Raw genomic sequence first — 128,677 nt, 5'->3', positions numbered from 1 at the left:
TAGAGGAGGGAATTAATCACAAAGGATCACAAAGAAAGTTTCGAGAGTGATGGATGTGACTGCACCCTGCACTGGGCTGATGGTCTCACTGCTGTATATGGTACCAAAATTTATCCAAATGTACACTTTATTATTATTTTTTAATGTTTATTTATTTTTGAGACAGAGAGAGAGACAGGGCATGAGTGGGAGAGGGGCAGAGAGAGAAGGAGACACAGAATCCGAAGCAGGCTCCAGGCTCTGAGCTGTCAGCACACAGCCCGGTGTGGGGCTCAAACCCACGAACCGTGAGATCATGACCTGAGTGAAAGTCGGATGCTTAACCGACTGAGCCACGCAGGGGGCCCCCCAACTGCACACTCTAAATAGGTACAGTTAATAGTGTGCCAATTACACCTCAATGAATCTGTTTTTAAAAAAAAGCTGCACATGTTTAATATAGAAAATTTGGAAATAACCTAAGAGTGAAGAAGAAAACTAAATAGCACCCTCACTCCCATGAGAAGACAACGACTGACAGGAGGTGACTTTTCCTTCCCAGCAATTTTCATACCAGACTGTTAGCCCCTCAAGGTCAGGTCCGCCCGATCCACTGGCTGTATTCCCAGCACGGTCCTGGCAAAGCAAATGTTCGACAACTATTGTGAGTAACTAAGTGAACAGGTAAATAACTTGCTCTATTTCAAATCCTCTCATTAGAGCTTCTTCATGTCACTTAAAAAGTCTTTGAAAATGTATTTGTGGCTCCAAGTCCTTCCACTGTCTGGATATAGATTAGTTTTGATTTTACACTGGGTTGTTTACCAGTTTTCAACGTAACCAGTAGCGTGCTGTGATATCCCACTCTGTGTACACACCTTTGGGTGTATCGTGGAAGGCTTCTCTATAGCACGGACAACTCCCAAACAACGAACGGACCCAATTAAACAGGCTAACAGCTTAATTTACATCGCGCGTGGGGGCACCTGGGTGGCTCAATTAGTTAACGTCCAACTTAGGCTCAGGTCGTGATCTTGAGGTTCATGAATTCAAGCCCCGTGTTGGGCTCCGTGCTGACAGCTCGGAGCCTGGAGCCTGCTTCTGATTCTATGTCTCCCTTTCTCTCTGTCCCTCCCCTGCTCAGGCTCTGTCTCTCTTTCAAAAATAAATAAACTTTAAAAAAAATTTACATCACACAGATACAAGTAAGGCAGTTAAGTTTTCTACCTTTTAAATGTGCTTGTCGATTAATTTCTCCTTTCCTCAGTTTGCTCTTCTATAAAATGGAAGTCTAATCGTCTTCACCTGTCCAGGTGACTGAGGATTCAAGGCAAGGGTGTGACCCGGGCGCCCAAGACAATGCCGGCACAGCACAGTTTAGGGCTGGCACATACTGGCATTCTTGGGCCGCCGGCGCTGTCCATGGTTCCTGCTCAGTTCCCTCTATGCAAGTTCTTTTTCTTGGGATCTGCCAGTTGAAAAGCACCTGTCAGCCTGGCTGGAAGAGCCCTTTGGAGAGGTTGGAATTAAGTACTAAGCCCTGTAGTTTGCATTGTTACCATTTAGCACCTCTTTAGATGAACATTGGCCCCAGTGGAATGGATTCCAAGTTCCAGAGAACTCTGGTGATGGGAAGGGTTCGGTGAAGCAATTTTCTTTCGAGTGGATTTCCCCAGCTTTCTGCTGAATTTCAGGGCTAAGTGGCTCCGGACTGAAACCAGTAGCTTCATCAGGTTGTGGTGGCCACCTGTAAATCAGTCTGGGTTTCTCAGGCTCTGTAAACCTTAGAAAACCAGATGACTCTTAACAGAGCTGTTGGATTTCACAGTTTTGGAGTGGATTTTTAGTCAACCTCTGGTTCCAGCTCCCCCGCATTTAGCAGAAACCTTTAGTGAGTTAAACACACACACAGATAAACACAGAGAAGATGAATATATAACTATATATTGACTCAGACTATCTATGACTGTGTCTTTACTGAAACAATACCCTCCCATTTTATAGCTAATGAAACTGAGGCTTAACGAAATGGTGTGGCTTGCTCGAACTGCTACTTAGTAAGTGGCCAGAGGACTAAATCCAGCTCTCTCTGAAGCCAGGGTAAGCAAGTAATTTATATAGCAGAAAGCAATAGCAGTCAACATTTTCCTTGCCCACCACAGTTTGCAAACCCCTTTAGGTACACTGTTTGGACCCTGACACTGTTCTCTGCCAGGTGGCTACCGAGAGGCAGCGTGTCTTGCTCCAAATGTAGAAATAAGAAGAAGTAAGAGAGTTCTCTGACTTCGTGCCATGCCAACCGTGGTCCTGGCCCAGCCGCATGGACATCGCCTGGAAGCTTAGAAGAAATGCAGGCTCTCAGCTCCCTCCAGACCTGCCAAGTCAGAATCTGCATTTTAACAAGATCCCCAGGTGACTTGTGGGCACGAGACCGCTTGCAAAGCCCTCTCATCAAGAGAGCCATCGAAGCTATGTGTCCTGATCAGAGCAGAGACACACAGAGTCATGGAGACAGAGGGTCCCCCAGGCCAGCTGGTCTTGGGTGACGCTGGTCGAAAAGCTGAAGAAAACATGTGTGCAAAGAAGATGCCGTGCCTGCCAGATAAGTTCCTCTTTGCTTACCAATCACGTTTCTTTCCTCTTTTATGTCTCTCTTGGAGAATACTGCCAATGTCTCCAGTGACGTGAGTGTTGGATATCCCTTTGCGCCCTGCCTGTGGTAAGGGCACAGCCACAAGAGGGAGCGTAGCTCCCGTGGCTTGCCTCTCCTTTTTAAGGGAATGTGTCCAACTCCGAGCTTATGATTTGCTCCTATCATCGATGATCTCCTCCTTGGGGGCAGGTGGCGGGAGGCAGCATGGGGAATGTCTGGAGGTGGTTTGGCCACTGCACTGGTAGAAAAAAATGAAGATCCCAAGAAGGCTTTGACGGGTCTCTTTTTGGTACCCTAAAATCCCTATCTCCTCGAAACAAAAAAAAATTTGGATATGTCAGATCCAGAGAGGGGAGGTCATCCCAAAGTCTCATAGATCCCAAGATGACACTGAAGTCCTCTTCTTACCTCTTTTTTATTCTAAAATTTTCTTAAAGTTTATTTACTTTTGAGAAGAGAGAGACAGCATGAGCGGGGGAGGAGAGAGAAAGAGGGAGACACAGAATCTGAAACAGGCTCCGGGCTCTGAGCTGAGCACAGAGCCCGCCGCGGGGCTCGAACTCACGGACCGCGAGATCATGACCCGAGCCGAAGTTGGAAGCTCAACACACCGAGCCACCCAGGCGCCCCCTCTTCTTTACCTCTTAAACCATTTCTTCAAGACTTCTCTTTTGGCTTCTCCAGCGGGTCTGCCCGTGGAGTGCGGTTCCACCCACAAAGGTACTCAAGTTTGTGTGACCTCTGGTCTTAGACATTTGCCCCCAAATATACAACTGCCTTCTGAAATGGGGTATAAATTGGAGTGTTGAAATGAGGATATTTCTGGATGACTTCTGCCAGACCAGTAACCCCGTAGGACTTCTGTTATCACCCCAGTGCCCCTTCTGAAGCCCAGGCTGTTGGGAGGGATGGGCTAGAATGTTACAAGGATGCTCGCGAGGCCATGTGGGGAGTCATGTGGTTTGGGGTCAGGAAACCAGGTGCCTGCTGTCAGGCTACACCCACAAACTTAGGCACCAAGCCGGGCGTCTCTTCAGTTCGCAGCTCAGAAATTACGAGCTGCCAGTCAGGTGGCCCGGAAATCTGTAAACAAAGTTATCAGCTAATCAGAGAAATCTGCTTGGATGTGGTTTTAGGTATCCTGAAAGTTAGCCCAATGTGGCATAAGGGTGGAAATTGCTGTGCCCAGGGTGTGTGTGTGTGTGTGTGTGTGTGTGTGTGTTTGTGGTTGGACCCAGAGAACCAACCTCTGTTCTTAACTCCCAGCTGAGCAAAGGGAGATGCTGACAAATGGAATAGTTTGGTAATAACTTTCTGCAGAGAACTAATCATATATTTGCACCAATTCGAAGTCTACATTCAAGACAAGCTACAGAGGTTTTGGGCCCCCCAACAGATGGGAACACTTATTAGAATACTAAAATGTTTAATGTTAATTACATCATTATGCAGTCTGTTCCTAAATACACCGTCATTGGAAAATATTCAGTGATTATAGACAAAGCTAAACTCTTTCTTGGCCCCCCCACCCCCCACCCTGTAACTTCTTTCCGGAGGTAAGCAGTGTGATCATTTGGGCATGAAAGTCTTTTCCTTGCAGTGATAAAACATGTCTATGCTCCTAGACAGAGTCATTTTGGTGTTTTGTTTTGTTCCCAACAGCAATACCATCACATTGAATCTATCATCTACGATTTGCTCTGTCCCTTCAGAGATCTCAACAACCTGGAGATCTCTCCATGCTAATATGTATATATACACCAGATTTTTTTTTTTTTTTTGAGAGAGAGAGAGAGCACAGAGCGCAAGCAGGGGAGGGGCAGAGAGAGAGAGGGAGGCACAGAATTGGAAGCAGGCTCCAGGCTCTGAGCGGTCAGCACGGGGCCAAACGTGGGGCTTGAACCCACAGACCACGAGATCATGATGTGAGCTGAAGTCGGACACTCCACCGACTGAGCCACCCAGGCGCCCCTCGATCCGCCCGATTCTATTATAACTTTTGCATCGAATTCCAGAGAATGAATAGAGCATCCTTTCCGCAATCAATGTCTTATTGACGGACACGAGGTTGTTTTCCATTTTCACCAACACAAGTACCTTTGTTGTGATTCATCCTCGAGGGCATGCGTGGATGTTCTCTAAAGAGGCCACCATCCGGGAATGGCTGAGACACAGGGATGCAAACTTTGTATGTTAACACACCCTCCCATCATCTCCTTGCAATGGCTGAACCAATTCACACACGCTGCGAGTGTGAGAGCGCCTGGTGCCCCTCCCCCATGCTCAGTATTCAACTTGTAGAGCTCTGGCCTTTTGAAGAGTGAAAATACTGCCGTTTAATGTGCACTTCCCCGGTTATGAGTTAGAGCATCTTTTCAGATGTTTTTCTTCCCTCGGTTGGGAAAAGCCTCTGCATATTTGTGCACATTTGAAAATTGGGGTTATTTGTCTTTTTTCATTTGGGTTTGTAGAAGCGATGCTTCTTTTCTAAGAGGTATTGCAAAAAGCAAGCAGTAGCAGACAGTTTCTTTCTTTCGGAAAGTCATAAAAGCATCTGCTTGTGTAGAAATGGAGGGAAAAAAAAAAGCCTGTGGTGTGTCTGTGCATGTGTTTTTTTCCGTAGCGTGGCTTTAACACCCACACACCTTTGGTAAACGGGGTGAAGCCCCCAAAAGATTGCAGTGGCAAAGATGAAAAACAGAGAAAAGTAAGGTAGTCCCTACCAGACACTAACGAGAAGGGCAGTTTCCAGTTAACAGCTGAAATATGGCTTTCACGTTCTGCAGAAGGCTGGGTTTGCAATCCCGGGGTCAGCTCTTTCCCGTAGACATCTTTTCTCTAGCGGCGGCTTGGGATTGGGGCTTGCGCTCATCGGTTGCCCATGTGAGGAAGTGATGTAAGGCCGTGGCCCTTGTCTGGGTTATCTGAGGGGCTCATCGCTCCTGGTCGTGACAGAGGAGCGCCAGGTGATAGATAACAAGGAGTTAGCAGCCCAAGTTTCTTGACTTACCCTCAACCGCAAGGGAACTTATCTCCAGAGGGCATCTTCCTGGGTGAGAGCTGAAGTCTTGAGAAAGCAGGGCACTTATGGGGCGCAAAGGGGCTGGGGAGGGAGGGGGCAGGAGATCCGTCCTTTCTGTAGGCGGTTCTGGTAGGTGTGTGGATGAAGCCAAGGAACAGATTTAAAGATCATCTCCAAAGATGGGGGAGGTGTGGAGTAGAGAGCTGGATAGGTGTGACACAACCCCTCTAACCTGCCCATTTTATACAGCCTCCAAAAAGAGTCAATCGGGGGAGGTTCCAGACATTTTACAAAAAACAGGCTTGGGGGTGGCAATGCTTCCAGCCTCTGTGAAAGTGACTCGTGAAACAAAACCATCGCTGGGAACCCCAGGCAACGTGTGCAGTGAACAGACGTGGAAACGGGGGCAGCTTGCGGGCAGCAGGATCCCCTGGACAGCCTGCTGAAACACAGATGGCCCCGCCAGGCCCCACAGTTTCTGACCCGGCGGGTGTGACGTGCCCCACAGCTATAACGAATGTCTGGGCGCCGCTGCTGATCCAGGGAACACACTTTGACGACCGCTGGGCAAGAAAGAAGTTGCCCTTTAAACAGGGAGAAAACAGATGCCAGGAGGTGCTTTAGACAGTTGCGTCTGTGGTCTCTCCTTAGGCTGCTGGGGGAGGGGAGTCAGAGGAGAAAGATCAACGGAAACAAATGCTCTATGGCAAAGTCTGCAGGTGGTGGGTGAGGGACTGCGTCTGCCTGACAAGCTTCTAAAGGCAAGTGAGGCTCAAGTCCTTGGTGGTACCGGCTGTGGGGCTGTGATGCCTTAGAAGGATCACCCTAGGTGAAGGCCAGGGCCAGGATTAGATTAAGCCGGGATGGAGAATAAATATTAGTGAGAAAGAGACCACATTCTACCCAGGTATTTATTAATTTTTTTTAACGGTTATTCATTTTTTTTTGATAGGGGAGGAGAGGCAGAGAGAGAGGGAGACACAGAATCCGAAGCAGGTTCCAGGCTCTGAGTGTCAGCACAGAGCCCCACGAGGGGCTTGAACTCACAAACTGTGAGATCATGATCTGAGCCGAAGTCGGACATTTAACCGACTTAACCACCCAGATGCCCCCATTTCGTTTCTTAAAAAGCCTTTTGTTTTACCCAGAGTTTTGGATTGTCTTTCTTTTCTTCATACAACAGTACAGACACTCTATGAAGTCTGCTTTTCTCTTGAAGACGTCCCTACCTCCACTCACTTTAATTCTTCCCCAAACTCAAAAACAAATCCTTCCTACCTCTGAGCAGTCCTCAAGTCATTCATGCCTCCTAGAAAATCATCCCCCTGCCTACAGTCTCCCATGTGCAACTCATTGCTCAATCGTAACACAATCTTCCAAAGCCATTTAACTTTTTTACCCCTGTCAGTAGAAATGTGTCTCTGTGCTTTTCTTTATCTCCCTTATTCCTCCATTGTGCATCTGCGTGTGTATGTGCTTAGGCACACACACAAGTATATTTGCATACATACATGTGTGTACACATATATGCGCATACCTCATGATGGTTTCCTATTCTGTCTTAGGTTAATTATTTGGCATCTGCTTTTTCTCACGCAGTAGACAGTGACCCCATCCTTTCATGGATTCTTCAAGAATCTACCAACGGCTTACTGCATGTCAGGGTTGTTTCTACCCTTCTCCTTCTGGCTCTTCCCCCTTTCTTGTTATCATTCTCCCCTGTCTGCATTCTTCATGAAGGCACTTTTTTTGCTGCTCACCTGTGAGCCCGCTGTTCGGTCCTTCATCTAGTATATGTCTTCCCAGTAGATCTGTGTGCAGGATATGGACATTTCGCTGTAGGGATTGTATCTTTCATAATAACTTCTTAGAGGAAGGTCCTCCCTGCATCTTATTTTTTTTTTTTAATTTTTTAAAGTTTATTTTTGAGGCAGAGAGAGACAGAGCATGAACTGGGGAGGGACAGAGGGAGAGGGAGACACAGAATCGGAAGCAGGCTCCAGGCTCTGAGCCATCAGCCCAGAGCCCGACGCGGGGCTCGAACTCACGGACCGCGAGATCGTGACCTGAGCTGAAGTCGGATGCTTAACCGACTGAGCCACCCAGGTGCCCCGTCCCTGAATCTTAGAATGGCTCTTGTTTTCATACTTCAGCATAAATATCATCACCTTGGAGAAGGCTTCTCTGTCCTGCCCTCTATCCCAAAGTAGCCCTATCCTCTCCCTTTCCCACCAGCCAGCCACACTCTTGCACATCAGCCTGTGTGGTAGGTTAATTTCATTGATGTCCCCAATCAGTAGTGTCTCTTTATGCCTACCTGCCCTTTGGAATGGACTTTGCAGCCCTCTGCATCCAGAGGTAGAGTCTCCTTCCTCACTACTTGAACCTGGGCTAAACTTGTGACTTTGGCCATTAGGATGGGACAGAGGTGACAGTGGCCAGTTCTGAACCCAGACCTTGAGAGGCCTTGTGCACTTCTAACTCTTTCTCTTAGGACCTCATCATCAGCGTGTGGACAGACCCAGGCTGGCCGGCCGCAGGATGGGGGACCACGTGGATGAGACCTCAGGCCATCCTGTACAGCCAGCCCTGGTCAGCTTGTTAGTGGACACAGACATATGAGCCGTCATGGCTTTGGTCAGTTGAGGGTGGTTGAGACCAGAACTGTCCAGCTGAGCCCAGGTTTAAACTGTAACTTACAGAATCAAGAGCTAAATAATAAACATTGTGGTAAGCCCCTAAACTGCGGAGTGGTTTGTTATTCAGCAATAACCAACTGATACACCTTGTTTATTTCCTTTAGAGCACTCCTCAGGAAATTCAGCTAGCTGCTCAAAGACTCCGTGTCCTCATCTTTAAAAAGGACGCACTCTTTCTTATAGAATTGTTATGGGATTCCATGGGATGATGTTTGTAAAGCTCCTGCACAAACTAGGTGCCCAGGACATTTGTTTATTTTCTCTTTCCCTGGAAAAGAGCCGAGATCACAGGCAAGAGGAAGCCTGAGCCGTTCTCCCCCCAAGAACAGGAGAGAAAGCCCCAAGAAAGCCCGAGAGACCTTGGAGCCACAGGAAGAAAGGTTGTTGGAGAGGGGAGGCCAGACAAACAAACAAAAAGCAGAAAGAGGCCCATAAGTACAGAGAAAGGTGATGGTTGCCGGAAGGAAGGGGGTGGGGGGTTGGACATGATGGGTGAAAGAGAGCTGGGCGGGGGGGGGGGAGAAAGGGGAGCCCAAGGCCTGCTGATTCCATTGAATTTGAGTGATGTTCCTGTATTGTCATTTGTGGGATTTCTCTGTAGTGTTTAGAAATGAGGTCTCTTAACAGAAAAATGGCCAGCACTATTGTTTTGGCACCTGCAGAATGCCAGGAGCCCCCTATAGCAACCCTGGGGCATAGATACCAGTGTCCTGTTTTACAAAAGAGTAAACTGCGGCTCTGAGACAAAGAACACGCCGTGAGTAAGCGCAACGTGGGACAGACCCAGATATAACGGTAACGCTGTGACGACACCGTTCAGCAGCAGTTACCGCTCACGGAGCATGGGCCAGGGGCCCCGGCTGGGCTCTTGCCCGAGTTAGCTTTTTTTGTCCTGACGGCAACCCTCCCAGGGGCTGCTAGTCCCACATTTTACAGATAAGGAAAGTACTTCCCGGGACACACGGTCCACGGCCGTCGCCCAGCACTGCTCTGCTAAGCGTGGACCTTTCACTCTCTTTCTGGGCCATCTGGGGGAAGGTTGGGGGTTGGTTCGAGAAACCAGGTAGGCAGTAGGAGCCTTAGAAAGGAACGAGAAATGAGCAAAGTCTTTGAAGGCAGCAGGAAGGAAGAACGGGTCGTCTCAGTGGTAGCGGCAGGACCGAGGAGGAGAAGGGGACCTGTCCCCCAGCCTCTCCTCAGAGCTCCCTGGTTGGTGGACAGCAGATGTCTCCCTCTCGTGTCGTCTGGCGTACAGGGGAAAAGCCTTCATCAATACACGTCAGAGAGGGAGACGAGACTAGGGGTCCCAAAGTCCTACAGCATGAGATACGCTGAAGAAACCACTCAACACTACTGAAAAACAAGTTCCAAGTTTAAAAACTGTCAAGCAGGTTTCTTTTCTGCAGGGCTCCTCGGAACCTTCAAAATGTTGCTTTGCCTGTTTTGCAAACCGTTTCACATTTTGCTGAGCACCTACCCACACTCTGGGCCGTGGGACTCCGATAGGCTGTTCTGGGACATACTTTTTCGAAACGTGGTTTGCAGCAAAAACTGGATGACTGTTTCTTAGATGGAGCCCTGCAAATAATCTGAGGCCCAGGATGGCAACTTAATTCGTGGTTCCCTGCCGGAGGCTCAATGAGGGACTGCGTGCTTGACAAGTGTGATGCTGAGAGGGAAACGGGGGCCCGGAGGCCTCAGGCCAGCAGCCCCCCCACCCCCCACCCCCAAGAAGCTCTACTTTGGGCTCCGTTGTAGGGACCTGATCTTTTCATGTGGTTGTTTTGATGTGGCCATTTTGAAACTGAGGACATTTTGACACAGCTATTTTAATGCCCTGGAAATTTTCTGACTTTTAAAAAACACCAGCCATTTTGAACGTTCAAAAATGTATCACGTATCAGTGCATCACGGGGTCAGGGACAGGGCGAGAGTCGACATCATGGAGAAAACAGGGGACAGGATGAAGCTGTGGGATGGGGGGGGCCCACTTTTATTTACATTGCTTATAAGGAAAACAAGTTAAAAGTTTAATGGTCTGATTTTTTTTAGGGTCACCCAAAAGCCCCCAAGTTTATAAAGCCTGTCAGTAATCCAGACCGTGTGGTATTGGGGGGAAGAATAAACGAATAGATCAACAGAACACAGTAGAGAGCCCGGTGATTAGACCCCCATAAGTACAGTCAAATAGCAAATAATCATGGGTCGTCGGCAAAGTGTCAATTAAAACGACGTGGCATTACCACGCGGCGACAGGAACGCTCGCTCGTGGCTGCCAGGAATGCAAGATGGGTACAGCCGCTTTGGAAGACAGTTTGGGGGTTTCTTAAAAAGCCAAACGTGTTCTTAACGTCTCCTCCGGCCATCGAGCTCTTTGGTATTTACCCAGAGGAGCTGAAGACTGTGCCCACCCAGAACCCAGTGCATGGACGCTTACGACCGCTTTGCTCGTAACTGCCCAAACGTGGAAGGAACCACGATGTCCTTTGGTGTAGGTGAACGGGTAAACGAGCTGCGGTCCATCCAGATGGTGGAGTATTTTTCAGTGCAAAAAAGAAAGGAGCCGGGAAGCCTTGAAAAGACGGGTGGGGAACTTAAATATATTTTACTCAGCGAAAGAAGCCAATCTGAAAAGGCGACACCAGGGAGGCTTCCAACTGTAGGACACTGTGGAAAAGGCACATTAGGGAGACCACGAAAGGATCAGTGTTTGCCAGGGCTCGTGGGGAGGGAGGGATGAACAGGGGGAGCACAGAGGATTTTTAGGGCAGTGAGACTGTTCTGGACGATACCGTAAAGGTGCTTACGTGTCATCACAGGGTTCATTTGTCCAAACCCATAGAGTGTGCAACACCAGGGGGACCCTAAAGTAAACGACAGATGTAGAATGATCATGATATGTCCATGTGGGTTCATTGACTGCAGTAAATGTACCCTCTGGGGCTCCTCTGTGGAAGAGAGGATATGTGGGGACTCTCTGTACCTTCCGTTCGATTTTGCCATGAACTGAAAAGTGCTGTAAAATTAGTCTTTTTATAAAAAAGAAAAATCGCCTCCAGCACATCTGGCTGTAGAAGTTGTCATTGTTTATTGCACAGATCGGCCCTCCCTGCATCTGGGGTGTGGGGAGGGAGGGAGGAGGTGAGGACTCTGAATTCACCCAGATGCCTCCCCGGAGGCGGAAGTCGGTGGAGGGACAGTGGTGGCAGGGCCGGGGGGTTCTGGCTCCTGCAGTGGCCCAGCTAAGGGGAAGCTGTGATGCCTCTGGCCGGGGGTGCTCAGCCGACGGCCCTCACACAAACCTGGTCTCGCCGTTTCTCCTGAGGTTTCCCCCACAACAGCCTGTGATCTGTTAGAAGTGGAACTTGGGTCGCGCAGTTGCCTACATGAATCCCTTTGGGGACTTTCCATCACCCCGGGCATCAGATCAAAACTACGGCCTCTTGGCCTCCAGTCCCCACAAGATCGGGCCCTTCCTGTTTCTCTGGCTGCAGGCACTTCCTGCCACCTGTTCCCCCCGCTGGGAATGGCCAACCCAATCTCCACCTTCATGGGAATGCCCTGGGATTCGGGTCTTAAATGTTGCCTCCTTAGTGAGCCCTACCTCATCACCCCTCACCACTCCCGCATTTCTGCCATTTTACACCCCATGTCATGTGTGTCGCTGTCTGCTCAAACCCATGTTTCCGGTCCCGTGCCCTCTCCATCAGAGGCATCTGGGTGTTTCCAGGGCCTCCCCATGACCTTGCTCCCCCACCCCTGCAACATCCCATCGTTCGCCAGCTCCTGTGGGTCACATGTCTCTTCCTCCCTCTCATTCCTTCTGCTGCTGTGTGGTGTGGACCCCACACCTTCTCCCCCCCACTCCCTCTCTCCCTTCCTTCATCTCTCTCTCTGTGTCTCTCTCTCCAAACATGAGCAATTTAAAGAATCTACAGGTGTCCTGCAAAACCAATGGAGTGAAAGCCTGTGCTGGATTTAAGGCTGCTGGGGCAGAAGGGACTCCCCTTCAAGTCCCTCTGTGCTCTAAGAGAGGAGAGTGGTCTGCCCTGGGCCGGCTGCCCCCGGCTTGTATCAGACTGAGCCATCCCAGGGTACAGATATTAGCTGCAGCGTCGACCTGTCCTGTCCTGGCCACTATGGTGGCCACTAGCCCTGTGGAGTTATTTGAATTTAAATTTAAACCCACGGCAATAAAATAAATACAGTGCAATGCAACATATCAGTTTCTTAGGCACGCTGACTGCCGTTTAGACCCACATCAGCCACCTGTGGCTGGCGGCTGCCCACTGAACGGTAGAGATCTAGAACGTTCCTGCCACCGTGGAAAAGCTCGATCATTGGATGCCACTGTTCGACACCCCCAGCACTTCCGTGAGGTTTGTCTTTTCCATTAATGTAGTCAAAAGATGATTAGTAAGCCCCTAGATGCACCACGGGCAAGACGCCATGGGCCCCGTCCTCACGGAGTTAGCAGACAAAGAGAGAAATGCCCGCCGTGAAAGGGAGTCGGCAACCTCAGAAGCACCCAGCTCTGAATTCTAGCTGCACGTGGCGAAACAGGGAGAGGGAACAGAAAAGTCAGGGGTGCTCCCTGCAAGGAATACACCCACGCTGGGTGGCGGCCAAAAGAACCGCGTTGGTCTTGGCTCCTTTGAGAAGTCGGCTGTCTCTTCTCCTTCTTCACGCCTCCCTGCCTTCCCAGCCTCGGGCCTCCTCTCGGCCGCGCCTTGGTGCTGCCCGAGCCTCCCTACCTCACCTGGACCACGAGGGTCCACACAGAGGAGGACGTCTCCCCACGACAGCACGTTTATCCCTCTCTTCTTCCCTGAACCCCCTCCCCGACTTCCCTTCCTCTCGCCAGCCTCACCCCACCCATCTGCCCGGTGGCCGGCCGTGTCTACCTGGGATGCCCTTACCTGGCGAAGAAACAGCTTGAGTCGGGAGGACGTGGAAACACGGCATCTTCTTCGCCCCGGGGGGCCCTTGCATCTATAGCAGTGTCTCAGCCTCCTGGGACTCCCCCAGGCCCCGGTCCCACCCCGGGGACAAGCAAGTGCCTTGCTCCGCCTGCCCGAAGACAGCCAAAGATCAGCTCAGGGAGCATTTTCCCCTCTCCATCGCCCCTTCCTTTTCCATCAACAATTGCCAGTGTAGAAGTGAGAGAGCCAGAGCCCTTGGCTGGTGTACCCTTTTAGACACTACGTTCAACGAATATGGGCCAAGAGCAGGGAACTCACGGCTCCCTCGAGGCTGCTGAATCACCCATTGCTTTCGTTCTTACAGCTCATGGTCTGTAACTTTCGGATGTGCTGTTCATTGGCCTTTCCCATTTAGATAATCAGTCCAGATGCATCGAAGGCGTCACTTTATTCTGTATGAATGGACGGTGATTGAGGGGCCACGCGTCTGGGGAGACCCACTCTGCCAGAGGGCACCGGTGGGTCCGCAGGACGACAAAAGTACCGCAAAGAGGAAACCGGTCTTCACTCGTGATTGCACCCCGCGACAAAAATGAGAGAGAGGCCTCTGTTGCAATAACGACAGGGAATGGACTGGGGTCTTTTCTCCGTTACAGACAGTAGAAGTTACGGGCTGCGGCTTCTAGGCCATGATCATCCCCTAAACACCCTTCAACTACCAGGCACGGCACCTGACCCTGGGGCCCAGAAGGGGGTGTGACCGTGTTGTGACGGAGGACCCTACCATAGCTGTGGGCTGGAAAACTTCACCTGTGAGCTTCATTAAGAATATAACTTCATGTATGCTTAGGCTTTTTTTTAATGCTTTTTTTAATGTTTTTATTTTATTTTTGAGAGAGAGAGACAAGGTGCAAGTGGGGGAGGGGCAGAGCAAGAGGGAGACACGGAATCCGAAGCAGGCTCCGGGCTCTGAGCCATCCGCACAGAGCCTGACGCGGGGCTCGAACTCACGGACCGTGAGATCATGACTTGAGCTGCAGTTGGACGCTCAACCGACCGAGCCACCCGGCTGCCCCTGTGTATGCGTAGGTTTTTTTAAAAAATGTCATCGAAACACCCCAACCTTAATCAGATGAAACGTGTTGTCAGGGTCTACGTACCTGACGTATGGTAGTTACGTGAAAATAAAATCTTACCGTATCTGACCCCAGTTTTAAGGTGTTTGTGACCCCCCAGCATTCCCCGTGTTCCTGGGTGTGTATCACATCCATGGTTTTCTAAAGGAGCGCCACCATTCAATAGGATTTTTAGACATCTGTGCTGCCTGCCATGGAAGCCGCCAGCTACGGGTGGCTATCCAGATCTTATAATGTGGTTGGTGCGCGACTAGGGGACTAGTTTCATTTTAATTAGTTTGAACTGAAAAAGGCACACGTGGCCAGTAGCTACCGCATCGGCTGGCCCAGCTCTGTGGGTTTAGGTCCACCTGTCAAGGCCAAAAGGGGGTTACGTGGTGGTAGATGGAGCTGGGGGTGACGGTCCCACATCGGCCTGTCCGGGCCACGCCGCCCGAGGAAACCTTGCACACCCACCCCGGTAGCCTGGCAAGGCTTGTTCTTCCACAGCCCCTCCTTTCCCCTTTTCCCTGGAGTGGCCGTGCTGTCTAGGAAAAGACATTTTTGTAGACCATCGGTCTGCGTGTGCGTCTTCAGAGAAGATGGTTTCCCTTAGCCCAGCACGTCTTGGCTTTTCACTTCTCGTTGCAAATCATCGATTCTGCTGACTGCTGAGGTTGCAGCCGGTGACTCCCTGCTCCCCACCCTCCCAGGCCACCCCACCAGTGACAACGCAGGTAGGGGTGGCCTGACTTCCTCTCTGGTGTTTTTACCGATATTGCCTGCACAACACTCGTAGAAGCCTTGCCCCTCATCTCAGGCAGAGAGCAGGCCAGCCCTTGCCCCCCCCCGACGGAGCTGGTGGGACCCACCTTCTCCCGGAGCATCTCCCGCTGCCCTCCACAGTGAGTATCACCCTTCTCGGTGTCTCCTGTGCCCCCCCCCCCACTCTTGTGTTTCCTCGATGGCTTCTACAACCCAGGCTCTCACTCATTTGTTCAGTGGTCGTGAGCCCCAGGCACTTTGCTAGAAGCTTCCAAGAAGGCAAAGGCGAGTCCGGTAGTGGCCTGCCCAGGTTTCCAGGGATGAGTCAGAAGACTCCCTCCCACCCACACGTGTGAAGTAAAGGTTCGAGGCAGTGAGTTCTGTGATTTGTGACTTACAGGAGGGAGAAGCAGGTGCTCGGGACAGGTGACAAGAAGGGGGTCAGGACTGGGAAAGCGAAGCCCCCAGGAGGTCCTCGGGTCCGAGAGGCAGCCCCGCGGGACGGATGTTTGGGGCAGCTTTCTCCGTAGCAGGGAAAAATCGGAAACAAGCAAACTCTGCTCTAAGTGGTGACTGGTTAAGTGAAGTGTGGCATCGCCAGACAACAGAACACCCCCCAGCCATCCAGTCCGATGACAGCCCCGCGGTCACTGGCGTGAAACGTGGACCAGAAAGAGGGGTAATGAGAACGCAAGATAGAAAATGGGTTGTGTGGTCCGATTCCCTTCCCACTAAGGGTGCATGTGTGGGAAAAAGTGTAAAGAAAGTGAACAGAGGCTGACCCAAGCAAGGGGTGTTTGAGCGGTGTTTATTTTCTTCCCCGTATACATTTGCTTTGGGTTTTTTTTGTTGTTGTTGTTGTTGTTGTTTTTCTGGTACATTACGAAACGTGCAAAATCTCCTTTATAATCGGAAGAAAAGCAAAGCTGCTTCGTTTTCAGTGACCCATCCGTGACTACGGCTGTGTCCTTCCAAACACCCCATCCCTCTCCAGTTCTCTGTTCGCTATTGCTCTGCACCTGCCGGAAGGGCCACTGAGGAGCCCAGAGCTGGAAACGCGGGGCAACCACCAGCCCCCCAGGGCCCGTCTCCTCCTCCCCCTGCTGAACAGGCCCAAGTCCATCTGCCCTTTCAGCCCCTGGAGCTCGACGCCTCTTTTCTCCATATCCGTCTATCTGCTCTGAAGGCTTCCTCCACCCCCCCCCCCGCCCCCTCCCACCCCTCCCGGCCAAGTTCAAGGACTCCCCACTCACAGGCTGCAGCGTCTACTGGGGGGCAGGGAGGCGGGCGCCCGACCCAGGCTTGGCGAGCAGCCAGCCCGAGAGACGGCTCAGAGACCCCACTTTTGTGCCGGGGGTGGGGGGCGGGGTGGGGTGGCGGGCAGAGCTACTAACAAATAGATGATTCAATCTCAGTGTAGCGAGTCGGACAAACGTGGACGTGGGACCTGAATTCCTGACTCCCGTCAGTATCTGTATCCAATTCACTGGCTACGGGGAGCAGGGACGGGAAAATGTTGCAGCCGCAGACACTCCGCGATGGTTTTATTTTATTTATTTATTTATTCACTTACGGAGAGCGAGCGAGCAGGGGAGGGGCAGAGAGAGAGAGAGAGAGAGAGAGAGACAGAGGATCCAAAGCGGGCTCTGCGCTGACAGGCTGACAGCAGTGAGCCCGATGCGGGGCTCAAACTCACGAACTGTGAGATCATGACCCGAACCAGAGTCGGAGGCTCAACCCACGGAGCCAGCGAGGTGCCCCTCCGTGATGATCTTCGTGGTGATTACCTAAGGACCGCAGGGAGCAAAAACGCATGGCCGGGGGCAGTAATGGATGTCAGCCTAACTTTTCTCCTAGGTCCTTTTTTTTTTTTAAAAATGAATTAGCAGCGCTCCCTTCCCCCCGCCTCCCCCCCCACCAAGGTTCCTGTGCACGCTTCCTGTTTTCTGGCCTTCATGCCTTTGTTGATATGTTTCCCTGTCCTCGAGCAGGGTTCCCTCCCCTCATTGCATGTCTCCATGCTCTCCAGCCTTCAAGGGGTCAGCAAAAATGTCACCTCCTCAGGGAAGCCCTCCCGAGTTGCACTGGAGTCATGACTTCTGCCTCCTAATTCCCAAAGCGACTCGTAGCATTTAGCCTTGCTGGTATTTTGCAGCGATGACGAGCTCATTACCCTTGAACGTGAGCTTCTGGACGACTTGGATCATGTCTCATACAGAGCTGAAGCCAAGCAGGTGTTTCAGGTGTCAAGACACATTGCAGGGGTGAGCGGGGAGGGGGGGGGGATGAAGCATGTTCCCTCTCCTTCCCACAGAGCTCTCTGCATTCCGCAAAGAGCATTGCACTTGACCTTTGCCACGGGGTCCTGCAGGAGGCTGGGCTCTCACCTCCATTTTACAGCTGAGGAAACTAGGCGCGGTGAGGGCTGGTCTCCCAGGCAGAAAGGGCTGGACCAAGGGACAGACGGGGGCTTTCAAACGGGGTCCATCGTGCTCCCCCCACCTCAGCCCATTATGCTACGGCACAGGGGCAGGCTTCGCAGATCCCAGGGGTTGCAGAACCGCAATGGGGCCACCGGGAGCACCACCGGGGAGAGACTGGGGCCGCACTGAGCCAGACGCCAGAGAGCACTCCCAGCAGACCGGAGAGGGGTCTGCTTTCAGGACGCTTTGTTGTGTGTGGGTGTTTGCCTCCTTCTCAGGGCCGAAGAGAAAATGAAAGCGAGCTTGGAGACTTTGCAACTGGTGCAATGAAATCTTTGGAAAGTATTCTGATGGAGGAGAGAGGGGATACGTGGAGAGCCGTCCGCAGCGTCTTTCTTTTAAAAAAAATTTTTTTTTTAATATCCATTTATTCTTGAGAGAGAGAGAGAGAGAGAGAGAGAGACAGAGCACAAGCCGGGGAGGGGCAGAGAGAGAGGGAGACACAGAATCCGAGGCAGGCTCCAGGCTCCGAGCCGTCAGCACAGAGCCCGACGCAGGGTTTGAACCCACGAACTACGAGATCATGACCTGAGCTGAAGTCGGACGCTTGACCGACTGAGCCACCCAGGGGCGCCTATTAGTAGTGTCTCTGTGAGCCAGAAACACCTTTATCATAGCAGAAAAAGAAACCTTCACGGAAAGCTGATGTAGGCTCTCAAAGTTGCAAACCGAAGCTGCCGAGAATTTGATTACTAGTCCTGACTGCCTTCCAGACCCTTCACTGGGGCAGCTGTGGGTACCTCCCGGGGATGAGATCTGCAAACAGGTGTACGGAAGGGAAGAGAACTGGGGCTTCTTAAAAAAAAAAAAAGGTTGACAAGTTATTTTTATGATAGTTCTTAAAATAAAATTTCACGCACAAAGGAACATATTTAAATAGTTTTCATAACCTAAAGGAAAAAAAACGAAAGTCTCACTTTCCACGGGTCATAATTGTTCAAGCTCCTTGCAGAAAATGTTTCAGTACTGATGAGCAGTGAAGTGTGTAACTTTTACATTTTTTTTTTCTTGAAGACCGTGCAACACAGTCTTCTACCTTGCCTTTCTACCTAATACTCTTGGTGACCTCCTTATATCAGTGTGAGGTCTATTTTATTCCATTTATGGGTGACTTCTGTAGGTTTTTTTTTTTTTAATGTTCACTTATTTAGTTTGCGAGAGAGTGAGTGAGTAGGGGAGAAGCAGAGAGAGAGGGAGAGAGAGAAAATCCCAAGGAGGCTCCGCACTGTCAGCACAGAGCTCGAGGTGGGGCTTGAACTCATGAGCCAAGAGATGACCTGAGCTGAGATCGAGAGTCCGACGTTTAACTGACCGAGCCCCCCAGGCGCCCCCAGGCTCCTTGTGTTTTATTGAAAGCTGTATCAGAATATTGCCAATTGTTGGGTATTTAGGTTGTTTCTGGTTTTTTTGTTCTGCGAAAAAATTGCCACATACATCTCCATATACGTATCTTTATTTAGGCTCTTTTGTGAAAACAGCAATAGAACATGTTCCCAGCAGATGAAGTGCTGAGCCAGGGCTGTTGTGCTTTGTAAATTTGACAGATGTAGCTTAATACTCCGAGAAGGTTGCACAGGGCAAGAGGGCAGGAGAGGTGCAAATATCAACCATCCCGTCTCCAGCATCGGGGAAACCCAGGAGGGCTTCATTAAGGAGGTGACTTTTTTTTTTTTTTTTTTTTTTTTGCTGGCCCTTGAAGGCTGGAGAGCACGGGGACACGCAATTTATACTCCCCACAGCAATGTGGAGGTCTCTTCCCCAAACCCTTACCAATATCATCATCCGCAGTCTTTATTTTCAACCTAAAACTAACTAGCTATAATGAACCATAACCAAAGCCACTCTTTCTTCTTTATGTGGCTTCTTTCCTTGGGAGCTTGTTTTCGTTGATGTCATCCGGTGAATATTCAAGTCTTTATTTAAATTTCTTTTTTAACATTTATTCATTTTTGAGAGACCGAGAGACAGAGCATGAGCAGGGGAGGGGCAGAGAAAGAGGGAGACACAGAATCGGAAGCAGGCTCCGGGCTCTGAGCTGTCAGCACAGAGCCCGGACGCGGGGCTCAAACCCATGAACAGTGAGATCATGACCTGAGCCGAAGTTGGGTGCTCAACCGACTGAGCCCCCCAGGCTCCCGAATATTCAAGTCTTTTTATGCAGCTACTAGAAATACATGTGGTATTTTCTGGCTAATTAATGTCTCGAAAACCAATCTCTCTGTTCCCCAAGCTGTAATAAAATTAAACGAGCTGAGTGAGGAAGATCCAAATTTAACCGGGCATTTCAAAAAATGATTTATTGGTTCAGAGCATGATTCAGGGAGGAAAAAAAAGAGGATGGTAAAGTCAATGGGACCGTATGTAATTTGGGGAGTCGCCCTCTGAGAGGAGGTAAACACCCTTTCCTCATCAAACATCCCCCCACTAATTTCAGCAGCCATTGGCGAGTTTCTAATCCCAGGACTCCTTTATATATGTATTAGCTGGCACCGCAAGAAGAGGTTTTTCACCTCTTTGTTCATGTTTTCATTTATTTTCGTTAGTACGGACTCCTGGATCCTCACGTAGTTGGACATGCTACGAGGATGGCCATCGTTATTTAATTTGGTGCCCGAGTTGCCTCCGATTTGGCTGGCGGGAGCCCCACCAAGTTGGCAGCTATGTCCTTTTGACGGGTCCTCATGGTCCTTTGAACACCTGCTTGCTTCCTGATGCAAAAAATCAGTTCTGGGTGCGTCTTGCAATTGCCCTAGCTGTGGAATCAGACATTTCTCCAGAGTCCTGCTTCCTTTTGGGGGAAGAAGGTATTTAGAGACCAAGATCAGGGCACTAGGTGCTTGTCTGCTGGGTCATTGTTTTGGAGCCCTTGGGGGACAGTGCCAGGAAATGTGCGTGAAACACAAATACATGTGCATATACACATAAATTATCTGTCTCTATCATCTATCAATCTATTTATTTATCTCTAATCTGTCTATTATCTATCTATCCACCTATTATCTATCTATCTATCTATCTATCTGTCATCTATCAATCTACCAATCAATCAATCAATCTATGTATCTGTCTATAATATGTCTATTATCTATTATCTATCTGTATATCTATCTCATCTATCATCTATCATCTATCATCTATCTATCCATCTATCATCTATCAATCTATCAGTCTATCTATTTATATATCTCTAATCTGTCTATTATCTATCTCTCCACCTATTATCTATCTATTTATCTATCATCTATGTATCTGTCATCTATAAATCTATCAATCTATCTGTCTACAATCTATTATCTATCTATTATCTATCTATCTATCTATCTCATCTATCATCTATCTCATCTATCATCTATCTATCAATCATCAATCTGTCTATTATCTATCTATCTATCAATCATTTATGTGTCTATCATCTATCAATTTATCAGTCTATTTATTTATCTATCTCTAATCTATTATCTATCTATCCACCTATTATCTATCTATCTATTTATCTATCATCTATCTATGTATCTGCCATCTACCAATCTATCAATCAACCAATCTATGTATCTGTCTATAATATGTCTATTATCTATCTATCTCATCTATCATCTATCAATCATTTATCTGTCTGTCTATTATCTATCTATCTATCTATCTATCTATCATCTATGTGTCTATCATCTATCTATCTATCTATCTATCTCTCTAATCTAAGCTTGAAAACCCGAGTTCATCTTGAGCCCTCAGTTCCTTGAGAATGGCACAAGGCACTCCAAGGCATTTTCAAGAAGCAGCTGGCAAGAAGGTTTCAAGGAAGAAGTTCTGGCTGCCTTTCTCCCCACCTGCTAAAGGCCAGATAGGACTCTGAGGAGGGAAGTAAGCCAGAAAATTTCCATTAGCTCTCACTCACTTTCTTTTCTTTACTCGAATCATTTTACTGAGGTCCAACTACAAAGGACTACATTTATAGTGCAGACTACAAGCTCTGACATACGTATACCTGTGAAACTTTCACGTAATGAGTATCATGAGTATATGTGTCACCCCCAAAGGCTTCCTTGTGAGCCTTTGTGCCCTCGCTCACCTCACACCCTCCCCCGCCTCTTCTCCCTCTCTCACCAGGAAATCACTGGTCTGTGTTCTCTCACGCTAGATTCGTTTGCATTTTCTAGAATTTTATGTAAGTGGAATCACGCTGTATGCGTGCTTTGGTCTGGCTTCTTTATGTAGCATAATTATTTTGAGATTCATTCGTATGACTGTGAGTATCAGTTGTTCATTCTGATTCCATTGTGTGGCTATGCCCACGGTCCATGTATCCCTTCCTGATAATGGATAGGGTACCCAGTATTTGGGTTATTTCCAGTAATTGCTGTTGCAATAGAGCAGCTATGAACATTCCTGCATCAGTCTTTGTGTGGACAATGCTTGTCTTTTTCTTAGGGAAGGACATGGCAGGGGGATGGTTAGATCACGTGCTGGGTGTATGTATAATTTTTTTTTTAATGTTTATTTACTTATTTTTGAGAGAGAGAGAGAACACAAGCAAGGGAGGGGCAGAGAGAGAGGGAGACACAAAATCCCAAGCAGGCTCCAAGCTCTGAGCTGTCGGCACAGAGCCTGACATGGGGCTTGGACTCACGAACTCTGACCTCATGACACGAGCTGAAGTCAGACGCTTACCCGACTGAGCCACCCAGGCACCCTTATGTTTAACTTTTTAAGAAACTGACAAACGGTTTTCCAAAGTGGTTGTACCACCGTTAGGTGCTGAAAACCACCACACTCTCAGAAAAGGAGGATGAGTCACGATGTTGTGTTGTAGAAAGGAAACCAACAGGTGAGGGTTGAATCTATGAAGGAGAATTGTTTTATTCTGAAAACTTGGGGTCTGGTGCTAGATGTGTTTCTTGGGAACTTTTCCTTGCTAAAAATATAAAAAGAAATGCCCGGCTCAGGCGGAGACATGTCCTCGAGTGAAGCAAGCTATTGTTCCCTTAGTCATACAGGGGTGGGTTTACAGAGATTCAAAACACATACGCACAACAGCCGAGATTTATGGAAGTCAGCTTGGAGTAGGTAGGTGTTGGGGCCCAGAGAAGTCTCAAGCCAACCTCTGTCCTGTGATCTTCAGGAGCCCCCTGGTTGGTAAAATAAGGAGGGGGGCATTTAGCAAAACAGACCCTGACTGAGAAGTGGAGTCGAGAACTCAGGTAAAAAGAACGCTGGGAAAATATGAAGTCCCCAAAGGGGCTCTTAGGGGAGAGGTTTCTCTCGTTTCTATGTTGACAACCAAGATCATTTTGGAATCTAGACTATTTGGCTTGGTGTCGATGTAACATGGACTGTAACTCTCGCCTGGGATTTTTATATTTTTTGCACAAGGACAAACAGATATAGCCTCCAGTCTCCATCGTTAGGCGTTTATTACTGTTCATTTATAAGACAGACCTCTTTTTGATTTTTTTCCTTCTCTTCCTAGAAGCAAGCTTGCATCTGACCCATCATGGTGCCCACAGAACTCACAGTGAGTATCTCCATGTTCCTCAGGCTCCTCGAAATGCACTGTCAGAAAGTGGCCCAGGTTCATTCTTCTGCATGTCTCCATCCAGTTTTCCCAGCACCACTTGCTGAAGGGACTGTCTTGATTCCATTGGATATTCTTTCCTGCTTTGTCAGAGAGGAGTTGGCCATACGTTTGTGGGTCCATGTCTGGGTTCCCTATTCTGTTCCATGGATCTGAGTGTCTGTTTTTGTGCCAATACCATACTGTCTTGATGATTACAACTTTGTAGTATAGCTGGAAGTCCGGGATTGTGATGCCTCCTGCTTTGGTTTTCTTTTTCAAGATTGCTTTGGCTATTCGGGGTCTTTTCTGGTTCCATACAAATTGTAGGCTTATTTGTTCTAGCTCTGTGAAGAATGTTGGTGTTATTTTGATAGGGATTGCACTGAATGTGTAGATTGCTTTGGGTAGTATCGACATTTTAACAATATTTGTTCTTGTAATCAATGAGCACGGAATAGTTTCCCCCCACCCTTTTTTTTGTGGAAATGCACTGTCATCTTGCCTGTTTTTTTTTTGGGGGGGGGGTGGTGTGGAAAGGAACCTGCTGTGGAGGAGAGATTTCTCTGTGTGGGTTCCCAGGGGTAAGGTCTCTGCCGAGCAGTGCCCCATATGGGCGGCCAACGCCAGCACAGAGGGCTTTACAAACATGAAAAACTGGAAGAGCCTCAGGGTTTGTGGTGAAGTGAGAGGAACGCACTATTTTAGATCTCATTAACAGGTATGAGTTTTTATGATTGGATGTGTCTGTTCGGAAACTAAGACAAAGGAGGATATGGGACAACCCTGAATTTGTGGGGTTTTTTAAATGTTTATTTATTTATTTTTGAGAGAGAGCATGAGTAGGGAAGGGGCAGAGAGAGAGAGAGAGAGAGGGAGAGGGAGAGAGAGAATCCCCGGCAGGCTCTTTGCTGTCGACATGGGGCTTGAACTCACAAACCGTGAGATCATGACCTGAGCCAAGATCAAGAGTCGGACGCTTAACCGACTGAGCCACCCAGGTGCCCTCATCATTTGTTTTGAATAAACCCGTGGTGAGCACATCAGTTCTGTCTCTTACGCAACAGGACATAGGCTTTTCAAAAACCACATAAGAGCCTATATTTCTCTAAACGAGACAAAGAGGTTAACGAAAATACTGGGTAAAGCCATCATCCAGAGAGTCATTTGGGATTTTGTAGCCAAATGTAATCAAGGACAGAATCACATCAGATTGCTCTGTTTTTTGCCGTCCTCATAAACGCCTCACAGAAATATCTAACTGGTTTAATTGTGCTTTTCTCAAAGAGTAAGTCTGGGTTTTACAAGTCGGTGGTTGAAATCAAGCCTTCTTAGTGGGGCTAACAGACTGCCCTTCAAGGTACATTGGTCTATGAGTTCCAAGGTCCACGGAGCTTGGTGGTCGCAATTGTTGACCTTAGGCAAGTCGGCGATGCAACGCTAATGATGTTTAGTATTGCATGTGTATTGTTGCATATACCTAACAAGAAAAGAGATGATTAACTTGGATCTGCTGAAGTAAACGAGGTAAGTCTACTTTTCTGACCAGAATCAGACCCTTCGTTTCTCCTGTAGTTAGAATTTGCCTTTCATCCCGGATGCGGTGGAAACAGCTAGGTTGGGGCAGCTGAGCCGGGGCTGTGTCTGAGCCCGATTCGGTTTTGTCGTCTGGGATCTCGGAAGCTATCTAGACTCTGCAAGGCAGGCCCAGAGAGGAAGAAAAATACACCCCGATGATGACCTCCTATGGTCAAGAGGTGCCCAGCAGCACCTAAATGGGGAAAAGATGGGGCTCTTATGGCTATTGGCAAACAGCCCATGACATCCCAGTGGCCACTGTTCCGAGGAAGGGCTGTGCGCCGGTCAGTACCCAGGACGCCGCCTTCCTTCGACCTCACAGTGAAGGCAGAGCCATGTTTGTGGATGAGGAAACCGAGGCTGGGAGGGTGGGGGAGGGGTCAGGGTCATGGCGAATTGGAGGAGGAGACCCGCAGAATGCTCTCAGTGCCCACAGCATCCCCAGGGTGCTCCCTGTAAACAACTGTCAAAGGCGCTGAGATCCAGATCTTACCGTTTGGAAGTCTTACTTCCTCAAGTGTGGGGACAGGGCGCCCTAGAGACAGAGGCCGGCCATTCCCGCTCCTCCTGACCAGCTCACATCCCTCCCTCCCTACCTCCCTCCATCTTCCCTCCCATACCCCTTCCCCCACGCAGGTGCCCACTTTGGTGCTGAGAAGCAGTAAGGGATGTGGCCTCACAGGACATGGGCTTTGCCCTTGGCCCTGTTCTCTGCCTAGAGGTGCAGGCGATGGGCCTGGGGCTGATAGAAGCCTTCCAGCCTTCCGGAGATAACCTGAGTCAATGCAGGAGGCTCCTGAAAATCCGGAGGCCTTCTTCCTGCCCCAGAAGATGCTTAGCCCTTGATGCTTGGCCCCACTGCTGCTTCTTATTTTTTTAAAAACTTTTTTTTAACATTTATTTATTGTTGAGAGACAGAGTGCAAGCAGGGGAGGGGCAGAGAGAGAGGGAGACCCAGAATCAGAAGCAGGCTCCAGGCTCTGAGCTGTGAGCACAGCCCCGATGTGGGGCTTGAACTCATGAACCGTGAGATCATGACCTGAGCCAAAGTTGGACGCTTAACTGAGCGAGCCACCCAGGTGTCCCTCTTTTTGCTTCTTTAACCAAGCTTAGCCTGGGGTTTCTGTACGTTTCTACTGTGCAGAACTGGCCTAAGGGGTCTTGTCTGGTGACTGTAATTGGGCTAGAAGCTTGGCCGAGCTTCCCAATTAAAAAGGGGCCCTGATATGGTTCATGAGGGAAAAAGAGACCCTTCCCTATTCTTCAAGAGATACGAAAGCCTTTCTTCACATCTCCTTTGTATTTAAAGGCCTAACGTCTTGGGTAGGTCTTAGTGAGTAGGACACAGATGTCTATGAAGCAGCCCCTGGAGGCCCTGCTCTCAGGGGAGAGAGTGGACCCCACGAGGGCTCCTTAGACACCACCTTGATGTAGACTTTAGGAAGGGTGCCCGGGAGAATGTGGGAAGTTGTTCTAGGCATTGCCCAAACTAGAAGGTTCTGGCATGGGCTCCTGGATGGGAATTAGACTGGAAACATGCAGATTAGCCTGTCATTTCACCGATTCTCTCCTGGGATCTCTTCCTGCTGTGCAAGGCTCTGAGAGCAGCCTGCCTAGGTAGCTTCTCCAGCAAGAACAGTGTCTCTAGGACCGCTCAGAGAGCAGGCGAGCTGGAAGGAAGGAATTCATTATCTCAGAGTCCTCATGGAAGCCTGAGCCCTCACCTGAGAGAGGTCTTCCTGCCCTGGAAATGTGAGGATTACATCACACACGCACGTCACGGCCTCGGCACTGGGTCTGGCATGCACTAGGCACCCCAGCTATGGCGAATAAAATACGTTGGTAAATAGTGCCGTTTACGTCTGCTGGGAAGTTTTCGAAGGATACCGTGTCTAACATCCAAAGGATATATACCCATCGCGCATGTGCAGAGCTAGACGTGCGAGTCCCAGCATGGTGGGGGGACACGTTTGCCCAGGACTCCCCTAGCCTGGGAGGTGGACTCTTTCTCATAAAGGCAGCCAAACCTTTCATCTTGTACGGATGATGTAGGCCTACCTTGGTCTTCACAACAAATGTGGCCTTGACAACACGTATACAAATCTAGGTTTTTTGTGTGTGTGTGAGTCAAACCACTTTTAAAATACGCCTGCGAAGGCGGGGGGGGGGGAGCCCCTAACTAAATATAGTTCTATGCTGGACCACCGGGCCCTCCACCCTCAGCCAACCGGAGAACACACACCTTGGGCTTCAAGCGGGACACATTCTGGGGGTCAGCGCTGGGGAGTGGTGGTCATGCCCGCTTACTGGGCAGTGGAGAAGGCTGGGTCTCCTGGGGCACTGGAAACGCTGAGGTCCCCCCCTTCCCCCCGCCACCCCCTGGGGCTGTATCTGTGGATGGGGACGCTGTTTCCCTCCCGGATTTATAGCTTGGGGCTCAGGTGCATGTGACGGTCTATTAAAAGTATTTGATCACCCCCAAAAAACGTAAAAAAGAAATAAAAGAAGGAAGGAAGGAAGGAAGGAAGGAAGGAAGGAAGGAAGGAAGGAAGGAAAAAGAGGAAAGGGAAGGGAAGGGAAGAAAAGAAAAAAAAAAGAAAAGAAAAAAAAAGAAGAGAAAAGAAAAGAACCCCTACAAAAGTAGTTTCACGCTTACTCATTGTGTGGATTCACAGTTAACACCTGCTCATCTGCACGAGCAGATGACTTTTCCCCAAAATGTCACCATGCCGACCCATTAAAGCTACACTGATCCCCATCTTGGGGTCTCTGTGTTCTTCATATTCTTCCTTCCCACCCTAAAAGTTCTTTTTGCTCCAAGTCTACTCAAGCCCCACCTCTCAGGGGACAACCTCCCTGGGGGGCCACGACGATGCCAGGCTGCCAGGTTCGGCTTTGGGAGAAGTCTCCCGGCATCCTCACCAAAATATGTGTCTCCCAGGGAATCTGTCCTCCCAAGACACTGGGTTTCTGGGTAATGGCTGAAGCTGGAGGGAAATCTATATTTTTTTTATTAAAAAAAATTTTTTTGATGTTTATTTATTTTTGAGAGGGAGAGAGACAGAGTATGAGCAGGGGAGGGGCAAAAGAGAGGGAGACACAGAATCTGAAGCAGGCTCCAGGCTCTGAGCTGTCAGCACAGAGCCCGACGAGGGGCTCAAACTCACAAACCATGAGATCATGACCTGAGCTGAAGTCGGATGCTTAACCGACTGAGCCACCCAGGCGCCCCTTAGAATTCTTAACAAAATTTGAATAAGGGATCCTGAAAGCTATGTAACCTGTCCCAGTGCTTGTGCATGTATGTGAAAGGGTATGAATGAGTGTGTGCATGTGAGTGTGTGTGTGTGTGTGTGTGTTGCTGTTTCAGGAGCAGAGGATACATAGTTTGCAGAAGGCTCAGAAGAATCTGGACCCAGAAAAGTTTAGGAGCCTCTGAGGACCTTTATGGAAGAATGGAATAGAGAGGAGAGGGGTGCCTGGGTGGCTCAGTCAGTTAAGCATCCGACTTCGGCTCAGGTCATGATCTCACAGCTTGTGAGTTCGAGCCCCGCGTCGGGATCTGTGCGGACAGCTAGGAGCCTGGAACCTGCTTTGGATTCTGTGTCTCCCTCTCTCTCTGCCCCTCCCTGCTCACACTCTGTCTCTCTTAAAAATAAATAAATAAATATAAAAAAAACTTAGGGGCGCCTGGGTGGCTCAGTCATTTGAATGTCCGACTTCGGCTCAGGTCATGATCTCACGGCTTGTGAGTTCGAGCCCCGAGTCCGGCTCTGTGCAGACAGCTCGGAGCCTGGAACCTGCTTCGGATTCTGTGTCTCCCTTTCTCTCTCTGCCCCTCCCCAGCTCGCACTCTGTCTCTCCCTCTCTCAAAAATAAACATTAAAAAAAATGTTTTAAAAACTTAAAAAAAAATGGAATAGAGAAGAGAAGGAAGAAGTTCAATACAGGTTTGTGCCCATCATTGGTCCCAAGGGGGTCCTACCACATCCGATCACTTGTCATGTGTCCTGTAACTGTTCATGTGTGCCCTCCACCAGCAGGTGGGTTCCACGAGAGCTGGAACCACATCTGACTTACCCACTACTGGGTTTTTGGCATGCACGCGGTACCTGACACGGAATAGGCGTGCGAGAGATAGTCATGGACTGTATAAATCTGTTGTGATGTGGGCAGATGCCCTCAGAAATTCCTGCTTGCCCTGCATGCATTTCTCTGTCTCGTCGCAGATTTTGGGGGCTGGGAGGGTCACGGGGTCCGGGCCCCTGCCATTCTGAGATCCTCCGAAGGATCGTCCTTGACCTGATGGTGTCTGGTGTCTCCTTGCAGGGTCTTGTCTCTAACATGTCTGACGATTACAGCTACCATCCCACGTCTCCTCTGGATGACTACCTAAACCTCCCTGAACTTTACTGTAAGAAAAACAACGTCCGGCAGTTTGCGAGCTACTTCCTCCCGCCCTTGTACTGGCTCGTGTTCATCGCGGGCGCCTTGGGCAACAGTCTGGTCGTCCTTGTCTACTGGTACTGCACGAGAGTGAAGACCATGACCGACATGTTCCTCCTGAATCTGGCAATTGCTGACCTCCTCTTTCTCGCCACGCTTCCTTTCTGGGCCATTGCCACTGCGGACCAGTGGAGATTCCACACCTTCCTGTGCAAAGTGGTCAACAGCATGTACAAGATGAACTTCTACAGCTGCGTGCTGCTGATCATGTGCATCAGCGTGGACAGGTACATTGCCATCGCTCAGGCCATGAAAGCGCAGACCTGGAGGCAGAAGAGGCTCGTGTACAGCAAAATGGTCTGCTTTGCTGTCTGGGTGCTGGCGGCCATGCTCTGCATCCCCGAAATCCTGTATAGTCAACTCAAGAAGGAATCCGGCATTACCATATGCACCATGGTTTACCCTAGTGACGAGAGCACCAAAGTGAAGTCGGTGGTCTTAACCTTGAAGGTCGTCCTGGGCTTTTTCCTTCCTTTCGTGGTCATGGCCTGCTGCTACACCATCATCATCCACACTCTGTTACAAGCCAAGAAGTCATCCAAGCACAAGGCCCTGAAGGTGACCGTCACCGTCCTTACTGTCTTCTTCCTATCTCAGTTCCCCTACAACTGCATTCTGTTGGTGCAGACCATCGATGCCTATGCCATGTTCATTTCCAACTGTGCCATTTCCACCAACATTGACATCTGCTTCCAGGTCACTCAAACCATCGCCTTCTTCCACAGTTGCCTGAACCCCGTGCTCTATGTTTTTGTGGGCGAGAGATTCCGCCGGGATCTTATGAAGACCCTGAAGAACTTGGGTTGCATCAGCCAGGCGCAGTGGGTCTCGTTCACGAGGAGAGAGGGAAGCGTGAAGCTGTCGTCCATGCTGCTGGAGACGACCTCGGGAGCGCTCTCCTACTGAGGGGTCTTGGCTCCGACGTGGATGGCCCTCTTGGAAGTAAGGAGAAATACAAGTACAGCTTCTCCACTGATGGGACCAGAGGGAAACCAATGAAGAAAAAGAAAAAGGAAGTGGGGGGTGGGGGGAGAAAAAGCCCAGAAAGGGATGAATTTGGACAATTACTTTAGTTAGAATTTCCAAGTCAGAGTTTTCCACATGGACTGGCCATCCCGTGAGACCATGGACTGGCTCTTGGCTGCAATGTGTACAATTTTCGGAGAAGCACCAACAGACAGCTCTTTAGACCACCCTGGCTTCGTCCCTCGTCTGAGCATTAATGCAACTGGAAAAGGCGTTCGATTTTCCCAGTATACTGCGGATGGCTGTGGCTTCATTTCTGAAGCCACCCCTTCCAAAAGGAGACACGGACCCACTGGCTGCTGCCACCAGGAGTCCACAAAAGCACAAGGTTTCCTGAAAACTTCCATCTTGGGGGGGAAATTTCTACCGTGACTTTGGGGCCTGGTGCCCATGCCAGGTCTTCTAGATTCTTGATCGGAATCTTTTCAAACAACCTCAGATCATCTCCTCTTGTCTCCTTAATCTGTTCTGGGCCAGGGAGGGACCCTGAGCCTCTTTTGAACTACCTACTTGACTGGCCAGCGAGCCCCTGGACTAGTAGCCATATCCGAACGTCATCCCTATTCTCTCGGTGCTCCGGTGTCCATTTCTGGGTCCTGCCGGGGGGTTCTGTGACTCCACGGAGTCTGCACAAGGACTCCGCGTGTCCACTCGTGTCACGGGGGCGGTCAGCCTGTGCGGAGACTCTGAGAACCCGAGCGCCCTGGCTCTGTTGTGGGCTCAGTCTTCCAGGTAGCTTTTGTGATGGTCCACTTCTCCACTTCCCATAAAATGGGTTGGTTTCACAGACCCTCTTGTTTCTCAGGCGGCTGGAAGGAGACCTGCGTCCACGCCGCTCCTTTTCTTAATGGATAGCGCTCACATGTTCAAAAGCTTTCGATTTAGAGATTAGGCTGGAAAAAAGTAATAGAATTCACTTTTGCTTTGTTTCTTTTAACTATTTGGCTAGCACTTTTGAAAACATTTTATAGGGGCCCCTGGGTGGCTCAGTCAGTTGAGCATCCGACTTCAGCTCAGGTCACGATCTCACAGTTTGTGGGTTCGAGCCCTTCATAGGGCTCTGTGCTGACAGCTCGGAGCTTGGAGCCTGCTTTGGATTCTGTGTCTCCTTCTCTTTCCTGTTTTTGCTCTCTCTGTGTCAAAAATAAGTAAAAATTAAAAAAAAATTGTATATTAGAAAAGTGTTTTTTAATGATCATTACAAAAATACCCATACTTGTCACTTTCTTCACTGTCTCTGTATTTTAAATGTGTCCAACTGAAGATCCAAAAGCCATGTTAGAGGGTGAGGAACAAGGGTGGGATAAGGAAATAAAATCTCCAAAATACTTCAAAGCCATCTTGGCTGCCTGGTCTTCCTCTCTCCTCTGGTCAAACTTATTTCCCAGGCTTGTCCCAGTTAGCCCAGTGGGATTTCCAAGGGGGGGCTATTCGAGCAGCCCATGAATCACCCTGGCTTTGCTACTTGCTCTAGAGGAAGCATCTGATTTTCTAGGTGTGCTATGAATTACTGTGGTTTCAGTCCCAAGACCATGGCTTCCAAAGGTGGCACCGAAGCCTGGACTCTGCCACCTCATCTTCCCCCTCCCAGTCCATGTCTCAAGTGTGCGTCAGTGAGAAATGAAGGGAGCAGAACATGGGCAGTGACACAAAGACCTTGCTAACCTACCCCGTGTGCAGGAGGCTGGAGGTAAACAAGCATTGGTCTGGGACCAGCCCAACGACGTGGGCCCCAGTGCAAGAAACACCACTTACAGTAGGGGGGAGGGTGATGTCCCCAAGGCCACTGTATGGACAGAGCCATCGCTCGGCTACCATTTCCAGGAGACCCAGGCGGCTTTGAAGGAACCCAGGAGAATAAGCAACAAGTATGGGCCAAACCTAAATAACATTGTGCAGTTAGGTGGAAAGAACACGACCTAGTTTGGCTTTGCCATTCAGCGCGCTTCTGATACTGTGCTTCTGATATGTGTCACGGGGGCCCTGGTGGAGCTGAGGAAGTGGGGAGAGATGGAGGGAGAAAGGGGTGAGCCATGATGTGCTTGCTGGGTCTACGCTGGCTCAGATTTACCTAAGAGACACTGTAATGGAGATTTAGTGAGAGTTGAGACATAACGCACATTTGGCCAATGCCCATGAGTTGGAAAAAAATGCCGGGGACTATACTTTTCCCCTCTCTGATTTTTAAGGAAGGGGATGTGGGACACCATGAGAATGTCAAACCCTGGGTCACACTGGGACGCATGGTGGTCATGCTTAGTTCCAAGGGTTTCCTTTAGGACATGACTGTCACTATTGCATCATCCCGGACCTAACAGCTCCAAAGGAGGATTAAAGACAGGCTGCGATTGAATCATATGGCAAAGACTGAAAGTATGTTTTGTGGCAAACTGTTTTCATTTTTAAATGATTGCATAAATAGGACCATTTTACATTCAAACTAATCTAGGTGTTGGTAGCAGATTTAAGCCACTCAACATTTCGAGAGAATACGCGGTGTGAGTACCTTTTGAAATAAAGATAAAAGAGGGTTATCATATACGATTACGTTTGACTAGAACTTTATAAAGGAGAACAACCAAGAAACTGAATGAAATGTGATGTGTTTTCATTGCCAAAAGAGAGATTGTCTTTTTTACCAAAATTTTTTTTAGAAAACTAATTTTAAGTCCATACATCACAACATGTACATCCAAGTGGGTTTGTTGTTTTGATGTAGTCGACTTGGATGACTGGAGATTTGGTGTCTTGGGCTGCCTTTCAGGCCTGCAGAATGCTAAGTCACTCAGCAAACATTTGTGTCTATACTAGGAGCCAGACCCTCTCTACTCACCCAACAGGGTTACAATATGCTTTCCCTCAAGATGCTTACACTCTAGCAATGTGGAAAAGCCAAGCGCCATGTGGCCTCCAACACGGAAGATAGTATGGAAGGCTCTATCAGGTGATATCCCTTGGCTGACAAACATGAGGTGTCCTTGTATGGCTTAAAGACTGGTGTGTAGATAGTTCCCAGGACAAGTTGCATATGGCGACCTCGTCAGGTTGCCAAAGAGCAACAAGGATCTTCATGTGTGTTCCTGATCTGGTGTATGTGCCCAACGCCCTCACACCGCACATAATGCCTTGTATGTAGAAGATACACTATGTTGAAGTAATAAATTCGTTAAAATGTAAAACTGGTCGTTTCTCAAATGTGTATTTCGTGTGTCCGAACTCAGCCATCAGGAAACTTTTTAAGAGTAAAGACTGGCAACCTTGAGCAATGGGATGTTATGTCCTTAGGGCAGTAATGCAGTCCTGTTGTCTACGGGCAGCCTGAGAGGAGCCAGTGGTCAAGGGTGGGCGGGCTGAGCAGGACTGGACCCAGTGCTTTCCCACAGCCTGGTGAGTGGCCTGGGTTGCTGCCTGTTGGCTTTTGCAAGACAGGTGTGCGGTTATAATGTCTTCTATTTGCCCATGGCAGTTGTTACAAATAGTCCTGCTCAAGGAAGCAACCAGCTCCAGTGGGCTCCTTCCCTGGATCTGGTCCCCGTTCTCTGGAGGCCATCACCACTGCAGTGTGGTGGTGATGGGTAGTGGCTCCACGATGGGCTTAAACACCCAGTAAAGGCTGTCACGAAGCATGAAACCTTTGGACATCATCGACTTTTGGCTCCAAGAAATGAAAAGCTGTCACATGTGTCCACACGGCCCTTTTGTGTTTATAATCTTTGAATGCTGTGCTTGGTTCTCTAATTCTGATTTGGCCTCATAAGTTGGAGCTTCCCATGGGGTCCAGGGCAAAGGAAGGGCAAAAGTATCCCCCACCTCCCCTGGCTCGGTGCCTGAGGATTTCTGTCCCGCACTGGACTTGACCTCTCTCCATTGGAGCGTCTCCTCCTTCTCCTACACTCTGGTCAAGGGGCTCCAGCACACACACCTTATTTATTTATTTATTTATTTATTTATTTATTCAGAGAGGTCACGAGCAACAGAGGGGCAGAGGGAGAGGGAGAGAATCCCAAGCAGACTCCAAGCCCAGCACGGAGTCTGATGCAGGGCTTGATCCCATGAGCCATGAGAGATCATGACCTGAGCTGAAATCAAGAGTCAGATGCTCAAGTGGCTGAGCCACCCGGGTGCCCCAACCTTATGCACGTTAGATGCTCAAGAGAAATCTCTCTTTATTCAAGTTGTTTGCGGTGCATGATCAGTAAGCACCGTGGCTGTAGAGTGCGGTTGCCATCACAACCAAGAGGCAACGGTGCTTGTGCCATACCATCCTTTCTCCCCCATCCCGTCGGCCCCTCCCGTTGCAGTTGAGTGAGGTCTGAGCCTGCATCCTCCCGGAACCGGGACTGTTTCTCTAATCAGGTCTATTTTATGGGTACAGGTGCCCCAAGAGCCAATGTCCCATTCCATGTCTTTCTTTGCTTTTATATCATTAAAACCTACAAAAGATATGCAGATGTATCTCTCCAACATTAGACTCTCGATGAGCTCTCTTCCGCCCTTAACGTGCTTACTTGTTACACTCGATTGTGGTACCAGGGGCCAAGTAAGAAGTCCCTCTGGTTGGGTGGAGGTTCCCCATCAACTGAATTTCCCCTCAAGGGCTTGCAGCGAATGTGGTCCGCACATAATCGCCAGCTGGCAGCTCCTCCAGGGTCCGCCTGTGCTCCCCTGTGCTGCAGAGAGCAGCTCTGGCCAGAGCCATGTCACCCCAGGCCACTGCAGCCAATGCCTGAGAGGCGGGGGATAGAGAGCGTCAGGCTGCCAGGCGCTCTGATAGGCGCAGCTGCTCCAGAGCTCCCTGCCTGCCTGGCCCGCTGGTGGAGGATCGTCAGCCTCGCATCGCCGTTGAGCCTCCTTCTGCTCAATCCCGTCTCTTCCCACCTCCTTCCGTGGGTGTTGATCCCTGATCAACATCTTGCACCTTGAACTCCAGCTCAGTGTCTGCTTCTAGAGAAGTCAGCCCGTAACAATCTTTCACCGGGGGCTACCCATCCTGAGAGCCCATCTAAGACCTGATGGGTTCAGAGCACGGGGTGTCTGAGAGCAACGGGCGGTGAGCACCCGTCACAGAACCCATCTCAGAAGGCTGGGGGCTCAGGCTGTGCCTGGTCTTAATTGAGTCGTCAGAGATCTTGTGCACCGATGGCAGGTCAGGGTCTCGGTGTGCAGGACAGACACGGTCTCCCCCCAGCCCAGGACCTTTCAGCCACTGTCCCCTGCTCGCTCTCTCCAGGCCTGGTAGGTACTGTGATTAACCTCATTTTACAGACGAAGGGACTGAGTCTCAGATGTGTTAGTAACTTGCCCAAGGTCACGCAGTTCACGACAGGGTATGCCAGGCTCTCAAGCCTTGGCTTCTGCCCCGTGTTGCCATCCTGCCTTGCCTGCCATGGTCAGACAAACCAGCCATTGCTTTGGAGCGTTGACCAACACTTGGCCAAATACCAGGCCGAGTTCCAGGGAGCACAAGGACAGATGGACAGATACCATCGCACGCAATCTCTAACTGATGCCGTGTGACTGCCGAGGCCCAGCTGACACCTCCCTCAAAACATGGGCCGGGGGGCGAACCAGCAACAGACGATGTCATCAGCCTCACAGAATCGAAAAAGGTTCCCACCTGCTCCCTCTCTTCAGGCTCCACCCCAAACACATACAGCTGTGGACCCTCAAACTCTGCCGGAGGGGTGTGTGTGTGTGTGTGTGTGTGTGTGTGTGTGTGCGAGTGTGTGTGTGCACATAGGTGCAAGAGCACTGTACCCAAGCCCGGGCAGACACCTGGAACACAGAGCACCTGGTGGTGGCTTGTCCTCCCTCCCCTGACCCCAGCTTTCCTGACTACTTCCTCCCAAATCGACCTGTCCATCTGCCCCCTGAATACCACTGAGCGGCCTCCGTCAAGACCACATGGAACGGGGGAATCACCCAGCTGAGCCCTGCTCACACTCCTGATCCACAGAATCCTGGGATGTAATAAAATCATTACCATTTTCTTAAGCCATTGAGTTTTGGGGTAATTGATTTTGTAATATTTAAAATTTTTTAAAGTTTATTTATTTATTTTGAGAGAGACAGAGACAACATGAGTGAGGGAAGGGGGCAGAGAGGGAGAGAGAGAATCCCAAGCAGGCTCCTCGTGTGGGGCTCGAACTCACCAACCGTGAGATCATGACCTGAGCCGAAGCCAAGAGTTGGACGCTTAACTGACCGGGCCACCCTGGTGCCCCATGATTTCCTAATATTTCTTTGGCATAAAATTCTCTTTGGCTCACTCACAAGTCTGTGAAGAGAAGTGATTTTACAAATGGAGCTGAATGTGCTCCATTCAGCTGTGGTCTTGTTACGGCTGCCACAAAACTTAGTGATCTAAAGCAGTAATCACTTAATTGCGTTCCCCATTTTGTGGGTCACCAATTTAGAAACGACTGGGCATCTGGGGCGTGGCATCTGTCATGTGGTTGCAGTCAGACATTGGCTGGGGTTGCAGTCACCTGAAAGCTTGCCCAAGAGCTCTCCATCTTTCCATCTGTATGTGGGCTGCAAGTGGGGCGCCCACAGATGGCCTCTTCAGCATGGGGGTCATGGTACTTGGTTTCCACGGCCCTTGGTTTCCCCTGGGCAAGGATCCAAGAGCACCAGGGGGAAGTTGTCTGTCTTTTTCTGACCTGGCTCTGGCTGTTCCCCACTGGTCAGAACGGTGCCAGGCTGGCCCAGAGTCCTGGGGAGCAGCCACAGGCCCCCACCTCTTGTGGGAAGAGTGCTATATAGCTTTGGGGTCATGTGTTAAAACCACCACAAACTACTCTGTAAGTTGTCTTTCAACGACCCCAGTCACTCAATCCCCCAACTGCCTAGCTGACCAGTACCCAGGGACAAAAGAGCCTAGGAGAGGAGGAGGTAAATGTAGGCAACTTTCTCAAGAACAGCTGTCCCATTTTTGAGTGATTCTTATGGGAACCGCTAGGCAAGGACCTTTGTTTTGTAAGTGATCTCTACACCCATTGTGGGGCTCGAACCCACAACCCCAAGATCAAGAGGTGCACACTCCACTGACTGAGCCAGCCAGGTGCCCCAGCAAGGCCCTTTTCCGATCTTATGCGGTCTCCACAACATCCTTCTGAAGCAGCTGCTGTCAGGTCTCCCATTCAACAGGTGGAGAAACTGAGGCACAGAGTGACTCAGTCACTTGCCTCAAGCCATAGCTAGTAGGTAGTGGCACCAGGAATCCAGGCATGTTTTTCTGATACTAGAATCTGACCTCTGAGATGCTCTGTTGCACTTTCTCCTCCATTGGAGTTCAAGTACATTTAAATTTTTGTTAACATTTATTTATTCTTGAGAGAGAGAGAGAGAGAGGGAGGGAGAGGGAGAGCGATCAGCAGAGGAGCAGAGAGAGAGGGAGACACAGAATCCGAAGCAGGCTCCAGGCTCTGAGCTGTCAGCACAGAGTCCGGTGCGGGTCAAACTCATGAATTGTGAGATCATGACCTGAGCCGAAGTCAGATGCTTAACCGACAGAGCCATCCAGGTGCCCCGGAGTTCAAGCACATTTAGTTCCGGTGGTCCATTCACACCGTGGAATCCAGGCATGGCTCTGTTCCCGCACAGGCCCTGAGTCAGGAGGGTGGGGTGGCCCTAGACGGGCTGGTCCCCGGGCAGGGGAGCAGGAATCCTGCCCAGGCTTCGGCTTCTTCCCAGGCTCTCCCTTCCTTGCTTCATGTGGTCACACTCGCTGTTGAGTAGGTGACCCTTTGGGTGAATGTAGAGACGTTAACTTCATTATGACTCGAGCTTGTAGGTTGTTTACTGGGAAATTGAGTGTAGTCATGAGCTGATGTGAATTTGTTCTTTTTGGGAATTAGTTTTCAGGGGCACCTGGGTGGCCCCGTCGGTTGAGTGTCCGACTCTTGACGTCGGCCCAGGTCATGACCTCAGGTTTGCGAGCACGAGCCCCGAGTTGGGCTCTGCGTGGACAGCGTGGAGCCTGCTTGGGATTCCCTCTCTCCTTTTCTCTCTGCCCCTCCCCTGCTCTTTCTCTCTCAGAATAAACTTAAAAAAAAAAAAAAAGAAATTTGTTTAAAAAATTTTAAAGTTAGACTGGTGTGTAACAAAAATAAGTCTGTGGTATAGAAGGGTATAACGAGAAAAGCAAAATTGTGCCTCCCCCAGCACCACCTCCAAAGCCTGGACAGACCCTCTCCCCCCCCCATCCCCCAGCCCCATTTCCAGGGGAAGCTGCTGTGGAGCGTCTAGCGCCCTCATCCAGAAACACGTGTCTTCTGCGGTGTGGGTGTGCGCTCCTTCCAGCCACCCCCTCTGACGCGGTCTCCCTTGCTTTGCTGTCACAGACGATGAGTCCTTGGAGAGTCTCGTGTGTGCCCTCATGTACCTGGACGGGCGTGTCTGGAGAAGATGGCAAGCGTTTTCCTGAAGGAGGAGAGACTAGGGCGAAAGGGAAAGTGCAAGAACGGGAGATGGTGACTCGGGTGGTCTCCACCCCTGTTGGCCCCGTGCCCTTTACAGAGCCACCTGGCAGTGCTCCCGTCCAGAGCGGTCTCTCTTCCCACACCTCAAACCCGGGCTGACCTTGACACTGGCCCCGGGCCAACAGACGGCCCGAGTGATGTCGTGCCAAGTTCTGGGAGAGCACACGAGGCTGTGCTTGCTTTCGCTGTCCTGGAAACCTCCCCAGCACTCCGCTGAACGAGCCTGGCTGTCCTGCTGGGGGTGGGGGACGCCGAGGAGCAGGGCTGTCACCTGGCCAAGGCCATCGTAGACGGGCCAGCCCCGCCTTTGACCAAACAGCTGACCGCAGGCGTGGGGGTGAGCCCAGCCGCCACCAGCTGACAGCCAGCCTACCGGCAGACTCGAGAGCGCTCAGGTGACATGTGGCCGGCCAGGGCGGGCGCCTCAGTGACCAGCATGCGTCAGTTCACGAGAACGCCCACGTCCACCTGCGGGTCTGGGGGCTAAATACACGCTGAGGGTTTAAGCCGCTGGTTTTGAGGTTGCTTGTTTTGCAATGTTATCGTGACCATAAATAACCGATACGGCCCTTCCCGTGGAGGACGATACACGGTTTGAAGGTCAAGGGCTGCCATAGCAAATCCTGGTTAATGAAGGAGTTTGTTTTTTGTTTTGTTTTGTTTTAAATCACTGGAATGTCTACATTCCAGTAAAATGAAAACAGTTTAGAGAAAACCATCCCACAGCCACCTCGGCATGGTACAGTAGTAGAAACAAGCCCATAAATGGTTCAGACTTAACAGCTCCCCTGGGTCTTGGGCCGACTTATGGCAAGAGCCTGTTAGATTGGTTATATTTGCTCCTACTGTATTCATGAACCTGTGAAGCAGGGAGCTGATCTGATCTTTTGCATAAAGACCTGGCAGAAGCCAAAGTTCCTTAACCTTTTTTTTTTTTTTTTTTTTTTTTTTTTGGTCTCATGCTCTCCTCTGGCAATCCTATAAAGCCTTCTGCCCTCTTCTTAGAATGTTTTAAAGTGAATAAAACAAAATACATAGGATTCCAAAAAAAAAGAAAAAAAAACCTCTGTCGAAATACAATCCTCTAAAAATCAGAACAAATTTATGAGCCAGTAACATCTGTGCTTTTTTTTTTTCCATTATTAATGCATTAAGTAAAATCGACCAGCGGGTGTGATGACAACCTTTGTTGTAGAGCGGAGATGAGATTTTGAGAGTCTGTTAAATAGAAAACATCTGTCATTTCCATTGGCGATGAAATCACAGCCCTTGCTGACATGTGCTAGTGTGACACGTTGTTTACATTCACGGTGGGGGAAGATCTACATTTTAGTGCAGAGTCAGGGGAAAGAGGCCATTTTCCCCCTATCCAAGTTCCCGGACCTTCTGAGTTCTGGTCCCTGACCGGGTGAGGAGCCCATGTTTGACCCGACCTCCCCCGTCACGTATCCGTCGGCACTGAACTCCCGTTTCTTCCTGGAACTCTGAAATTTTGGACATGGATGGAGCCACTTTGGATTTGGGGCAGGGGATGTTTCCCCATTGAGGAACGATCTGTCAGTGAGCGACATGTCCTTGAAGGCAAACACGAGCCGTGGAAGAAATGGCGGCTGTGAAAACTTTTGCCCGTAGAACAGTTTCCTCCCCGGTGGTTTGTTTGGAAGTAGCTTCCTCTCCAAGAAGGAAGTCGCTGCTCCTGTGTCCCCGCGCTTGGGCCAACGGGCTGAGGTTGGAGAAGTCCCCGTTCCAAGGTTCAGGGGTCACTGGCGGAGTGAAATTCGAGGACAGATCCAGGAGTTCGTTTCACCCCTTTCCTGAAGTTCTGACTGCAGTGGTGACACGGCAGTGACCCTCAAGGACCTCGGGGTGGCCCAGCGGGTCACCTGCGCTGATCCACTAGCAGGCTTCTGGGTGGCTCAGCCTGATGAACCAGAGTTGGCATGGCCGTGAGCGTGTGGTCCTCGTTCTGAGAACACCCAACGGTTCCATGGGGGTCCTTGCTGGTGGAGAAGGGCGGTCCCTGCCAAGACCTCTGGTCCCACACATGGACCCCGTCCCTTGTGCAAAGGCCTGGCGGCGGGGGGAGGACTCTGGCTGCCGTCCCTCCTCAGGGCCTTTCTGTGAGAGCATAGGAAGCCCTGAAGCCAAGCCCAGAGACACAGGAACAAACCCGACTACCTTTCCCGTGTCTCCAGCCACCGCCTTCCGTGTCTTTTTGGCAAACCGTCCAGGTCTTCCTTCTATTTAAATGTTGTCTCCGCTGGATGTGGCGGTTGGCCTTGGCCACACGTACGCTGCCATTTTCTCCGATGAGAAAGGTGAGTTCTGCTAACCCAGACTCCAGCCCGGCCCTCCCCGAGGCCTCTGGGAGGCCCCTCCCATGTACCTCTCTTTCCTCACTACCTCCCCCCGTCTCCCCTCCCCTCACCCCTTCCTTTCTCCTGGGAAGAAGACAGTACCTGTTCCACCGACCTGGCCGACAGGTATCCGGGCCCTTGCGGGAAACTTCCTTCTCTTTTCGTGGTTCAGCCGGAGGCTTCCTCCTCGGCAGAAAGCGAGGGAGGCCCTCCTGACTTGAAATTGCCTTCCCTTTGGTGATTCTAGGGAGCCACAGGCCCGCAAGCCCCACCTGGTCTGGGTCCGAGGCCTTCCTTTTGGTAAGGACGCTCACGTGCACTGGGTTTGCTGATGCCTGACTTTGTTCTTTTTTTTTTTTTTCTTTTTTAGCAAAGAAGACAGTTCATTCCAGGCTTCAGATGGGGCTGCCGCGTCTGAGACAACCGCAGTCCATACATGCCCGAAGGTGTGAGGAAACCACACCAGGGCCCCGTCCTCCCGCAGAGCGCGGGGGGGGGGGGGGGGGTAAGGAGGGGGGCTGGGGAGAGACGGGGGTACAGGTATCAAACCCCAGAGGCCGGCGATCACACTTGTGCTCGGGTTCACCCTCCTCCAGAAACCACCGTGTGGGGAACACAGAAGGCTGACCTTTCTGTCAACCCTAACCCACTTTGAACGGCTTTCATGATAGCTGTGCTCTCCGCCTGGCTTCTGATGGCTTCGGCTCAACTGCTCTCTCTCAAACAAACAAAAAAAAAGTCCATTTTCTCATCTAGGGTGACAGGTTTCACCGATCTGTGTGGGTGGCAAACTCCCCTCGCCAGATTTTTCCCACGCATCTTCAAACCGAAAGGGCAGACCTGCCGAGAGTTTCCTTTTGAGTCCCCTGGGGAACCTGGGCGCCACAGGGCAACATGGCCAGGAGGGACAAGGCAGCAGCAGGTGCCACGGAGCCTGTGGGACCTGAGCTAGGCCGAGATCCCTGGAATGGAATGTGGGCCTTGGAGAATCTGGGGCAGACTCTGGTCATCTTGGGCTGCTCCGTGGTTTAGGCGCAATGGGGATTTTGTTTTTTTTTGTTTTTAACATTTTTTTAATTTTTGAGACAGAGAGAGACAGAGCATGAATGGGGGAGGGGCAAAGAGAGAGGGAGACACAGAATGGGAAGCAGGCTCCAGGCTCTGAGCCATCAGCCCAGAGCCTGACGCGGGGCTCGAACTCACGGACCGCGAGATCGTGACCTGAGCTGAAGTCGGACGCTCAACCGACTGAGCCACCCAGGCGCCCCGGCGCAATGGGGATTTTGATATGGAGGCTCCCGGATCCCAGCCTCAGGGGCAGGGACACAGCTACGTGTGTCTCAGCTGGTTCTCTTTCAGCCCCCAGGCCCATGTGGTCACCAAGTCTCTGGAGGGATTAGTACCCAAGAACTCCCGCTGCATTGTTTTGGGCATTTGGATAAACCAATCTTCCATTCCTTCAACCTGCTCGTGGGACAGTAAGAGGCTTGACTTGAGGGCATCGCTAACACAAGAGGGGGTAGGGGGGGCAGGATCGAGAGACCAGCTCACCTCCATTCTCCCCACACCCCCTCCTGGAGGCTTGCCCTTCTGTGCCATGGGGGCTACAGGGGCTCCTGTCCCTGGCCAAGTTGGCCAATGGGATTGGCGATGGCCTCAGAGCTGACCAAGCATGGGGACCGGCTGGTGGCCTCATTGACTGGGTAACTGCTGAGCGCTTCTGTGTCTGGCATGATGCTTGACGCTGTGGGGCTGAAAGGAAGGAGATGAAGGAAACACGGTGCCTGCCCTCAAGGGAGAACATGGTTACGGTTACAGAAAATAGAACTTATTCCTGTGTAGCTGATCAGAGAAGAGGCCACATGAGAATCTGGGCGCCGGGGGAGGGTTGGAGGAGGAAGGGAGAGGGAGGGAAGGGGGGCTGTGATCCTCAGATGCGGGGTGTGGGGTGAGTGTGCTCCATCTGACCAGTCCAGGGGTGACGGGGTCCCGCCCCTTCTGGGTCTGTGTCAGGTCTCTGCTGATTCAGCAGGAGTAGGCGTTAAGTTACGGTGGGAACGTGACTCCTTCCTCCGCCAGCTGCCGTGGCCCTGTGGTTTTGCCCAGCTTTGTACCACAGGCCAACTGAGCATGGTTTTAGGGCATCCATGACCTTCCCCCCCTCCCCCACACCGTCCTGGTAGGTCACCATTGTGTTCTCTGCTCATCTGGCGGAGAGCAGCCGGGTTGGAAGGATGCCTTGACTCCAGCAGGCCTGAACGCCGACCTCACGGTTGGCGGGGGTGGGAGTACCCAGATGCCAGGCCACACGGCAAACCTCCCGGAGCATCTGGTGGCTCGAGCCCTTCTAAAAAGCCGGGGTACAAGCCGATGCTCTATGTCCCAGCAGGGTGACTCCACACCCCCGGTCCGGTTTGGGTAACTTCGTCACTCGCCTCGGGTCCTGGTGCAAAGAAAGACGACGCTACTCCCTGTGTCATAGTGTTTGCTTTATTTAAATCCTGAGGTTAAAAAGAAAACAGTTCCAAACAGTGCCGCAGATGCTATAAAGAAGTATGTTTGGGGTACAAAAGTTTCTCACCTCCCCCCCTCCCCCGCCATGCAGGTGGGGTGTTGGCAATTTGATGTGCTCCTGGGTAGTTCTTTGGCAGGTAAGAACGCAATGGGTCCCCAGACCCACTATCCCGTAAGGCCTCGAGAATGGAGGGTTAGTCAATTAAAGTGCAATTCTGATTTGGAAGCTGCCCAGCCAAGGCCTGGGCGTCGCTGTGCAGCCCCCAGAGGCAGGGGCATCTCTGGATAACACTCATCCTAAGGTTCTAAGGAAGCCTGTGTCTAAGGAAGCGATGTCTCCCGAAATTTAAAGATAGACTTCACTATTTTTTCAAGAGCCATTACAAGGGAAGAGGCATGATTCCCGTTTCCTCGGAAGAATCACAACGCCACGAAAAAACTTACCCAAGGCGCCACTAAAAAGTGCCTTTCGGGGTTAAGTGTTTTTGCGAACCTGGCTGGCTGGCTCGTTTCTGCTGCAAGACTCCTGGTTCTTGGAATCACGGATGGCTTCTCTCTGCCTTAATTCTCAACACCTCCGAGCCAAGGGTGGGATTCTCACGTGTGGGTACCAAGGTGGGCCTTAAAAAATGAAACTCCTAAAAACACTTTAAAACTCAGCGGACACCTAACCAGTTTCGCGTAAAACGCAGGCGCTGAGATCTCACTCCCAAATGGGGATTTCCTTTCCGTTGAGTCTAGGATGACTTCCCCACCCTAGGCGAGGGGATAACTGGAAGCGTTCAGGAAAACCATTCCCTTTCTTCTTCAGGTGCAGCGTGTGGCTTTTTCCCTTTCTACTTTTCAAGCCTGGTGGGCTGTTTCAGTTCCAGATTCCTTCTTGGGCATTTCTTTGCCTGCTCGTGATCCAGGTGACCGGGAGGCCAGCGGGATCCAGCCACGAGGGCTCTGCAGAGGCCACGCTTTATCCCGACACCCTTCCTTGCTATGGGTGGGGGTGCCTTAGAGGCTGTGTCCTTGGGGAAGGTTGGCGGGGAAGCGGCTTCTGAGCCAGAGGTGGACCAGGCAGCCGGCAGGAGTACTACAGGGTGAGTGACTGTTATTCAGAGAGCCGGCCATCCAGGGGCTTCTGGGTTCTTGTTGCGTTTCGTTTTGTTTTGCATAGTGATCTGGGGTCCCAAGGAGGTCTCCTCCTGATGATTTCTAGTGTCATTCAGTCTCCTGGCTGGGGCTACCACCTTCAATGGTTGTTCTGCATTGTCATCTGCGGTTTTGGAAAACTCCCCCCACCCCCAAACCTCAGAAAAGTCGAGAACCTGTTTAAAATGAGAATAAAGCTATTCGTACAAGCCACACTGAAACAGGCCAACGTGTTCTCTCTAGCTGCGTAACGCACAGCAAACTCGAGCTCACGCTGCAAAGTAACGAGGGAGAAGAGTCTGTCCAGCACAAACAATAAATAGGATATGGAGCCGGGACGTGACCGCCGGGGGATCGGGCGACCCTCTGAACAACTGCGGTCAGGGTCAGCGTTCCGGAGCGGGGGCACTGCACGCCACCAGGGGCCCCTGTGCTCCTGGAGCAGCGGCTCTGGGCTGGCTTCGCAAGAACCGGGCGCGCTAAGCGTGTTGTTGGGCCCCTGCCGGACTGACTGACAGAGGTTCACGAGGGGGCTTGGATGGAATGTTCCAGGCCTTTCTCAGGAAACACAGGAGCCATTAGCTGCACAGGATGGTTGGGGGCACCATCAGCTGGCCAGTCAGCATGGCATCCTGGGAAAGCACTCAGAACAAGACTCCAGCCCGCTCTGGCTTCTCTTTTGTGGGTTTTGTTATTACGGGCAGCCACTAATTCTGATTACCCTTTCCAGGGGAGAGGGTGGGCTCAAAGGCGGCATGGTTTACTCTGGAACCATCCTCAGGCCATGTGGCACACCGGGGAGGGCAGGCGTGGGGCTCGGGAGAGTCTCTGGGAGCCCGGCCGCATCTTGCCTTGGCGGTGAGCACGGTCAAGGCCTGGGCCACTGGGAGATGCTAGAGACCCTGGTGGCTTTCTGCCGTGGGCGGCCGCTCCAAGGAAAGAGCACGAGAGGCTCGGCTTTTCTCTGGGTTGATGTCTCCGGAAGGTTCTGTTAACCAACCCCCTTGCCCTGCCCTAGCCACGTCCCCAGTTAAGCGACAGCTCCAAGTCTATCATGGAGGTTACTTCCCCCACCCCTGCCCCACGAGTCCTCTCTGCTGGCTGGTAGCTTAGGGGTCTGTGCTGGACGTGGCCTGGGGTCCCTGACCTGTCCGAAGGGGGCCGCTCCAGATGCCCCGCTCACCTGTGGAAGTGTCTGAGCTCCGACTTCGGGCTCTGGCCTCTGCGAACCAGGCACAAAGAGGCCATCGAAGGTGAGCTCTGTAGGGCGGGAGAAGAGGAGGGCCGCGGACAGCGGGAAGGCTATGTCCTTCCAGGAAAAGGACACAGGATTCCTCGGCCCCAAGGGGAGATGGCTCCCGGGGGTCAAGTGTAGGCTGAGCCACGGGAAGTGGGCAAACGGGGTGCTGGGGAGCAGGCGGGTGGCAAGTGGGGGCCGAGGAGTGAAGTCAAAGGAGATTCGTGAGTGATGCCTGTTACGCTTGGGTTACCAAAGACTTTTGTTAAGAAGGCCCCGAGTTTTGAAAGTGGTTCTTACCCAGATTATGACCGTTACTAAACACGTCTGAAGGTGGGGCAGAAGCTCTTATTTATACAAAGAGCCCATCAGCTGAACAGTGCGTCCTAAGGGCCAAGGCGCGATGCTGCCTGTCGGTCAGGCTGTCAGGGTTAGCCGGCTTCGGGGCTTCAGCCGCCCATGCAGAGACAGCGCCGCAGTGCGCGTCCTCAGGGGGGTGGCTGAGGGGCCTGCCTGAGTGAAGGGCTTTGCGCGAGGACAGGACTTTGCAGACAGAAGAGCCAGGAAGAAAGTGGAGCTCGAGGCCCCTCCAAAACTGTTGAGTTTGAAGCAGCCCCAAATTTACTGGGGCAGGAAGGGACAGAGGCATGACGGGAAGAGGCTGGAGGGAGTCGCCGGAGGGGCCCCCCAGGCGCCCTGACTCTCAGGATGGCCCCGTGGCCTCCTTTTCCTGGGAGGACCAAGGGCCTCACGGCCTGAGGACTCAACAGGGTCTGGCCAGGACATCCCGGCTCATGGTCGCCCAGGACGCCTGGCCCCTGCTGGGCAGAGTGGGGCCTTTCTCTCCCTGGGCACAAGTTGGGATCATGGCCTCTGGCCTGTGCAACTCTCCACGGGGGCGGCCTGGAGCCAGCTGTGGCTCCGGGAGAGGCCGATGGTCTCCTGAGGGTTTAAACCTTTGGCAGAGTGAGTGTCCCTTTGGGCGTGAGGATAGTCGGGTCCCTAATCACGGGAAACGGTGCTTGAGCCCTTAAAAGCCACGGAGGCTCAGAGTGACGGTGCGAAGTTCTGAGTACAAGGTGCTCCAGACAGAGCAGCTCTGAGGGGTGGCCCGTCAGCTTTGGAGCCGCTGCCTTTTTTTTTTTTTTTTTTTAGTGCTTTATGTGACAGGTGAGCAAGAGTAGTGTTTCCTGTGGATAAAGTGAAACCAGGTGCTTGAGCCTACGGGAAATCGCTTCCATCGTAGATCACAGGCCTGTCAACCGTCAAGTGATAAAACACTTTCTTGGAGACAAACCTGAGGAAACAGAAGTGGAAAAGGAGGGTGTCACGCAGACGCAGAAGCCCGAGGGCAGCGGCTGCCGCTGGGGCCTCCGCGGGGGGCTGCGGTGACCTGGCTGGGTGGGGAGGGGCCCCGCAGGGAGGCCTGGGCCCCTCACCCCGTTTGTCCGGCAGACTTCTCCCCGGGCAAAGGGTCCGGGGGGGTCCTGGGACGTCAGCACCGACTGCCCTGGGGCGTGGGTGCAGAAAAGCCGCAGGGTTGCTGCTCTGCAGCCGTTGGGGGTGGCGGGGGGCTGCACGGGGAGGGGGTGGGCGGAGAGAGCAGACACTGAGAAGAGGTCTCTGGGGGAGCATGGGTTTCAGCCCCCCCGGCCACCTGAGCGTGTTCTACCGTCCACGGTTCAGAACTCTCTGCAAGGGCACCAGGCCAGGGTTTGTCACAGCAGCACGGCCACCTCCAGCGGTAACTAGGGGCCTGCCCGGGGCACAGGACTGCGTTCCGCCCTCAGTGCGCCTCTCCTCCGCCGCGCCCACAACCCGCAGGGAATCCTCACGAGGTGGCATCTGTGCTCACGGCCACCGCACAGGAGACGGGGCTCAGCTAAGGCCCACAGAGGGAAGGGCAGGGCCCGCGCGCCTGGCGGACCCGCACCCACTCGCCTGACCGCTGCCCCATCCCGCTGCCCTGCAGGGGGCCGGGGCTCACAGTCACTGAGCTCTGGAGCTCCGGAGGCCGTTCTCTGGAAATGCTGGGCCTGTGCCCCTGAGTCCTGCTAATTCAAGGTGCGTGTGTGTTCATGGGGCAGGGGAGGGGCAGGAGAGGGGAAGGAGGGGGGCAAGGAGGGAAAGTTCGTGCTCTTAGCCTCTCGTGTGTGGACGCCCTTGGCCACAAGCCCTGGAGTTCAGGGCCTGAAGGTGGTGAGGGGTGGTATGGCTCTCTTCTAGAATATGCTATCTAGTCATTCTGCTAAAAGCCAAGTGGGCTGGGAAGGGTGCCCCGTAGGGGGGATGTGGCCACCAGCCCAGGGCCCCACTCACAGAGGATGTGGCTGGTGCTGGTCAGGCAGGTCTCCTACAAAAGGTGGCCCCGACAAGGGCTTATGCCAAAGCCAGAAGACACAAAAGGGATGTGTGCCAGCAACCTTAACCACCCCCGTCTCCTGTCTCCAGGACGTGGGGCCCTGGTGCATGGCACACGCCCAACCAGTGTGCTCTTCTCCCCCACTTCCTTCCTCGGCTGCCCCTCCAGCTCGTGTCCCTACATTCCCAACGTCCTGCCCTCCAGCCCTTCACTGCTGACCCACATCTGGTGCTTTGATGTAGTGCTTCCCAGAGACGGCACACGCTGCTCCCGCTGCCATGCTGAGAAGGCCCAGGGGCTCCTCCTCAAAGCTCTAGCCCTGCCCTTCATTTCCCTCTTGCTTGTCCGTCCATCCATCCATCCATCCATCCATCCAACCATCCACTGTTTCTACTGAGCCCCTTCTCTGGGCTGGGCAGTGGGAGCTTGGACACTCCTTCGCGAGAAGCAGGAGGGCATACGGTTGAGTCCAGAGCCTGGAGGCAGGCCCTCTGGGTTCCCAGCTGGCTCCACCACCGCCAGCTGTGTGACCTGGAGTGTCACTCTGTTACGCATCTGGTCCTCAGTCCCCTAGCAGCACCGTGAGGAGAACGGTGGTCGCTCCGACGTGGGGGTGTTGCCGGGCGTAAGTGAGTCCGTAAGGGTGGAGGGCCGAGAACCACCTGACACGAGCTAAGGCTCTGTAAGTGCTGGCCCGTGTTTTATAAAATCTATAACAGACCCTAAACCACCACCGTATAGGGGTCTAAGGTAAAAAACAAAATAATAAGTTACTGATAATTAAATGGTCTCTTTTAAATGTCCACCTCTGTTCTTGGGGCCAGGAGGCAGGTGAGTTGTTCTGGATGTTAATGAGCGAGCATCCCTACCTGGAAAAGGTGTTGTCGAAGATGAGCATGTAGATGCCTGGTGTGCGGACCTTGAGCTGGCCTTGGATGTTCTCCTTGTGGGAGCTGCATCGGGTGGTGGGGATGAGGACCTGGGAGGAAAAGCAGATCAGAAAAAGTGTCAGGGAAGCCGAGAGGGCCTAAAGGTCTTCTGGGCAGAGCCTTTATTTTGGGGAGGGAACTAGGCCCAGGGAGGCTAGGCGCCCTGTCTGAGGTCGCAGCGGAGCAAGGCTGGGGCTGTGGTCAGCCCCGGGAGCGGGGAGGGGTCTTCCACGTGCCCTGCATTTGTTGATACCCTGTGTTAGGGAAGCGGCTGTGAGCATGAGTTTCACCCGGCATCGTGAACTAGTCAGCGCCCCAAAGGAGTGGCCCCAGCCTCTCTGACCATGGCCAGTGCCAGAATGTTCCACATGTGGGGGACCACTCATTTTATGGATTCAGGAAGCTGGGACTTATTCGAGGTGAAGTCCATAAGTCTGCCTGGCTCCGACTGGACCGAGGGCTGACCTGGGGTCAGGTGAGCCCCACAACCGCCCCAGGTCTCCACTTGGAGAGAAGGGAGCAACAGCCAGATGGGACAAATGGAAAACAGAGAGTACGATGATAGACTCAAACATTACCTGATCAATAAGCCCGCTACATGTAAATAGCCTAAACATCCCAATTAAAAGGCAAGGACTGTCAGGCTGACCCAACCCCATCATGCCTATAAGAAAGGACGATTTAAAGGTAAAGATACAAATAGGTTGAAAAATCAAGGGATGTAAAAAGATATACTGTGGTAGCACGAGTCAAAAGAAGGGTGAATTGACCGCCTTAATATCAGACGGAGCACATTTTATATCAAGGGATGTGGCCAGGGGTAATTTCCTAATGATAAAGATGTTAGTGCATGAAGAGGACGGGCCAGTCCTGACACCGATGCCCCTAATGACTGAGCTTCAAAACACACAAAGCAAAAAGTGGTAGAATTGCAGGGCGAAATAGGTGAATTGACAGTTAGGGTTGCGTATTTCAGTCAGGGATGGAATAAAAGACAGGAGCTCAGTAGGGAAATGAAGACTCAAAGAACAGCACCAGCTAACTCAATCCAACCGCCGCTTATGGAACACTCCACCTGACCACGGCAGAACAAACCGTCTTTTTCGAGTGCGCTTGGGATAACACACAGTAGGCCATCTTCTAGGCCATTTAAAAAAAAAAAAAAAAAAAAAAGCAACACTCATATTTAAAAGGATTCAAGCTATACAAAGTTGGTCTTCTGCCTGCAATGGATTTGAATTAGAAGTGAATAGATCTCCGGGGCACCTGTGTGGCTCCGTCGGTTAAGCGGCCGACTTCAGCTCAGGTCATGATCTCGCAGTTCATGAGTTCGAGCCCCGCGTCGGGCTCCGTGCTGACGGCTCGGAGTCTGGACCCTGCTTCGGATTCTGTGTCTCCCTCTCTCTGCCCCTCCCCTGCTCACGCTCTATCTCTCTGTCTCCCAAAACTAAACGTTAAAAAAGAAATAAAAAAAAAAAAAAGTGAACAGATCTCTAGAAAATACCAAAATGTTGGGGCACCTGGGTGGCTCAGTCGGTTAAACCCCCGACTTCAGCTCAGGTCATGATCTCACGGCTCATGCGTTTGAGCCCTGCATCGGGCTTTGTGCTGACAGCTGGGAGCCTGGAGCCTGTTTCGGATTCTGTGTCTCCACCTGTCTCTGCCCCTTCCCTGCTCATGCTCTGTCTCTGTCTCTCTTTCTCTCAGAAATAAACACTAAACCATTTAAAAAAAAGAAAATACCAAAATATTTATAAACTAATCATCACACTTTTAAATAACCCGTGGGCCAAAGAGAAATAAAAAATCAAGTGGGAGATCCCAAAGGCATGGGAGAGAATTGTGCATGGCACGTTCCGGATGCCACAGTACATTTGCTCTGGCTGGGAGCTGCTGGTGGAGAGGGAGTAGGTAGAGCCCAAGACAGGCCTGAGTGGGATCAAGGTGAATGAGGACCTACTGTGTGTAGGCTCTGGGGCGACCACTTCTGCACATGGTCTCCTCAAGTTCCATTAATGGTCTCTCGCATTCTTATTTCCATCGGGCACTGAGAATTCTGAGAGGTTGAGAGGTTGGGTCTGCTTCTGTGGCCCGTAACCTACCAGTTCTGAGCCTGGACATTCCAGCAAGCGCAGGCAGGAAGGAGCCGCTGGACAGGAAGGCTTGCTGTTGACACAGGGGCCACTGGGCGCCCCACACCTCAACCTCAGCATTTACGGCCTTGATTGCAAAGCAACCACCGGGAGCTCGTTGGGCATTAGAAGTTTCTATTCTGTAGACTTTTCACGCGTCTTGATTCCTGTTTTCCCACCGGGGGCAAAATCTATGAGATTTTCTCTGGCCAAGGCTCATGCAGCTGCAGTGATAGGAAGATGATGGGGGGGGGGGGGGGCGGGGAGTGGTCTCTGGAATAAACCCGAGGCAGGTCTCCGCTGTGTGAGCTCTGGCCTCCCACCAGCGCCAGTGCCTGGGTGGCCGTGCCCTGATGTACACCATGTGTCTGCGAGACAGCACGAGTTGGTTTCATTTATATTTGGACGGGTTCCTGTGGCCTGGGGCTCCCGTGCAAAGTGAGGGTTCTATGCTACATGGAAGAAGTGAGTCACAAGAGGCCACAAGAGGCCACGGTGGTGGTTGCTGGGGGGGTGGAGGTTTGGGAGTGACTGGCCATGATGTTTCTTTTGGGGATGATTAGAGTGGCAATGGTTACATAAGCTGTAATACACTGTATTTTAATGGGTCGATTATTTGGTATATGAACTGTATCTCAATAAAGCTGTCTAAAAAATACAATGTCAAGCGTCCTTGCTGCCGGTGCTGGTCCCTCCCCTGAGTCTCTGTGACCCCAGACAGGCTGTTGAGTTTCTCTGGCCAAACATGGGTCCCCGCCCAGAGAGAGGGCAGGGCCTGGGTCCCGTTTCCTGTTCTGTCCCCAGGCTTTAAGACAGCGGTCGGCACACAGGCAGCCTCAAGTCCTTGATTTACTGTTTCTCTGGTCAAGCGTCTTCCCAAATTCACAGCCTTTGATCTCAGTGCTGAGGAACGACCTTGTCCCCGAGGAAACGCTCTGGAGAGGAGGGGGCCCGGGGACGGGACAGTGTCTGCTGCGGGCTGCCAGAGATGGGCCTGGCCTTGTGCTGTGTGGCTCCCTCCACCAGGGCACGTCTCCTGGTGTGGCCCAAGGCCTCCTCCCCTGACCACTGCGCCCCAGGTGCCCGCCGTCCCCACCATGACACGCTACCTGGTATCATGGTTGTCTGTTCACTAGGGTCTCTCTCCTGAAGGGCAGATCTCACGTTGTCCCTTCTCTCTCTCTAGCTCTGATAGGCGCGACAGAGCCCGGGGTTCAGCAGAAACTCAGGGAGTGGCTGTGAGCAGACCCCGAGTCCCTCATGTCTGTACCTCCATAACCACACTCTGGGTGCTGCAATTTGCTCTGGACCCCGGGGTTTCCTGTAAGGCCCAGGTCGGTCAGGGGATCCTAGGGGGAGTCCCTTAGACGGCCGCTGAGGATGTGCACCTGGAAACAGGTTCCCAGGCTGATGTCTGTTCAGGGGACCTCGGGGAGAAATAACAGCAGCCCCACGGCAGGCTGGGGATGCTGGGCTCCTGAAGGCAGACAGCGCCCGAAAGCCCTTCTGGCTTGCCCCGTGTACAGGCTCCTTCTGCCCCCTGGCGTCCACTCTGAGAAACACACGGGTAGTCCTGACCCCTGGAGGTCACCTGGGCGCCAGAGATGAGGCAGCTTCCTCCGGGTCCCCAAGCCCGCAAGAACCACACAGATCTCCCAGGGCCGTGAGGGTTTGGCGGGTGAGCGACTGAACAAGGGGAGAGGCCCACAGCTCGGCCACGCGTGGACAGGTGGAACAGCAAAGGCCTGGACACCCGATTGAGTCCCTTCCCCTGTCCCTGCCACAAACAGCCACCGGTGTCTGATGCGGGACGACGTGGTGCTGGTCCCTGGTAGGTGTTGGGGCTGTGGGGGCGAACGGCCCGGCTACCGGAGGCAAGTTCCTGCTGAGCGTGCCGCTGTCAGGCACGCTGACTCCGCTGCTGCCTAAGCGCCCTGGCAAGCCACTCTGCCTCTTAGTGACCTCATCTGCCAACGTGAGCCCTGCACGCCATCTGCAGGGCGGAGTCTGTGCCCGCTCCCGGCCCCGCAAGCCCCAGGACCGCCTGGGGGCAGCCTCGGAACCCCAGGGAGTAAGGGCTCCGAGCTCGGAACACGGCACGGCCAGGGGTCCCCCGAAGGGAAAGGGGGGGGCAGAGCGTGAATGAGAGGCTCCACAGAACAAGGCCAACTCAAGGAGGCTGGAATTAAGTCGTAGGAGTGAATTTGGAGAGGGCGGGAATGACAGAGTCGTCTCTGCAACGAGCCGGTACCAACAGGGCAGGGGACAGGACGGCGAGCCAGACAGGCACGGGGCGCACGGGGCGAGCCTGCTCTCCTTCAGCTCGGGGCCCGCACCCCGCCTCTCGCCGAGGGCCCCCCACAGCCAGCGCCCCACAGACGGGGGGTGGGGGGGACTCAGGGATTTTCTCACACAGACGTCACAGGAGGCTCCTTTCAGGCGATTTCAAACTGCTCTCCCCCACCCTTCTTCTCGCCATTGCTGGCACCTGGAAGTTTCCGCACGGTATAGCCACTAAGGGCCGCTCTGAGCTCTAGGCCAGCCTGGCCGTCCTCACCGGTCCTCCCACCTACAGTGTGTCAAACGGGACAGGAATTTCCGCCCAAACCAGCTCCTCTCCCCTCTGCCGAGTCAGTCAGCCACCCACGGAGTCCTGTTCAACCTCCTGTCCCGGGCTCTGGATCCCACCCATCCTTTCTATTCTGGCTCCCAAGCCCCTGGAGCTAGGCTCACCGGACGCACCTGGGGATGCCTGTGTGTCCACACTCTGCTACCCGCTGCCTGGATTCTGACCGAGTGGTGTGGCGGTGGCCTCAGGAGTGGGTGTTTCTAACGTGCAGACAACACTGAGACCCGTGGTCCAGGCCATCATCAGCATGCCACGCTGAGAATGTCTTAGGACTTTATGAGCTTGCATCTGCCACCGAGATTTCAAGCCCCACCCACCACCCAAGGGACACAATGGCCAGGTGTCTCTGGCAAGGTCTCTGGGACCCAATGCCCCCTAACCTCCTCCACGGTGCCCTCCTCTTGCTCTGCACAGCCGGGCTAAAAGAGGATCCTTAAACCAGGCCACGTGTCTGTATTCTTCGCAATTTCACCCACTGACCTGTCCCAAGGTCAGACCGGAGATGTCTGACACGGGAGCAACCTTCAGTCGCCTGAGGACAGTGCTCTGGAGCCTCCAAGGTCTTTCCTTTCCCAAGCCGGCCAAGAACAGGAGCGTTGCCTGCTCCGTGGGACGCAGCCCGGAGGGCCCGCCCCCCTGCTTTCTCTCCACGTTCCTCTCACGGCGGAGGCCCAAACACTCCAGGGGAGGCCTGCCCAGCAGAAGGCTGGACGGCCACGGCCCCGCACCAGGGAAGGTCTGCCCAAGCACCCCGCTGGCGGAGGGCCGGCCTTACCTTACACTGGTCCAGCGGTGTGTCCTCGGCCTCCTGGAAGACCACGCTGAAGGAGATGCTCTTGGGGTCGGAGGAGAAGACCCAGCTGATGGTGAGGCCCGCCTCAGCCACGGTGATGGGGATGACGCTGTAGGTACTGGACCTCACGAACAGCTCCCTGTTGCTCTCCCCGAAGTTGGCGATCTCTTCCACCGTCAGCGGTAATTTTATCCTAAAACCCAAGGGCGGAGAGGGCCCGGATCAAACGGGCAAAGTGCCCGAGTCCCCTGGCCAGCTCGTCTGCGGCTCAGAGGTGGCCGGAAGCCCTGGAGGCTCTTGGGAGGACAAGGCCTGGGTACCCTTGACCAACGCGCTTAACTATGCGAGAAACCTGGATGCGCAGTGTGGGTCGAGGCACCGGGGACGCGTGTAAAGCACGCAGGTGACAGTCCCGGCTGCGTGGGGCTGGCATGTCCCTGCAAGCCTGTCGGAGAGAACGGCCTGAGGCGATCCACGCGCTGCGAACGGGAAGCGGGTGCGCAGGCCTCGGCTTTCTGCAGCTTTCCCGGAGCTGCCCTGCTGCCCAGCACAGGTCCCCTCTCCAACTCCCTGCCGCCCTTCATGTCATTAGCACCAGCAGGAAGCACGCACGTCATTACAAACTTCCCGCCCTCTGGAAATCTGGGGCCTGCTGTAAGACTGCAAGGGGGCACCCTGATTTTCTTAAACGCAGCCGTCCCAGATTCTTTATACGGCAGGGGCGGTGGGGCGGGGTGATGGCCTCGGGGACGCAGGCTTCTCGGGGTCCGTGTCCCCGGTCCTAACGCTCGCCAGCTGGACAACAGCCGCTTCCGTAAGTGTAAAGGTTTAGTGACAGTGAGCTCCTCTGTTCCCGGGGTCCTGTGCGGGGCCCTGAGTGCGGAGCCAGAGGGACCCGGGTTCCAGTACCTGCTTTGCTTTCCTTCCCTCCTCCTGAGCCTCGGTTTCCTCATCTGCCAACGAGGACAACCAGGCCTGCCCGCTGACGGGTGTGAGGCATACATCAGAGCATGGACTTGGCGGAGGGGGGACTGCTCCCTGAGGCTGCCTGTTTTCCGACTCGGTGGCGCCCCCTCCTGGACCGTGCAAGTCGGGAGCCCGCACGTGAGCACCAGACGCGAGGACAGGGCCTCCAGTGCTGAGCTGCCACCTCAGGGGCGGCGTGGCCTCGGGCGAGTCGCATCCCCTCGACTGTGAAGTGAGAAGGTGGCGGCCACTACGTGCGGGGCCCTCTGCTCGCAGGCTTCATGTGCTATCAGCACGGCCACGTGAGGAAGCAGGGTGCTCCCCCTTGCACATGAGGAAGCCAAGAATCACACAGATGAAGAAACTTGGTCCAGGCCCACACAGGTCTGATAGGAAGCCATTACCTGTCCACTCCACCAAACTGCCTTCCGTGGCGAAAATACGTTACTGTCCCCTTCGAGACGCGGCGGTGGAAACCGAAGCTCAGAGAGGTTAGGTAGCTCGCCCAAGTCTGCACAGCGAGTAAGTCACGGGGCTGAGAGTTCTATCTGCCTTCAGAGGTGTGGAGACGGATGGAAATACTCCCCCCCCCCCCAAGCTATGCTAATGAGAAGAGGAATCAAGGATTAAAAAACCCAGAATGTGGGGCACCTGGGTGGCTTAGTCGGTTAAGCGTCTGACTCTTGGTTTGAGCCTCAGGTCATGGTCTCGTGGTTCCGTGAGTTCGAGCCCATGACAGGCACTGTGCCGACCGCGTGGAGCCTGCTTGGGATTCTGTCTCCCTTTCTCTCTGCCCCTCCCCCACTTGCACTGTCTCTCTCAAAAATAAATAAACACCCTACTTTGTTTCTGTTCCATGGCCAGCACCACCCTGTGACACAGTATGTAATTTACTTGTGTATTTCTGTTTAATGTCTGTCAACCCCTGCTGGAATATAAGCTCAACAGGGGGGCCCTGTTTTGCTCAGTGATGTACTCCAAGGACCTAGAACATACCTGGCACCTAGTAGGTGCTGAATAAATACGTGTGAGTGAGTGCATGAGTACGGGACTCAATGCAGTGACTTATGCAGCCTTTGGACGCGACACAGAAGAATACGATACGTGAAAATACTCACGCAGTGTGGGGTTTGACAAGACTATAAAATAAGATGTAGGATATCCGTTTGTGTTGAAAAATGAGGTACCTAGGTATTTAAAAAAACCGGAAGGCTATCCGCCGAAGTGGTTTCCTTGTCTCTATTTTCCTATTTTTCTACAATGAAAACGTATTGCTCTTACAGTGAGAAAACAAAAAAAGTTATTTTCAAAAAAGAAGAACACAGGGCCACGGGTGTGAGAACGGGATGACGCTAAGGGGACACGGGGGAACTTCTGACGGGGAGGGGACCGCTCTCCGTCTTCACTGCGGTCACACGGGGCTGAATCACTGTTCTTTTCTGGACCTACGTTCCCTCTTCGGCAGAACCGGGCCACGGAGCCGGGTGGGATCGGAGGCCCCTGAGATCACAGAAGCCACTGGCCGCGCCCGGCATGGAGCCTGGCGGGATGATTGACTACAGTGTATTAATTGTCAAAGTCTAAGCACTGTACACATAAAGGGGGAAGTTTACTGTCCATAGATTGTACCTTAAGAAAAAAGCACAGACTGGAGCGCCTGGGTGGCTCAGTCGGTTAAGTTTCCGACTTTGGCTCAGGTCGTGATCTCACAGTTCCTGAGTTCAAGCCCCACATCGGGCCCTGTGCTGACAGCTCGGAGCCTGGAGCCTGCTTTGGATTCTGTGTCTCCCTCTCCCTCTTCCCCTCCCCTGCTCACTCTCTCAAAAACAAACATTACAAAAAGTTAAAAACATAAATAAATAAAAGCACAGACTGCAAGCCATCATGGGTGCCGAGTCAGCCTGTGGGGTGCCCCCGGCTCTGGCACTGGAGGCCGGGGCTCCCCCTGTGGTGCTCCTGCCCCCCATACCCCCTGGGAAGCCCCTGCTCGGGGCTCAGTCACTCACATCAATTCTCCAGACTTCAGCAAGCAGACCTCAGCATCCTGCCCCAACGGCATGTCTTCGGTGTCCTCAGGGGTTAGCGAGCTTGACACGGCGTCCCTGAAACGTCACACACGAGAACACAGCCATTTTAGCCATCGGCACCTGGGGGTCCCACAGCCTTGGAGTCACGTGGCCAAGCTCAGAATGCCTGGGATCCTTCAGTCACAGAGGCCACGACAGGGGCTGTGGCAGGCTCTCCAGGTAGGGGCGAGGGGCTGGGGCCACGCGGGCAGGATGGGGAGAAGACCACGAGGCCTCAGTGGTTTCCCTGCTGGGGTTCTGGTGGGCATAGGGAGGGGCCGCCCGCAACACAAAGGACCACCGTCCGACCCCGCGCCAGCCAGCGGAGCAGTGGGCAGCACCGTGGGTCCCGCCTGGGGACCCATGACAGCCAAGCCTGCTCTGGCCCATCTCGGGGGCAACAAGGACAGACACCCAGGGAACGGTGCGGGCCAGGAGGGAGCCGAGGGGCACGGCCATGGGCAGAGAGTGGACCTAAGCCACGTCCACATCGCCTCTTTCCCTCACAGCCCACTATCGGCTGCACTGAGAGCCGGCGGAGGGTGCCAGCTGCCAATGAAGACACACCGTGCTTTCCGCACAGTGCCCTGTGGGACGCCGGGGCCAGGGGCGGAGGGCAGCACACGCCCTCTCGTAGAGAGTCCCCGCGTATTTACACAGTAAGTTCGAGGTTCTAGGAACCCTGCAGCAAAGTCATCTCCTGGATTTAAAGCTAGTGTTCCTGCATTTATTTGATCGTGGGACATTTGATTTTTTTTTTTTTAAGTTTTTTATGTGTATTTATTTTGCGAGAGAGCGAGCAAGCGTGGGGGAGGGGCAGAGAGCGAGAAACCCATGCAGGCTCTGCCCTGCCAGCACAGAGCCTGACTTGGGGCTCGAACTAACGAACTGTGAGATATGACCTGAGCCGAAACTAAGAGTCAGATGTTTAACCGACTGAGCTACCCAGGCGCCCTGATGGTCGGACATTTTAAGCCCTTCCTGAACCCCCTGCTCTGGGAGTGCAGACTGCAGGCCTCCTCACTGACGGGGCCACAGAGGCACAGGCAGCTCCTGAGACGCGGGCCCGAGCCCCACGCCCCAACTCTGGCTCCCTGCTCACCCTGCCAGGCCCCAGTGTCCGCTCAGCCAATGGCCGAGTGGGGCGTCAGACCCAACCAGCTTGAGTGCGCGGTTCTGCTTAGAGAGAACTTAGGTCCAGAAAAGAAGAGCCATTTGCCCCGTGGGCAGGTGTCAATAAGGAAGATCTCCCACCCGGCACAGTTTCTTCCCCAAATGTCACAATAACCCCCTTCTCAACTGCCCGGAGGGCTCTCCCCAGAGGTCTCTGGGGTGAGGTCAGTGCGCCCCAAACCGCCCCCCTCCCACCGCCAACAGGTACCCTTGTGTTCTCACCAGCCTGGCCCCGGGGGACACTCACTCGACCTCTGAGGCCCTGAAGGAATTTGAGTGAACTCAGTCCTGCCCCATCCCACCCCACCCCACCCCACCCCGCCTACTGCTGAAGTGCCTGGAGAGGTCAGCCCAGGTCCGTGGTGGGGTGGACACCGCACAGGACACTGACTCGGGCACGGGCCGCGTCCCGCAAACGCTCTCCGTCTGAGGCAGCCTCGCGCGCGCGCACACACACACACACACACACACACACACACACTCACACACACAGGTGGAAGCATCCTGCTGGAAGAAGGGGGGGTGGTCTCAGCATACACAGTGGCACGTGCAAGGTCAGTGGCTGGCAGCAAGCGTCCGGACCACGTGCTCAGACAGCCCTCCGTCCACCAGCTTCACACCCACCTGGGCACCAAGTTCATGGCTCCACCCGGAGCGCAGCTGTGATGTGTGCTGGAAAACCGGTGTGCCCGGCCGACGGCGCAGTCTGGGCGGCACGGCGGGCGGCCCTCAGCCATGCCTGGGGATCCTCGCGCTCAGCTGAGCTCAGGACCTGACCTGATACCGTCCCTGGGACACCAGGAATTCAAGAGAGCATAGCGGCTGAGGCCCAGAGCTTCTGCCTGGAGGCGGCAGCCATCACCTCTGCCTGCAGGGGATTCTCCGCCCGCCGCTGCTGACATTTCACTGCCAGGCGAGTCCCACGGCCAAGCCCACGACCACGACCACGGGCGCGGGACATTCATCCTTCCACAGGGAGAGGCACCGACACGGACAGGTCGGGATGCAAGATGTGCCCGTGGGGAGCGGCTGCAGATGGCCTACCTGAAGGTCCCCCTGAGCAGCCAGGGGCTCTCCGCGTGGGGGCAGAAAGGGGTGGTTTAGAGCAGACGACACCCAGCGGGTCTCCGCGAAGCCTGTCCCGGCTGTCACTCGCCTATGGGGCCGCGGCGTCGGCACACGTGGTGGTGCACCTGCACGGACGGCGCGGTGTGCACAGTCTGGGGGATGCGACAGGCAGCTTCCCCGGGGGCAGATACACAGGCAGATGCAGCCTGCTGCCACCCGCGAGCCCTCCTTCCCACTCCTCCCTGCACCCTGTCTACCACGGCCCTGGTCACCCCGGGCCTTCCTTCTCTTCTCTGGGTCCTCTCTCTCCCTAGGCTGAGGGCCCTTTGGAAGTAGGCCCGGCGCACACAGGGCGGCCGCTGCCGTCTGCGGGAACCACGCGGTGCGCTCGCCGCTCGCTAAGCGACAGACGTAGGGGTGCAAACTGCTCGCGTGGAAATTCAGAAGAGGGCAGAGAAATGCTGACAAAGAGAAGAACCGGGGACAGGCCCCGGAGGGCTGGAGACCGGGTCACGCATGGTGTGGCAGATGCTGGGTTCGCAGGGCGCCCACTGCTGACTTACAAGGCCCCTCTGTCCAGGGGAGAGCCGGTGCTGCCCAGGGAGAGGCCTCTGGCCTCCGGGGAAGCCTCCGGCACGAGACGGAGCTTCAAGACGTCACGCCCACTCGCCACCGGGCTCAGCAGCCCCTCTGGCATTTAGCTCTGTCGGCTGCCGGAGGGTGAGACGGCTGTCAGGCACCGCCGCGAGTGGGTGGTGGCGGGGCCAGCACGGGGAGCTGCCTAGATAACCAGGCACCCACTAGCACCCAGCTGCCCGGCCGGGGCTGTCCGCACACAGTCCCCGTCGGTCGGCCGGCCGTAAGCGGCACAGCCCGTCTTCAGACGCCCTGCCCTGCAGGGGCGGAGCGTGGCGAGCCCTGAGCAAGTGGGCACTCCAGAGGCAGGAGAGGCCGTGTGGCTCCGGGTGGGGTCGTCACTCCAAGGTGGTCCAGCCTTGGCTTTACGGCTGTGACTCTGGTGCCCTTCCCTCCTCCGAGGTCTGTTGTCCCTTCTCCACGCGGGCGAAGGGGGCAGAACCAGATGGGCTCCAGGCGGCGCTGGCTTGAGGAGGCAAGGTGTTTCCAAGGACCCTCCACGGCCTTCTCCACTCTTGCCAGGGAAGGCACGGCGAGAACATGCCTGCTGCTACTGAGGGCAAGCCTGGTCCCTCGCTGTCCCAGTCTGACCTCCTCCCTGCCCGCCTCCTTCCGTTGCTCTGGCAGCCACTGGCTTCCAGATCCAGAATCACAGAAGGTCAGTCAGTGCAAGAGGGTGTTCAAGGGACTGACTATACAACCCCCACTTGACGCCCACGGACACGGGGCTCCTGAGGAGCAGAGAGGGCCCAAGGCCGCTCAGGCCATTTGCTTTCATCCTCGTCCAAAGTGCAGACACCGTGCGAGACAAACAAGTAAGCAGGGATGGAATAAACTCCGACGTTGTAGTTGGTTCTCTTGGTTTTCCAGCATCAAGGATAAAAGATGTCCTAACCTGTCATCCCTCTTCCTCCAGCTCCCCATCTCCGACCACGACAAGCCCTGATGACCTGTGGGTACATGCTTCCCAGGGTAGGTCCCCAGCCCCTGCCGGCCCAGGCTGAGACCCTGCGTGAGGGAGCTGAGCAAGGCAGGCATGCGTGGGTGATGCCCTCTCGAGGGTAACGATTAGGGGCATAGAGGTTTCTTCTCAAGGGCTTTTCAAACTGTGGCTCGCGACCCGTTTAGTGGGTCATGAATCAAGTTAGTAAGTTATGACCAACGTTGGAAGAAAGTGAACGGAAAGCACCAGTGTGGGGCGCCTGGGTGGCTCAGTCGGTTGAGCGTCCGACTTCGGCTCAAGTCGTGATCTCACGGTTCGTGGGTTCGAGCCCCGCCTCGGGCTCTGTGCCGACAGCTTGGAGCCTGGAACCTGCTTCGGATTCCGTGTCTCCCTCTCTATCTGCCCCTCCCCCACTCGTGCTCTCTGTCTCTCTCTCTTCCTCAAAAATAAACATTAAAAAAAAATTTAAAAAAAAGTACCAATGCAACAGTATACTGCACGTTGAAAGGGTTTAGTACCGTTTCACGAGGGTCTTGCTTTGCCTTTCTGTGCATGCACGCAACCCCTTGGGTGGTCCTGTAAAACGTGTCTCTTACTGTGGGATGCGGTAGAAAAGCGACTTTTCTAGATTAAGATTAAAACAAAATTTAAAATTAAATCAGAGGATTACAAACAAGCTTGAGAATGCCGGGGAACAAAAGCAAGGCCACTAGGGGGCACCCTAACTCCTACCAGAACAATTTCCTTCTGTTGCCACTGCGGTGTTTTTCTCAGAGACAAGTTCACTGCCCACAGGCCCTTCCTCCTCTCCTTGCTCTGGCCACAGGAGCCCACTGCTAGCTATGGTGACCGCTGACGGCGTGTCACCCTCTCCCGCTGAGTTTCCATCCAGAGCCTGTGGTCGGGAGAGCTGAACTTGGCTCGAGGCACGCACACCTGTTTGTCAACTTGTTCCACCCTCTGGGGCTGGTCACCTTGGCGTCCCTTGGGGGTCCTGCCCCGCCAGTCTATGCTCAATAACTGTCTAGATTGCGTGCCCCGGGTAAGCTGGTTTCTGTCCCAAATGTCCCCAACAGAGGACATGACCAAGGTTCTACTTTAGAACCAAGTTAAGAATAAAGGTGGACCAGCGGACGGTGAGGAAATCCCTGGCAATGCAGTCCAGGGGTCCATGCCTGCTTGGGTGAGGGGTCACAGGTGAGGTCCCCCAGGCTTGGTTCTCTACAATGGTTTCTGCTCACAAATCAAAATGCCTGCCTTTCCATTTAATTACTGTATTATTTCAATCCTGCAAGCTGCCTGGGGAAGCAGGTCCTCTGGCTGTTGGGACTGGCTGAGGAAGGAAAGGGTGTCTGAAAAGCCCCCCGTGGCCTAAGTCTCTTGCTGACATCCTTCCTAGCCTCGCTAAGCAGCCCTTTTCACTGTGCCCGATTACCCAGGGTCCACAGTCCCCAGGCCAGCTTCTATCTGTGGTCAGGAGACGGCTCTCTGCTTACGACGTGCTGCCCAATTCAGCCGCCACCAGCCTCAAGGGGCCATTTGAACTCAAACTCATCAAAAATTTTAAAACGCCAACAATTTGGCTCCTTGGTTGCAGTGGCCACACTTCAGGTGCCCCACGGCCACTGTGTGGGGGCAGCGCGGACGCAGGACACGTCCGTCCTCGCAGACAATGCTCGTGAACAGCACCGGCTTGCAGCACAGGGCTGAGCTGAGCGGGGAACCGCAGTGTGGGACCCGGGGGCATTTCCACATTTTACTATTCAAAGTAAATTCCCAGTAGTTTTCCTTTTAGTCAGTGGCTTCCTTTTTTACCCAAGTACCAAGCGATGAAGAACACTTGTTGGTATTTTGATTTCTAATTACTTAGTAACCGCGGTCTGACTGCGACACCCAAAGCCGCATGCCTAGCCTCAGAACCAAGAGCCAGGCATCACCGGGCACGCCGCTCCCAGCTCACTGCTTGGGCTATTTCTCTGAGGCTTCCGGTCCTAACTCATCCTCCACGGCCCCCGTCATCCGCCAGTGCTTTGCAGCTAGACTTCTGCCAGCAGCAGTGACCGCCTCACTCCGGGGTCCTGGGATGGACACTCACCCCGGGCTCTGGGTTGGGAACGTCAGGTGCCCGGGAAAAGCGAGCAGGTCGGCGCTGACTTCCAGGACAGATCCGCAGCAGGCGCGGCCGCTGCTTTTCCGTCTGTTCTTCCCCCAGTTCTGCTTAGAAAACGTTTCAGTATTCCAGGGGGAAGTCTAGGACCTATGCCTGGGTGTCTGCCCGTAAGAATGCTTAGAGCTTGGTTTCAGAGAAAAGTAAGGTCTTCAAAACAAAGAGCACTCCAAATCGGCAGACAAGAAGTTGCAAGCGGGCGTTTTGTAAAGTGGTCGAAATAAGGTTCTGTGCCGCCCCCCCCACCCGGCCCCGACTCTGACGCTGTGAGTGGCTCCCTCCTCCAGCTCAGTTGCACGTCTTTCGCTGGAGAGCTTTCCCCTAGTGAAGGGTGACGACGTGCCCTCTCAAATACCTGCCCCCCCCGCAAGCGTGCGCACGGTGGTGGGGGGGCACCGGGGTGAGCCCCGTCTCTTCCCACGGGGTGCAGACGCTTGCACGTCCGAGACAGCAGGGCATGGCCGCGTTGAGGGTGCTTGACAAGGCTCAGGCTGTTCTCTGTTCTGTGGACTGGTCCCAAACGACACAGCTGGCCTGTCCCCGGGGAAAAAAGCTCCTCTCTCCGAGCTCCGAAGGTTCCAAGATGAAAGGCTGGCTCGCTCTTAAGGGATGTCTGTCGTAAAAGTCCTCTTTCAGAGGAGGGGTGCTTTGGCCCCGCTCGCCTGCGGTGTTTGGTTCAGCTCGTTCACCGTCCACTGGCCCGTGTCCCCCCACCGTCCGCCCAGAGGCAGACACCCCGCATAGCCTCCTGGCTCCTGCCCTCAGGGGAACATCTCGTTCGTGTGTACCAGTGTGGCGGGAGCGTTTGAACTAGTTCGTTCAAAAGGCCTTGAACAGGGGCGCCTGGGTGGCGCAGTCGGTTAAGCGTCCGACTTCGGCCAGGTCACGATCTCGCGGTCCGCGAGTTCGAGCCCCGCGTCGGGCTCTGGGCCGACGGCTCGGAGCCTGGAGCCTGGAGCCTGCTTCGGATTCTGTGTCTCCCTCTCTCTCTGCCCCTCCCCCGTTCATGCTCTGTCTCTCTCTGTCCCAAAAATAAATAAAAAACGTTGAAAAAAAAAAAAAATTTAAAAAAAAAAAAAAAAAAAAAAAAAGGCCTTGAACATCCACTAGCGGTCTCCCAAGCCTCTGCTGAGACCCCCCGGATAGCTCCACGCTCACACGGACCCTCGTGACCTGGCGGCCCAGGGGACAGGAGTGTCACGGGCAAGCGAGCTCCTCTCTCGACCCTTCTGCTTACTCATCTGTGAAGGACGAGGGCTGGACGGCTAGGTGAGAAGCACCCAGAGCAGAGCCTGGCTCCTAGTGGAGCTGAGTGCTAGTCCCTAGGTCCTAGGCCGTGCCTGGCCCCTGCTCCCAGTGCCTGACACCCTGCCCTTAGGAAGAGCCACAGGAGCCCGTGTGACCAGCAGACGTGCACCGGCCACGGTGGGGACCGGGCTGAACGCGGTGCAGGGGCGGGGGCGGGGGGGTGGGGGGGGGAGGCCTGGTGGCTCAGCGCGAGTCTGCTGCTGGGAAGGCAGAAATGGAGCCCACACCTCCAGAGACCTGGGTTTGTATCCTGGAAGCGCCAGTCTTTAGCTGTGTACACGCAGGGCTGTTATTTTGGCTGGGGTCCTCAGTGTTTCCATCTATAAAACGGGGATAACACTGACTTTGCAGGGCTGCTGTTTTTTTGAGTGGGGGTCAGTGGCTATCAAGCATATCCAGAACCCAGGCCACAGCGTGCACTTTGCGGTGGTCCAGACCCAAACGGTTCCAGAGGGACAGGACTAGCGAGTGAAGTAATCTTACGGTACAAATGCCACCATCGTCAGTGGGCTGCCTGGGCCAGACCTACTTACTGCTCCCCTTTGGCTTATAAACAGAAGCCCTCTCAGGTCCTGACAGACGACCGCGTCCACAGCCAGGCGGCAGGGAGGGTAGCGCATCGGAGCCACTGCTCCCTATCTCTGATCTCCCAAATTACGCGCGTGCAGGCGGGTCATGTGGATTCTGCTGTACGAGGCAGGGGTAGGGCCGGGTCTCTTATGATCACCAACCAAGGGCTCTCAGAAGACATTCAACGGAAACACGGACCACATCACAGACAGGTGGAGGCAGACCTTGTGCCGTGAACGCTCATCTCTGCAACACGTCGACAGCGCCTCTCCACTGGTGAGTCATCCGTCTTCTTTAGAGTTAAAAGGCAGGTGCTAACCCCGGCTTGCTGGGGTCCTCTGATCCCTGCCCGTGGTGCAGTACCGTGTAAATGCCCGGACTTTAGAGCCCGACCGCTCTCGGTCTGAATTCTGCCTTTGCCCCACGACTAGAGAATTGTGGAGATGACTTAGCGTGGTTCGGGGCACACAGTCCGTGCTCGTAAGCTGACGGCACTGGGGGTGCCCTCCCCGGGAGACCAGGACAGGCTGGCCACTGTCCACATCTGTTCACAGAATAATCTCTCCGTCTCCATTTTCATTTCTTCTTCATTATATAATTTGCAACACTGGCTGCTCTCTCAGGCGGCTGTCTAGTTTCTTTTCTCAAGGTAAGTCAATATACCACTGCAGAGACTTCAGAGAAGGCGAGACTTAGGGGGAAGGGAAAGAAGTCAGCCCCGACTCCACAGCCAGACGCAAGCTGCTGATCAATTCTGGGCTTTTTTTTTTTTTTTTTTTTTTTTTTTTACTGTTTTAGAACATATAGTCAAAACTGGGGTGCCTGGCTGGTTGAGTCGTGGAGCGTGCGACTCTCCATCTCGGGGTTGTGAGTTCAAGCCCCACGTTGGATGTGGAGCCTCCTTAAGATATATGCACATCTGAGGAAAAGGTCTGTGGCTTTTAGGAGATTCTCAAAGGGGTTTACGATCAAAGGAAGTTCAGAATCACGACCAATTTTACATCCTTTTGGACACCCATTCATTGGAATACTTAACAGCCAATGCTAATTGTGCAGACTTACTCTGTTGTGAGAAATTTAAGCGTACTGCCGACTCACTAAAAGCACTTCCTAAACCTAAACATAGTTTGCGCTATATTCTATTTTCTGTCTGGATTGTAACTTGCTGATTTGTTTCGGATCAGACATTTACACTGCTTCCAAAGCTGAATACTGTGTTACTTGAAAAAAAAAAAAAAAAAAAAAAGTTGCATAGGTCAACACAGGGCTTTGGCTACTCAAGACAAAGAAATGAATGATCTTAACCTTTCTGGAAGGGAAACTCATTCTCAGTTACTCAATCTGCACAGAGCTGGGCGGTTCCAGTCCGTCGGCACAGCACCCAAGTTTGCCAATTATCACAAGCGAGTTTGCACGGGCCCTTTGAGGAAACGTGTAACGCCAGCGCCAGGAGGATTTTCTTGTAAAAAGGCAAGAGGGAGGCAGGCAATCATGGAGATGTGATGTTACTCTTAAGGAGAGCAGAGCCGCCTGTGCACGTGCTAAGAGCTGAAAAAGATGTTTCTGTCCCCGCGTGAGGCAGGAACACACACACATCATCTGACCTACTTAACCCAGGAGTCCGAACGGCTGGCGGGGTGGCGTTATTACGGCTCGTCTCTCACCCTTACTGATCTCACATCTTGTGGTTGAGGGGCAGGGGCTTTTCACGGAGGCGTCTTACCCCAAGGCGAGCTTCCTCCTTGCAGAGAAAGGGCACTCTGTTCCCAGGAGGACCGGCAGGGCCGATACCGTCTCCAGTCAGGACAAGGAGTCCTCAAGTCGATCAGAAAGGAAGACGTGATCTCTCCTTGTACATGCCCTTGTCTGGCTGGCTGGCATTCTGCCTTTGCTACACCAAATGCCTATTCGTCTCAAAACGCCTTCTTGAGGTGCTAGCGAGGTATGGCCCTGGGTCACCGGAAATGAGCCGCTGCGTGCCGGCTCTCTGCAGGTCAGTGACCTGGCACCCCAGGGCCGGTGCTGCCGTAGCCGCCTCTGCTCTCATGCCCGAGTACATCACCCTCGCATCCTGTCCCTGCTCCTCGTCAGGGTCACAGGGCAGAGGGAAGTGACGGCCCTGAAAGGCCGGGAGCCCCGGGCAAGAAAGGCGGCTGTGGTGGCTGCTTCCTGCCTCACTGCAAGGCTGGCCCCCCCGCTGGCGGGCCTTCCATTTGTTCAAGGAGACCCCTTGGGCATAAACTGCTAGTCTCGAAAGCTAAAGTGATGTTCCCTTCTGGGGAGATGCTCCGTTTAAGAGGGTCCTGGGGATCAAGAAGTCTTCAGGAAACCAGGCTCCGGTGGAGGAGGGTCGTGTGACGGGCGGTGAGGGGCCGGCTGGGCTGGGGCTGGGCTGGGGCTGGGCTGGGAGGGCAGCTGCCCGCTTCCCCGGCCGTGACCAGCTCAGCCACAGTGCTGGGCAGCTGGGGCTTCCCATGCCTGTCTCCCCACCTCCTAAATCTAGGCAGCTAAGGGCAAGAAAAGACAGAACGGACCGTCTACCCTGGTGGGAGAGGGTCAGCCCGAGAGCCCCTGTTGGTCTGCAGAAGTCTCCTCAATGGTGGAGCCCCCGGGGAGGGGGGCTACTTGGCTTAGCTTCCGCAGTTAGCAGCTCAGGGCTCTCATTCAACAGAAAATGAGGCACAGGATGGGCGGACGAAGGCAGGCCTGACCATGAGAGAGCAGTTCTTGGGGCGCCTGGGTGGCTCAGTCGGTTAAGCTTCCGACTTCGGCTCGGGTCACGATCTCGCGGTTTATGAGTTCAAGCCCCGCGTCGGGCTCTGTGCTGACATCTCGGAGCCCGCAGCCTGCTTCAGATTCTGTGTCTCCCTCTCTCTCTCTCTGCCCCTCCCCAGCTGGTGCGCGTGCGCTCTCTCTCAAAAATAAATATTACATGAAAATAGGTAAAAAAAAAAAACCAAAACAAAACAAAAAGCAGTTCTACACTTCCAGGAGGGCAATGCCCACACTCCACCACATGGTGACCTTTGGCTTCAAGGCCAGCTGGCACAGGATTTTATGGACTGTGCGTGGGGGTCAGTTACGTGTTGTCTGTGAGGCGGGTGACAGCCTTAGAACCTTAGGGCCAATTCAGGGTCCCTCATCCCGCCCAGGCAATCGCCCCTCAGCTCTGGCTGTCTCCAGGGTACTGGAATGTGCTGCCACTGACCAGAACTCAGGTGGGTGGGTTCAGGAGATGACTACGCGCCCCCTAAAAGTGGGCCAACAGGACTGTGGGAGGACGGGAGGTGTCCCCCTCGGCCCTGACTGGAGCTCCCGTGTCTGCCTCCCAGGTGTTCATCAGAACGCACGCCATGGCTGAGTATGACTACGTGGACCCCGGCTTCTTCAACACCTCCAGCGACGGCAGCCGGGGGCACGAACGCTTCTTGGAGTTCCGCAAGGTCTTTCTGCCCTGCATGTACCTGGGGGTGTTCATCGGCGGCCTGGCGGGGAACGCGCTGGTGCTGGTCATCTACGTCTTCTACCAGAAGCTGAAGAGCCTGACGGACGTGTTCCTGGTGAACCTGCCCTTGGCCGACCTGGTGTTCGTCTGCACCCTGCCCTTCTGGGCCTACGCGAGCATCCACGAGTGGGTCTTCGGCGACGTCCTGTGCAAGACCCTGCTGGGCATCTACACCTTGAACTTCTACACATCCATGCTCATCCTCGCCTGCGTCACCATTGACCGCTTCGTCGCGGTGGCTCGGGCCACCAAGGCCTACAACCAGCGGGCGAGGTGGATGGCCTGGGGCAAGGCCATCTGTCTGTTCATCTGGGGGGCCTCCCTGCTGCTTTCGCTGCCGCAGATAATCTACGGCCACGTCCTCTATCTCGACAAGCTCGTCTGTGGTTATCACGACGAGGAGATTTCCACTGTGGTTCTCGCCACCCAGATGACACTGGGGTTCTTCCTGCCCCTGGTCGCCATGATTGTCTGCTACTCGGTCATAATCAAGACTCTGCTTCGCGCCCGAGGCTTCAAGAAGCACAAGTCCCTGAAGGTCATCTTCCTGGTGGTGGCCGCGTTCCTGCTGACCCAGACGCCCTTCAACCTCGTGAAGCTAATCCGCAGCACGAACTGGGAGCACTACACCATGACCAGCTTCCACTACGCCATCATCGTGACGGAGGCCATCGCCTACCTGCGGGCCTGCCTTAACCCCGTGCTCTATGCCTTCGTTGGCTTGAAGTTTCGGAGGAACTTCTGGAAACTCGTGAAAGACCTCGGCTGCCTCCCTTACCTGGGGGTCTCAGGTCAATGGAAGTCTTCCGACGATGCCTCCAAGACCTGTTCTGCCTCGCATCAGGTGGAGGCCACCAGCATGTTCCAGCTGTAGGCCTCGGCCGGGCTTGGAGAGCCGCTCAGGAGCTTATAGGAGCATGGCTGTGTGCTCTGGACGCCACGAGGAAGGCTTTGTTTAGGACTTACGCATTCTCATGGAGAAGGCATGCGGCAGCCGGTGTGGGAGCCTGCTTCTCGGGCATGAACACAATCTGCTCTCTTCTCAAACCCTCAGGCCTAAAGCTCAGGGTTGGGGGAAGGGCTCTAAAACCCGGAAGGGCTTTCCTTCCTCCATCCCCAAGAATGCTGGCTCCGAGGGAATGAAGTGCGACCCTTAAGACCTTAGGCCCTCCTCCGTGGGGGCTGGGACTGGATGCTGAAGGGGGAGCATGGCCACAAAACTGCTGAGGGCAGGTGACACTCCAGGCTCTCCGGTACAGAAGGTTCTTCTGGCCACTGGGAAGCGGGGAGACGAGACCAGCCATGAAAACGAGGGCTCGTCCATCTGGCTCAGACCTCAATCGCCAGGTACCTGACAGAGATGAGATCAGGTTCTGCCTCACCTTCGGGTTTCGCCTTTATATAGAGAGATGATTATGTTCTCTTCGATTAATCTCGGAAGGAGGAACACCAGGGGACATGAACGGGCCCAAACGAATTACTCAGCCGAGGGTCCCAGCGGTCCACAGGATGCTAGGAGAACGTGCAAAGCAGAGTTTGCGACCATTATGGATCTAAGCAGCAGTTCTGAATCGGATTCTTGGGTGGGTTTGCTCATTTAAAAACTAAGCTGTCCAACGCCCGACATGCTCACACGCAGATAAATCATGTATCAGTGTATGTAGGATACAAACACACGCATATCAAATGGCATATGTCTTTCGTGGCTACGAAATAAAACCCTTTTAAAGTCTCCAAGCTATGTTTATCCCCAGGCACGTTTTACTTTACCGTATGCTTGGCACATACTGGAGGTGATTACTTGTGGGCTCAGAGCATTGGGAAAGCAGTTAAAATTGTGAACTTTGAGGGCGCGGCCCGATCAAGGAAATGGAACACACCAGGGATAATGCTTTCACCGTGGCTTTCAACCTCCTGCCCAAAATGTGAGGTACGCTCGTGTCACCTCCGTAACATGGTCACACGATGAAGCAGTTCTAAATGGCAGACGCTTGTGTGTGGTTTTTAGATTAGATCCTTGTAGCCATCTGCTCTATCGGCTTAAAGTTGCCTTTCTGGCTCACGCTTCGAAAAACCACTCACCAAACTGGAGAGGACCAATCACCTACGGTGAGAGAGCGAGCGAGCGCACAGGCAGGGCGGTGGGTCCGACCCCGCTGAGCGGTGCGGCTACGGGGCTGGCGTGGAGCCCTAGCTCCGGTGCTCACTGGTGAGCATGACCAGCTGGCAATCTCTTAGCCTCTTTTGTTTTGGTGAGACACGGGCCATAACAGCCCCCGCCTCTGGGGGCTGGAGGGGGGGGGGGGGGGGACTTGGGACAGCGCATACAGAACCGTTAGCACAGGGGGCACTCGGGGGTGGGAGGGCCCCAAAGACGGCAGTGACAGCTCAAGACCTAGTGACACACGGAGGCCGCAGGTCTGTCCCGTGCAGGTTGGCAGGGCGCGGGAAGGGCGCCTGGCATGTCACACGCCACCCTGGTCCAGCTGCGCACAGGCCGGGCCTCGCAGGCCCACGTGACCCCCGTACCGTCTCACACTCGTGCCTAAATGCACCCTGGAGGGCGGCAGCCTCACGGGACACAGGCCCTGTGGACTGAGCGCTTCCTTGCACGGCAAACTCTGCCCTTTCTATGGTGACAAGCCTGACTTTTATCTTCTTTAAATTGGCTTCAAATACAAAAAAAAAAAAAAAAAAAAAAAAGCAGCAGGAAAAAAAATAAAAAGTACAAACTGGCTTCAAAGCGGGAGTTTCACATGCCCCCCTCCTTTGTGCGTTCATCTCAAGGGTTAGCACTTCTGATGGAGGGGCCCCCGGCCCCTCACTTCCCCAGAACGAGAGACGGAGGCCCTGCCTGGAAAGGAGGACGTGAAGAAGCTGTAACCGGGGCCCCGCAGCCGTGCGGCGTGACGGGCAGAGCAGGGCTCCGGCCCTGTGCGTCCCGGGATGAGGTGCTCGGCCTCCTAGGGCCCAGTTCACCATCCGCACCATCGGCTGAGGGCGGCCCTCCCTCCAGGAGTGCCCGTGAGGCCCGGACGGCGCACCGTGGGGGCCAAGCTGGGGGCTGCCTGGCCGAGGCAACGGGGCCGCTGGGCTCTCCCCAACCAGGTGCCTGCCGGGCTGAGGCAAACCAGACCAGGCACCCGTCGGGCCGCGCCCCGCCCCAGGCCTGGGTTATACGCCCTCTCTCCAGGCTCCCCGCAAAAAGGCTGCGTGCGTCCTTCTAAGGCTTAGGAAAACCCAGGAATGGCACAGCAGCAGAATCTTCCTTTACCTTCTGTGTGTTCTCACTCACTGGCCCTATACTCCTCTGGACTCTCATCTGCTACGCCTGAGAGTCGGGACGCTTCCCAGCCCTCCCCTGGGTACAGGGCAGTGCTGGCAACAGAGGCCGGCACAGCCCGCATCGGGAGCGGAGGCCTTTGACGACGTGACTTCGTTCTGTCCACACAACAGCCCCACGGGGCGCAAGTTCCCGGCCTCGGTCCTGCTCTGCTCCTCCCCTGACTGCTCACACGCAGCAGCACGCGATGGGGCACAGGTGGGAGCGGGGGCTGTAGAAGGGTGGGCCAGGCTGCCTCGAGCGCGGCCTCGGGGTCCGCGGGCAAGCTACTCCCTCGCCATGTCCCCGACACTTCAGGGCCGTTAGCGGTCCCGCGTGGCCGCACCGACGGGTGGTGAACATGGGGTGACCCCGATTCCAGGGGCCGCCCGGGGAGCCAGAAGCCCAGGTGATCTCAGTGAGCATTCCGGACGGAGGGATTGGTGCTGTGGGAGAGAACGGCTGAAGCCTCCCCTGCTGGCGGGGTCCAGGAGTGGAGGGAGTGGTCGCTGTGACCTCCTCCCCCAAGGGGCCCCCCAGGCGGTGCCTCTTTCATGCGCCCGGTCCTCCACGGTCCGTGGGGACTCCCAACTCCGAGCCGCGCGAGGCCTGGCGCGCTCGTCCCCATGCTTCAGGTGAGGAAACTAGCTCAGAGAGATTAAGACCCGCCAAAGCTCACCCGGCACAGCCAGGGCCAGGACTCCGGTGAACAGCCCCTTTCTCTGCCCCCAAGTGTTGGCCAACAGAGGTTTCCTGCAGCGGATGCGCTCAAGGTACCAGCCAGCTCCGTCCTCCTCACGAAGGGGGAGAACGCTGGGCTAACCCGAGCACAAGGTGGCTTTTTGCCTTCACGGTCACTACCGTATCCTGTTCTCGTTTTGTGTCTGAGATACAGGCGTCCCATCTCCCGGCCAGTGATCAACCGACCCCAGCCCCCCAGCAAAGCACTCTGACCGGGAAGTACCAGTTAGTTACAAAGCAATTACTGGCAAAGGTGCCCCGAGGGTCAGGGACAGTCTCGACGACTTTAGCTCAGTGTCACTGGGCACTGGGAGAGGTTTTCCTTGGAGAAATACTGGGGTACCAGGCGCAAGCAGGAGACGGGCCCGGCTCAGTGCCCGGCATCACAACGCACGCGGGACATCACAGAAACGAGGCGCCTCCACGGGAGGCCTCCCAGGCGCCAGGCACCAGGCTCGGCGCTTTATACGCACCCTTCTCATCGAATCTTCCTGCCGGTCCCAGAGGGGGACGGTCCCCATCTCTCCTAGGGGAGGGCACTGAGTTCGGGAGGCTGCGGTACCCCAGTCCACGGAACCTGGAGGTGGCAGCTTACGCTCCGACCAGGTGTCGGATTCTGGAGATCAAGCTCTTCACGGCCGTATGGCCCGTTCGTCTCGTGACCAGAAGGGGAGGCCAGGCCGGGGTGGAGGCAGAGCGGAGGCCGAGAGACCCAAGGCCCAGCCCTGCGACGTCAATGATGAGAGCTTTCTCTCCATCTCCGCCTGCCCCCTCGGTGCCGAGCACAGAAGGATACCTGGTCCCTGGAGAAGGCCGAGGGGGAGCTCGGCTGAGCGTGGGGAGCGGGTGCGGATGGGCTTGTCTGGAGGGCTCTGAAGAACGCCATCTTTTCTCCCCAGGGAAGGGGTTGTGCTTCTGTTTCTCATCAGTGGGGGCCAGTGGGAGGCTGCTCAGGGGTGTGGGGACCTCTGCCTGTCCCCTCACTGCCAGGAAGGGCGAGGCAGACAACTTCATTGCCCGCAGAATGTGTACACGTTGCAGGGCGGGAGGCAGAGCACAGGCTTCTGATGTGTACATGGGGAAGTGGGGCCCTGAGAAGAGAAATGAACTCTTTGGAATGAACCTCAAGCCTGTGGACGGAGGGAGGGGTTCTGGGCTCAAAGACTAGTGCTGACACTTATAACCCCGTGCCCTGGAGTGGCTTATCTGGCCTCCCGAGGCTTCAGCAGCTTTACCTGTAAAATGAGGACCGTAATCCCTAAGCCTCAGAGGGCTGGGCAGGGACCGAGCGAGGCCACGCACAGAGGCGGCCGGCACAGGAAGGTGCCCGGCAGAGTGGCTTTCGACAACACGGCTTCCAAGCAGCCTTCTTTCCTCTGTGGATTTGGACACACCCGGTGTTCAATCCCTTCCGGATCACTTCTTACTTTGGACTTGCTGATTTCTTTCTCGAAGTTTCCCATCAGGGAGGCTTACGCAAATCCAGGCTTACCGCCCGCACTTTTTCAGGGTCCTGGCGTTTCTGATCGGTCTTAGGAAGAAAAAGAACGTACGACAAAGCTACCAGAGACACTTGGGTCTTCTCTGATGCACAGAGATGGCGTGTGAGGGTGCAGGCCCTTAGCTGAGTAGCAGAGGCCGCAGGGACCGCAGGCTCCCGACTGCCAGGCCCAGATCCACCCTGGGGGCCGCAGGCCAGCGCACTGGTGGTTTCCTTTCCCTGGGACACTTCCCGATTTCCCGGGACCGAAACACAGTATTTGTCAGCGGTCAGAGTGCCTTCTGTTTCTGTTCTTACTGGCAAAGGGGAAGGTGAGGGGCGAGGGAAAGAGGGAGCTGCGGGGGGTCACTCTCTCCTGCAGGCGACAGCCACAGGCCGTCCTCCCAGGTCTGGAGGCCCCAGTCCTGCTCACCTCACCGCCTACCCACCTGGCGGGGAGTACAGTTGCCAGGTGATGGCGGCTCCGTGGCTCAGTGCCCTTGGGAGAACACTGCAGGCTATGGGGTCAGGGGCACTTCAGGAGGCGGGGGTTCCAGGCAGGGAAAGGCAAGGCCCAAAACCGCAGAAGCAGCACTGCATAGGGGCTGATGGGCTGGGTGATCCTGTGGGCTCTCTCCATGAGGCTACAACACGAGCGTTTGGTCACCCTCTAGTCAGAGAACAGGGGAGTGCGGAGGGATACACGTAAGCCTAAAATTTCTTGCACTGAGTGCTCCGTGAGGATTCAATACATCTGCACGGCAGAAATCCTGGCTGATTAATCCTAGCCCTCCTCTGAGTCCTGGGCAGGAAGAGAGGGGCAGAGATGTGAATGTGGGTATTGGCCAGGTGCATCACGAAACTCCCTAACTGGAGGGAAAGTGGGTCAAGAAATGCCTGGACCCGGGGGGGGCCATGTAAATTCTTTCTTGGCTTTTGAGCAGTCTGTGCTTTGCTGTAGAAACCGCATTTAAGCCCAATACCAGGGGCTGAGAGACGCTGAGCAGGGCTGCCGTGGGGGGTGGGGGGCTTGACCTTTTCCTGTGGGTCCCCTTGGCATAAACTCTTGACACGGAAACATGGTGGCACTTCGTGAGGTTACCTCATATTATTTAAAAATTGGCCTTTGCAAAGCTCTCCTCGCAAACCTGGTTGGAAAACAGCTGGCCTGGAAAAACGGGAAGACTGGTGGAGACTAAGTACCAACGGACCAGCAGGACACAGACAGACACGAGGGGTGCACGGCGGGGCAACCGGGTGAAGAGGCAGTGGGTGGGCGGCCGTCCGCAAGCCCAGGACCCTCACCTGGAACTTCCAGTCTCCAGAACTGTCCCGAGCACTGTTCTGAGGCACCTTCCCTTAAGCAAAGACAGCCAATCCTGCTTCCAGAGTCTCACTTTCCTGGTCCTTTAATCAGGAGGCACAAGGGCCCGACACCCAGTGAGCACACAGGAAGTAAAGGTGAGGTCTACTCACTGTTCGGGCATGTTAGGGTCGAGGGAGTCAGTTTCGGTGGGTGTCTCAGGCGAGGAGCCCGACTCCTGAATCTGGCACAGCTCCTCATCGGTGATGATGTCAAACGCGGCATCGTCCGGCGGCCTGCAGTCTGCGTCTACACCTGGGCCACAGAGGGGGTGGGGAGAGAAGAGACACACGCAGTTACGCACAGGATGGGGAGGGGACGCCGGGAGGCGAGGGGCTGTACCTGTGCGGGATGGGCCACCGGGACACGCTCTAAGTGCCCGCTCAACCCACAGCTACTCTGTCTGGATGGGAGAGAAATGGCTGCTGAGACATTCCAGAAAGCGGTGGGGCCCACAGGGGAAGCTGAACACATGAATTAAGAGATTGCTCTGAAGCTCCTCAGTCGGGTCTTAAAGAGATTCAAGCCCTTACATATTCTCTGAGGCCTCTTATTCAGAAACAAACAAACAAAAAACCTGTCAAAACCTCATCAGGAAAGAACCTAACAGAAAAGTAAACACACTTCTCTGCTGCTGAGTCCTTGCTCCCGAAGACACAGACACGACTTGTTTATGCCTCCTTTGAAACCAAGATTCTGTGTGGATCCTGTGTTTGCATCTCCATCCACTGGGGGATGGGAAAGACCCTCCCTCTGCCCGAGGTGGCAGTGACCGCTGTGCTTCCGACTGGGGGACTTGTGTCTGACTTTGCAGGCCACTCAGTAGGAGGGACGCCGTATGGACATTCCTGTGCCGGCCACCTACCCACACGCACGCTCCTGCATACAGCATGGAAAATGTGACGGCAGGCCTGAGGCGAAAGAAAGGCAGACAGAAGGGAAGATAGAAAAAAAGGAAAGACAGAAAGAAACGCAGATAGACAAGGAGACAGGAAATGTCAGAAATCAAAACAAGTGACCTCGGGACTCTGGCACAGTGCCACCCTCTGTCATCACTGGAACACCTGCCTGTGAGTCAGGGCAGGGGAGATTCCTGGACCGTTTAGCAAGAACAGTTCACGAGAGCTCCAAGTTTCCAGCCGGTTCCACCACAGGGCTAGTGGGACAGGCCATGCTCTAGGAAGAGCAGCAGGACGTGGGGCTTGAGACACAGGCTGAAGAAGGAGACCAGAGACTGGTTTCCTTCCATAGACCCAGTCACACTTCTGAATCTACCTTCTGAGGCTGGTAGAGAGAAGGAAGGAGGATGACAAAGGAAGGGACAATGAGCACCAGGTGCCCCAAACGAGGGAGATTCACTGAGAGCAATCAAAGAAGACTTAAACAAGTGGAGAGCTATACATGTTCACTTACTGGAAGACTCAATTTTGTTAACATGTCAGTTCTCTTCGACGTGATCTAGAAAGCACATCTCAGTCAAAATTTCAGCAGGATTTCTTGTAGAAGCTGACAAACTAAATTCTAAAATTTACACGGGTACAGGAAACCATCAAAATCCCACAGGACAAAACAGACGGCAACCTCTTTGACCTCAGCCTCAGCAACTTCTTACTAGATATGTCTCCAGGGGCAAGGAAAACAAAAGCAAAAAATGAACTATTGAGGCCTCATCAAGATAAAAAGCTTCTCTACAGTGAGGGAAACAACCAACAAAACGAGGCAACCGATGGAATGAATGGGAGAAGATATGTGCAAGCGACCTATCTCCTAAAGGGGGAGTATCCAAAACCTATAAAGAACTTGTCAAACTCAACACCCAAAAAGCAAATAATCCAGTGAAGCAACGGGCAGAAGGCATGAAGAAACACTTTGCCAGAGAAGACATCCAGATAGTTTAACAGACACATGAAAACATGCTCACCATCACTCACCGTCAGGAAAATACAAATCAAAATCGCAATGAGACAGATGCCACCTCACACCTGTCAGAATGGCTAAAATTAACTCAGGAAACGACAGCTGTTGGTGAGGACGCGGAGAAAGGGGAAGCCTCTTGCACTGTTGGTGGGAATGCAAGCTGGTGCAGCCTCTCTGCAGGATGGAGGTTCCTCAAGAAGCTGAAAACAGAACTACCCTATGACTCGGCAATTACACTACTGGGCATTTATCCAAAGGTTATAGGAGTGCCGACTTGAAGGGGCACATCTACCCCAATGTTTATAGCAGTGCCACCAACGACGGCCACATTACGGAAAGAGCCCAAGTGTCCATCGACTGCTGAATGGATAGGGAAGATGCGTGTGTGTGTGTGTGTGTGTGTGTACGTGTGTGTATACACACATACGGCGGGGTATTACTCGGCGATCGAAAAGAATGAAACCTTGCCATCTGCAACAACACGGAGGAACTCGAGTGCGTTATGCTAAGCAAAGTAAGTCAGTCAGTGAAAGACAAGTATCATACGATTTCACTCATCCGTGGAATTTAAGAAACAAAACAGATGAACTTAGGAAAAATAAAAACACAGAGGGAGGCAGACCATAAGAGACTCTTATGTACAGAGAAAGACTGAGGGTTGCTGGAGGGGAGGTGTGGGGGCGGGATGTGGTGGGCATTAAGGAGGGCACCTGTTGGGATGAGCACTGGGTGTTATACGTAACTGATGAATCACTAAATTCTATTCCTGAAACCAATGCTAGCCTATACGTCTATTCAGCTAACTGGAGTTTAAGTTAAAAAGAAAATAAAATTTACATGGATATGCAAAACACCTAGGATAGCCAACACTCTGATAAAGAACAAAACTAGAGGGGACCCGCTCTACCTGCTTTGAAGACTCATTAGAACACCATGGTGATCTCAACAGTGTGGTATTGGTGAAAGAGAAGGCACATGGATACATGGGATGAGTCAGAAAGTCCGGATACAGACCCACATACATAAGAGCAACTGATTTTAGAAAATGGTGCAAAGGCAGTTCTATGAGAATGGACTTGTTAACCAATGGTGGTGGAAACACTGGACAGCCGTATGCAAAAAAATGAATCTCTACATGTGGCTTGTAGCATACACAAAAATCAATTCAGAATGGATCACAGACCTAAAACCGTGAAATTTCTAGGAAAAACAAACAAACCAGGAGATCTTTGTGTCCTTAGGGTAAGCAAAGATAGATATGATCCCAAAAGATAAGAAAAAAATTGATCCATAAGGCAAAAAAAAAAATTGATGGATCGGACTTCATGAGAATTCCAACCTTCCGTGTTTTGGAAAACGTTTCCGCTCTTTGAAAGGTGAAAAGACGGGTTTCTGGTTGGGAAAAAGGTATCCGTGAAACAGATCTATTAAATAAGTTCTACCCAGAATCTATACAGGACTCCCAAAACTTGATAAAAAAGAATGAAAAACGCGTTTGAGGAAGACACTGTTTGAGGAAGGCTGTGTTCACAGTGCATCCTGCCAACTCGACGCGGTTCTTCGCACCCAATATACAGAACGGGGCCTGCCAACCTCCTTGATGGTCCAGTTAAACAAGAGGGGAACTCACGGGATCTCGGAAGGCTGGCTGACCTGCGCCCAGGCAGAGGCCAAGGAGGAGCCCAGGGGGACCAGCCGTGGGAGACGGTGCTGCCTGAGCCGGGCCCAGGCTCGCTCCTGCCCCTGCCGTGTCAGGCCTGCCTCGCTGCTAGTCTGTATCCCCAGGGCAGTGCCGAGAGGGCAGCCTGGCCCGCCCGGCGGGGCTGTGCTGGGAGCAGGGGCAGAGGGAACCGGATCCCACTTCCTCTCCCCGAGCGCAGTGAGAGGGCGCGGGAGAACGCGTCCTCCTCGGCCTGCCGTGGCTCGAGCCACAGGAAGAAGGTGAAGGATGTGGTCGTTTCCACGCAGCTCCGGGCCCGTGGCTGCTCCGCTGGGAGGGCGGGGTTCTTGGGGCTGAGGCTCCGGAGGCAGTATTTTCCACGGTGCGGGGGACGTCCCACTGGTAGCGCACTGAGTTACGAAGTACACGGACCTCGCGTTAAGTAACGCTGAATCGTATCAGGAGAAAGTTATTCACCTTTCAATTCTCTTTCTATCCTAACTACATAAAAACGGAAAGTCTCAAATTGGCGCAATACATTTTTGGTGCCTCTCTAACGCCCGGGTCCGGAAAACACTGAATTAAGCTGACCAGCCACGGGGGTGGCGGGGGAGGGGCGGCACCTAAGCACACTGGGGGCGGGGAGGGCAGGGGCGGGAGCCTGACCTTGGCCTCCGGCGGCCTGGGGCCCGGCTCGGCCTGGGGCGGGCGACAGCGCAGGGCTGGGCTCTCCCTGGCTGGTGCCCGAGCTGGCGCTGTCGGGGGAGCCAGGGCCGTCACTGAACTTGCGGAAGCAGGCCCTGCAGCAGCGCTCCTTCTTGCCGCCGTGCTTGGTCAGGACGTAGTTGTTGCAGCAGTAGTAACAGAAGATGCGGCCACAGATCCTGGGGTGAAACAAGCACGGGCCGTGAGGACGCCGCACCGCGGGCCTTGCGGTCTGCCCGGCACCAGAACCGGGCTCTGGAGGCCACACGGCTCCTCGGGCGGGGCTCCGCCCCCACTCAGGAACGTGGCCTCGCGGTCAGTTTGGTGAGATGCCGGCTGAAGCCATCCTGACAAGCCCACTGGGAGGCGACGTTTTATTTCCCCAGGTGCCGGGAGGCAGGGGCTAGGGTACGTGGTCGAGCCCACCTTCTGGGACACACTGACGTGGGGGTTCAGAGGCTCTGAGGGGCCACAGACCCACCCGGGGCCGTGCTGATGACTTTCTATCTGCCTTGGCCCCCACTGAGATTTATAGGAATAACTCTGCCTACCCTTCCTCGGGCCCTAGGAGGGTCTTTGCCGTCTGTGTTCTCCCAGCAAAGCCTCAGCCCCCGCTCTCCCTGGGCTCCAGGAACGCCGCCTTCCCTCTGGTCCCCGCAGCCTGAGGGAGGCCGAAGGCTGCCGCTCTCTGGCTGCTCCACAGCCGGATGGGTCCCCTTGACTCTGCCCGCACCCCTGCACCCGACCTCTGCCCCCTTCAGGGATCCCTGCACAGCCCGCCAGGACCCGCGCCTGGCTCCCCGAAGACCGGATGGCCACATGGTCCTCCCAGGCACACAGCGGCGCCTGCGCCCCGCCTGCTGACCTGCAGTGGTGCCTCCGCACCATCCAGCTGAACTCCCGCTTGCAGTCGTGACAGTGGCTGGCCTCCGCGTCCCCGAGCCACCTCTCCTCAGCGCTGAGCTTCTGCTGGAACTCCAGGGCGTCTGACTTTTGCCAGAGAGCATCCTTGTCCCTGGGACAGAGCCACATCAGAATCAGAGAGGAATCCATGACAACAGCAGGGTGATCCCGGAATCACGTCTGAAGACCGAGTGCAAATTTCCCAAGACGTGGAAGGAAGATTCACTCCACTTGGAAACACTCGTCTGTCCCCTGCATCGGTCCCAGACTCAGCTGACGGCACGTGTGTGCGGGCAGAGGGGACCGTGATGCACGTACGGGGTGCCGGTGGCCGCAAAGAGCTGCCAGCACCCGCACGGGCCACACACTGCTCAGGGATCTAAACGATGCTGTACACGGTCACCTGGAGTTTAAGGTGTCACAGGCTGTCATAATTATAGGACACACGGCGTCCTCCGAGCCCAAGGACCTCGAATGTACTGCCCACACGAATCATACATGTATTCAGAAACCCTTATGTGTTTATGGTCTGCTCAAGTAACAAGTAATCGTTGGAGATGAAAGGCGTCCTCGCCGGAAAGCCTGATGGGATGTTACTTTCCCTTACTCCTCAGGGAGACGCTGTGCGCTCCGGGAAGCAAGACCAGAAGCACAGGGAGGCTTTCCAGAAAGGTCTGGCAGGTGTCAGAACATGCCTGACACACAGGGCAGGTGCGCACAGAGGTTTCCGTGTTGCTGCTATTACAGCTTCTGACCTGGGAAGGTTTCGTTCTTTCCTAGATGGAACCCCGGCCACCATCCCAAGGTCAAGGCAGCCCTGACAACACCTGAGTCCCAAAGAGTAACACTAGAGCCACCGAGGTCCGGTGACAAACTGATGCCACCACCAGAAATGGACTCCAAGGCCACAGACTCTCCCCTTAAGTACAAAAGCCAGGGCATGCAACTGACAGGTTCTTCAGGTGCCTGCTGTAGTCAGGAAGCAGGAAGACTCATGCCCTGGACCGGCATCACCCTCCCCGCAGGTCCACAGCCCATCCCTTCTGTCCCCAAGAGGCCAGGGACCCACTCCCTGAAATGCGGGAACGCAGTCAGGACTCGGGCTTCTCCATCACACGCCTCAAGAACATGTCTGAGCTCACAGGTCGTAAGTACCCTGAGTCCCAAATCTGCAAATCGATGATACGTGGGCAGAGGTTTTACACTTCCAGATCAGGTGGAATTTAGTGTCACCATTTTGCAACCCCAAATGAATTGGCAGATTTAGGCAGTGCTTTTAGGCTGCGAACATCGCAAAGAACGGGCTAATCAGATCTTACGTGGGCTCCTGAAGGAAAGACCCAAACTATAAACCAATTCTATGAGGCGTTCTTGAGAACATTTTGAATCTGGGTCTGAGCCAGCCTCTAGTAGAGCAGTGGTTCTCCACTCTGCCTCACCGATCCCTGGGCCCTGCTCCCAGAAATTCCAGTTTGGTTGGACTGGGTAGGGTCTGGACGTGGGTATCATTTTAACAGCTCCCCTAGGGACTGTAATGTGCACGTAGGGTAGAGAATCACGGCTCTGGTTTCGGCTAACAATTCACAAGAAATAACAAAGATTGGGAGAACATGTTACGTGGTGCCATGGAGACACAACTGGCAAAATCCAGGCTGTGGGAAACTCTACCGGACGAAAGACCTAGCTTCCTCAAAAGTAAATTGTGAAGAAAAAGTTAGAGACACAGTGGCCAAATCAGACTAAGTAAGAGAGATCTAACATCTCGCCATGCAACGTATGGATCCAGATCCTCATTAGAAAAAAATGTAAGGAAAAAACAATAGGAAAAACACGAAACTGACTAGATGCTTAATGATATTGGGAACCACGGTTAATTTTTAAGCACGGCGATGACACCGTGGTGGCACAAAATGGAGAGTCCTTGTCTTAAGAGAAGCACGTACTGAAACATTTGGAGATGAAATAATATATCTGGAATCTGCATCAAAATAATCTGGGGGGGGGGTGAGGGACACAGCAGGTCTCTGGATGAAACAAGACTGGCCGCGAGGTGAAGGACGCTGAAGCAGGGGGCAGGTACTTGGGGTGCACTGTGCTGGCCTGTTGCTGTACATCTGCAAATTTCCATATGAGAAAGTTAAGACTTTAGGGGCGCCTGGGTGTCCCAGTTGGTTGAGCGTCTTCCGACTCTTGGTTTCGGCTCAGGTCATGATCTCGTGGTTCGTGAGATCAGGCCCCCCGTCGGGCTCTGCGCTGATAGCGTGGGGCCTGCTTGAGATTCTCTCTCCCTCTCTCTGCCCCTCCCCAGCTCGTGCGGTCTCGCCCTTTCTGTCTCTCGACATAAGTAAATAAACTTAAGAAAACAGAAAGATATAAACAAGAAAAAAAACGGCTTCGAACCCCTCTCGCCAACTTGAAAAGTCAGGCCAGTTTCACGTGCAAGTCCAGACTTGCACCTTTTCTTCAGAGGGGAGGCGATGTGTGCGGCAAGCCGGGCCCGATGCCTGTGCGGCACCAAGCAGCAGGAGCAGAGCACGTGTGTCCTCCGGGTTCCGAGGGCCCAGCCGGCCCGGCTCACACACTTCCGATGGCGCCTGCAGGTGTAGGGGTTTGGGAGGCCCGGCACTGGGGAAAGGTGGGACGGAGGAGAAGGGGAAAAGGGCTCGTGAAAGAGGGGCGAGGGGATGGAGAGATTCCTCGGGATACGAGACGGCACTTGTCGTCACGCTCGTGGCTACGCACACAGAGACTTGAGAAATGATTCCCCGGCAGTGTGGCAACACAGACTCAGCTGAGCCCTGGTGGGAACGGTGAAATCCGCTCGTACGAGGCTGCCGAGGGCCCAAGCAGCCCCTGTCCGTGTGGGAGGCCTTAACAACACAGCACAGACGGACACGGGCCCCCTTCCGGCGAACAGACCTTTCAAGAACAGCTACCTTTCTTTACAGAGAAACCCAGCTCGGGGCGGGGGGAGGGAGGGGCAGACAGCTGCTCGCCCCACGCTCTCACCTGAGCAGCTCGATCAGCCTCTCCTCCAGGTACTGCTTGGTTCTATTCAGGTCATCCAGGTCCGCGAGCATCTTCTGGTCATTCTTCTCCCGGTTCGTCACCTCCTGGCAGAGTCTGTTGTAATACTCCTGGATTTTTGTCGTGGCCTTTTCGAGTTCCTTCTGGGTCCTGGTGGAGGGGTGGGGAGTTTACTGAGTGGCCCCTACTTCCGGCTTCCCCCAGGCCTCCGGGCTAACCCAGCCCTCTAACGAGGGCTCCCGCCATCCTCCAAGCCTTTCCCCCTCACGGTGGGGGCGCCCCTTGGTACCACCCGCTCGCAGGTTACGTACCCTCCTGGCCTTCAAAACCCCCCTCGCACACCCAGACTCTTCACACACGAGCCCCTGCAGCCAATACAATGGACATTCGGGGAGGGCAGGTGACCTCAGGCTGCTGGGAGCACCTCAGCTGAGTTAACTCCACCCAATTGGTTTTCAGGCCGCACTGAGGTTATGAGAGAAGCCCCATGGGTATGGTTCATGGGCTGGGGCTGGGGGGGTTTGCAAGAGGAAAACAGAGTCGGGACAGAAAGAACACAGGAGTAGCTCCCTGGAGGTGACCATGCGGACGAGGACCCATCTCCCAGGTGTCTTTGGGGCTCTGTGCACGGGGCGGGTGCTGGGCACACAGTGGGCACTCGACGGGCAATGCCAGGTGCTGACCCGACGGCCCGGAGGCCTCAGGAGCTCTGTCCCCTCGTCTCCGTGGTGCCAAATCACGGTCCTCCTGGCCCTGCCCGCCCCACCTGCGGCTCACCTGGCCCCGAGGGCAGTGGTTTCCCAGGGATGTGCTACAAACCCCCAGGCCTGGCAAGGCATTCACAGAAGCTCCACGAGACAGAGGGCTCTGCAGAGGCTAATTAATCTCTATCTAATCCAGTCTTCCCACGGCCAGTATAAAGCTGTCGGGGAGTGGTTTACTAGACACCGTCCACCAAAATGACCCCGTGGGTGTGCGCACGTGTGCACACACACGTGCGCACACACACACACACACACACACACACCCACCCAATGAGTAAAGTAAAATCCAATCCTGGGCAGGCGGATTATGCGACTTTGAGCAGCTAACAACTACTCTGAGATCTTACAAACAAGCATTGTTACAGCATTTTTTTTTTTTTTAAATGCCACCAGCTTAGGAGGTTCTTGCTACTTTTATCACCGCGTGAACACGACTGGGCAGCAGGAGCCCTACGGGGTCTGAACTCTGGAGGAGTCAGATGGGAAGAGATGTACATCCGGGTTACTGAACACCCAGCGTGCTCTAGATCTCACCCTGGGCCTGGGCCCACCTCAGAAGCCGGGCGGTGGGAGGCGATGAGGGACGGGCAGAGAATGGAAAGCCTCAGGACAGTGCGGGGTGCCAGTCTTCACTGGGGGCACCCAGGTAACTGGGACCCAGCATCCCCGGCAGGACTGGCTTGGCCTCATCACCAAATGATGCCCAACCCCAGCCCCCACCCCCCCACCCCCCCCCCCCCCATCGCCTGAAAGTGAGGAGGCTCGGGGCGGCCTCGGGGCTGCACAAGTAGGGCCACCCTCCAAGGTTAGAACAGTCATGATGGAGGGTGGCAGCACCATGGACAGACACAGACGCAGCGGCAAGAGTCTGCAGGAAGACAAGCCGGCCTGGTGCCGGGCACACTCACTCACCCTCGGCAGGTGCCCGGAAGGCTTCCCCAACCCCCAACCTGCAGACTCTCATTTCACAAAAGAAACGAGGAAGAGCTCGAGTCACAGCTCGTAGTGGGGAAGCACGCACACACGCACACACACACACACGCCAGTACCCTAACACGAGACCAGACGCAGAGCTATCTGTCCGAGTACTTTGGTGGGGCAGTTGTCAGGGAAACAGACTCGAGCCAAACGGTCTGGCCTGCGCTCCTGTCGCCATCACCTACGTGCTGTTGGACGCCGCCGGCCCTCCGGGGTACGCTTCTGGCAAAGCCCCTTCCGAGCCTGTGGCTTTTCTTGGAAAAGGTCTTCTTTCACCCGATGCGAGCGGCCGCGCTTCTATGTGACTGCACCAAAGCCCTCCTTCCCCGAAGCCCCCACCACTGGCTGTGCGGGCGGACCGTGTAACTAACCTGTCCAAGCTCTCGCGCAGGACAGCCCCCTCCTCGTCCTTCTTCCGCAGGGCGGCCTGGCACTCTGCGAGACGCTTGCTGGTGCAGTTCAGCTTCTCTCCCAGCTCTGCCCGGGTGGCCTGGCACAGGACATCGAGGAGAAGACGCTTAGCAAGAGTGTCTTAACAAGAGCCCTCTCGGCAGGCCGGGAAGGGACCTGGCTCTCCGCCCCATCTGGTTGGGTCTCTTTTAACTGGAGGGGGTTTTAAGTTCAAGAGGCCAAGAACCTTTGGTCTGTGCTGGCGGGGCGTGACACACTCCTGTTTGTAATTCTAGCCCCCGAGTATTAATTGCAAGGGGTTGGGGTGCTTGGGGGGGGCCGCAGGAATCCGAATCTCGGAGGGGTGGCTGGGGGCAGGGCTCCCCCTCGGTTCAGAACCACCGGCTCAAGAGACGCCTGCAGAGACGGCTGAGGAGCACAGTCTGTTTCCTTTCCATAGGGCTGGCTGGAAACCACAGCTGGCAGCCCCAGCCAGGGGTCCAGGAGGTAGAAGGCTGCGGTGCACACTCAGGATGCCTACAGGGCCGTACGGACGGGAGCTCCGGCTCGGGAACTGGGAGCCTTGCGGGCGGCCCTCCTAACGGGTCCAGTGGAAAGCATGCCGGGCCCTGTTCCCTGACAGGCGCACACACTGGGGTGGGAACGACCGGGCAGAGGTGGGCACCCCAGGCTCCCGGGCCGCTGGTCAGCACACTCCCCGGGGCCTACCTTCAGACTCTCCGTAGCCTCCTCGGCGGCCTGCAGCTGCCGGTCTCGCTCCTCAAGCTGGGCCCTGAGGCTCCCGCAGTCTTCACTGGCAGCCTGGAGATGATGAGAGAGGGGTCGTCAAAGTCGGGTCCTGACATACGGAGACCCCCCCCCCCCCCCCACAGCCCCATTCCCCCGAATGGGTAAAAACAAGCTACCCCTCTCTTCTGCACCAAACTCAGTAAGCTTTGGGCTCCACTGGTGACAACATCCTTTCAAGCTTACTAAGAAACTGAGTTTGGTCCTCAAACTTAGGGTTTAATTTCTGCAAGGAAAAAAGTGCCCCATGAGCCACACGGAGCAGCACAGGATGGGTGACACAGCGCGGGAGGCACATCTGTGTCTGGGAGTGAGCACAGACCTCGGTGCAAACGAGCAAGTTTGGAAGCCCAAACCCCACGGCCATCCAGCAGTGGCTCCTGGGTCGTAGCCACTCTTAACCCTTTTTCTCTGTGCAGTCCCGAAGGCACGTGGGAGCCCGCTGTCTATCCCAAGGGCTTTGTGACAAACTGAGCCAGTTTCTTACCACGGCGCCTGTCATCAGGATGGCACGTGAAGGGCCAGAAAACCCAGGGACAGGGCTCGCAGGCGGGAAGTGCTGGTGCCTGCAGTAGGGTCTAGAGGCCAGGGCAAGGGTCTCAAACTCACAGGCCCAGAGGGGCTGGGCAAGTACCTAAACGAGTGTAAGGAAAACACCAAAGGGTGCGTGTGTCCTTGAAAGGGGGCAGCCACCACCCAGCTCCTGGCGACTGCTGCCGGGTGGCAAGGAGGGCACAGTCTCTGAGATCTTCTGAGATTTCAAAGGAAGCCCCCAGACTGAATTTGTAAACATCTTGCTCTTTAAATGCTGGCTACTAATTTTAAAAAGCCACTCCGTGTGAGCCAAACGTGTCTGCAACCACCTTGGGTTTAGACTTCTGGGCTGGGGCGTTGCTCTGGACACGTGCCCTGAAGTGTCAGTGCGGGGGGGCGGGGGAAGGGTGCTGTGGCCTAGCCATGTCTGCCCGGCTGCCCGGTACGTTCTTAGGCCGTCGCGTGCCACATGGCTGCAGACGCGTCCTATCCTCTCGTGGGCCCGTCGGGCCCCGCCGCAGCGGGGGTCGAGGCCGGGACTACCTTCAGTCTGCTCTGGTGGTCCATGATCTCGGTGCTCAGCTGGAACTTGAGAGCGCTGAGCTCCTCGCGTGCGGCCTCCTGGAGGCTCTGCGCCCGCTGCTCGGCCTGGGCCAGCTGGGCCTGCAGGCCGGGCAAGGAGCCGGCCGCCTCCTCGGCCACCTTCAGCCTCTCCTGCAAGCTGTCCTTCTCTCGCTGCAGCCCAGCCACTCGGTGCTCCAGGCCCTCCCGCTCCCGTGAGGCCGCCTCTCTGGCGTCACGGAGCTCCTGGACGGCGCGGGCCAGGGCCTCCTCCGCCTGCTGTTTCTCCACGCGCTGAGTGCAGCGGTGGCCGTGGGGCTCGGCTGTGTCTGCGCTGGCCCCGGGCAGCTGCTCCCGCGGCTCGGCCTGTCCCAGCGGGGCTTCCCGGGAGCCGTGTCCTGCCTGGGACTGCTCCTCCTCGGCCCTGTCCTCCCGCAGCGCCCCTTCGTGCCCCGAGCCCTGCGGCGGCTCCCGACCGCGGGCCTTCTTGAGGGCCTCGTTCTGCTCCTGCAGCCGCTGCACGAGGGCCCTGTGCTCCCTCAGAGCGGCCTCGGCCACACTCAGCTGGCTCTGGGCCTTCTCCCGGTCACCCAGGGCTGCCTGGAGCTCGGCCTGAAGGTCTGGCACCCCCGCCTCCCCCTGCCGGGCCTCCGGCTCTGCCCGACTCGGGGCCAGCTGGGCCCCCGGCTCCCGGGGGGCGGTGCCTTCGGGGGGGCCGAGCCCCTGCTGGCCTTTCTCTGCACGGAGGGTCTCGATCAGCTGGGTCTGCCGCTGGCACTGGCTCTCAAGAGCCTTGAGCTCCCTTTCCTGGGCCTCTGCCCGCTGCCGGCACTGCCCCGCTGCCTCCTGCAGCTGCTGGCACTCGGCCTCCTTGCTCCGCAGGGCGGCCTCCTTCTCCGCCGCGTGGGCCCTCATGGTCTCCTTGGCCTTCCTCACGGCCAGGAGGCTCGCCTCCATCTGGTCTCCCATGCGCCGGATGCTGGCCTGCTCAGCCTCCAGGGAGGCCAGGGAGCTCCGGATGGCCGCCTCCCGCTGCTGCAGCGCCCGGTAGTCGGCCTGCAGGGCCTGCAGCTTGCCCTCGAGGAGCTGGTTGCGCTCCAGTGCTTTCTGCAGCTCCTTCTTCAGCTCCCCGTCGGCCTGCTGGAGCCTCTCCTCCCGTCCGCTCCCTGGCGTCTCGGGGCCACCTGTCTGGCCCTCCTGTGGGCTGCGCTGCCCCTCCTCCGGCCCCCCGGAGGCCTGCCGCGGGGTGGCGCCCGGGGGCCCCGGCTGCTCGGCCAGCCGCTCCAGCGCCCCCACCTTCTGGCTCAGGTGGTCTCTGTCCCGGGCGAGCTGCCGCCTCTGCTCCTCCAGGTCACCCACGTGCTGGCTCAGCTGCGCCAGCTGGGCCTCCAGGACCCGCAGCTGCCGCGCCAGAGCCCCGGCCTCCTGCTCCAGCAACTCCTTCTCCTGTCGCCGCTGCCGCTCCTCCTGCCTCACCTCTGCCAGCTCCTCCTCCAGGGAGCTCAGGTGGGCGAGGGCCTCGTGCAGCTGTCGCCGCAGCCGGGTGGCCTCCTGCCCCTTCCCGGCCAGCTCCTCCAGCCGGTGCTCCAGGCCGGCCCGGGCCTCCTCCTTCAGCCGCAGCTCCTCGGCCAGCTGCCCCAGCTGGGCGCTCTGCTGCCTGCTGAGCTCCTGGACCTTGGCGTGCTCTCTCTCCAGGGCCCGAAGCTTCTCCCCCAGCTCCTGGGTCTCCGGGGTCTCCGGCGCCGGGTCCCCGGGGAGGGGCTTCCGCCGCCCCGGTGAGTCCGGCACCGGAGCAGGCACCGAACCTGCCTCCTGCTCTGCCGACCGCGGGTTCTTCCTGTCCGGCGAGCCCCACGCGGCCTCGAGCTCCCGGGCCAGAGGCTGCAGCACGGACTCCAGCCGCCGCAGGGCCGAGTGGGAATCCTCCTCCTTCTCCGCCACTCCCCGCTCCAGGGCCCGCAGGCACTCCTGAAGCTCCTTCACGGCGCTCTGTGTGGCCTGGGTGACCTCCCACTGCTTCTGGAGCTCGGCCACCAGGCGAGTGAGGCGGGCGTTGTCCTCAGCCGCGGCGCGGCCCCTCTCCCTCTCCGTCTGCAGCTGCTCCCCCTGCAGGCTGACGGTCGCCCTCAGCTCCTGGTTCTCTGTGTCCAGCTGGTGCACCTGCTCCTGCAGCTGCTTCTCCCGCACCTCCAGCTGGTCCAGCTCCAGGCGCATCTCGTCGAAGCCCTCCAGCGCCTCGCTGTGTAAGGGGCCGCTCAGGTCAAAGCTGGAGGCCGTCTCCTGAGTCTGGGGAGGAGAAAGAGAACACAAGTGGCTTTGGCACGGAAGCTACGCGGCTCCTGGGAAAAGCGCTCGAGTTTGATGAGAACAGAGACCAAAATACGGCAATCACGGGACGTAAGGCTGGTCTATCGAGCTGGCCAAAGGGCTGGAAGCACGAGCTGCAGGAGGTCAGGGCGCATCCTAAAGGCACAACCCACACACGTGAGCTCCGCCCGGGGCCTCGGAACCCGCGTGTCCCATCCAGCCTCTTGTAGCTTTGGGAGCGTAATGGACACTGGTGCTTAGATTCGTTAAGTTACATTCAAATTATTGTCCACCCGCTGCTCCAGACCTACAACTCCTGTTGTGATTCAACCACAAAACAGAGTTAAAGCTCCATTTATTCGCCAGTCTTAATGCTTTTCCTATTTTTTACATCTTGTTTTTAACTGCACTGCTCTTTCCTATAGAACTACATGCAGCTATGATACATTCACTTTCTAACACAGTTAACAAAATTAACCCCGCCCACGAACACCGACTGAGCACTCACTGGTCTATGTCAAGCCCGGAAGCACTGTGCGTGCACTCCGTCACTCAGTCCGCAACATCACCTCGTGAGCTACGATGACTTTCATGCCCCCATTTTCTAGATGAGACAGCTGAGGTTTCAAGAGGGTGAGTGGTCTGCCCAGGGTCACACAACTCACGGGGGACAGTCAGCTGCTTTTAACCCAAGTGCCAAACTGCTTCGGGGCACCTTGGGTGGCTCAGTCGGTTTAAGCGTCCGACTTCGGCTCAGGTTATCATGTCACGGTTCGTGGGTTCGAGCCCCACGTCGGGCTCTGTGCTGACAGCTCGGAGCCTGGAGCCTGCTTCGGATTCTGTGTCCCTCTCTCTCTGCCCCTCCCCAGCTCATGCTCTTCCAAAAATAAATAAATAAATATTAAAAAAAAAAAAAAGATACTTTAAAAGCTCCTAACAAAATCTAACCTCCAAAAGGCCTAAATTCTCTTGGGTTATAAAAACCTGGACTGTAGGAAGCAGAGGGTGTAACTGAGGGTTTACGTGGCTCTGGCTGGAACAAAAGGTGTCTGAGAACATGAGAACAGCCCCCCCCCCCCCCACCCATTGTAAGCAGCAAGGACATACGCTGGCTGACACGGTAGGGAGGAAGTCCCCAGCCTTTCTGGCATTACCTGCAGGTAGTTGCTCACCACGCTGCTCATGCTGGAGCTTCGGCTGGGGGGTCTCCACAGGTAGGCAGAGGAGCCAGCGGCCAGCGTCCTCCTGTGGGGCCACAGAGCAGACGGGTCAGAGCAGGAAATACACACGCGCGTACGTGCACCCGGGGGCCTCGGTTATCACAAGGCACCCAGTGGTGGGAGGGGGCAGTGCCTTCCCAGATAGAGCGTAACAAGGCAAAACCCGTCAGCTTCTGCCAAAGGGCAGATTTACGCGGGTCTGCAGCGGATGCACTCCACTGCTGAGTTTCAGTGTAAGGCCTCTCCACCCGCTGCCCAAAAAGAACGAAACGGACATATTACTTCCCAATTTTTGCTTTAAATTTTCCTTACATCTCTGTTCCTGTCATAGTCTGCTCGTGAGGGAAAAGTGGCAACCAATCTGAGAAATAAAGGTGACATGGTGCTTGGAGGCAGCCTTGCAGTGGTCATAAAAGTACAACTAGCCTAAGTCTGTATCCCTAGGGAAGCAGGTAAACTGGTTTAGTTGCGGGGCGCCCAGGTGGTGCGGTCGGTTAAGCGTCCAACTCTTGATCTCGGCTCGGGTCATGATCTCACGGTTGGTGGGTTTAATCCCTGCGTCGGGCTCTGTGCTGACAGTGCAGAGCCTGCTTGGGATTCTCCCCCTCCTCTCTCTCTGCCCCTTCCCCGCTCGTGCACGTGCTCTCCCTCTCAGAATAAACTTAAGAAATAAATAAATAAACTGGTTTAGTTGCACAAGAGAATACTCTATACCATGGGTCAGAGATCTCTTTTTTAGTGAAGGACCAGAGAGAACGCATCTCACACTTGCAAGCCTTATGGCCTCCGTCACGACAACCCGACTCTGCCACTGTTGCAGGAGAGCAGCCGTGGACAACATGGAAATGAGTGCGGGAAGCCGTGTGGGCTGTGGCCTGTTGACCCCACTCTACAGCTACAGAACTCCGTGTGTCTAAAACCATGTGAAATGAACAAAAGCAAGTTGCAAACGGACGGCTATCTCACGGTTCGGTGTGTGCAAAATTTAAAAATAAATACAAAACAAAACCATACGTATATAAGATATCTACGGATACACACACAGTGAAACACAAGAATACTTGGGAATGACCTGCATCGACTACAGGGCTGTGATTACTTCTAGGCAGGAATTGAAGAGAAAAGCCTGACGGTGGGTGGGGCTTTATTTGGAGCTGGAAGATTTTATTTCCTACAAAGACAGTATCAGACATGACAACAACCAAAAAAAAAAAAAAATACCCCCCCAAAACAAAAACAACCCCAAACCCCCAAAATCCCAGCTTGATGGGGCTCCCACTGGGCAAATACGGAATGATTTAAGCTTCAAAATGAAAGATTACAGTGACAGACTATAACCCAATGAATAAAATAACCCACGAGTCAACACTGCTATCAATCAATCAATACATGAATGAGGAAGAAGGAAAAGATCTTTCTTACGATAGGGTGCTAGCTACTAATGTAGAAGGAGGAATGGAGTCAGAAAAATCATGACGGACTCAGGCAAGAATTACCAACGGATGCTGAAACTAACAGGTGGCAGATTTAGAAACAAAAAGTGGGGTAACAACCTCATCGTAAAATATCTTCCCCTAAGAAACACACCGATTACTTGGGGTGCCTGGGTGGCTCAGTCGGTTAAGTGTCCGACTTCGGCTCAGGTCATGATCTCACAGTTCGAGATTTTGAGCCCCCTGTCAGGCTCTGTTCTGACAGCTCAGAGCCTGAAGCCTGCTTGGGATTCTGTGTCACCCTCTCTCTCTCTCTGCCCCTTCCCCCACTCACACTCTGTCTCTCTCAAAAATAAATAAACATTAAAAAAAATAAAAAGAAACACACTGATTACAAAGGGAGATACAGTAACTTTAGGGAGATCTTGGAAACACCAGATGACTTAATAGTCACGGTTAACCACCCTGGTAATGAAACAAATCAACATCGTGTGTCTCCAGACGATAGGCTGAGGAGGACACAACATCTGGGGTACTCCCTCTGGAAATACTTACCCTGAACCTCACAATGAGGAATAGCCTAGGCAAACACAAACGAAGGAACATTTTACAAAATAATTGGCTTGTGCTTTTCCAAAATGTCTACACTATCAAAGACAAAGACAGGGAAACTGTTCCAAGTTCAAAGAGATCAGAGAGACCTGGCATTAATTGCAGCATGTGTTTCTGGGCTGGCTTTTGGTTTATAAAAGACATTATTGGGATAATTCCTAAAATCTGGCCTATAAATCAGTAGCATTGTATCAATATTCATTTCCCAATCTTAATAACTACCCTGAGGTTATACATAAGAGGGTGCCCTTGACTTTAGGAAATATACCATGAAGTACCTAGGAATAGAGAGAGGGGAATCGACTCTGTAACTTACTCTCAAATGGCCTAGGAAATACACCAGCATGTCCCGATAAAGAGAAAGAATGATAGAAACAGTTGTAGTAAAACACTGGTAATTAGGGAAATCGAGGTAACAGCCAGATGAACGCTCTGTGGCATTTCGGGGGCAACTCTGCTGGTAATTATGAATTGATTTTGAAAATTAAAAAGTTTTAAAAAGGACACGTGCAGCAAATACGGCAAACGGTTAGCTATTTGATCTCGGAGGTTGGCCCATGGGCATCGTCACGTCCAGTACTTTTCTCTACATAGAAAATACTCCTAATGTAAAATATAAAAATTTACATTAAGAAAAAATCTGTATCAACAGAAAGCAAAACAAAGAATGCTGGACTGGAGGTGAGCTCGAGTCTGGCACCTCAGCCCTGACCTTGGGCAGGTCCCCCTGTCGTCTGAGCCTGTCCCCTCCCATCTCCCTCCTGGAGTGGCACACGGGAGTGCCACACTGGTAAGAAGTGAAAATCCTGTAGCTTTTCCAGCAACCCCTGCATGGGTGAGCTGTACCTCCCTCTCCTGCGGCCTGCAACTCTGCAAGGACACAACCAGGAAAAAACCCACCGGCTCCCCGCAGGCCGCCCCCGAGTTCCTTAACACACTGAAGAAACCTCAGGTTTTGCATATGTGTCTCCACTGACTCATTTGCCACCTGGCTGATGGGGAGAGTTTCAGGTTGGAGCCTTCCGATGTTATCATCGTTAATCACAGACACAACAACGTCTATTCGATCAGGAGGGCCTAAGAGAGCTGCCAAACCTTTATTTATGTAATTTACCGAGCGACCCAACTGCTGGCAGGACACTGGGGGCAATCTGGAGAACTTCAAGCATCTCTTTTCCCTGTCTTTTCAACCAAGCGATTCGTCAAAGTACCTGGCAAACGTCGGCCAGGCGGCGTCCAAATCGTAGCCCCTGGATGCCAGGTCAAACTGAACGTCAGTCAGCTCGTAGAGCTGGCCCACGATGTCGGAGCTCAGCTTCGGTTTCAGAAAGGGGCTCCGTGCATAATACCAGTCACTGCAGGGAAGCACAGATAGGGACTGATCGCAAGAGCAATAAAGGGTAAGGAAAGACTGAACCTGATACGGCTCTGCCTTAACAAATTCTAACTCCGGTGACTAATGAGTTAAATTCAGACAGACAGACAGACACACACACCAATTTGATTTTCTTTCGAATGAGCTTGCTCTTCGAGGAAATTGCTGGAATGAACTAGATGCATATTCACTTATTGTTTACATCCTATTTCCCCAAAAAGGATATGAGAAAACTTAAATCTCAATTATTTGCCCGGAAAGGGACAGCTATTGGGGAAAGAACTCTTCTTTTTTGAAATGTAACCTCATCTTCTATTCCTTGTAGAGAAATCAACAACAGAACGGTGAGCTCACGGCTAACTTCTGTCCAGATGCCAATGTTAAAGCCAAGAAACAAAACATCTGCACTTGGAGGTGCTGGTTGTTTTGCTTCACATGGAGCAAGAAGAATTTAAAAAGGCCACACTGTGGGGCTCCTGGGTGGCTCAGTCCATTAAGCATCTGACTTCAGCTCGGGTCATGATCTCACAGCTTGTGAGTTCGAGCCCCACCTTGGGCTCTGTGCTGACAGCTCGGAGCCTGGAGCCTGCTTCGGATTCTGTGTCTCCCTCTCCCTCTGCCCCTCCCCTGCTCACACTTTGTCTGTCTGTCTGTCTCTCTCTCTCTCTCAATAATAAGTAAACATTAAAAAAAAAAATTTTTTTTTTTAAATTTAAAAAGGCCACACTGAGGGCCGCCTGGGTGGCTTAGCGGGCTAAGCGGTCGAGTCTTGATCTTGGCTCAGGTCACAATCTTGCGGTTTGTGAGTTCGAACCCCGCGTCGGGCTGTGCGCTGACGGTGCGGAGCCTGCTTGGGATTCTGTCTTTCCTTCTCTCCGCCTCTCCCCTGCTTGTGCTCTCAATCTATCCCTCTCAAAAATAAACACACACTAAAAAGTTTAAAGTAAATAAATAAAAAGGCCACGCTGATGAGTGCAAAGACGCCTGTGAAATGGGACACATTGGAAGCCAAGCTGCTTGTGACAGTTCTTACCACACACCTGGAACAAAATAATCTTCAAACCAAACATGAGAAGATTCTTAACGCACCTGAATTCACAAAGCCCGTCACATGCATGAGACATACATCTTTATGCAAATCAATCTTAAAGACGACAAATGAAACACAGTATTTTCCCCCAACCTTTTTTTTTTTAATCCACAAGTGATTTCTTTGATTGAGTGGAAGAACCCTCCTTAGGGAGGGGGGAGGGGGGGCTGGGAAAGGCTGCTGGGAAATCGGCAGGTTCTGCTGATAGGTGCTGGACCTGTAGCTCCTCTTTCCACACGCCGGTGACACACTCAGTCCCCTCCCTCCCTCCCCCGCGGCCCAGGCTTCAGCACCAGCGCCACAAAGACCGACCCCCTGGACAACCCGGGCTCTCGACCTGGCCACCTACTTCAACGTCCAGAGAGCCTAGACACAGCCAGCAGGTGTCGACTCGGGGTCTCGGGCGAGGCCCCGGGCTCGGTGGGGTTAAAAATACCATAGCTGAATCTGCCGAGAGGCCAAGGCTGTGGCCCGGTGGTTCAGGGTGGCCAGCGGGGCCCGTCCATTCATCAGGGTCAGGCCCCAGGACACGCCAGCCATGGGGGCAAACTCCCCGGCCTTACGAGCTCAGAGATCCGCATCCGAGCTCTTGCGTCAGGACTCAGCGTCAGTGGGGCCCGGAGAAAGGCCCTCGGCCTCTCGGGGCTTCAGGTCCTCACCTGAGACCAGGCGGTGCTGCTGTCGGGCAGGTGGGAGAGGACCGCGTGGGTGGGAGGGCCGGGGGGCCACCCCGGCAGGCGCGTCTGCTGTGCGCTCACCGTCCCGAACGAGGGGACCTCAGCTCGCGGCGTGAAGCCCAGCGCGGCCGTGCGTTTACCTGGTCACTTTGGTGTTCATGAAGCACTGCTGTAAGGTATCTGCCAACCGCTGGTGCACCAGGGAGTAGCGAACGAACGCCCTTCCTCTTCCCAGAGATGTCCGGAGCTGGAAACGAGGAGAGCACGTGGCCATGAGGAGCCGGGAGCCTGACCTCCAGTCGCCCGGAGGGCGAGGCCTGAAGCAGCCAGACCCCTTGGCGTCCTTCAGGGGAGAAGGACCCGCAGACTCCGGGAAACACGGCAAGGAAGACGCGTTCACGGGAGGCTCTGGGACATCGCTTTCAGGACGCATGTGTCATTCTCCCGCCCCGGCTCCACCCGGAGCCCTGGGTTTGGCGTCAGATGGGACACCGTGGGAGCTCACTGGGGACGCTTAGGAGAAAATGTGGCAGGTAGAGGAGGGGCCCCTCACACCAATATGAAGCGAGCTCGAGGAAGGGGCCATCTCGGTTTGCCTCATGTCCGGCTTAGTTTTGAGGTGCAGGGGAAGAGGCCAGGAGGCCGGCTGGAGCCCCCGTGGGAGGGGAAGAGAGAGGAGGGGAAAGGCAGGGGTGCGTAGGGGGGACTTATAATAAGTTCGGATGGATGTGTGATGGCCCACTCGGTGTTCTCACGAAACCATCAGTAAAATCGGGACGTGTTGACGCCGTCCCGGTCGGATTTAAGATAGGCCAGCTCTGCACTTGGTCAGAAGGTACCCAGGGGGTAAGAGAGAGCTGGGCTCTCTCGAGGCAGCCTGGTCACACTGGGGTAACAAAGAAAAGCATCGCGTGTGGCTCCGTTTCAGGAAGTCTGAAACGGACAGCACGGGAGGGTCCAGCTGCGGGCCCGCCTTGGAAACCTCACCCCACGGTGCCCGAACGTGGCTTCTCGAGAGGTTTCCGGAAGCTTATTGGGAGGGAGGTGGGTGTGCCGGCCAGAGACTCTGCTGTGAGGCGGCCAAAGCAGGGCTCTGCCAGTTGTGGGCACAGGCGGCCGGTTTGCGTAACGGGATTCATTCTCGATGTTTCGCCCCCAGCAGCTCCACGTGAGCGGGAAGGAATCCAGGGCCCCCTCAAGCTGCCATGTGTACCCTGCCCTGTCAGGCTCGGGGGTCTGAGCGGGGTAAGTAAAGACCCCATACCCTCCTCATCCCGTCAGAGGTGAGAAATGTTTAACCTGGTGGCGGGGGACAGGGGCAGCCCCGTTCCAACCAAAAGAAGGTCCTGACACCCCACGCCATCAGGACGTCAATCGTGGCACGGGCTTGAGACAGGAAATCTGTGGTACAGCCTCAAGTACGGCCTTTTCGAATCGATGAGGTAAACATTCCGGTACGCAGCACCCCTGCAGCTCAGAGCTGGGGGTTTTTAGATTGCTGACTCAAGAAAATGATACCACAATATGAAGTAGCCTTAAAAAAAATAAAAAGGTGTGAAGCATCAAGAACAGGAGAGGCTGTGAGCCTCTTATTTTAAGAGAGAGAGAGAGAGAGAGAGAGAGAGAGAGCGCGCGCTAGTGGGGGAGGAGCAGAGAGAGAGGGAAGACACAGAATCCGAAGCAGGCTCCAGGCTCCGAGCTGTCAGCACAGAGCCCGATGGGGGCCTCGAACCCACAAACCGTGAGATCATGACCTGAGCCGAGGTCGGACGCTTAACCGACTGAGCCACCCAGGCGCCCCCCAAATTGATTATATATGTTACATATATGTGGAGTGATTCATTTAAAGAGGTATCTTGCAACATCCTTTGTACTCCGAGTGAAAACAGTGCACAGCTTTTTTTATTTTTTAGTGTTCTGAGGTCATGGGTTCATTTTCCTTACCTATCTCCTTAAATGCTTAGCACCTAGTCCAAACTTCGCCGCACTGTATCGAGAAGCTCTACCACAGCTGGAGAGGGCAGGAAGTCCGCAAGGGACTCCAGAGCAGATTCGGTTTCCTGCCAGGCCACTGTGCTGACACCCCAATGGCGCGCTGCACCCCGGAAGGGAGCCTGTCCGTCTCGGGGAAAGACGCGTAGGCCAGGTTGAGCTTATTCGGAACCCTGGAAGTGGCTGATTACAGCCTTGGATGAGTTTAGCCTAAAGGGCTGATTCCCACCCTGAGGGGGCCTGAGGTGGGCCCAGCTATGCTCCTTACCCATTAACTTTTACCTTCTGGCTTGTCGGCTTTGGGCAACACTCCATCGGTACGGTTAACCCGAACACCCGGCAGCCCTGTGGCCTGGTGCCATTCCCGGGAATCCCCACCAAGGGTGCCTGCGGGGAGCACGGTCTACACAGCCTCCAGGAAACCGACAATGTCCGTGCAAGCAGGGAACGCTTTTTTGCTTGAGAAGTCAGCTTCCCTGGCCTTGGATCATCTAAAGGTCTGTGTGCTATGCAAGAGGTAGATTTCAGCATTTTGTAACCCAGGGCCGTGAGGACTAAGCTAAACTTATTTGCAGACTTCAGCTGTCTGAAGCCGTAAAGTCAAAGGCCTCCGGTGCTCTGAGGAATGGAAGGCCGGACAGCGACACTGAGAACTTCTTCCAGACTTTCGGAGAGAAGGCAATGAGCCCCTCTCTGGGTGGGTGACGCATTAAAATGCTCAAGACCGTGGCGCTGCACGGACGTTATGGAAATCCAAGGAACAGACGGCTGACAGCCAAGGTCTTTCCTCCTTTTCTCAGATGTCAGAGGGTGGAAAACGCTCGACCCTCAGTGTCAACGTATCTAATGTATCTAATGCTGTCATTCTCTGTAAGAAGAAACCCCTCGGGCTCCAGCTGGCAGGCGGCGGGAGGAGATCTCAGAGCACCCTCTGAGGGCTACCTCAGAGCCCCTGGGAGGGCCACCAGGGGGCACAGCTGCCGGCTTTACCGGGACTTGAACTGTACTAAGGAGGCACTGAAAAGGAAGCTGAAAGGTAGAAACCCTTTAGGCCTCCCGCCCCACATCTAGGGGTTTAGTTGCTCCTGAACCTGCAAAGTTCTTCACTCCCAGAGGGACTAGGCTGAAGACAGAGAGAGAGGGAGAGACAGCAGAGAGAGGGGGACGGAGGTGGGGGGGAGAGAGAGTGAGGAATAGAGAAAGGGAGGAGAGAGGGAGGGGGGAGAGAGGGGGAAAGAGAGAGAGGGGAGAGAAAGAGAGAGTGGCAGGGAGGGAGGAAGGGGAGGGAGGGGGAGAGAGAGAAGAGGGGGAGAGAGAGAAGGGGGGAGAGAGAGAAGAGAGAGGGATGGAGGCAGAGAGAGAAGAGAGAGAGGGGGAGGGAGAGAGGGGCGAGAGGGAGGGAGGGAGGGAGGGAGAGAGCGGGGAGAGGGAGGGAGAGAGAGAAGAGAGAGAGAGGGAGAATGTGCCATTCCAGAGTTTTCTAAGACAGCAAAGCCCTGGCTTTCTGCTCTCTGGGGGCTCAGAACGGAACGCGGGAAGCTGCTTAGCATAACTAGCGTTTTAAGAAACGTCTCCTGAGGTCTCACATCACTCTCTTCATTACAAAAACAAGTTTATTGGGCAAATTATAGGGAAAGCACCTAGTAAACTCTAAGAATTTTATCTAAGGAACTAATGTTTTTTAAAAGGCGGAGGCGTCCCGTGCTGCGTGCAACCCCTCCTCCCTCATGGTCCTGCAAACAGCCTCCAAGCAGGCAGACCACTTGCGGTCTAGGGAACAGGGTCAGGACCGAGCCACCCCCGGGCACCAATTTCCTTACTTCTTTACCAGCCGTCCACCCCCCACACCCACGTCCTCACGGGGCCGTCTGCTGCGGGGGTCCAGGTGAGAGATGCTTCAGGCGGGGGCAGAGAGAGATGTGGGATCCTCAGCCACGCGCTTACCTCCGGAATCGACTTGACGAATCGGATCCCGTCATTGGCTCCTTTCACCTTGGCCAGGCAGGCACAGAAGTAATCCCAGTAGTCCTTCCTGTTGCCCAGAAGGGTGGCCTTCTCCTTCTGATCGAACTGCGTAGAGGAAGGGACAGAGAGAGGAGGGCCACGCCCGCTGCTGTTCATCCCACCATTTAAACGATAAAGAACAGCAAAACCTTCTTAGTTACCCGGTGCTGGGCAAGGCCCTTCATTGGCAAAGGAGGGTGTTTTAATCCCCAATTTATGGATGAGGAAACAGAGGCTAGGAGAGGTTAGGTGGCCGGCTCAAGTTCACACAACTGGTGAGATTTAGGAATAACAGCCCCCCCCCCCCCAAAAAAGGTAACCCCTCTGTGCACCTTGTGGGGAGGAAGACCACCGAAGGGGGCTTAGTAACACAGGATGAAGAAATACAAGTGGAAAGTCTTCAGGGCAACACATGAGGGTCAACTTGGTCTCAACGCAGGGAAATGGGTTGGTGACATCTCATCCCAGTTACTCAAGTTCCAACACTGTTTTAATATGCGTGCAGTTAAGTTCAAATTGATGCTGGCTCTGGGTCATTTCAAATCCAAAACTAAAACCTAACTGAAAACAAAGAAGGTCCGTAAATCATTTCCCAACGTGAACCAGAACCAGTTGAAAAGGCAGGCGAAAGGTAAAATCTTCTAGCACGCTGGGGCCTCTCTCCCCAGGCCCCAGCAGGCTCTCATCCCTTACACAGGCTCTGGTGGGATGTGACGTTGCAAACTTAGGGTGTTCGGAATGATAAAGGTGCGTCTTTCTATAACATAGCATTTTGTAGTAGTTTTTCTGGTTATGGAAGTAAGACCGATAAATCGTTAGAAAATCTGGATAAAACTAAAAAAAAGGAAAAAGAAAAACTATAATGCCCAATGCCCTGTCCCTCGGAGAACTTCTGTTAACATTTTGGTCCACTTCCTTCCTGCCTCCTGTGATTGCCTGTGGTTTTCCACATCTGCAGAGTTCTCTAGATCTGTGTGGTTGTGTTTTTTTTTTTCTTTTAATGTTTTGTTTATTTTTGAGAGACAGCGCATGGGGGGGGAGGGGCAGAGAGAGGGGGAGACACAGAATCTGAAGCAGCCTCCAGGCTCCAAGCTGTCAGCACAGAGCCCGATGCAGGGCTTGAACTCACAAATTCTGACATCTCAACCTGGGCCAAAGTTGGACGCTTAACCAACTGAGCCACCCAGGCGCCCCTGTAGATCTGCGTTTCTTGAACCAAGCGGACAGAAGCATCACACTGTGAGCAACTTCAAAAAAAACTTCCTGGGTTGACCTCAGAGATCCCGATTCAGCAGGTCGGCGGGAACTGAGAATACATTTCTAACCTGCCCCCAGGTGATGCTGCTGCTGCTGGTCTGTGGGCCACACTTTGAGCAACAAGGATCTAAAACGGGGGCTTCTGGATCATCTTCAGTGTGGAGAACGTGTGACTGGGTGTGCATGCAACGCACGTCTGCCTGGGGACAGATTCCACAGCTTTTAACTAGACTCTCAAAGGGGTCTGTGACTGCCCTAAAGTGAAGATCCCTGCTATCCAGTGACCGCAGGACCTGCCTTGAGATGACCTAAATCTCTAAAGAATGTTCTTGATTCCTACAATCATCCGAAGGGGCAACATTCTGACTTTTCAGAGGCTTGCACTTGGGAGGCTCAAGCTCTCGCCGGGGACTGCACGAACTTTCAGTCTAACCAGCAGGGCTTGATGGCTCCACAGAGCTGTCTAACCCACATCCTGAAGGCTGATGAGTCACACAAGAGAGACACAGAACAGAGCAGAAATCAACATGGTAAGGGAGTCACTTACTTGAAGGAGATACTCGAGTTTATAAGAAAACTTGTGTAAGCTGGTGCTGTCATCCGTGATGGGCTCCCCTGCTTCCTTAAACTCTTTGCTTAGCTCTGTCACGGCATCTTTAAGACAACAAACAGGAACGCGTAACTGACCTCGGAGGGAGAAACAGAATAACCCCAGGACGCGCGAGAAGCAAGTGGTCGATGATGGCAGAGCGCCTTGGAAACAAAAAGCGATATGAAACGCTGGACGGATGTAATGCCGGGCCTGAAGGCGTCCGGGTGGCCTGAGAGCCCCCAGGTAGGTATTCTAGAACAGCTCCCTGATGGGGCACACTTCTCGGCCATCCCTGTAGGCCTCCACCACGTAGGCCTGTAATATGCATGCAACACACGTTTGCTATGTGCACGGGTCACTCAGCAGGCCCCTGCCGGTGACTTCCAGAAAGCTTTGCCCTTCATTCCGGCCACGTTCCTTGTCGTTCTTCCCCAGAACCCTACTGCTCCATACAGGATAAGTCCCGACTTCAAGAAGCCCCAGAACGTGCAAATAAGAGAACAATCCCAAGAACGACGACGACACCTGCTTCTGGGAGCTGAGGGCCCCTCAGGGGCCAGACCTTTGCCCGGCCTTCTCACTGAATACGGCACTGAGGGGCAGGGTTGTTTTGTTTTGACAAATCCAACACGCAACTGGTCTTAAAGTGATCCCAATTTCCAAACTGTTAAAATGTGAAAAAACAAAAACAAAAAAACTTAAGAATGATGAAGGCTGATGGGGCGCCTGGGTGGTTCCATCGGTGAAGCATCTGACTCTTGATTTCAGCTCCAGTCATGATCTCACGGTCCGTGAGATCGAGCCTCACGTCAGGCTCTGTGCTGACAGCACGGAGCCTGCTCGGGATTCCCTTTCTCTCTCACTCTCTGTCCGTCCCCACTCCTGTTCTTTCCCTCTCTCTCTCTCTCTCTCTCAAAATAAACAAACATTTTTTTAAATTAAAAAAAAAAAAAAAAAGACCAATGAAGGCTGATATCATCATCCCTGTTGGTGGATAAGAAGCCCCTGGGGAAGTCAGAGCACTCGCCAAAGAACAGCAGAGCTGGAATGAGCACCCTGGTCTTCTCAAGGGCTTTCTGACTCCGGGGCTCGCCCCTCCACCTCTGAGAGAACTGACCTCCTTGTGCACAAAGAAAGGAAAACCACCTTGACTCTCATTTACGGCCTCTGCTGTGGGACAGAGAGACTGTGAGAAGCTGTGTTTGGTGTAGACACTGGGCAAAGTGCCCCCAGCTAGATGGCTGGGGCCCGCTGGACAAAACGACCTTCCCCTGTGACCTTCCTTCTTCGTAAGGAACAGGAGCTCCCAGGCACCACGGCTGGAAAGCAGGCCTGCCCAGCACTGAAACTGAGCCCGAGCCGCTAAAATGCAATTGCTACCGACCCCTCAGGCAGAGGTCAGCAAAGGGCAAAGACAGGCTCTTGGGACTAATTGTCACAAGTGACTGCCGTCCAGTGGCACCCTCTAGAAGTGTTGGCCGCGGCTGGCTTTGAGAGCCGGGAGAGGGCCGGGGACCAGGGAAGGCACAAGCCTTTCCCCCCTCCACCACTCAGCCTGGATTAATGCTTACAACCTTATCTGGGAACTCCTGAAATTTTGAAAGAAGGAGGCTTGGGTATGAAATATGAAGTTTGCCTCTCTAATCTCTGATAATCCAAATGCATTACTTAGGGATAATCTTAGTTTTATGTGAATTATACATCTGTGTCTGCCAACAATCTTGAGAAGTGGGTGTTACCGTCGAGCTGACCTCGCGCACAAAGAAAGCAACGGGACCTCGGAAAGGTGACGGGACTCATCCCACATCTTCCAGGGTTAAAAGGCAGAGCCAGGAGCTGACCCCAAAGCCCTCGTCAGTGCTGTCCCCAGGAGGACGAGTGGGCTGCCCTGTGCAAGCACGAAGGCTGTGCACTGCCCAAGGACCCCTTGCCTGGGGACGTTCCACTCCCATGCTAGATGCTGAAGATCTGTCCTGTGCCGATGAAGACAGTTACCAACAGATGCAAGGGAAGGGTCTTGAGAAAGTGGTGTTTCCAAGTGCTCAGCGGGCGGGTCAGATGGCCTTGGGATGCCAGAGATGACCAGAACAGTCGGGACAAGGGTGGGAAAGGGTACGTGAACAAGTGCCAATGTCTGGCCCCCTCCCTGGACCAGAGGCTCTAGCAGGGGTCCTCTCTTCCCTCCCAATAAAGACCCCTGGGTCCCAAAGTGATGCTGGAGAACCAGAGACTGACACGCAGAAAAGGTGGCCTCCTTTGTGGAGAAACTTCTCAAGGCCAGTGGTGAACTCAGATTTGCAGGGCCTGTCATTTCGCTTTCTCTGCGCGTGTGTGTGTATGTGTGTGTGTTTAGGCTGAAGGAGAAAAACCATCTACCGTTTTAGCTGGAAGTAGGCTGGTGTGGTTAAGTGTACACTCTGACACCTGGTGTGTATGCAAACCCAGGCTCTGCCCGACTGGATGTGTGACCCTAGGCAAGTCACTTAACCTCTCTGTGCCCCTCTCTGCATCTGTAGAATGGGGATAATGGTTCCTACCTCACAGACCAAATGTGAGGACATACCGGGCTACTGACGTAAGGCCTGGCACGTGTGGAACGCCATGTGAGTCTCGGCTTATTCGAGGCCCGAAGTGCTACACCAATGGGAGGCAAGCCTGACCGACTTTTCTCTCACCGACCTTTGACCAGCAGGGTGAGAAGCGTGCTGCGGCCGCCACTAGCCCAGCGGCCCTGGGTGTGACAGACCGCGGCTGCTCATCACTGTGCTCGCAGGTAGGAACCTGACTCAGGACGGCGTCGCCGTCATCTCTGTGACATGTTAGAAGCGGTCAGCTTCAGACCGTCTGTAGCAACCGCGCGGGAGCTCCGAAGACCCGTTCGGACCAGCCCCGGTGAGCTCAGGCGGGCGGGAAGCTTGCCCAACTCCTGACCCTCGGCACGTCACCTAAAAGGGTGAGCTCGGTCCCTAGACTCTGCAGCCGGGAGAGAAAGCGGTTGGCTCCTCCCCCGAGCCTGCCTCACTCCGCGTGCACCGTCCCCGGCCCTTCTCCAGGGACACGGGAGCTGCGAGTCTCGTCCCTGCGCTGAGCTCAGGGGCGTCCGGGAGGCGGCGGGCCCAGAACTGCAGTGCGTCACAGGAGACAGGCTGTCTGCCCGCCAGGACTGGGTAGGACAACAAAACAAGAGAGACGGGTGTCTGGCCATCCTGCTGAGGCAGGGAGAACGCGGCCTCCCCAAATGGGCCAACTCCATCGCGGCCCGGAAGCCCGAGATTCCGCCAGACCAAACAGGGGGCTTGCACGAACTGAAAGCAGACCCCAGGCCCAGGAAAGGGTATTGGCTTGGGGCACCTGGGTGGCTCGGTCGGTTGAGCGACCGACTACGGCTCAGGTCACGATCTCACGGTTTGTGGGTTGAAGCCCTGCGTCGGGCTCTGTGCTGACAGCTCAGAGCCTGGAGCCGGCTTCCGATTCTGTGTCTCCTTTTCTCTCCGCCCCTCCCCTGCTCATGCTCTGTCTCTGTCTCAGAAATAAACAAACATAAAAAAAAAAAAATTTTTTTTTTTTAAAAAAGAAGAAGAAAGAAAACGGTATTGGATTTTGTTGACAAACTGGCTTCCCAGGGCCCTGAGAGGAGGCCCAGGCCAGCCGCCCCCGCCTGACACAGGGCGGACACCCAAGCCCCAAACACCTCCATGCGACGTGTCCCGAGGGCTCCAGTTACACCCCGTGTGACGAGGATGAGAGGGCGGCAGGAGCACGGCCCAGCTCCCCCACAGCCAAGCCTGGCGTGTCCCCTCCCCAACGGCACCTTGCAAATCGCGGATGATTCTCTGCAGCTGGCTCTCTGCGATGGGGGAGGCCATGGCCACTGGCTGCGGGCCGCCTCTCTCGGCTGTGCGCCTCCCGCCTGGGTCCGCTCAGCAGAGGTCAGACTCCATGGTGACACCTGGAGAGGGAGAGGGAGGCCGTGGAGGGCTCAGTGACAGACACAACATGAAGACAGGACGAGAGGGGCATGCCCCAGGGCCCAAAGTCGCCCCATCTGGGTGTCTTCCCTCAGCGGAAAGGGCTTGACCTTTCTGTGTGGGCCTTGCCCGGTGGGCATTCCCTGGCTGGCTTCTGACACACTTCTATTCAGACACAATGACCTGGGTTGGGGCTTAAAAGGCGATAGGTTCAACCAAACAGCATGATTCACTGAGCGTCTCTCCTCTTCTCCGCTCTTAGGCACGACTGCCTCACCCTCCTTCCACCTTGAGAAACGCCTCCCAGGGGCTCCCGTCACCCTGGGGAGGCCAGACCCAGCCCAACCCACATTCAGACAGCCTGCTAAGCTGATGGTGACGGCCACCACCAGACCCCTGTCTCCCCCACGCCCGGCCCCCTGTCCTCCCCAGGCTGGCTTCCTCTGACCAACAGTTAGTAACGTCTGGCGTCTGGCCAGTGGCGGCGGAGGCGAGAGGCTGAGGAGCCCTGGGGCTTCGGGACCAAAGAAAGTCAGGCTTGCCTTGTGGGGGAAGCTGCTCACTCGTGGGGGCTCAGCAGCTCCAGCTGCCCAGAACCCAGCTCGGCCTGGCTGTGTAGACGCCGCCTGGCCTGCATCGGGGGCCCGGGCAACCCTCGGTCCAGTCAAGGGACACGGCTCTATTTTAAGCTTGGTTACAGTCCTCTTGCAGCTGGTGAGTCCTGAGTTACCAGCCCTGCTCGGGCAGCTGCTAAAGTGATTTAAGGACACGGTAGTGGCTGAAGACCAGCAGAGGTGAGGACACACGAGTGGCACTGGAGACAAGTGTGGGTATGCACGGGGACACTCCAGTGTCCCTTCTATAGAAGGAACGTCAGAAATGGACGTCTCTAGGGGCACCTGAGTGGCTCAGTCAGTTAAGCATACGACTTCGGCTCAGGTCATGATCTCGGGGTTTGTGAGTTTGAGTCCCGCGTTGGGTTCTGGGCTGACGGCTCCGAGCCTGGAGCCTGCTTCGGATTCCGTGTCTCCCTCTCTCTCTGCTCCTCCCCAGCTTGCTCACACATGCACGCGCCCACTCTCTCTCTCTCTCTCTCTCTCTCAAAAATAAACAAACATTAAAAACAATTAAAAAAAAAAAGAATTGGGCATCTCCAGTTCGTAGACGTCCAACACCAGGTTGTGTCATGCTTGTTGGCAAAAGCAGGTGGCGAGACTAGAGGAAGCCAGAGCAGCCACCACTGAGTGAGGGCCTACTGTGTGCTACGCGCTGGGTCCTGATAGGGGCTTTACACGCGTGATCATTTTCATCCCACAACCGCCTTAGTGGGGTAGAGAACACCAGCTGGAGAAGCCACATAACTCGCCTAAGGCCGTGGGCCAATAAGGAGCGAATCGTGGTCTGGGCCCTGGTCAGTCTGATTCAAAGCCTGTGGATCTTCAGCTCAGCATCGTCCCTACTGCAAATGGCCAACCCCTTCCGCGGGCTTCTAGGAACCGCCCTGAACTCCAGCGTCTCCCAAATAACGTGCCGCCACCCTGAGTGTTTCTCACACGTGCTGGCCCTCCCTTTCCCCCAGCCCTAGTCCCCTTCCCGCTCCAAGAGTCCAGGCAATATGACTCTGGAATAGAAACAGTCCCAGGTTTCAAGTTCCTCCAAATATTTACATAAGCATTCCAGCGTGAGCCGGAAGCAAGAAGGGCCTGTCACAGGGCGGATATGCCTTGGCCTATTTTTAACTAACAAGCTGGCACAGCTGGGACTCAGTGCAAACAAGGCCCAAAGAGGGCTTCTCTGGCCTCGGAGGAATGAGACAGGCACACACCAAAACCACACTCCCAGTGATTCCTGACATGGAGCCCAAGAGAGGCAGGGGGTCCACAGAGAGCCCTCCAAAGCCCCTTAAGAGGTATTAGATACCCCCCTGTCCGCCACAGACACTACACCGAGGGTGGGAGTGGGTTTCGAGAAGGCAGCCTGCCCATCCCTAGGCGGCTCTCCGGGCCACCTGCTGAGCACAGAGCCTGAGCAGGGGCCAGCCAGGGCCCTGAGGAGAGCCAGAACCCAGGCTCAGCCGGGCTTCTGCAGGGGCTCCGATGCCTCAGTGGGCACGCTGCCCCTCCCGGAGAGGTAGAGAGAGTCCGGGGTCCGCACTGTCGATGCACAGCTGCCCCGACACCATGCTGTGTCAAGTTCCTTCCATGCGCAGGCTAGGGACACGGACGCACGCGAGGCACGGTCTAACCCTGGTGGAGCTCGGCTGTGCACCAAGCAGACAGACAGAAAAATATCCCGCTATCTGGACACAGCAGAAGAGCTCCATGCAGAGATGGGAATAAAAAGCGACGGGTACTCAGCAATGAAAGGGTTGGGCCATGGACATGTACAACAGATGCTTCCTGCTGAGCGAAAACAGCCAGACGGAAAAGGCTACGTCCTTTATGATTCCATTTGCATGATATTCTCGCAAAGGCAAAACGTGGGGGAGAAGTCACAGCGGTGGCTGCCAGGGCCTGGGCGGGAGGGGGTGGCGGTGAAGGGGGGGCATGACTACAAGAGTCGGCAGAAATTGGGGGGGGGGGGGGCGGCAGTCCTGTTCCGTGTCTTGCCCGTGGTGGTGGTTACATGACCGTACGTATCTGACAAACATACGTTTGTCAAAACTCACAGACTGCAGATTGTATCTCAACAAAAAAGGCTGCACTGTGACGAATTTAGGAAGATGCCGTGGGGCCTCAGGAAGGGAAAATTAATTCCACTTGGGGGAGGGAGAGGGTGAGAGGCGGGGGCAACCGAGGTGTGCCAGGCCTGAAAAATGAGGATGAAGTCTTTTGAAGAGACCCAAGGAGGAAAGGGCACCGGGATGGGGGGGGGGGGGGAGGGGGAAGGGGGACAGCGAGCATGGAGGCTGCTTCTCTCCCGAAATTCCTCTCATTTGGCTGTTGTCAATGGACAGCCTTGTCGTTCCTGGGAGAAAGACGCTCAGAGGAAGATGACAGACACCCAAGTCCTCAAAGGCCCTGGGCCTGTGTGCACGCTTCAGACCAGGCTGAGACCCGACTCGTGGAAGAGGGCAGATTCTGAGTTAGGCTCCATAATTTGCTAGAACAGCTCTCAAGATTTGGAAAAACATTAAGATGACTGGTTATCTTAAAAGATTCAATCTGGGAACAGCCAGGCGGAAGAGACAAGAGGCGCAGAGTTGGGGCGGGGGGGGGGGGGGGGGAGTGGTGGGCTGGTTCGAGGTTTGCAAAGCTTCTACGCCCTCAGGGCTTCCCACCCAGCAGCACCTCGCAGGACCCCCTCGCTTCGGGGTTTAATGCAGGCTCCGACCGGGTAGACACCCGGACACTGGGGACCAGCCGTCTCTGAGGCCTGGCGTCATGAGCCTCGACAGAAACGTGCTCCTTCGAGACGTGCGGGGACTCTGGGGAGACGGCCCTGTGTCCGCACGGCCGGGCGAGGCCGCCTCCGCCTGACCCTCGGAGCTCGCTCAGCTGATGCCAAGTTCCCGGGTCACGGGGTGAGCTGTGCCCAGCTGCTGATTACACAAGCTGCTTTTCCGGAAAGCCTGAGTCACCACCCAGGTAATGTGCCCCAAGAGAACCGGCTGCTGGACCTGCAGGTCGCGGTGGGCTTCCCCACCGCGGATGGGGGTCCCGCCTCACAGGGGTTTCTTTTGTTTTTCTTAACATTTATTTATTTTTGAGACAGAGAGAGACACCGTACCAGAGGGGGAAGGGCAGAGAGAGAGGGACACACAGAATCCGAAGCAGACTCCAGGCTCCGAGCTGTCAGCACAGAGCCCGACCTGGGGCTCGAACCCACGAACCATGAGATCACCACCTGAGCTGAAGTCAGACGTTCAACCGACTGAGCCACCCAGGTGCCCCCACCTCACAGGGTTTCAGGCAGTTAATCAGAGCTTCCTTGGAAGATCATGGTTCCTATAGGAATGTTCTTTTCCTGAACTTTGGGGTGACGGCTCTTAGCAGTCTGCCCTCCCTCTTCCCTGGTCTGAGGTCATTATTAACCACCGGAAGACACAGAATGCGGCACTCTCTCCACACCACAGTCATGTGGCTTTTTTTCCACACCAATAACCAGTTCTGACACCGACTGGGGGTTCTCCAGTTCGGTTCAGTTCTGACACTGATGACCTGGAGTCAGTGCAGACCCCACAGGTCAAGGGCTCTGTCCACAGGACGGCCCTGGCTGTCAGACGCTGGTCCCAAGTCTCAGGCTGCTACCCGTAATTCTGACCAACCGGCTCTAAATTGGGGATTCCCACGATCCCCTCCTTAGCTTCCATAATTTGCTAGAACAGCTCTCAAGATTTGGAAAAACATTAAGATGACTGGTTTATCTAAAAGATACAATCTGGGAACAGCCAGGCGGAAGAGACGAGAGGCGCAGAGTTGGGGGGCGGGGGGCTGGTTTGAGGTTTGCCAAGCTTCTATGCACTCAGGGCTCCCCACCCAGCAGCACCTCGCAGGACCCCCTCACTTTGGGGTTTCATGGAGGCCTCATTCTGCAGACTTGGGTGATTAACTCCTTCTTCAGCCCACTCCCCTGAGGTCTGGGGTGGGGCTGAAAGTTCCAACCCTCTAATCACATGGTTGCCTCTTCAGGCAACCAGCCCCCACCCTGAAGCCATCCCAGGGGCTGAGGAGGGCCACCCTACTAGCATAAACTCAGGCGTGGCTGAAAAGAGGCACACAGAACAAAAAGACACTCCCATCGCTCAGGAAATTCCTAGGGTTCCAGAAGCTGTGTGCCTGGAACCTGGGACAACCACAGACTATCTGTTTCTTGTGGTATCGCAGAGATGGCCTGAAGCAGCAGGATCCTGCCAGGCCATCAGCCAGCTGCTCTCCTAACTCAGGAGACACGGAGAGCTTCGGTCTGCACCGCCTCGGCCTCGGCTGCTTCAGCTCCAGGGGAACGACTCCAGGACTCCCACGCCTCGCGAGGGCCCCAAAGAGCGTATCCCATGCCTCCATGAACCCAGGGCCCTTGCTGCATGGCTTGTAAAAACCTCCCTCGCTTGTCTCTGGCAAGCTCTTTCAAATGGCAGAGAAATTCACTTTATAAAATTTGGGGGGACATTGAAATCTCGTGCCAACAGCTCAAAATTATGTTTACGCTTATCCAGCATGTCTGCAAGCATCCAATATCCTGGTAAAGTGGAAAAAGGGACTAAATGCACCTGGGACTACTGCCTGAGTTCCTAGTCATGGCTTAGGTATTATATTAGAGGTAAAACTCTTCCCCGACCTCCAAACTCCTCCTATGTCTGCCCAGATGCCGTAACAATAGAGACAGAAGTCTAGTCCCAGATTAAGAAAGAAAGACACCAAACGGCTCACATAAACTTATTTACGCTATGGTGCAAATGACTAATACTCTTAACGTTGCCCAGAAACTGGCTCTGGCAGGAGCAATTACAGCAAACTGACTAGTCACATTAGGAAAGAAGGATCCGAGGGGGAGCAGGCTTGGGGCGTGGAAGACAACCCTGCCTGGTCTTCAGAACGTTCTATGCTTGCTCCTCACCTGCTAGCTGAGAAGGGACCCAGATAGGGGCCCCCACTCCCAGATGAGGTGGAGCATGCCAGTTGTGAATTCCACCCCGACCAGGAAAGCACGTTGGCAAGGACGGTTCAGATGGGCCGAAAGCAGAAAGCCTTTCTGGAAGAGTCCATCGCCTCGGTCTGGTTGAGCACAGCCACCAGCATCCATGTAGTGGCCACCCCTGGAAAGGGGGGCACTTGGCCGGTACCTGGGGCTCCGAAGGCCCGGCGGTCCTGCTGGCTCCACACAAAAGGGTCGGGGAGCAGGCTGCCCTCAGCAGAGCTTCGAGAGGGTGCCGAGGACGATGCTCAGAAGCTTGTCACAGGCCGGCTCGGGGGCAGACGTCACAGCACTCGTGAACAAAGCCTCACGAGGCGGCCCAACCCCTCGGACCTAATTGAAGTGTTGACCAACTGCAGGCCTGGGTCACCTTCCCCAAACACTCCTTCTCGCTTACACTCTTCTTTCTTAAAGGGAAGGGGGGCTTGAGAGTTGCCCATCACTGTTTGAACTTTCTCTTGGCCCTCGCGCTCCCACCAACGGCAACCATCCTGGGTTTCTTGGTCACCGCCTCCGGGACACACACAAAACTGGCCCCCCCGTTCCCGTCCACTGGCCCAGGAAGGCAGGACGGAGAGACCCGTGGGTGTGAGGTCTGGGCCTGGGGAAACCGAACCATCTCTTTCAGGAAGGTGGAAGGCAGGCCGCTCTGGCAGGAGCCGCACCCCCATACCTGGGGCGGCAGGGCGGAGGCCTTGTCACCGGAGAGCCCAGAGGAAATGCCCGGGAGGTGGTGACGGCACGTGGGAAGCTCTGGGCAGCCTCTGGAACAGCTGCACGAACATGAGACACCATCTGGGGCATCTATGTATTCCTGCCCCCGAACAGCACTAACCCCGTGCACATGGAGAACGTCACAGAGCTCCAAGATCCTATGCTCAGGGCGGGGACAATCCTGACCAGAGTATCAAGGGGGCGAGCACAGCCAATGACGAATTATGAACGGAATCTCTGCCAGAATATGCTGTAGCCAAAAAACACAGGCTTGAAGAAGCCAACTGTAACCCGTACGTGTTAACAAACCGCCTGCCGGGCGGTTTGTTGGGCACCACTGGTAAGAGGCGGGCCTGACCCAGGAGCAGGGGCCGCAGCCATGAACAAGGCCAGTGGGCACTGGCCTTCAAGGAACCCCCGTCCAGAGGGGCAAAGCTCCTCCTAAGCTTATAGACCAAAAAGAGGTCACTGGAGGCCTGAGAAGCTCTTCGATGAACAGAACACGTGGGACCCCAGGTTCTACGCTGCTCGGGATCCTAAGCCACCACTGCCTTTCTTCCACGTTTGTGGCCATTCGCCCGTACGGTCATTTCTCGTTTAATCTGTTTTCTCCATGAGTCCGTAAGCTCCACTGCTACTCACCATCTCCCCAGCACAGAGTGCAGTCCTGACCCCTAGAGAGCCCTCAATACCTTACTTGGGGAATGAATGAACCAGTTAGACAAAACCGGACCCGTAGTCTCTTACTCCGCAGATCTAACTAAAAACTTTAGGCATAGAAAGGCACCAACATGTAAATGATGAGAATTATCCTTCCATGGCGGGAAAACGTGGGTAAATTTTCAAAACATTCGATTTCTCTGATTTCTCAAGTTTCCTTTACTGGACATAAATTACTTTTGTACTTTGTAATTATAGACATTATACCGTCATTACTGTGGAAATATTACAGCATTACTATCCCAAGAAGAAAGGGAATAATGTAATTTAGGGACTGGCTGGATTAAGCGTGTCCATGGGAGAAAGTGTGCCCCACAGCTCTGGCCTGAGGCAGCCTTATCCAGAAGCCTCCTTCACTCTATCTGGTCAAGGATAGCCACAGCCGTTACAGCCACCTCCCCGACTCACCCAGCCCACACAAGGCCCTCTCCTCTCTGCATCCCTGGGACTTTGATCTGGAACCGTCAACCAGAACACTCCCAGGGTAGAGGGGAAGTATGGATGGGTCTGAGCACAGCCGTGTTTGGATGAAAAGTGGAACATCCCGGGTGCACATGGGCTCGGGGGTGGGGCTATGCTGGCAGACAGGAAGGGCAAGCAAGACCCAGGATGGCTCTGAGGCTGGGGCTTGGCGCTGGGCAAGAAAACCGTCTTCTCTTTTACCAGTTGTAATGGAGGCTTGCCAATTTGGACCCTATTCAGATTCTGGAATCGGACTAGTCAATGTGAGATTTCCATTCCCTAACGTGCAACGGATTATGCGATAAAGATCATTCCCCAGTTGGTGATACTGTGCTATGTTTAGCTCACCAAACTCTTTTCAGGCAATTTTAGCAAATCTGTCTGTCCTGGGGAAGTTATTTGACCTTTTCCTACCTTGTGTGTGGCGTTTGTGGTTTTTTACTTTTTCCTGGTTTTTTTGTTTGTTTGTTTGGGCTTTTTTCCCCGTGTGCAGTGTGGGGAGGTTACCCTTTACCTTCCTCAAGGAGGAGGGAGGGGAGGAGAAGAGCAGACGTTCCCAGTGGCTAACTTTGGTTGAGGCTTCCAAGTGCCCCCTCCCTGCTCTTGACCAAGGTTGCAGACGGCCCTGGAAGAAGCCCAAGGGGCTGCAGGTTCAGCTTGAGGAAATTCCTTCTGGCTCCTCGTGAAACCACCACATCTGGTTCAGCTGTCCAGCCCACCCCGGTCCTCCTACAGGGATTCTCCTCCTGGCCTATCCCCCTGCAGACCAACAGCTTGCTTGGGTTGCTTTTTCAGCTCAGGTTTTTCTTCTGGATCCCACAGGCTCGGTTTTCTGCCCCAGGTCAAGGATGCAGTACCCCAGGCTCCTGAGGTGGTTAGCCAGACCTGCCCGTGGGCCCCAGAACAGCCGCAGGGTGACGTACTATAACCAGACCGCAGATCCCCTCAGAACCACACTGATGTACATGTCCTCATCCCTGGAAACAGGATCTGGCCAAACTAGAAACAGGCGCTCGGTGTCTTTCAAATGCCACACAAAGGCCTTTGTGAATGTGGAAGACCATTGGTGGTCACGAAAACCATCAGGCTGACCGGCTGCAACGTGGAAAAGGGGGAAATGCCCCCCTGCCCCACGGAGCTCGGCTCAGTCACCCTCATCTCATAAAAGCCATGAGCCCACGTGGTCTGAGGCTGAAGCTCTTATTACAGGGACGTTACGGTGACAAACAATACGTCTACAAGCAGCAAGAGGATAATATAGACCCAAGGAAACATTTCAGTACCCACACTACTGATCCATTTCGTTGCTCAGAGGCCCTTATACCAATCAAGAGCTTTAAAAACAAAAACAAGCAAAAATCCCCAAACTGACAATGAGATCACAAATAGAGAGTCTTGCTTATCTCTGGAGCAACACAATGACTTTGAGGCCCAGGTGAGCAGATGCTGACCAGCTGGACCCCCCTCATCTCTGCTCACGGGAGGCCTCTGGCTGGTCACGAGGCACCAGTTTTTGACCCTCACCTGCTGTGTGTTCTGAGGCTGCTCCAGGGAATGTGGCCCCAGACACTGAGCTCCTATCAGTGATTTTCACCATGAGACCACAGCTAGACAACAGGTTTCCTCTGCCTCGTGTTTAAGGACATTCCAGTCTGGAGTCACCCAAGTTGTCCTTGGAATCACCAGAAAACACAGGATACCCATCAGCCAAACCTCTCCCCTCCAGGGAAGGGAGGGACTGCCATTTCTTGAGTGCCTACTATGCGTTCTGGAGGCAGCAGCCCCCAGCCTCGGTGACCAGCACAGGTCAAAGTCACCAGATGTTCTGATCTTGTCTCTTTTGGGTAGTTTCTCTCATCACAAACATCTGGGGGGCGGGAAGTGTCTTCCTGCCCCCAAAGGACTAGTGTGGTTTAAAGTGTGGCTCTTGATCTCCTGCTTTTGCACCAAAACCAGCCACACGGAGCAAAGACCATCCAAGGAACAGCCAGAGGACTGACACTAAAACAACTACAAAAATAACTGAAGTAAACTATTGGTTTACCATTGGTTACTATTGGTAGATTCTAACAGGCGAGCCAATGTTCACTATACAATCCTTTCAATGATTATGCGTCACTATTTTCCTAATAAAATACCAAAAACAACTTAAAAACGAAAGGAAGCACAACCCAGAGATGAACACTTGTAAGAGAAGCAGAAAACCTGTTTCCTAAAGCAAAGGGGCTTCTCAGATCCCTTTAATCAAAGAAGGCCGACTCCCATCACTGAGACAATTAACTTTGGCTTCCAGGGTGATAAGAACAATGGCCCACAACTGGCACAGGGAATTCAGTAATTTATGAATAGCAGCTGTCACAGAAGGGAAAGTCCAGTGGAGCCCACTTGATATGGTCACACTGTGGAAGGTGGGAGCCACTGAAAGCAGAAAACCTCAGTGAGACCGCTCTTTATTAGCACCAACACGCAGGGGAAGCCGCATTAGGCAGATGGCAGGGGAGTAAAGCTTGCTACGGAGACCACAAGGCTTGCAGGGGCAGGAGGGCAGTGAGCTGATTACAGCCTGATCCTCTGCCCTCAAAGAGCCCCTGACCCACTTCTCTGTGCGAAAGGAAACTGCCGTGGTAAAGACAAGCAGAGGAGCAGAGGCTGTGGCCCACACAAGCAGCTTCAGTAAATGCTTTTTTTTTTTCTGGAGGGGGCAGCCAGTGGGAGTTGTGAAGAGTGACAAGGGGCATCAGAAGATACATGTGCACAGAACAGGGAGCCGTGTGGTTAATGTGTCAACCACACACACACACGCTTTCCTTACACAAAAATAAAATCCAGGCCTCCCCCTAGAACATCCCCCAGCCGAGGTTCCGAACAGCATGGACTCTTTAGCGCAAGTCCCAAGCAGCTACACCACAGACAATCCCAAATCCAGAGGTGTTTCAGGAAAGATCACGGGGGGGGGACGACTATTTTGAGCCCCTGCACCTGAACACAAGGTAAAGAGAACGGGCCGTGGCCCGAAGATGGCCCGGGATGAACAAACTGTCCCCTTTCGGGAGGGAGGGAGAAACAAGGTCTGGGCTATCCCCACCAGGCTGAGCCCGGAACTTCGCTTCTTATAGTCAGTGGCCTCTCGGACAATCCTGGCAGAAACTCCACGACCTGTCCTCCTGTGCCTAAATGATCCAAGGGCTGTTCTGAGACTCCTATATGGTGGGCTCCTTTTCGGGAGTCCTGGAACCGGTGTTTGGGGATCTGTCTTTCCAACTGACCACCAGAGGCAGCCAGGGTTCCAGGGTCAGTTTCAGCAGCGGAACGAGAGGTGCCTCCCCGGCCCTCTGGCCAAGGGCAAGGGCTCGGACCGGGTCAGGGGGAGACCTGGGATGGGCGGGGACGGTGAGGGCAACAGGTGACAAGCCGCGTCGGGAGGGAAGTTCTCCGCTCCGAGGCCGACGGCGGCCCAGGCGCCCCCGAGGTCCGGCCGGCCCCCCGCGGCACTTACGCGCTCGTGGGTCCACTGTTTGGCAGAAGCGAAACTTTCTGGGGCCCAGCGGAAGAGTGCGGTAGCGCGGCGCAGCCCGCCATGATACGCAGAGCCGCCGCAGGCGGGCGCGGACTACAACTCCCGGCACGCTCCGCAGGCCAACGCCTACAAGTCCCGTCGGACCCCACGGCAGAGGGGCGTGGACTAGGACTCCCGGCTCGCGGCGCGCGCTGAGGTTTGCGTCTCCTCGCGCCGCGATGCCACCCGCCCTGGGCTAAGCCTCTCAGTCCCCGCAGGCTCGGTGTGTCCCCGAGTCATCGGTGTGGCACCTTGAAAGCAGCGCAGTCACCGTGTGGCTTTTGAGAACTTGCAGTGTGGCTAGTTTGAGCTGAACAGTACCCGGGCTGTAAGTGCAAAATACACCTGACTTCCAGAGACTTCGTATGAAAACAATACCGTGAAGTAGCTTCTTACTACTTTTATACTGATTGCATGTCGAAAAGATAATACTTTTGGTAGGTTGGGCGGGCTAAATGAAAAGCATGTGTCGCTGGGCTTCCCGGATCCCCCTCGCTTCTTTTTTTTTTTTTTTTTCTTTTTTTTTTTCTTCAACTTTTTTTATTTTTTTATTATTTTTTTATTTTTGGGACAGAGAGAGACAGAGCATGAACGGGGGAGGGGCAGAGAGAGAGGGAGACACAGAATCAGAAACAGGCTCCAGGCTCCGAGCCATCAGCCCAGAGCCTGACGCGGGGCTGGAACTCACGGACCGCTCACGGGAGATCGTGACCTGGCTGAAGTCGGACGCTTAACCGACTGCGCCACCCAGGCGCCCCTCCCCCTCGCTTCTAAACCCAGGGACCTATTTGAACTCAGTGCTCAAAAACTATGTGTTAATGAATGAACTACCACTCCTGACTTCTGCCCCACTCTCGGCCCGATTTCTATTTGTAAGTTGTATTCTCTGTTTCTAAGTTGCAAGGCATTCTGAGGCTGGACTCAAGAGAGTGCATTCATTCATGATGTCTACTATGGATCCAAGGCAGGAGAGCAGTGCACCCGGGGTACTTCAGCCTGTGACGGAAGCCGGGGCTCTGCCATTCCCTAGCTCTGGCTGCAGCATCCTTTCCTCTGCCCTAGCTCCCACCACTTAATCGAGAAACACCGTTTTACCTCGCAGGACTTAGCTACTGGCGTCCAGCCAAGCGCCACGGCCCCAGCCATTGGCTGGGTGGGATAATACGGGAAAGGAAATAGATTTCCTACTTAAGGTTGGGGTATGGCGTGTCATCAGCCATCTTTTATAAATTAATGAGGGACAGACAAATCAGTGATGAGATGGATGGAACAGTCAATCGGTGGGGGGTGTGGGGAAGTGATTTCCATTCTTCCTGTTGAAAACTATGAAAGGAAGAGGGAACGGGGGGGGGGGGGGGACGATGGCAAAGGGAAAATCATTGTGCCAACCACAGTCTGAGTGGTTTTGTGAGATACTGAGGGCGGGAGAGATTTTAATGTCGGATTTTAGTGCCACTTTCTCAGGACTATGAGCTCACGTCCTCAGGACTGTGACCCCACGTGACTGGGGCTGTGACCCCGCATGTTGAGAGCTATGGCTCCAATGAATGCGTCATGACCCCATGTGCCAGAAGCCTTGCCCCCATGTCCCTGGGGTCATGACCTTACAAGCTTGCAGCCATGCCCCTACTTGATCAGGACTGTGAGCTCACGTCCTCAGGGCTGTGACACCTTGTACTCAGGTGCATCACCCTGTGTCCTCTGAGCCGTGGCCCACGGCGCTGGAGGCCGTGACCCCACTTGATTGGGGCCGTGACCCCACATCCTTGGAGCTATGACCTCTTGCCTCAGGCAGCGATCCCACGTGTTCGGGGCTATGAATGTTAGAGTGGACCTCTCTGAGCTCTGATGCCCTCCTGGGTCTAAGTGGGAAACAGAAATGTCACAGGGTGGCTGTGAGATGTGCACATATATGGGCCTGGCACAGAGCAGATCTCAGTAAAAGTCAGTTTCCAGTCTCCTGTGGGTGTCTTCAGTCAGGAGTCGTGCTCTGTGTGGTCAGGGTAGACACTAAAAGCCCACGAGGGGCTCTGAGATGCACTAGGATTCCCTTCACACCCACTGAAATGGCGCCCCGTGTTGGTCTGCTCATGCTGCCGTAACAAAGTCCCACCAGCTAGGTGGCTTAAACAGGTCTCCAGGCTAGACGTCTACGATCAGGGTGTCTGCCGGGTTGGCTCCTTCTGTGGCTGTGAGGGAACACCCATCCCATGCCTTTCTCTTAACTTCTGGTGGTTGCTGGCAATCTCTGGTGTTCTTGACTTGTGATAGCGTTAAGTCCAGCCTTCACCTGGCATTCTCCCTTGGTCTGGGTCTCTGTCCAAATTTCCCGTTTTTATAGGGACACCGGTCATATTGGATTACAGGCCTGCCCTCACCCCTGTGACCTCATTTTAACTAATTACATATGCAGTGACCCTCTTTCCAGACAAGGTCACATTCAGAGGTGTCGGGAATTAGGACATGAACACAAGAGTTTCTTGGGGAGTAGGAGGAGGACACAGTTCAACCGATAACGTGCATGAAGCTACAGATTTGTATCCCCTAAAGAACGTCATGGAAATGCGACTCATGAAATTATAGACTCATAGACTTCATTTTTTAATCACGGGGAGGGATCTTAGAGTTTAAACCTCTCCAGTTGAGTCGAATAGATAAGGAGAGGAAGTGGCTTGCTAAGGATCCAGTCAGAACGGGGGATGTGATTTCCTATTGAGGCCAATATTTGTGGGTTTCCTCTAACTTTTAAATAAACAAGATGCTTTGAGGGGCCCCTGGGTGGCTCAGTTGGTTAAGCGTCCAACTTCGGCTCAGGTCATGATCTCATGATTTGTGGGTTCAAGCCCCACGTCGGGCTCTGTGCTGAAAGCTCAGAGCCTGGAGCTTGCTTCGGATTCTATGTCTCCCTCTCCTCTCTGCCCCTCCCCTGCTCACACTGTGTCTATGTCTCAAAAATAAATAAACATTGAAAAAAATTAAATAAACAAGATGCTTTGAAAAGTTAGTAATGTTCAGTGTTGTTGTTGTTGTTTTAACTCACATTATCCTTATTTTTGGAAAAAAAACAGAGGCAGATTGTTGAACCAATTGTAACCAAACTGGGGGGACAGACACAAGTGGGCACTTCCTTCCCCAGACCCCCATAGTTCATTGCAAGGTGCCTTGGAATAATAGTCTTAATGGCACGTTTAAGGTGACGCGTTTAAGGCGTGCATTCCCAGTTGTGTGGACGATCGAGTCATATGCTTTTCTCTGAGTCAAGGTTAAGTCATCTGGAAGAAGGACCACCGATTCCCTTGGGACTAGAGTAATCCCATAGAAGTCTTTCTCCAGATAAGAATGACCAGAGGCTGACCAACTTGAGAGTGGTGCTAATCCTTCTTTGCAATCTTACGCCCCCTAACTTGGGCTTCCCTCTGCCTTCGCACAGAGCAGGCCTGTACACACGTGGCCAGGAACATCCTGCAGGTCCACATGCCCCCTCTTATCCCCGGGCCCACCTCTAATCCTTGTAACCACCCAGTTCTCCATGCCCATCCATTGCCCATATCTTCTCTCTAACCATGAGTGATGCTCCCCTCTGATTTTCTGAAATGGTCGAAGTCAAGGAACCAGGCTTCCATTGTCCTCCTTTGGGCCCTGTGGCCACACTTTCTCTCGTGGAGGAGCTGGGAGTGTGTGTCTAGCAGGGCGGGGGTGGGGTGGGGGGTGCGGGGGGGCGGTTACAACCACCCACCCCTAAAATCTGGGCTGGCCCCGAAGTGGAGGGCATAGTTCAGGATAATCCTTCTTCCCCTTCCCAAACTTCCCCCAAACCTGCAAAGTATCTCCCACCAAGTTTTCAGGATGCCCCAAATTCCCGGGAGGAAGCATAGCATTCCTTCTGATTAGAGAGGGCTGATCTCTGAAAAGTCCTTGTTCCAACACAGTGGGTCATGAAATAGGGGGGGAAAAAAAACCTTGGACTTGAAGACAGCCCAGGGGAGAGACAGGGACAGAAAACTCGAGAGCCACAGAGCACTCGAGACACATTGGCCTCCTGGATAATTTTGCCTAAGGCCTAAATGGAGCAAATTTCCCACCATCCTGACCCACACAAGGCTTGTTCCACACTCTCTGCCCCATCCTCTTCCTGTATCCCTCCCTTCACCCTGAATCCTAACCCAGATCCCCCACAAGCAGAGGACTTGTAGGAATCTTATATAAAGACCTAGGTAGAAATGAGGGGAACACAGCCAGGGATGAGTCCATACACGCTACTCTTTTATTTGTGCGTATGATACAATGATGCTTTCTGTCTTTATGAGATGATTACAGTCGTAATTCCTATTTGGGGCTGAATCACTGGCAAAGCAAGTACTTTTACACACGCGATCTCATGTGTATCTTCATTGTGTGAATAGAGTCTGTCTTTGTGCTTTTGGCATTTATACAGTTTTACAGATGAGGACGCGGAGAGTCTGGGAGGCCCATGGTCACAGTGATTCAGTAAAGGACCTTAGATTTGGGGTTTGGGTCCAAGGCTCACATCCCAAGGGCCTTCTCAGACAATCTACTTTGGGATCTGTTCTCCTGGATTTTCCAGACTCATGGGCCTCTTTGTCCCGTCACAGGGAGGCTTTACAAATGAAAGCTGTCAGGAGTTCAGCAAACCAGGCGATGTGTGGGCTGATGGGCCATAGGGAAGAGTTCACGGGATGCCACTGGGCAGTGCCTGGTGTTGACCATAAGGTATAATGTAAGCAAGTGTGGAAGGAAAAAACAGAAGTAGGAAAAAGCCAGAAAGATGGTCTCCTATTCACTTACTCAACCAACCACAAACATTGGCGGGTGTTGAGGGAGGTTCTAGATCGGCCACACGTGGCTTGTGCCCTTGAGGAACTTCCATTCTGGCTGGGGTCATCTGAGGTCTGGGGCTGCCCTGGGCTTGGAGTTCCTATTCAGAGACCAGCAAGGCTCCTCCCTTCCGGGTTTTGTCCAAGAGAGTGGGGTGGTGGGAATGCTGTGAAGACATCTTCCCTAGGAACTACCGTGGATTTTTTGTGTTCCCAGAGCAGCAGAAGGTCCGCAGCCCTGTGTCCAGGGCAACTTTTATTGACTCTCGTGGGACAGGCCCACAAGAGTGCAGCTGTGGTTCAGTGGGCGGAGGGAGGGGACAGCAGGAGGTTGTGGCCAACACAGTGTGTGGTCAAGGTGGCCACTAGTGTGCAGTGCTCTGGCTGATTTTTTTCAGCAGTGCTGCCTGTAGGGTCCTTTTCTGATAGGGCGTCTTCCCATCACGTCTCTGTTTCTCTGTGCCTCTTGCCTCGGTTTCCCAAGGAACTAAATTAGGAGAAGACGCTCTACTCTCTACCCTTGGAGATGACGAAACATCACAAGAAATGTAAGGACATGGACACGACTGTGTTTAGCGAAGTGCTCTCAGGGGTACGGCTGAATGTGTCGGAAGAAATGCTTAGATGAACATCTTTGGAGGTGAAGGGATGGGATGGGTGAGGAGCAAACGAGGCGAGCCTCTGTAGTGACGACCCCCCTCCCAACCTGCCTTCCAGGAAGAGTGGCGTTAAGACCACACTGCGTTGGTTTTGGGGGTTGCGAGCTGGAATCGTCTCCCCTTCTCCTCCCAGGGTTCAGCCTGCCCTCTGAATAAAAGTCAAACAAAACTTTAGTAATATTAGTTTGAAGGGGGTGCTGAATGACTACCCAGATCAGAAGCCTGAAGGCTTAACTCTGAGCCACGACTACCTCATTGCCTCTTTCTTTTTGCTGTTTCTTCTGTCCGTGGTGAGTGATGTCCCCACCTATTGGCTGGCAAGTCCATGAGAGCTTTATCCCTTCATGAGGGTCTGAGACTCAATGTGTTTGATAACTGTGCAGAGGCGGGCTGCTGGTGAGACGGTCTGGCCCCTGCCTGACCGGACGGCTGTGCCGGCTGGTTTTGGAGGGGTTGGCTCTGCTCAGTCCTCGGTGACTGCCGGGTGAGACCGTCTGCAAGGCCAACGTGAACACATCCTAAAATAAGCATAGTCAGAATGCAATCTGGATGCTGAAAACCCGCAGCTAGATGGGAGACGTGTTGCATATCATAGCTCCAGCTTCTTTCACATGAGCTGGCCCCTGCATATTCGGCCCATGATTCTTTGCGGGAAGGAACGAATGGAGTAAGTGCCACCTTCTGCATGAAGCATTTACTTGCAGGATATAAAGATGATGAGATACCACTGCCTCCCTCCGAATGCCAAGAGCCCAGCTCCAAAGGTCCAGATAAGCAAACACCCACCTTGGCCAAGGCACCCAGGGTGAAGATTCCTGCAACACCCCCTGCTCTCAGGATGGATATTGAGCTGACCCTTCAGATTCATCACTGTCACCAGGAATGTTCTCCACCTGCCTGGTGGGTGGCACCCACTTTCCCTGGCCACGCCCATTCCAAAACTGAGTCATCTTTGAGTCTTGTGCTTCCCCTCCCTCCACCCCCACGGCCCAGTCCTGCTGACTCTGCCTTTTCCCCATTCCCTCAGAGTCGTCCTTGCCCACAGTGGCTGCGTGTCCGTGGTTCCACCCACAGATGACCTCGCTTCCTCAGCATCCTTCTGCGGTGCATCTCTTTCCCCACCCAGTGTGCTCTGAATGGACACCGGGGTGCTTCAAGACCCTCAGCGGCTCCTCATCTCTTGCAGATAGAGCCCCAACACCTCAGCGAGTCTTTCCGGGCCCCTGCAAGTTGGCACCAAGGAACTTTCCCAAGCTTCCTGCGGGCAGGACCCTGGTCTTCCGACCTGCTAGGCATGGGCCCTGGTGTTCCATCACTGTGTATGAGTGGGAGCAAAGAATGACAGGTGTCACTATTCTTCCAATGTATGTATTTTGGGGGCCATGCCTGGGGGGCACGTGCCTCTTGCCCCAGGAGGCTAGCTTACAGATATTAACCTTTCTTCCCTAGTCTACACTCTCAGAGCACCACGCTTATTCGTCTCTGTGGCAATGGCTGTCACTTGACCTTGCTTTTTAGTTAGCAGCACACATGCCTGCCTCCTACACTGTCCCATAGCTTCACATCCCAAGGACGTACATGAAAGCCACCTTCTAACCTTTCCATACAACAAACCTGGTCCCGATCTGTGAACCCGATTTAGTTCTGGAGCGGGGCCTTTGGAAAAGCTCCCCAGGTGATTCTGACGTGCACCCCCAGCTAGGTACATTCGGCTGTAACTCCTTGAATTCCAGAGTCTTCCACAGTCCCCAGAGTGGGACTTTGTGCACGGGAAGCACGGAATATATGCTTGTTGAATACAGTAGCTACTAATAACAGCCCTCGGCTGGAGCTTAGAGAGCATGTGAAGCCTTCTCGTCTTCACCTCCGGCTACAGGTTCCATGACGTATTTGCACTTGGGTGGCCAGGCTTGGAGGCGTTTTACTTGGCTGGGGAAGACTGAAGGTCCAGTTTTAAGAATTAGGCCAGTAGCACCTGCTGGAAAGGACTGAGTCTCGGACCCTCATGAAGTCTTGGAAGATCCTCCTTTCTGGGACTCCTTCCAAGTCTCAGAGCCTTCTGAACGAAGCGATGTCTAAGCGAATGAATTAATAAAAGCAAGAGCGATGAAGTCAGAATTCAAGGCTTGTTTTTGTGGATGGCAGTATAACATTTCCAGCTGGGAGCCACTTTCTGCAGAAGGGGCGACAAGTGGGACCTGCTGGTGGAGGGCTACTGCTTTGGCCCCCAGCCCCATGGCCTGGGCATTCCCCACGGTGCCCTCCACGGTGCTCCTTCCCGCACCACCGAACTCCCTTTCAAAAGAAGGAGGCGCCCTCATAGTTGAAGGTGCCCAGGGTGTGAGGGGGGATGCTGGACGCCTGCTGCCGACAGAGCCAGAAGTGCCGGAGCAGACTTTTGAGGTGCCTGCGGAACTTGACCCCGACAAAGACATAGAGCACCGGGTTGAAGCAGCAGTGGGAGAAGGCGACGTTGCGGCAGATGAGCAAGGCGTAATCCAGCTGCTGGATGAACTCGCAGCTCTGGATGACCCTGAGCTTCAGCAGTGTCTGTAGAAACAGGATCAGGTTGTAGGGAGCCCAGCTGAGGAAGTACACCACCACGATGGTGAAGATGAGCCGGACCGTCCGGTGGTGCCGTTTGGACCGCGAGCGGAACAGGGTCCTGAGAATCTCCACGTAGCAGAACAGGATGATCCCGACGGAGAGCAGGAAGATGATGTTGTGCTGGTAGACCGAGGCTATGAACCATCTGACTTCCGAATAGTTGCAGCCCGAAGGAAACACCTCGTGGAAGATGGCATCGATGATTGAGGACAGGATGCTGGTCGCCCACACGGCCGCGGTCACCAGCACGCGGCACTGGAGGGTGTGGACGCGCATGGACGAGAGGGGCCTCACCACCGACACGTAGCGGTGGATGGTCATGATGGTCAAGAAGAAGATGCTGCTGTAGAGGCTGATGGAGAAGATCATGTTGAGGAGCTTGCAGAGGAAGTCCCCCAGCACCCAGCCCCAGTGGTACCCCAGGATCCACACCGGCAACAAGCAGGAGAAGGCCACGTCTGAGAGGCACAGGTTGAGGATAAAGACGTTGGTGAGGGACTCCAGGCTCTCGAACTTCACCAGGACCCACAACACCAGGCTGTTGCCCACCAGGCTGAGGAGAAACACCAGGAAGTACAGCATGGTGGTGCTGAGGGTGGCAAAGGCGAAGTTCTTGCTCTCACACAGAAAGCTCTGATCGTCATAGTCAAAAGGAGTGGTGGACTCTGGGATGCCTGAGGGCTCCATCTAGACATGGAGAGCATCTGAAATGAAAGAGATGGGGAGTTTCAAGCCACACGGTTAGGCGAGGATCGATAGGACCCATGTTATAAGAAAGTGTGGTCCGGGGGCGCCTGGGTGGCTCAGTCAATTGAGCCTCTGACTTCAGCTCAGCTGATGATCTCCTGGTTCACGAGTTCGAGCCCCGCGTCGGGCTCTGTGCTGACAGCTCGGAGCCCGGAGCCTGCTTCGGATTCTGTGTCTCCCTCTCTCTCTGCTCCTCCCCCCCTCATGCTCTGTCTCTCTCTCTCTCTCCCTCTCTCTCAAAAATAAATAAAACATAAAAAAGAAAAAGTGTGGTCCATGGTCCAGCCGCCCGTCATGAGCTATTTGTAATGAGACTAAGAACTTTTGCCGAAACATGAAGCCACTAAGCAAACTGTATAGTTTGGTGGGCATTTTTTTTTTCTTGGCCAGGCTCTCTTGATGGGGGAAGTGGTGCATTCATCCACGTTCATTTACTGTCACAAGCCCACTTTCTCTTGAAGCCTGGCATTGGAGTAGCACTAAGCTAGACCAGTCTCCCAGTACGTGTATGAGAAAGAGCAGCAGAACCAGATTCAAATTTGGGCCCCATTACTGTATTTCTGGGCAAGCTGTCTAACCTTCCTGACCCTAAGGTCCTCATCTATAAAACAGGGCTAAGGATCCCCACATTGTTCCTTCGTCTATTTACCAAGTGTCTAAAGGAGCATTGACTCTGCCTGCCTGCCTCACTCTGTCTCTCCCCCTATCCCTTCCTCCCTCCCTCCCTCCCTCTCTCCCTCTTCCTTCCTTCCTTTCTTTCTTTCTTTCTTTCTTTCTTTCTTTCTTTCTTTCTTTCTTTCTTTCTTTCTCTTTCTTTCTTTCTTTCTTCCTTCCTTCCTTCCTTCCTTCCTTCCTTCCTTCCTTCCTTCCTTTCTTTCTTTCTTTCTTCCCCCTCCTCTCCTTCCTTCCATAAATCCTGACGGCAGGATTGTTTCAGGAAGCTTGCTTTCTCTTGGAACAGGTCCAAAAAGAAAGGAGCAAACATCTCCCATGTGAACTCAGGTAGGAAATAATCTCAAGACTACGATGAACACTGAGACCCTGGGAGACCAAATCGTCACTAACACAGATGTTCTGTGGAAGAAAGTATATGCAGAGTGACCTCTGAGGACCAAAGGAGCCATGAGGCAAAAAAAAAAAAAAAAAAAAGCTGATTGGTCCGATTTGCCAAGAAATGGTTTAGTAAAGGATCTTATGGACAGAAGTCTGTCTTGGATGGCTGCGAGTCGAGTAGATCTCTGCACCCCACCTCCCATAAGACCTGATCTTATAGCCCTAGAGGCTGGGGAGTACATCCTGGGAGACTCTCAGGAGGAAATGTTTGAGAATAGCTGTGTGTCATAGTCTTGTCTCCAGAGCAGGTCAAGGCCGCTATGCCCCAAGTGTATACTTACGGGTTCTTTATCATGCCCGTGGTTGGACAAAAAAAGAAAGAATGGTGGTGGGGGGGGGTGTGTGGGGGGGGCTTGGGGGGGACTGTGCTCAAGAAGGCTCCAGGTCACAGAGTGGTCACTATGGTGGCTTTGTCCAAGATGGCGTCAGGCTGGTGGACGCGGAGGATCAACTCTCAGAGCAGAAAGCCGCCTCACGCAGGAGTCTGGTTTACAGAACTTCCTACAGAGGCAAACAAGCGGAAGCAACCTAAGTATCCGGTAGGAGGGAAGTCGCTAAGAAAACCGCACGGAGTCACATTGATTCAATCCTCAGCGCTAGTGAGGTTTTGGACACGGGGAGACTAGAAGGCCGAGGAGAGGAAAGGGAACGTGACGGAAGAGCCAGAACTCTCG

General features: G+C 54.0%; 4 protein-coding genes and 1 long non-coding RNA gene across 7 annotated transcripts in view; 2 read left to right on the top strand and 3 right to left on the bottom strand.

Annotated features, from left to right (window-relative positions):
- The first annotated feature begins 15,137 nt into the window (after positions 1-15,137).
- Positions 15,138-31,638, top strand: CCR9 (C-C motif chemokine receptor 9). 2 transcript variants are annotated; one of them, XM_058727227.1, is made up of 4 exons: positions 15,148-15,295; positions 20,182-20,442; positions 23,106-23,150; positions 29,097-31,638. In XM_058727227.1, the coding sequence occupies exons 3-4, from the start codon at positions 23,130-23,132 to the stop codon at positions 30,177-30,179; spliced, it is 1,104 nt and encodes a 367-aa protein (XP_058583210.1). In that variant the 5' UTR covers positions 15,148-15,295; positions 20,182-20,442; positions 23,106-23,129; the 3' UTR covers positions 30,180-31,638. The 2 variants fall into 2 exon arrangements, with proteins under 2 accessions (XP_058583211.1, XP_058583210.1); XM_058727228.1 differs by lacking the exon at positions 20,182-20,442 and having other exon boundaries at positions 15,138-15,295.
- Positions 31,639-39,853: 8,215 nt separating this feature from the next.
- LOC131510278 (uncharacterized) lies at positions 39,854-45,807 on the bottom strand. The gene is made up of 2 exons (XR_009260974.1): positions 42,691-45,807; positions 39,854-41,979 (listed from the first exon to the last, which is right to left on the bottom strand). It is a non-coding gene; the product is annotated as an uncharacterized LOC131510278 (long non-coding RNA).
- A 2-nt stretch (positions 45,808-45,809) lies between these two features.
- On the bottom strand, positions 45,810-118,113 carry FYCO1 (FYVE and coiled-coil domain autophagy adaptor 1). The gene is made up of 18 exons (XM_058727225.1): positions 117,983-118,113; positions 106,800-106,937; positions 102,944-103,050; positions 101,080-101,205; positions 97,284-97,390; positions 95,213-95,356; positions 91,891-91,981; positions 88,412-90,715; positions 87,257-87,349; positions 86,509-86,627; positions 84,378-84,545; positions 81,331-81,480; positions 80,427-80,644; positions 76,297-76,438; positions 57,848-57,943; positions 54,858-55,068; positions 49,262-49,371; positions 45,810-47,327 (listed from the first exon to the last, which is right to left on the bottom strand). The coding sequence occupies exons 2-18, from the start codon at positions 106,852-106,854 to the stop codon at positions 47,252-47,254; spliced, it is 4,317 nt and encodes a 1,438-aa protein (XP_058583208.1). The 5' UTR covers positions 106,855-106,937; positions 117,983-118,113; the 3' UTR covers positions 45,810-47,251.
- On the top strand, positions 65,771-71,014 carry CXCR6 (C-X-C motif chemokine receptor 6). Its single transcript, XM_058727226.1, has 2 exons — positions 65,771-66,048; positions 69,105-71,014. Exon 2 carries the CDS (start codon positions 69,126-69,128, stop codon positions 70,149-70,151), a length of 1,026 nt encoding a protein of 341 aa, XP_058583209.1. The 5' UTR covers positions 65,771-66,048; positions 69,105-69,125; the 3' UTR covers positions 70,152-71,014.
- Positions 118,114-122,284: 4,171 nt separating the features above from the next.
- Positions 122,285-128,677, bottom strand: part of XCR1 (X-C motif chemokine receptor 1) — an 11,147-nt gene continuing 4,754 nt past the window's right edge. Inside the window, exons 2-3 of one of the 2 annotated variants that reach the window (XR_009260973.1) lie at positions 123,442-126,847; positions 122,285-123,311 (exon numbers count right to left, since the gene is read on the bottom strand). Coding sequence is in view for 1 of the 2 variants with exons in the window: in XM_058727223.1 (XP_058583206.1) it covers positions 125,835-126,830 (996 nt within the window). In the remaining variant the exon portion in view is untranslated. Of the gene's footprint in view, positions 126,848-128,677 lie in introns of both variants that reach the window. The other variant, XM_058727223.1, reaches the window with a different exon arrangement.

This window comes from Neofelis nebulosa, chromosome 4, assembly GCF_028018385.1.
Source record: "Neofelis nebulosa isolate mNeoNeb1 chromosome 4, mNeoNeb1.pri, whole genome shotgun sequence".
In the NCBI taxonomy this organism is placed as follows: Eukaryota; Metazoa; Chordata; class Mammalia; order Carnivora; family Felidae; genus Neofelis; species Neofelis nebulosa.
This window is presented reverse-complemented; position numbering and strand designations above follow the sequence as displayed.

Excerpts from the sequence above, each read along its gene's own strand:
- CCR9 (XM_058727228.1), top strand. The coding sequence starts at position 23,130 with ATGGTGCCCACAGAACTCACA. Across the intron at positions 23,151-29,096 it reads TGGTGCCCACAGAACTCACA|GGTCTTGTCTCTAACATGTC; the intron begins GTGAGTATCTCC and ends GTCTCCTTGCAG.
- CXCR6 (XM_058727226.1), top strand. The coding sequence starts at position 69,126 with ATGGCTGAGTATGACTACGTGGACCCCGGCTTCTTCAACACCTCCAGC.
- FYCO1 (XM_058727225.1), bottom strand. The coding sequence starts at position 106,854 with ATGGCCTCCCCCATCGCAGAGAGCCAGCTGCAGAGAATCATCCGCGAT. Across the intron at positions 87,350-88,411 it reads ACCACCAGAGCAGACTGAAG|GCTGCCAGTGAAGACTGCGG; the intron begins GTAGTCCCGGCC and ends CATCATCTCCAG. Across the intron at positions 81,481-84,377 it reads AGGCTGATCGAGCTGCTCAG|GGACAAGGATGCTCTCTGGC; the intron begins GTGAGAGCGTGG and ends GCTCTGTCCCAG.